This window comes from Rattus norvegicus, chromosome X (genome assembly GCF_021556685.1).
Source record: "Rattus norvegicus strain SHRSP/BbbUtx chromosome X, alternate assembly SHRSP_T2T, whole genome shotgun sequence".
NCBI classification, from domain to species: Eukaryota; Metazoa; Chordata; class Mammalia; order Rodentia; family Muridae; genus Rattus; species Rattus norvegicus.
Window position 1 is genome coordinate 40962956 of NC_141554.1, and position 133061 is coordinate 41096016.

The following is a 133061-nucleotide window of genomic DNA, read 5'->3' on the forward strand; positions in this document are numbered from 1 at the left end:
AGGCAGTGAGGCAGAGGCAGAGGCCGAGGCAGGGGCAGAGGCAGAGGCAGAGGGGCAGAGGGGGAGAGGCAGAGGCATGGAGGCAGAGAGACAGAGGCAGAGGCAGAGAGCCAGAGGTAGAGAGGCAGAGGCAGAGGCAGAGAGGCAGAGAGACAGAGAGGCAGAGGCAGAGGCAGAACCAAAAACATAGGCAGAGGCAGAGGCAGAGAGACAGAGAGGCAGAGGCAGAGAGACAGAGACAGAGGCAGAGAGGAGGTAGGCAGAGGCAGAGGTAGAAAGGCAGACACAGTGGCAGAGGCTTAGAAGAATAGAGGCAGAGGCAGAGAAGCAGAGAGGCAGAGGCAGAGAGGGAGAGAGCAGAGAGGGAGAGGCAGAGAGGCAGAGTGGCTGAGTGGCAAGGCAGAGGCAGAGGCAGAGAGGCAGAGACAGAGGCAGAGAGGCAGAGACAGAGGCAGAGAGGCAGAAAGGCAGAGAGTCATAGAGTCATAGAGACAGAGAGGAAGAGGAAAAGAGGCAGAGAGACAGAGACAGGGGCAGAGGCAGAGGCATAGGCAGGGAGGCAGAGACAGGCAGAGAGCCATCGAGCGAGAAGCAGAGAGGCAGAGAGGCAGAGAGGCAGAGAGGCAAAGTGGCAGAGAGGCAGAGAGGCAGAGAGGCAGAGGCAGAGAGGCATAGAGACAGAGGCAGAGGCAGAGGCAGAGGCAGATGCAAGGGAGAGTCAGAGGCAGAGGCAGAGAGGCATAGGCAGGGAGGCAGAGAGTCAGAGGCAGGGGCAGAGGCAGGGAGTCAGAGACAGAGGCAGAGAGCCATCGAGCTAGAAGCAGAGAGGCAGAGAGGCAGAGGGGCAGAGGGGCAGAGAGGCAGAGAGGCAGAGAGGCAGAGAGGCAGAGAGGCAGAGAGGCAGAGAGGCAGAGAGGCAAGGAGGCAGAGAGACAGAAAGGCAAAGGCAGAGGCAAATGGCAGAGACAGAGGCAGAGGCAGAGGCAGAGAGAAAGAGGGACAGAGAGGCACAGGCAGAGGCAGAAGCAGAGAGGGAGAGGCAGAGAGGAAGAGGCAGAGTGGCAGAGACAGAGGCAGAGACAGAGGCATTGGAAGCTGCTAGGTAGAGAGGCAGAGGGAGAGGGAGAGAGGCAGTGGCAGAGAGGCAGAGGCAGAGGCAGAGATGCAGAGGCAGAGAGGCAGATCAGCAGAGGCAGAGAGGCAGAGGCAGAGAGGCAGAGAGACAGAGACAGAGTCAGGGGCAGAGGCAGAGGCATGGGCAGAGGCAGACGTAGAGGCAGACGCAGAGGCAGACTGGCAGATAGACCGAGGCAGAGGCAGAGGTAGAGAGGCAAAGAGACCGAGGCAGAGGCAGAGGCAGAGGCAGAGGCAGAGAGGCAGAGGCAGAGGCAGAGAGTCAGAGACAGATGCAAAGTCAGAGAGGAAGAGAGGCAGAGCAGGAGAAGCTGAGAGGCAGAGGCAGAGAGGGAGAGAGCAGAGAGGCAGAGGCAGAGTCAGAGGCAGAGGCAGAGTGGCAGACACAGAGAGGCAGAGGGTCAGAGGAGAGGAAGAGGCAGAGAGGGAAAGAGGCAGAGGCAGAGGCAGTGAGGCAGAGCCAGAGGCAGAGGCAGGGGCAGAGGCAAAGGCAGAGGGGCAGAGGGGGAGTGGCAGAGGCAGAGAAGCAGAGAGGCAGAGAGACAGAGAGGCAGAGGCAGAGGCAGAGGCAGAGGCAGAGGCAGAGGCAGATATCCAGAGAGGCAGGGAGGCAGAGGCAGAGAGGCAGAGAGGCAGAGAGGCAGGGAGGCAGAGGCAGAGAGGCAGAGGCAGAGGCATAGGCAGAAAGGCAGAGAGAGAGAGGCAGATGCAGAGAGACAGAGAGGCAGAGGTAGAGGCAGTGTGGCAGAGACAGAGGCAGAGGCAGAGACGCAGGGAGGCAGAGGCAGAGGCAGAGAGGCAGAAAGGCAGAGAGGCAGAGGGATAGGCAGAGAGGCAGAGAGGCAGAGAGTTATAGAGGTAGAGAGGAAGAGGCAGAGAGTTAGAGAGACAGAGGCAGGGGCAGAGGCAGAGGCGGTGGCAGAGGCAGAGGCAGAGGCAGAGGCAGAGAGGCATAGGCAGGGAGGCAGAGATCAGAGGCAGTAGAGGCAGGGAGGCAGGGAGGCAGAGAGGCAGAGAGGCAGAGAGAGGCAGAGAGGCAGAGAGGCAGAGAGGCAGAGAGGCAGAGAGACAGAGAGGCAGAGAGGCAGAGAGGCAGAGAGGCAGAGAGGCAGAGGCAGAAAGGCAGAGGCAGAGGCAGAGAGGAAGAGAGAGAGGCAGAGGCAGAGAGGCAGCGAGGCAGAGAGGGAGAGAGGCAGCTAGGCAGAGAGGCAGAGAGGCAGAGAGGCAGAGAGGCAGAGCAGCAGAGGCAGAGAGGCAGAGAGGCAGAAAGGCAGAGACAGAGGCAGGGGCAGAGGCAGAGGCAGAGGCAGAGGCAGAGGCAGAGGCAGAGGCAGAGGCAGAGGCAGAGGCAGAGGAAGAGGCAGAGGCAGAGAGGCAGAGAGACCGAGGCAGACGCAGAGGTAGAGAGGCAGAGAGACCGAGGCATAGTCAGAGGCAGAGGCAGAGAGGCAGAGGCAGAGAGACAGATACAGAGGCAGAGAAGCAGAGAGGCAGAGGCAGGGGTAGAGAGGCAGAGACAGAGGCAGAGGAGGAGAGGAAGAGTGGCAGAGGCAGAGAGGGAGAGAGCAGAGAGGCATTGGCATAGAGGCAGAGAGGCAGAGAAGCAGAGAGGCTGAGTGGCAAGTCAGAGCAGAGGCAGAGGCAGGAAGGCAGAGGCAGAGGCAGAGAGGAAGAGAGAGAGGCAGAGGCAGAGAGGCAGAGAGGCAGAGACAGAGGCAGAAGCAGAGAGATACAGAGGCAGAGGCAGAGGCAGAGAGGCAGAGAGGCAGAGAGGCATGGAGGCCGAGACAGAGGCAGAGGCAGAGAGACAGAGGCAGAGGCAGAGGCAGAGGCCGAGGCAGCGAGGCAGAGCGGCAGAGGCAAGGAGGCAGAGAGGCAGGGAGGCAGGGAGGCAGGGAGGCAGAGACAGTGGCAGAGGCAGAGGCTGAGGAAGAGAGGCAGAGCGGCAGAGGCAGAGAGGCAGAGAGGCAGAGAGACAGTGACAGAGGCAGGGGCAGCGGCAGAAGCAGAGCCAGAGGCAGATGCAGAGGCAGAGAGGCAGAGAGGCAGAGAGACAGAGACAGAGAGGCAGAGGCAGAGGCAGAGGCAGAGGCAGAGGCAGAGGCTGAGGCAGAGGCAGAGGCAGGTGCAGAGGTAGAGTCAGAGGCAGAAGCAGAGAGGCAGAGGCAGAGGCAGAGTGGCAGACAAAGAGAGGCAGAGGGGCAGAGGAGTATCAGAGGCAGAGAGGAAAAGAGGCAGAGGCAGAGGCAGTGAGGCAGAGGCAGAGGCCGAGGCAGGGGCAGAGGCAGAGGCAGAGGGGCAGAGGGGGAGAGGCAGAGGCATAGAGGCAGAGAGCCAGAGGCAGAGGCAGAGAGCCAGAGGTAGAGAAGCAGAGGCAGAGGCAGAGAGGCAGAGAGACAGAGAGGCAGAGGCAGAGGCAGAACCAAAAACATAGGCAGAGGCAGAGGCAGAGAGACAGAGAGTCAGAGGCAGAGAGACAGAGACAGGAGGCAGAGAGGAGGTAGGCAGAGGCAGAGGTAGAAAGGCAGAGACAGTGGCAGAGGCGTAGAAGAAGAGAGGCAGAGGCAGAGGAGCAGAGAGGCAGAGGCAGAGAGGGAGAGAGCAGAGAGGGAGAGGCAGAGAGGCAGAGTGGCTGAGTGGCAAGGCAGAGGCAGAAGCAGAGGGAGACGCAGAGACAGAGGCAGAGAGGCAGAGACAGAGGCAGAGAGGCAGAGAGACAGAGAGGCAGAGGCAGAGGCAGAAACAAAAGCATAGGCAGAGGCAGAGAGAAAGAGGGACAGAGAGGCACAGGCAGAGGCAGAAGCAGAGAGGGAGAGGCAGAGAGGAAGAGGCAGAGTGGCAGAGACAGAGTTAGAGACAGAGGCATTGGAAGCTGCTAGGTAGAGAGGCAGAGGGAGAGGGAGAGAGGCAGTGGCAGAGAGGCAGAGGCAGAGGCAGAGGCAGAGATGCAGAGGCAGAGAGGCAGATCAGCAGAGGCAGAGAGGCAGAGGCAGAGAGGCAGAGAGACAGAGACAGAGTCAGGGGCAGAGGCAGAGGCATGGGCAGAGGCAGACGTAGAGGCAGACGCAGAGGCAGACTGGCAGATAGACCGAGGCAGAGGCAGAGGTAGAGAGGCAAAGAGACCGAGGCAGAGGCAGAGGCAGAGAGGCAGAGGCAGAGGCAGAGAGTCAGAGACAGATGCAAAGTCAGAGAGGAAGAGAGGCAGAGCCAGAGAAGCTGAGAGGCAGAGGCAGAGAGGGAGAGAGCAGAGAGGCAGAGGCAGAGGCAGAGTGGCAGACACAGAGAGGCATAGGGTCAGAGGAGAGGAAGAGGCAGAGAGGAAAAGAGGCAGAGGCAGAGGCAGTGAGGCAGAGCCAGAGGCAGAGGCAGGGGCAGAGGCAAAGGCAGAGGGGCAGAGGGGGAGTGGCAGAGGCAGAGAAGCTGAGAGGCAGAGAGACAGAGAGGCAGAGGCAGAGGCAGAGGCAGATATCCAGAGAGGCAGGGAGGCAGAGGCAGAGAGGCAGAGAGGCAGGGAGGCAGAGGCAGAGAGGCAGAGGCAGAGGCATAGGCAGAAAGGCAGAGAGAGAGAGAGGCAGATGCAGAGAGACAGAGAGGCAGAGGTAGAGGCAGTGTGGCAGAGACAGAGGCAGAGGCAGAGACACAGGGAGGCAGAGGCAGAGGCAGAGAGGCAGAAAGGCAGAGAGGCAGAGGGATAGGCAGAGAGGCAGAGAGGCAGAGAGTTATAGAGGTAGAGAGGAAGAGGCAGAGAGTTAGAGAGACAGAGGCAGGGGCAGAGGCAGAGGCAGAGGCGGTGGCAGAGGCAGAGGCAGAGGCAGAGGCAGAGAGGCATAGGCAGGGAGGCAGAGATCAGAGGCAGTAGAGGCAGGGAGGCAGGGAGGCAGAGAGGCAGAGAGGCAGAGAGAGGCAGAGAGGCAGAGAGGCAGAGAGGCAGAGAGGCAGAGAGGCAGAGAGGCAGAGAGGCAGAGAGGCGGAGAGGAGGAGAGGCAGAGAGGCAGAGAGGCAGAGAGGCAGAGAGGCAGAGAGGCAGAGAGGCAGAGGCAGAAAGGCAGAGGCAGAGGCAGAGAGGAAGAGAGAGAGACAGAGGCAGAGAGGCAGCGAGGCAGAGAGGCAGAGAGGCAGCTAGGCAGAGAGGCAGCTAGGCAGAGAGGCAGAGAGGCAGAGCAGCAGAGGCAGAGAGGCAGAAAGGCAGAGACAGAGGCAGGGGCAGAGGCAGAGGCAGAGGCAGAGGCAGAGGCAGAGGCAGAGGCAGAGGCAGAGGCAGACGAAGAGGCAGAGAGGCAGAGAGACCGAGGCAGACGCAGAGGTAGAGAGGCAGAGAGACCGAGGCAGAGTCAGAGGCAGAGGCAGAGAGGCAGAGGCAGAGAGACAGATACAGAGGCAGAGAAGCAGAGAGGCAGAGGCAGGGGTAGAGAGGCAGAGACAGAGGCAGAGGAGGAGAGGAAGAGTGGCAGAGGCAGAGAAGCACTGAGGCAGAGGCAGAGAGGGAGAGAGCAGAGAGGCATTGGCATAGAGGCAGAGAAGCAGAGAAGCAGAGAGGCTGAGTGGCAAGTCAGAGCAGAGGCAGAGGCAGGAAGGCAGAGGCAGAGGCAGAGAGGAAGAGAGAGAGGCAGAGGCAGAGAGGCAGAGAGGCAGAGACAGAGGCAGAAGCAGAGAGGCACAGAGGCAGAGGCAGAGGCAGAGAGGCAGAGAGGCAGAGAGGCATGGAGGCCGAGACAGAGGCAGAGGCAGAGAGACAGAGGCAGAGGCAGAGGCAGAGGCCGAGGCAGCGAGGCAGAGCGGCAGAGGCAAGGAGGCAGAGAGGCAGAGAGGCAGGGAGGCAGGGAGGCAGAGACAGTGGCAGAGGCAGAGGCTGAGGAAGAGAGGCAGAGCGGCAGAGGCAGAGAGGCAGAGAGGCAGAGAGACAGTGACAGAGGCAGGGGCAGCGGCAGAAGCAGAGCCAGAGGCAGATGCAGAGGCAGAGAGGCAGAGAGACAGAGACAGAGAGGCAGAGGCAGAGGCAGAGGTAGAGGCAGAGGCAGAGGCAGAGGAAGAGGCAGAGGCTGAGGCAGAGGCAGAGGCTGAGGCAGAGGCAGAGGCAAGTGCAGAGGTAGAGTCAGAGGCAGAAGCAGAGAGGCAGAGGCAGAGGCAGAGTGGCAGACAAAGAGAGGCAGAGGGTCAGAGGAGTGTCAGAGGCAGAGAGGAAAAGAGGCAGAGGCAGAGGCAGTGAGGCAGAGGCAGAGGCCGAGGCAGGGGCAGAGGCAGAGGCAGAGGGGCAGAGGGGGAGAGGCAGAGGCATAGAGGCAGAGAGCCAGAGGCAGAGGCAGAGAGCCAGAGGTAGAGAGGCAGAGGCAGAGGCAGAGAGGCAGAGAGACAGAGAGGCAGAGGCAGAGGCAGAACCAAAAACATAGGCAGAGGCAGAGGCAGAGAGACAGAGAGTCAGAGGCAGAGAGACAGAGACAGAGGCAGAGAGGAGGTAGGCAGAGGCAGAGGTAGAAAGGCAGAGACAGTGGCAGAGGCGTAGAAGAAGAGAGGCAGAGGCAGAGGAGCAGAGAGGCAGAGGCAGAGAGGGAGAGAGCAGAGAGGGAGAGGCAGAGAGGCAGAGTGGCTGAGTGGCAAGGCAGAGGCAGAAGCAGAGGGAGACGCAGAGACAGAGGCAGAGAGGCAGAGACAGAGGCAGAGAGGCAGAGAGACAGAGAGGCAGAGAGGCAGAGGCAGAAACAAAAGCATAGGCAGAGGCAGAGAGACAGAGAAGCAGAGGCAGAGAGACAGAGACAGAGGCAGAGAGGAGGAAGGCAGAGGCAGAGGTTGAAAGGCAGAGACAGAGGCAGAGGCGGGGAGGAAGAGAGGCAGAGGCAGAGAAGCAGAGAGGCAGAGGCAGAGAGGGAGAGAGCAGAGAGGGGGAGGCAGAGAGGCAGAGTGGCAAGGAGGCAGAGAGGCAGAGAGACAGAGAGGCAGAGGCAGAGAGGCAGAGAGACAGAGGCAGAGGCAGAGGCATAGGCAGAAAGGCAGAGCGAGAGGGGCAGATGCAGAGAGACAGAGAGGCAGAGGTAGAGGCAGTGAGGCAGAGACAGAGACAGAGGCAGAGACGCAGGGAGGCAGAGGCAGAGACAGAGAGGCAGAAAGTCAGAGAGGCAGAGGGATAGGCAGAGAGGCTGAGAGGCAGAGAGTTATAGAGGTAGAGAGGAAGAGTCAGAGAGTTAGAGAGACAGAGGCAGGAGCAGAGGCAGAGGTGGTGGCAGAGGCAGAGGCAGAGGCAGAGAGGCAAAGGCAGGGAGGAAGGGATCAGAGGCAGTGGCAGAGGCAGGGAGGCAAAGACAGAAACAGAGAGCCATCGAGCTAGAAGCAGAGAGGCAGAGAGGCAGAGAGGCAGAGAGGCAGAGAGGCAGAGAGGCAGAGAGGCAGAGAGGCAGAGAGGCAGAGAGGCAGAGAGGCAGAGAGGCAGAGAGACAGAGAGACAGAGAGACAGAGGTAGAGGCAGAGGCAGAGGCAGAGAGGCAGAACAGCAGAGGCAGAGAGGCAGAGCAGCAGAGGCAGGGAGACAAGGGCAGAGAGGCAGAGAGACAGAGACAGAGGCAGGGGCAGAGGCAGATGAGGAGGCAGAGAGGCAGAGAGACCGAGGCAGACGCAGAGGTAGAGAGGCAGAGAGCCATCGAGCTAGAAGTAGAGAGGCAGAGAGGCAGAAAGGCAGAGAGGCAGAGGCAGAGCCAGAGAGGAAGAGAGGCATAGAGGCATAGAGGCAGAGAGGCAGAGAGGCAGAGAGGCAGAGAGGCAGAGAGTCATAGAGGCAGAGAGGCAGAGGCAGAGAGTTAGAGAGACAGAGGCAGGGCCAGAGGCAGTGGCGGTGGCAGAGGCAGAGGCAGAGGCAGAGGCAGAGAGGCATAGGCAGGGAGGCAGAGATCAGAGGTAGTGGTAGAGGCAGGGAAGCAGAGAGGCAGAGAGGCAGAGAGAGAGGCAGAGAGGCAGAGAGTCAGAGATGCAGAGAGGCAGAGAGAGAGGCAGAGAGGCAGAGAGGCAGAGAGGCAGAGCAGCAGAGGCAGAGAGGCAGAGCTGCAGAGGCAGAGAGACAAGGGAAGAGAGGCAGAGAGACAGAGACAGAGGCAGGGGCAGAGGCAGACGAGGAGGCAGAGAGGCAGAGAGACTGAGGCAGACGCAGAGTTAGAGAGGCAGAGAGGCATCGAGCTAGAAGTAGAGAGGCAGAGAGGCAGAGGCAGAGGCAGAGAGGCAGAAAGGCAGAGAGGCAGAGGCAGAGAGGCAGAGAGACAGAGGCAGGGTCAGAGACAGAGGCAGAGGCAGAGAGACAGAGGCAGAGGCAAATGCTGAAGCACATAGGCAGACGGGCGAGGCAGAGAGGCAGAGAGACCGAACAGAGGCCGGGGCAGAGGCAGAGGCAGAGGCAGTGTCAGAGAGGCAGAGGCAGAGGCAGAGGCAGAGGCAGAGGCAGAGGCAGAGGCGGAGGCAGAGGCAGAGGCAGAGAGGCAGAGGCAGAGGCAGGGGCAGAGAGGCAGAGAGGCACAGGCAGAGGCAGAAACAAAAGCATAGGAAGAGGCAGAGAGACAGAGAACCAGAGGCAGAGAGACAGATACAGAGGCAGAGAAGAGGAATACAGAGGCAGAAGTAGAAAGTCAGAGACAGAGGCAGAGGCGGAGAGGGAGAGACGCAGAGGCAGAGAAACAGAGAGTCAGAGGCAGAGAGGGAGAGAGCAGAGAGGGAGAGGAAGACAGGCAGAGTGGCTGAGTGAAAGGCAGAGGCAGAGAGGCAGAGACAGTGGCAGAGAGGCAGAGAAAGAGGCAAAGAGTCAGAGTCAGAGTCAGAGTCAGAGGCAGAGGCAGAGGCAGAGGCAGAGGCAGAGGCAGAGGCAGAGGCAGAGGCAGAGGAAGAGGAAGAGGAAGAGAGGCAGAGACAGAGGCAGAAGCAGAGAGGCAGAAAGGCAGAGAGGCAGAGGGAAAGGCAGAGAGGCAGAGAGGCAGAGAGACAGAGGCAGGGGCAGGGGCAGAGGCATAGGCAGAGGCAGAGGCAGAGGCAGAGAGGCATAGGCAGGGAGGCAGAGACAGATGCACAGAGACATCGAGCTAGATGCAGAGAGGCAGAGAGGCACAGAGGCAGAGAGGCACAGAGGCACAGAGGCACCGAGGCTGAGAGGCAGAGAGACAGATGAAGAGGCAGAGACAGAGGCAGAGGCAGAGGCAGAGAGGCAGAGCTGCAGAGCGGCAGAGGCAGAGGCAGAGGCAGAGAGGCAGAGCAGCAGAGGCAGAGAGGCAGAGGCAGAGAGGCAGAGAGGCAGAGAGACAGAGACAGAGGCAGGGGCAGAGGCACAGAGAGGCAGAGAGACAGAGACAGAGGCAGGGGCAGAGGCAGAGGCATTGGCAGAGGCAGACGCATAGGCAGAGAGGCAGAGGGACCAATGCAGAGGCAGAGGTAGATAGGCAGAGAGACCGAGGCAGAGGCAGAGGCAGAGGCAGAGAGGCAGAGGCAGAGAATCAGAGCTGCAGAGTCAGAGGCAGAGGCAGAGAGGCAGAGGCAGACGTAGAGAGGCAGAGAGTCTTAGAGACAGAGAGGCAGAGGAAGAGAGGAAGAGAGACAGAGACAGGGGCAGAGGCAGACGCATAGGCAGAGAGGCAGAGGGACCAATGCAGAGGCAGAGGTAGATAGGCAGAGAGACCGAGGCAGAGGCAGAGGCAGAGGCAGAGAGGCAGAGGCAGAGAATCAGAGCTGCAGAGTCAGAGGCAGAGGCAGAGAGGCAGAGGCAGACGTAGAGAGGCAGAGAGTCTTAGAGACAGAGAGGCAGAGGAAGAGAGGAAGAGAGACAGAGACAGGGGCAGAGGCAGAGAGGCAAAGGGAGGGACACAAAGAGGCAGAGAGGCAGAGAGGCAGAGAGGTAGAGAGGCAGAGAGGCAGAGAGGCAGAGAGGCAGAGAGGCAGAGCGGCAGAGGCAGGGGCAGAGGCAGAGAGGCAGAGAGACAGAGACAGAGGCAGGGGCAGAGGCACAGAGAGGCAGAGAGACTGAGACAGAGGCAGGGGCAGAGGCAGAGGCAGAGCCAGAGGCAGATGCAGAGGCAGAGAGACAGAGAGACCGAGGCAGACGCAGAGGTAGATAGGCAGAGAGACCGAGGTAGAGTCAGAGGCAGAGGCACAGAGGCAGAGGCATAGAGGCAGAGGCAGAGAATCAGAGATGCAGAGTCAGAGGCAGAGGCAGAGAGACAGAGGCAGATGCAGAGAAGCAGAGGCAGAGGCAGAGGCAGAGTGGCAGAGCGGCAGAGGCAGAGGCAGAGAGGCAGAGCGGCAGAGGCAGATAGGCAGAGGCAGAGAGACAGAGACAGAGGCAGGGGCAGGGGCACAGAGAGGCAGAGAGACAGAGACAGAGGCAGGGGCAGAGGCAGAGGCAGAGCCATAGGCAGATGCAGAGGCAGAGAGACAGAGAGACCGAGGCAGTCGCAGAGGTAGATAGGCAGAGAGACCTAGGTAGAGTCAGAGGCAGAGGCAGAGAGGCAGAGGCATAGAGGCAGAGGCAGAGAATCAGAGATGCAGAGTCAGAGGCAGAGGCAGAGAGACAGAGGCAGATGCAGAGAAGCAGAGGCAGAGGCAGAGGGAGAGTGGCAGAGCGGCAGAGGCAGAGGCAGAGAGGCAGAGGCAGAGAATCAGAGAGTCAGAGTCAGAGGCAGAGGCAGACAGGCAGAGAGGCAGAGAGACAGAGACAGAGAGGCAGAGGCAGAAGGAGAGACGCAGAGGCAGAGTGGCAGATGCAGAGAGGCAGAGGCAGAGGTAGAGGGAGAGAGGCAGATTGTCAGAGGAGAGGCAGAGGCAGAGAGGAAAAGAGGCAGAGAGGCAGAGAGGCAGAGAGGCAGAGAGGCAGAGAGGCAGAGAGGCAGAGAGGCAGAGAGGCAGAGATGCAGAGAGGCAGAGAGGCAGAGAGGCAGAGGCAAAGGCTAGGCAGAGAGGCACAGAGGCAGAGAGACAGAGACAGAGGCCGGGACAGAGACAGAGGCAGAGGCAGAGTCAGAGGCAGAGGCAGATGCAGAGGGAGAGGCAGAGGGAGAAGCAGAGAGGCAGAGGCAGAGGCAGCGTGGCAGAAGCAGAGATTCAGAGGGTCAGAGGAGAGGCAGAAGCAGAGATGAAAAGGGGCAGAGGCAGAGGCAGTGAGGCAGAGGCAGGGGCAGAGGCAGAGGCAGAGGGGCAGAGGGCGAGAGGCAGAGAGGCAGAGAGACAGAGGCAGAGGCAGAGGCAGAGTCAGAGGCAGAGGCAGAGAGGCAGAGGCAGAGAGGCAGAGGCAGAGGCAGCGAGGCATAGAGACAGAGAGGCAGAGGCAGTAGCAGAAACAAAAGCATAGGCAGCGGCAGAGGCAGAGAGACAGAGAAACAGAGGCAGAGAGACATAGAGGCAGAGGCAGAGAGGCAGAGAGACAGAGGCAGGGTCAGAGGCAGAGGAAGAGGCAGAGGCAGAGACAAAGGCAGAGAGGCATAGGCAGGGAGGCCGAGAGTCAGAGGCAGTGGCAGAGGCAGGGAGGAAGAGACAGAGGCAGAGAGCCATCGACCTAGAAGCAGAGAGGCAAGGAGGCAGAGAGGCAGAGAGGCAGAGAGGCAGAGAGGCAGAGAGGCAGAGAGGCAGAGAGGCAGAGAGGCAGAGAGGCAGAGAGGCAGAGAGGCAGAGAGGCAGAGAGGCAGAGAGGCAGAGAGGCAGAGAGGCAGAGCGGCAGAGGCAGAGAGGCAGAGGCAGAGAGGCAGAGAGGGAGAGAGGCAGAGAGGCAGAGGCAGAGAGGCAGAGAGGCAGAGAAGCAGAGAAGCTGAGAGGCAGAGAGACAGAGAGGCTGAGAGGCAGAGAGGCAGAGAGGCAGAGAGGCAGAGCGGCAGAGGCAGAGAGGCAGAGACAGAGACAGAGGCAGAGAGACAGAGAGGAGGAGAGGCAGGGGCAGAGAGGCAGAGAAGCAGAGGCAGAGAGCCATGGAGCTAGAAGCAGGGAGGCATGGAGCTAGAAGCAGAGAGGCAGAGAGGAAAAGAGGAAGAGAGGCAGAGGCAGAGAGGAAGAGAGGAAGAGGCAGAGAGGCAGAGACAGAGACAGAGGCAGAGAGAGAGAGGCAGAGCGGCAGAGGCAGAGAGGCAGAGGCAGAGATGACGAGAGGCAGAGGCAGAGAGGCAGAGAGGGAGAGAGGCAGAGAGGGAGAGAGGCAGAGAGGCAGAGAAGCAGAGGCAGAGAGGCAGAGGCAGAGAAGCAGAGAGACAGAGAGGCAGAGGCAGTGGCAGAGGCAAAGAGGCAGAGAAAGAGGCAGTGAGGCAGAGGCAGAGGCATAAGCAGAGGGGCAGAGGCAGAGGCAGAGAGTCAGAGGCAGAGAGGCAGAGGCAGAGTGGCAGAACAGAGATGCAGAGGCAGAGAGGCAGAGAGGCAGAGAGGCAGAGAGGCAGAGGAAGAGGCAGAGGCAGAGGCAGAGGCAGAGGCAGAGGCAGAGGTAGAGGCAGAGGGAGAAGCAGAGAGGCAGAGGCAGAGGCAGCGTGGCAGAAGCAGAGATTCAGAGGGTCAGAGGAGAGGCAGAGGCAGAGATGAAAAGAGGCAGAGGCAGAGGCAGTGAGGCAGGGGCAGAGGCAGAGTCAGAGGCAGAGGGGTAGTGGGGGAGAGGCAGAGGCAGAGAGGCAGAGAGGCAGAGAGACAGAGGCAGAGGCAGAGTCAGAGTCAGAGCCAGAGGCAGAGAGGCAGAGGCAGAGAGGCAGAGGCAGAGGCAGCAAGGCATAGAGACAGAGAGGCAGAGGCAGAAGCAGAATCAAAAGCATAGGCAGAGCCATAGGCAGAGGCAGAGAGACAGAGAAACAAAGGGAGAGACATAGAGGCAGAGGCAGAGAGGCAGAGAGACAGAGGCAGGGTCAGAGTCAGAGGAAGAGGCAGAGGCATAGACAAAGGCAGAGAGGCATAGGCAGGGAGGCCGAGAGTCAGAGGCAGTGGCAGAGGCAGGGAGGAAGAGACAGAGGCAGAGAGCCATCGACCTAGAAGCAGAGAGGCAAGGAGGCAGAGAGGCAGAGAGGCAGAGAGGCAGAGAGGCAGAGAGGCAGAGAGGCAGAGAGGCAGAGAGGCAGAGAGGCAGAGAGGCAGAGAGGCAGAGAGGCAGAGAGGCAGAGAGGCAGAGAGGCAGAGGCAAAGGCTGAGGCAGAGAGGCAGAGAGGCAGAGAGGAAGAGGCAGAGAGGCAGAGACAGAGACAGAGGCAGAGAGACAGAGGCAGAGCGGAAGAGGCAGAGAGGCAGAGGCAGAGAGGCAGGGAGGCAGAGAGGCAGAGAGGCAGAGAGGCAGAGAGACAGAGAGGCAGAGAAGCAGAGAGGCAGAGAGACAGAGAGGCAGAGAGGCAGAGGAAGAGGCAGAGGCAGAGGCAGAGGCAGATGCAGAGGTAGAGGCAGAGGGAGAAGCAGAGAGGCAGAGGCAGAGGCAGAGGCACCGTGGCAGAAGCAGAGATTCAGAGGGTCAGAGGAGAGGCAGAGGCAGAGATGAAAAGAGGCAGAGGCAGAGACAGTGAGGCAGAGGAGGGGCAGAGGCAGAGGCAGAGGGGCAGTGGGGAGAGGCAGAGGCAGAGAGGCAGAGAGACAGAGGCAGAGGCAGAGGCAGAGTCAGAGGCAGAGGCAGAGAGGCAGAGGCAGAGAGGCAGAGGCAGAGGCAGGGAGGCATAGAGACAGAGAGGCAGAGGCAGAAGCAGAAACAAAAGCATAGGCAGAGGCAGAGGCAGAGGCAGAGAGACAGAGAAACAGAGGCAGAGAGACATAGAGGCAGAGGCAGAGAGGCAGAGAGACAGAGGCAGGGTCAGAGGCAGAGGAAGAGGCAGAGGCAGAGACAAAGGCAGAGAGGCATAGGCAGGGAGGCCGAGAGTCAGAGGCAGTGGCAGAGGCAGGGAGGAAGAGACAGAGGCAGAGAGCCATCGACCTAGAAGCAGAGAGGCAAGGAGGCAGAGAGGCAGAGAGGCAGAGAGGCAGAGAGGCAGAGAGGCAGAGAGGCAGAGAGGCAGAGAGGCAGAGAGGCAGAGAGGCAGAGAGGCAGAGAGGCAGAGAGGCAGAGAGGCAGAGAGGCAGAGAGGCAGAGGCAGAGGCTGAGGCAGAGAGGCAGAGAGGCAGAGAGGAAGAGGCAGAGAGGCAGAGGCAGAGGCAGAGGCAGAGGCAGAGGCAGAGGCAGAGAGGCAGAGGCAGAGAGGCAGAGAGACAGAGAGGCAGAGGCAGGGGCAGAAACAAAAGCATAGAAAGAGGCAGAGAGACAGAGACAGAGGCAGAGAGGAGGAGGCAGAGGCAGAGGTTGAAAGGCAGAGACAGAGGCAGAGGCGGAGAGGAAGAGAGGCAGAGGCAGAGAAGCAGAGAGGCAGAGGCAGAGAGGGAGAGAGCAGAGAGGGAGAGGCAGAGAGGCAGAATGGCAAGGAGGCAGAGAAGCAGAGAGACAGAGAGGCAGAGGCAGAGAGGCAGAGAGACAGAGGCAGAGGCAGAGGCATAGGCAGAAAGGCAGAGAGAGTGAGGCAGATGCAGAGAGACAGAGAGGCAGAGGTAGAGGCAGTGAGGCAGAGACAGAGGCAGAGGCAGAGACGCAGGGAGGCAGAGGCAGAGGCAGAGAGGCAGAAAGTCAGAGAGGCAGAGGGATAGGCAGAGAGGCAGAGAGTTATATAGGTAGAGAGGAAGAGTCAGAGAGTTAGAGAGACAGAGGCAGGGGCAGAGGCAGAGGCGGTGGCAGAGGCAGAAGCAGAGGCAGAGGCCGAGAGGCAAAGGCAGGGAGGAAGGGATCAGAGGCAGTGGCAGAGGCAGGGAGGCAAAGACAGAAGCAGAGAGCCATCGAGCTAGAAGCAGAGAAGCAGAGAGGCAGAGAGGCAGAGAGGCAGAGAGGCAGAGAGGCAGAGAGGCAGAGAGGCAGAGAGGCAGAGAGGCAGAGAGGCAGAGAGGCAGAGAGGCAGAGAGGCAGAGAGGCAGAGAGGCAGAGAGGCAGAGAGGCAGAGAGGCAGAGAGACAGAGGTAGAGGCAGAGGCAGAGAGGCAGAACAGCAGAGGCAGAGAGGCAGAGCAGCAGAGGCAGGGAGACAAGGGCAGAGAGGCAGAGAGACAGAGACAAGGCAGGGGCAGAGGCAGATGAAGAGGCAGAGAGGCAGAGAGACCGAGGCAGATGCAGAGGTAGAGAGGCAGAGAGCCATCGAGCTAGAAGTAGAGAGGCAGAGCGGCAGAGAGGCAGAGGCAGAGGCAGAGAGGCAGAAAGGCAGAGAGGCAGAGGCAGAGAGGCAGAGAGGCAGAGAGGCAGAGAGGCAGAGAGGCAGAGAGGCAGAGAGGCAGAGAGGCAGAGAGGCAGAGAGGCAGAGAGGCAGAGAGGCAGAGGCAGAGAGGCAGAGAGACAGAGGCAGAGTCAGAGGCAGAGGCAGAGGCAGAGACAGAGGCAGAGGCAAATGCTGAAGCACAGAGGCAGAGCGGCCGAGGCATAGAGGCAGAGAGGCAGAGAGACCGAACAGAGGCCGTGGCAGAGGCAGTGGCAGAGGCAGAGTCAGAGAGGCAGAGGCAGAGGCAGAGGCAGAGAGGCAGAGGCAGAGGCAGGGGCAGAGAGGCAGAGAGGCAGAGGCATTGGCAGAAACAAAAGCATAGGAAGAGGCAGAGAGACAGAGAACCAGAGGCAGAGAGACAGATACAGAGGCAGAGAGGAGGAATACAGAGGCAGAAGTAGAAAGTCAGAGACAGAGGCAGAGGCGGAGAGGAAGAGAGGCAGAGGCAGAGAAACAGAGAGGCAGAGGCAGAGAGGGAGGGAGCAGAGAGGGAGAGGAAGACAGGCAGAGTGGCTGAGTGAAAGGCAGAAGCAGAGGCAGAGGCAGAGAGGCAGAGACAGAGGCAGAGAGGCAGAGAAAGAGGCAGAGAGTCAGAGTCAGAGGCAGAGGCAGAGGCAGAGGCAGAGGCAGAGGCAGAGGAAGAGGAAGAGAGGCAGAGACAGAAGCAGAACCAGAGAGGCAGAAAGGCAGAGAGGGAGAGGGAGAGGCAGAGAGGCAGAGAGGCAGAGAGACAGAGGCAGGGGCAGGGGCAGAGGCAGAGGCAGAGGCAGAGAGGCATAGGCAGGGAGGCAGAGAGTCAGAGGCAGTGGCAGAGGCAGGGAGGCAGAGACAGATGCACAGAGCCATGGAGCTAGATGCAGAGAGGCAGAGAGGCAGAGAGGCAGAGAGGCACAGAGGCACAGAAGCTGAGAGGCAGAGAGACAGATGCAGAGGCAGAGAGACAGAGGCAGAGCCAGAGGTAGAGAGGCAGAGCAGCAGAGCGGCAGAGGCAGAGGCAGAGGCAGAGAGGCAGAGCAGCAGAGGCAGAGAGGCAGAGGCAGAGAGGCAGAGAGACAGAGACAGAGGCAGGGGCAGAGGCACAGAGAGGCAGAGAGACAGAGACAGAGGCAGGGGCAGAGGCAGAGGCATTGGCAGAGGCAGACGCATAGGCAGAGAGGCAGAGGGACCAATGCAGAGGCAGAGGTAGATAGGCAGAGAGACCGAGGCAGAGGCAGAGGCAGAGGCAGATAGGCAGAGGCAGAGAATCAGAGAGGCAGAGTCAGAGGCAGAGGCAGAGAGGCAGAGGCAGAGGTAGAGAGGCAGATACAGAGGCAGAAAGAAGGAGAGTCTTAGAGACAGAGAGGCAGAGGAAGAGAGGAAGAGAGACAGAGACAGGGGCAGAGGCAGAGACGCAAAGACAGGGACGCAGAGAGTCGGAGGCAGTGGCAGAGGCAGGGAGGTAGAAACAGAGGCTGAGAGCCATTGAGCTAGAAGCAGAGAGGCAGAGAGGCAGAGAGGCAGAGAGGCAGAGAGGCAGAGAGGCAGAGAGGCAGAGAGGCAGAGAGGCAGAGAGTCAGAGAGGCAGAGAGGCAGAGAGGCAGAGAGGAAGAGAGGCAGAGAGGCAGAGGCAAAGGCTAGGCAGAGAGGCAGAGAGGCAGAGAGGCAGAGAGGCAGAGAGGCAGAGAGACAGAGACAGAGGCCGGGACAGAGGCAGAGGCAGAGGCAGAGACAGAGGCAGAGGCAGAGGCAGAGGCAGAGGCAGAGGCAGAGGCAGAGGCAGAGGCAGAGGCAGAGGCAGAGGCAGAGGCAGAGAGGCAGAGGCAGAGAGGCAGAGGCAGAGGCAGAGAGGCAGAGAGGCACAGAGAAAGAGAGGCAGAGGCAGAGGCAGAAACAAAAGCATAGGCAGAGGCAGAGAGACAGAGAAGCAGAGGTCGAGAGCCCGAGACAGAGGCAGAGAGGAGGAAGGCATAGGCAGAGGTAGAAAGGCAGAGACAGAGGCAGAGGCGGAGAGGAAGAGAGGCATAGGCAAAGAAGCAGAGAGGCAGAGGCAGAGGCAGCGTGGCAGAAGCAGAGATTCAGAGGGTCAGAGGAGAGGCAGAGGCATAGAGGAAAAGAGGCAGAGGCAGAGGCTGAGGCAGTGAGGCAGAGGCAGGGGCAGAGGCAGAGGCAGAGGGGCAATCGGGGAGAGGCAGAGGCAGAGAGGCAGAGAGACAGAGGCAGAGGCAGAGGCAGAGTCAGAGCCATAGGCAGAGAGACAGAGGCAGAGAGGCAGAGGCAGAGGCAGCGAGGCATAGAGACAGAGAGGCAGAGGCAGAAACAGAAACAAAAGCATAGGCAGAGGCAGAGCCAGAGGCAGAGAGACAGAGAAACAGAGAAACAGAGGCAGAGAGACATAGAGGCAGAGGCAGAGAGGCAGAGAGACAGAGGCAGGGTCAGAGGCAGAGGAACAGGCAGAGGCAGAGACAAAGGCAGAGAGGCATAGGCAGGGAGGCCAAGAGTCAGAGGCAGTGGCAGAGGCAGGGAGGAAGAGACAGAGGCAGAGAGCCATCTAGCTAGAAGCAGAGAGGCAAAGAGGCAGAGAGGCAGAGAGGCAGAGAGGCAGAGAGGCAGAGAGGCAGAGAGGCAGAGAGGCAGAGAGGCAGAGAGGCAGAGAGGCAGAGAGGCAGAGACAGAGACAGAGGCAGAGAGACAGAGGCAGAGCGGCAGAGGCAGAGAGGCAGAGACAGAGACAGAGGCAGAGAGACAGAGAGGCAGAGAGGCAGAGGCAGAGAGGCAGAGAAGCAGAGGCAGAGGGGCATGGAGCTAGAAGCAGAGAGGCATGGAGCTAGAAGCAGAGAGGAAGAGAGGAAGAGAGGAAGAGAGGCAGAGGCAGAGAGGAAGGGAGGAAGAGGCAGAGAGGCAGAGACAGAGACAGAGGCAGAGAGACAGAGGCAGAGCGGCAGAGGCAGAGAGGCAGAGGCAGAGAGGCAGAGAGGGAGAGAGGCAGAGAGGCAGAGAGGCAGAGAGGCAGAGAGGAAGAGGCAGAGAGGCAGAGAGGCAGAGAGGCACAGAGGCACAGAGGCACAGAGGCACAGAGGCTGAGAGGCAGAGAGACAGAGGCAGAGCCAGAGAGACAGAGGCAGAGAGGCAGAGTGGCAGAGCGGCAGAGGCAGAGGCAGAGGCAGAAAGGCAGAGCAGCAGAGGCAGAGAGGCAGAGGCAGAGAGGCAGAGAGACAGAGACAGAGGCAGGGGCAGAGGCACAGAGAGGCAGAGAGACAGAGACAGAGGCAGGGGCAGAGGCAGAGGCATTGGCAGAGGCAGACGCATAGGCAGAGAGGCAGAGGGACCAATGCAGAGGCAGAGGTAGATAGGCAGAGAGACCGAATGAGAGGCGGAGGCAGAGGCAGAGAGGCAGAGGCAGAGAATCAGAGAGGCAGAGTCAGAGGCAGAGGCAGAGAGGCAGAGGCAGAGGTAGAGAGGCAGATACAGAGGCAGAAAGAAGGAGAGTCTTAGAGACAGAGAGGCAGAGGAAGAGAGGAAGAGAGACAGAGACAGGGGCAGAGGCAGAGACGCAAAGACAGGGACGCAGAGAGTCGGAGGCAGTGGCAGAGGCAGGGAGGTAGAAACAGAGGCTGAGAGCCATTGAGCTAGAAGCAGAGAGGCAGAGAGGCAGAGAGGCAGAGAGGCAGAGAGGCAGAGAGGCAGAGAGGCAGAGAGGCAGAGAGGCAGAGAGGCAGAGAGGCAGAGAGGCAGAGAGGCAGAGAGGCAGAGAGGAAGAGAGGCAGAGAGGCAGAGGCAAAGGCTAGGCAGAGAGGCAGAGAGGCAGAGAGGCAGAGAGGCAGTGAGGCAGAGAGGCAGAGAGACAGAGACAGAGGCCGGGACAGAGGCAGAGGCAGAGGCAGAGACAGAGGCAGAGGCAGAGGCAGAGGCAGAGGCAGAGGCAGAGGCAGAGGCAGAGGCAGAGGCAGAGGCAGAGGCAGAGGCAGAGGCAGAGAGGCAGAGGCAGAGAGGCAGAGGCAGAGGCAGAGAGGCAGAGAGGCACAGAGAAAGAGAGGCAGAGGCAGAGGCAGAAACAAAAGCATAGGCAGAGGCAGAGAGACAGAGAAGCAGAGGTCGAGAGCCCGAGACAGAGGCAGAGAGGAGGAAGGCATAGGCAGAGGTAGAAAGGCAGAGACAGAGGCAGAGGCGGAGAGGAAGAGAGGCATAGGCAAAGAAGCAGAGAGGCAGAGGCAGAGGCAGCGTGGCAGAAGCAGAGATTCAGAGGGTCAGAGGAGAGGCAGAGGCATAGAGGAAAAGAGGCAGAGGCAGAGGCAGAGGCAGTGAGGCAGAGGCAGGGGCAGAGGCAGAGGCAGAGGGGCAATCGGGGAGAGGCAGAGGCAGAGAGGCAGAGAGACAGAGGCAGAGGCAGAGGCAGAGTCAGAGCCATAGGCAGAGAGACAGAGGCAGAGAGGCAGAGGCAGAGGCAGCGAGGCATAGAGACAGAGAGGCAGAGGCAGAAACAGAAACAAAAGCATAGGCAGAGGCAGAGCCAGAGGCAGAGAGACAGAGAAACAGAGAAACAGAGGCAGAGAGACATAGAGGCAGAGGCAGAGAGGCAGAGAGACAGAGGCAGGGTCAGAGGCAGAGGAACAGGCAGAGGCAGAGACAAAGGCAGAGAGGCATAGGCAGGGAGGCCAAGAGTCAGAGGCAGTGGCAGAGGCAGGGAGGAAGAGACAGAGGCAGAGAGCCATCTAGCTAGAAGCAGAGAGGCAAAGAGGCAGAGAGGCAGAGAGGCAGAGAGGCAGAGAGGCAGAGAGGCAGAGAGGCAGAGAGGCAGAGAGGCAGAGAGGCAGAGAGGCAGAGAGGCAGAGAGGAAGGGGCAGAGAGGCAGAGACAGAGACAGAGGCAGAGAGACAGAGGCAGAGCGGCAGAGGCAGAGAGGCAGAGACAGAGACAGAGGCAGAGAGACAGAGAGGCAGAGAGGCAGAGGCAGAGAGGCAGAGAAGCAGAGGCAGAGGGGCATGGAGCTAGAAGCAGAGAGGCATGGAGCTAGAAGCAGAGAGGAAGAGAGGAAGAGAGGAAGAGAGGCAGAGGCAGAGAGGAAGGGAGGAAGAGGCAGAGAGGCAGAGACAGAGACAGAGGCAGAGAGACAGAGGCAGAGCGGCAGAGGCAGAGAGGCACAGAGGCACAGAGGCACAGAAGCTGAGAGGCAGAGAGACAGATGCAGAGGCAGAGAGACAGAGGCAGAGCCAGAGGAAGACAGGCAGAGCAGCAGAGCGGCAGAGGCAGAGGCAGAGGCAGAGAGGCAGAGCAGCAGAGGCAGAGAGGCAGAGGCAGAGAGGCAGAGAGACAGAGACAGAGGCAGGGGCAGAGGCACAGAGAGGCAGAGAGACAGAGACAGAGGCAGGGGCAGAGGCAGAGGCATTGGCAGAGGCAGACGCATAGGCAGAGAGGCAGAGGGACCAATGCAGAGGCAGAGGTAGATAGGCAGAGAGACCGAGGCAGAGGCAGAGGCAGAGGCAGATAGGCAGAGGCAGAGAATCAGAGAGGCAGAGTCAGAGGCAGAGGCAGAGAGGCAGAGGCAGAGGTAGAGAGAGTGATACAGAGGCAGAAAGAAGGAGAGTCTTAGAGACAGAGAGGCAGAGGAAGAGAGGAAGAGAGACAGAGACAGGGGCAGAGGCAGAGACGCAAAGACAGGGACGCAGAGAGTCGGAGGCAGTGGCAGAGGCAGGGAGGTAGAAACAGAGGCTGAGAGCCATTGAGCTAGAAGCAGAGAGGCAGAGAGGCAGAGAGGCAGAGAGGCAGAGAGGCAGAGAGGCAGAGAGGCAGAGAGGCAGAGAGGCAGAGAGGCAGAGAGGCAGAGAGGCAGAGAGGCAGAGAGGAAGAGAGGCAGAGAGGCAGAGGCAAAGGCTAGGCAGAGAGGCAGAGAGGCAGAGAGGCAGAGAGGCAGAGAGGCAGAGAGACAGAGACAGAGGCCGGGACAGAGGCAGAGGCAGAGGCAGAGGCAGAGGCAGAGACAGAGGCAGAGGCAGAGGCAGAGGCAGAGGCAGAGGCAGAGGCAGAGGCAGAGGCAGAGGCAGAGGCAGAGGCAGAGGCAGAGAGGCAGAGGCAGAGAGGCAGAGGCAGAGGCAGAGAGGCAGAGAGGCACAGAGAAAGAGAGGCAGAGGCAGAGGCAGAAACAAAAGCATAGGCAGAGGCAGAGAGACAGAGAAGCAGAGGTCGAGAGCCCGAGACAGAGGCAGAGAGGAGGAAGGCATAGGCAGAGGTAGAAAGGCAGAGACAGAGGCAGAGGCGGAGAGGAAGAGAGGCATAGGCAAAGAAGCAGAGAGGCAGAGGCAGAGGCAGCGTGGCAGAAGCAGAGATTCAGAGGGTCAGAGGAGAGGCAGAGGCATAGAGGAAAAGAGGCAGAGGCAGAGGCAGAGGCAGTGAGGCAGAGGCAGGGGCAGAGGCAGAGGCAGAGGGGCAATCGGGGAGAGGCAGAGGCAGAGAGGCAGAGAGACAGAGGCAGAGGCAGAGGCAGAGTCAGAGCCATAGGCAGAGAGACAGAGGCAGAGAGGCAGAGGCAGAGGCAGCGAGGCATAGAGACAGAGAGGCAGAGGCAGAAACAGAAACAAAAGCATAGGCAGAGGCAGAGCCAGAGGCAGAGAGACAGAGAAACAGAGAAACAGAGGCAGAGAGACATAGAGGCAGAGGCAGAGAGGCAGAGAGACAGAGGCAGGGTCAGAGGCAGAGGAACAGGCAGAGGCAGAGACAAAGGCAGAGAGGCATAGGCAGGGAGGCCAAGAGTCAGAGGCAGTGGCAGAGGCAGGGAGGAAGAGACAGAGGCAGAGAGCCATCTAGCTAGAAGCAGAGAGGCAAAGAGGCAGAGAGGCAGAGAGGCAGAGAGGCAGAGAGGCAGAGAGGCAGAGAGGCAGAGAGGCAGAGAGGCAGAGAGGCAGAGAGGCAGAGAGGAAGAGGCAGAGAGGCAGAGACAGAGACAGAGGCAGAGAGACAGAGGCAGAGCGGCAGAGGCAGAGAGGCAGAGACAGAGACAGAGGCAGAGAGACAGAGAGGCAGAGAGGCAGAGGCAGAGAGGCAGAGAAGCAGAGGCAGAGGGGCATGGAGCTAGAAGCAGAGAGGAAGAGAGGAAGAGAGGCAGAGGCAGAGAGGAAGGGAGGAAGAGGCAGAGAGGCAGAGACAGAGACAGAGGCAGAGAGACAGAGGCAGAGCGGCAGAGGCAGAGAGGCAGAGGCAGAGAGGCAGAGAGGGAGAGAGGCAGAGAGGGAGAGAGGCAGAGAGGCAGAGAAGCAGAGGCAGAGAGGCAGAGGCAGAGAAGCAGAGAGACAGAGAGGCAGAGTCAGAGGCAAGGAGGCAGAGACAGAGGCAGTGAGGCAGAGGCAGAGGCATAAGCAGAGGGGCAGAGGCAGAGGCAGAGAGGCAGAGGCAGAGAGGCAGAGGCAGAGTGGCAGACACAGAGATGCAGAGGCAGAGAGGCAGAGGGGCAGAGGGAGAGGCAGAGAGGTAGAGAGGCAGAGAGACAGAGGCAGAGGCAGAGGCAGAAAGGCAGAGGCAGAGAGGCAGAGGCAGAGGTAGATAGGCAGAGAGACCGAGGCAGAGGCAGAGGCAGAGGCAGATAGGCAGAGGCAGAGAATCAGAGAGGCAGAGTCAGAGGCAGAGGCAGAGAGGCAGAGGCAGAGGTAGAGAGGCAGATACAGAGGCAGAAAGAAGGAGAGTCTTAGAGACAGAGAGGCAGAGGAAGAGAGGAAGAGAGACAGAGACAGGGGCAGAGGCAGAGACGCAAAGACAGGGACGCAGAGAGTCGGAGGCAGTGGCAGAGGCAGGGAGGTAGAAACAGAGGCTGAGAGCCATTGAGCTAGAAGCAGAGAGGCAGAGAGGCAGAGAGGCAGAGAGGCAGAGAGGCAGAGAGGCAGAGAGGCAGAGAGGAAGAGAGGCAGAGAGGCAGAGGCAAAGGCTAGGCAGAGAGGCAGAGAGGCAGAGAGGCAGAGAGGCAGAGAGGCAGAGAGGCAGAGAGACAGAGACAGAGGCCGGGACAGAGGCAGAGGCAGAGGCAGAGACAGAGGCAGAGGCAGAGGCAGAGGCAGAGGCAGAGGCAGAGGCAGAGGCAGAGGCAGAGGCAGAGGCAGAGAGGCAGAGGCAGAGAGGCAGAGGCAGAGGCAGAGAGGCAGAGAGGCACAGAGAAAGAGAGGCAGAGGCAGAGGCAGAAACAAAAGCATAGGCAGAGGCAGAGAGACAGAGAAGCAGAGGTCGAGAGCCCGAGACAGAGGCAGAGAGGAGGAAGGCATAGGCAGAGGTAGAAAGGCAGAGACAGAGGCAGAGGCGGAGAGGAAGAGAGGCATAGGCAAAGAAGCAGAGAGGCAGAGGCAGAGGCAGCGTGGCAGAAGCAGAGATTCAGAGGGTCAGAGGAGAGGCAGAGGCATAGAGGAAAAGAGGCAGAGGCAGAGGCAGAGGCAGTGAGGCAGAGGCAGGGGCAGAGGCAGAGGCAGAGGGGCAATCGGGGAGAGGCAGAGGCAGAGAGGCAGAGAGACAGAGGCAGAGGCAGAGGCAGAGTCAGAGCCATAGGCAGAGAGACAGAGGCAGAGAGGCAGAGGCAGAGGCAGCGAGGCATAGAGACAGAGAGGCAGAGGCAGAAACAGAAACAAAAGCATAGGCAGAGGCAGAGCCAGAGGCAGAGAGACAGAGAAACAGAGAAACAGAGGCAGAGAGACATAGAGGCAGAGGCAGAGAGGCAGAGAGACAGAGGCAGGGTCAGAGGCAGAGGAACAGGCAGAGGCAGAGACAAAGGCAGAGAGGCATAGGCAGGGAGGCCAAGAGTCAGAGGCAGTGGCAGAGGCAGGGAGGAAGAGACAGAGGCAGAGAGCCATCTAGCTAGAAGCAGAGAGGCAAAGAGGCAGAGAGGCAGAGAGGCAGAGAGGCAGAGAGGCAGAGAGGCAGAGAGGCAGAGAGGCAGAGAGGCAGAGAGGCAGAGAGGCAGAGAGGCAGAGAGGAAGAGGCAGAGAGGCAGAGACAGAGACAGAGGCAGAGAGACAGAGGCAGAGCGGCAGAGGCAGAGAGGCAGAGACAGAGACAGAGGCAGAGAGACAGAGAGGCAGAGAGGCAGAGGCAGAGAGGCAGAGAAGCAGAGGCAGAGGGGCATGGAGCTAGAAGCAGAGAGGCATGGAGCTAGAAGCAGAGAGGAAGAGAGGAAGAGAGGAAGAGAGGCAGAGGCAGAGAGGAAGGGAGGAAGAGGCAGAGAGGCAGAGACAGAGACAGAGGCAGAGAGACAGAGGCAGAGCGGCAGAGGCAGAGAGGCAGAGGCAGAGAGGCAGAGAGGGAGAGAGGCAGAGAGGCAGAGAGGCAGAGAGGCAGAGAGGAAGAGGCAGAGAGGCAGAGAGGCACAGAGGCACAGAGGCACAGAGGCACAGAGGCACAGAGGCTGAGAGGCAGAGAGACAGAGGCAGAGCCAGAGAGACAGAGGCAGAGAGGCAGAGTGGCAGAGCGGCAGAGGCAGAGGCAGAGGCAGAGAGGCAGAGCAGCAGAGGCAGAGAGGCAGAGGCAGAGAGGCAGAGAGACAGAGACAGAGGCAGGGGCAGAGGCACAGAGAGGCAGAGAGACAGAGACAGAGGCAGGGGCAGAGGCAGAGGCATTGGCAGAGGCAGACGCATAGGCAGAGAGGCAGAGGGACCAATGCAGAGGCAGAGGTAGATAGGCAGAGAGACCGAATGAGAGGCGGAGGCAGAGGCAGAGAGGCAGAGGCAGAGAATCAGAGAGGCAGAGTCAGAGGCAGAGGCAGAGAGGCAGAGGCAGAGGTAGAGAGGCAGATACAGAGGCAGAAAGAAGGAGAGTCTTAGAGACAGAGAGGCAGAGGAAGAGAGGAAGAGAGACAGAGACAGGGGCAGAGGCAGAGACGCAAAGACAGGGACGCAGAGAGTCGGAGGCAGTGGCAGAGGCAGGGAGGTAGAAACAGAGGCTGAGAGCCATTGAGCTAGAAGCAGAGAGGCAGAGAGGCAGAGAGGCAGAGAGGCAGAGAGGCAGAGAGGCAGAGAGGCAGAGAGGCAGAGAGGCAGAGAGGCAGAGAGGCAGAGAGGCAGAGAGGCAGAGGCAAAGGCTAGGCAGAGAGGCAGAGAGGCAGAGAGGCAGAGAGGCAGAGAGGCAGAGAGGCAGAGAGGCAGAGACAGAGGCCGGGACAGAGGCAGAGGCAGAGGCAGAGACAGAGGCAGAGGCAGAGGCAGAGGCAGAGGCAGAGGCAGAGGCAGAGGCAGAGGCAGAGGCAGAGGCAGAGAGGCAGAGGCAGAGAGGCAGAGGCAGAGGCAGAGAGGCAGAGAGGCACAGAGAAAGAGAGGCAGAGGCAGAGGCAGAAACAAAAGCATAGGCAGAGGCAGAGAGACAGAGAAGCAGAGGTCGAGAGCCCGAGACAGAGGCAGAGAGGAGGAAGGCATAGGCAGAGGTAGAAAGGCAGAGACAGAGGCAGAGGCGGAGAGGAAGAGAGGCATAGGCAAAGAAGCAGAGAGGCAGAGGCAGAGGCAGCGTGGCAGAAGCAGAGATTCAGAGGGTCAGAGGAGAGGCAGAGGCATAGAGGAAAAGAGGCAGAGGCAGAGGCAGAGGCAGTGAGGCAGAGGCAGGGGCAGAGGCAGAGGCAGAGGGGCAATCGGGGAGAGGCAGAGGCAGAGAGGCAGAGAGACAGAGGCAGAGGCAGAGGCAGAGTCAGAGCCATAGGCAGAGAGACAGAGGCAGAGAGGCAGAGGCAGAGGCAGCGAGGCATAGAGACAGAGAGGCAGAGGCAGAAACAGAAACAAAAGCATAGGCAGAGGCAGAGCCAGAGGCAGAGAGACAGAGAAACAGAGAAACAGAGGCAGAGAGACATAGAGGCAGAGGCAGAGAGGCAGAGAGACAGAGGCAGGGTCAGAGGCAGAGGAACAGGCAGAGGCAGAGACAAAGGCAGAGAGGCATAGGCAGGGAGGCCAAGAGTCAGAGGCAGTGGCAGAGGCAGGGAGGAAGAGACAGAGGCAGAGAGCCATCTAGCTAGAAGCAGAGAGGCAAAGAGGCAGAGAGGCAGAGAGGCAGAGAGGCAGAGAGGCAGAGAGGCAGAGAGGCAGAGAGGCAGAGAGGCAGAGAGGCAGAGAGGCAGAGAGGCAGAGAGGCAGAGAGGCAGAGAGGCAGAGAGGCAGAGAGGAAGAGGCAGAGAGGCAGAGACAGAGACAGAGGCAGAGAGACAGAGGCAGAGCGGCAGAGGCAGAGAGGCAGAGACAGAGACAGAGGCAGAGAGACAGAGAGGCAGAGAGGCAGAGGCAGAGAGGCAGAGAGGGAGAGAGGCAGAGAGGGAGAGAGGCAGAGAGGCAGAGAAGCAGAGGCAGAGAGGCAGAGGCAGAGAAGCAGAGAGACAGAGAGGCAGAGTCAGAGGCAAGGAGGCAGAGACAGAGGCAGTGAGGCAGAGGCAGAGGCATAAGCAGAGGGGCAGAGGCAGAGGCAGAGAGGCAGAGGCAGAGAGGCAGAGGCAGAGTGGCAGACACAGAGATGCAGAGGCAGAGAGGCAGAGGGGCAGAGGGAGAGGCAGAGAGGTAGAGAGGCAGAGAGACAGAGGCAGAGGCAGAGGCAGAAAGGCAGAGGCAGAGAGGCAGAGGCAGAGGTAGATAGGCAGAGAGACCGAGGCAGAGGCAGAGGCAGAGGCAGATAGGCAGAGGCAGAGAATCAGAGAGGCAGAGTCAGAGGCAGAGGCAGAGAGGCAGAGGCAGAGGTAGAGAGGCAGATACAGAGGCAGAAAGAAGGAGAGTCTTAGAGACAGAGAGGCAGAGGAAGAGAGGAAGAGAGACAGAGACAGGGGCAGAGGCAGAGACGCAAAGACAGGGACGCAGAGAGTCGGAGGCAGTGGCAGAGGCAGGGAGGTAGAAACAGAGGCTGAGAGCCATTGAGCTAGAAGCAGAGAGGCAGAGAGGCAGAGAGGCAGAGAGGCAGAGAGGCAGAGAGGCAGAGAGGCAGAGAGGCAGAGAGTCAGAGAGGCAGAGAGGCAGAGAGGCAGAGAGGAAGAGAGGCAGAGAGGCAGAGGCAAAGGCTAGGCAGAGAGGCAGAGAGGCAGAGAGGCAGAGAGGCAGAGAGGCAGAGAGGCAGAGAGACAGAGACAGAGGCCGGGACAGAGGCAGAGGCAGAGGCAGAGACAGAGGCAGAGGCAGAGGCAGAGGCAGAGGCAGAGGCAGAGGCAGAGGCAGAGGCAGAGGCAGAGGCAGAGGCAGAGGCAGAGAGGCAGAGGCAGAGAGGCAGAGGCAGAGGCAGAGAGGCAGAGAGGCACAGAGAAAGAGAGGCAGAGGCAGAGGCAGAAACAAAAGCATAGGCAGAGGCAGAGAGACAGAGAAGCAGAGGTCGAGAGCCCGAGACAGAGGCAGAGAGGAGGAAGGCATAGGCAGAGGTAGAAAGGCAGAGACAGAGGCAGAGGCGGAGAGGAAGAGAGGCATAGGCAAAGAAGCAGAGAGGCAGAGGCAGAGGCAGCGTGGCAGAAGCAGAGATTCAGAGGGTCAGAGGAGAGGCAGAGGCATAGAGGAAAAGAGGCAGAGGCAGAGGCAGAGGCAGTGAGGCAGAGGCAGGGGCAGAGGCAGAGGCAGAGGGGCAATCGGGGAGAGGCAGAGGCAGAGAGGCAGAGAGACAGAGGCAGAGGCAGAGGCAGAGTCAGAGCCATAGGCAGAGAGACAGAGGCAGAGAGGCAGAGGCAGAGGCAGCGAGGCATAGAGACAGAGAGGCAGAGGCAGAAACAGAAACAAAAGCATAGGCAGAGGCAGAGCCAGAGGCAGAGAGACAGAGAAACAGAGAAACAGAGGCAGAGAGACATAGAGGCAGAGGCAGAGAGGCAGAGAGACAGAGGCAGGGTCAGAGGCAGAGGAACAGGCAGAGGCAGAGACAAAGGCAGAGAGGCATAGGCAGGGAGGCCAAGAGTCAGAGGCAGTGGCAGAGGCAGGGAGGAAGAGACAGAGGCAGAGAGCCATCTAGCTAGAAGCAGAGAGGCAAAGAGGCAGAGAGGCAGAGAGGCAGAGAGGCAGAGAGGCAGAGAGGCAGAGAGGCAGAGAGGCAGAGAGGCAGAGAGGCAGAGAGGCAGAGAGGCAGAGAGGCAGAGAGGAAGAGGCAGAGAGGCAGAGACAGAGACAGAGGCAGAGAGACAGAGGCAGAGCGGCAGAGGCAGAGAGGCAGAGACAGAGACAGAGGCAGAGAGACAGAGAGGCAGAGAGGCAGAGGCAGAGAGGCAGAGAAGCAGAGGCAGAGGGGCATGGAGCTAGAAGCAGAGAGGCATGGAGCTAGAAGCAGAGAGGAAGAGAGGAAGAGAGGAAGAGAGGCAGAGGCAGAGAGGAAGGGAGGAAGAGGCAGAGAGGCAGAGACAGAGACAGAGGCAGAGAGACAGAGGCAGAGCGGCAGAGGCAGAGAGGCAGAGGCAGAGAGGCAGAGAGGGAGAGAGGCAGAGAGGCAGAGAGGCAGAGAGGCAGAGAGGAAGAGGCAGAGAGGCAGAGAGGCAGAGAGGCACAGAGGCACAGAGGCACAGAGGCACAGAGGCTGAGAGGCAGAGAGACAGAGGCAGAGCCAGAGAGACAGAGGCAGAGAGGCAGAGTGGCAGAGCGGCAGAGGCAGAGGCAGAGGCAGAGAGGCAGAGCAGCAGAGGCAGAGAGGCAGAGGCAGAGAGGCAGAGAGACAGAGACAGAGGCAGGGGCAGAGGCACAGAGAGGCAGAGAGACAGAGACAGAGGCAGGGGCAGAGGCAGAGGCATTGGCAGAGGCAGACGCATAGGCAGAGAGGCAGAGGGACCAATGCAGAGGCAGAGGTAGATAGGCAGAGAGACCGAATGAGAGGCGGAGGCAGAGGCAGAGAGGCAGAGGCAGAGAATCAGAGAGGCAGAGTCAGAGGCAGAGGCAGAGAGGCAGAGGCAGAGGTAGAGAGGCAGATACAGAGGCAGAAAGAAGGAGAGTCTTAGAGACAGAGAGGCAGAGGAAGAGAGGAAGAGAGACAGAGACAGGGGCAGAGGCAGAGACGCAAAGACAGGGACGCAGAGAGTCGGAGGCAGTGGCAGAGGCAGGGAGGTAGAAACAGAGGCTGAGAGCCATTGAGCTAGAAGCAGAGAGGCAGAGAGGCAGAGAGGCAGAGAGGCAGAGAGGCAGAGAGGCAGAGAGGCAGAGAGTCAGAGAGGCAGAGAGGCAGAGAGGCAGAGAGGAAGAGAGGCAGAGAGGCAGAGGCAAAGGCTAGGCAGAGAGGCAGAGAGGCAGAGAGGCAGAGAGGCAGAGAGGCAGAGAGGCAGAGAGGCAGAGAGGCAGAGACAGAGGCCGGGACAGAGGCAGAGGCAGAGGCAGAGACAGAGGCAGAGGCAGAGGCAGAGGCAGAGGCAGAGGCAGAGGCAGAGGCAGAGGCAGAGGCAGAGGCAGAGGCAGAGGCAGAGAGGCAGAGGCAGAGAGGCAGAGGCAGAGGCAGAGAGGCAGAGAGGCACAGAGAAAGAGAGGCAGAGGCAGAGGCAGAAACAAAAGCATAGGCAGAGGCAGAGAGACAGAGAAGCAGAGGTCGAGAGCCCGAGATAGAGGCAGAGAGGAGGAAGGCATAGGCAGAGGTAGAAAGGCAGAGACAGAGGCAGAGGCGGAGAGGAAGAGAGGCATAGGCAAAGAAGCAGAGAGGCAGAGGCAGAGGCAGCGTGGCAGAAGCAGAGATTCAGAGGGTCAGAGGAGAGGCAGAGGCATAGAGGAAAAGAGGCAGAGGCAGAGGCAGAGGCAGTGAGGCAGAGGCAGGGGCAGAGGCAGAGGCAGAGGGGCAATCGGGGAGAGGCAGAGGCAGAGAGGCAGAGAGACAGAGGCAGAGGCAGAGGCAGAGTCAGAGCCATAGGCAGAGAGACAGAGGCAGAGAGGCAGAGGCAGAGGCAGCGAGGCATAGAGACAGAGAGGCAGAGGCAGAAACAGAAACAAAAGCATAGGCAGAGGCAGAGCCAGAGGCAGAGAGACAGAGAAACAGAGAAACAGAGGCAGAGAGACATAGAGGCAGAGGCAGAGAGGCAGAGAGACAGAGGCAGGGTCAGAGGCAGAGGAACAGGCAGAGGCAGAGACAAAGGCAGAGAGGCATAGGCAGGGAGGCCAAGAGTCAGAGGCAGTGGCAGAGGCAGGGAGGAAGAGACAGAGGCAGAGAGCCATCTAGCTAGAAGCAGAGAGGCAAAGAGGCAGAGAGGCAGAGAGGCAGAGAGGCAGAGAGGCAGAGAGGCAGAGAGGCAGAGAGGCAGAGAGGCAGAGAGGCAGAGAGGCAGAGAGGCAGAGAGGAAGAGGCAGAGAGGCAGAGACAGAGACAGAGGCAGAGAGACAGAGGCAGAGCGGCAGAGGCAGAGAGGCAGAGACAGAGACAGAGGCAGAGAGACAGAGAGGCAGAGAGGCAGAGGCAGAGAGGCAGAGAAGCAGAGGCAGAGGGGCATGGAGCTAGAAGCAGAGAGGCATGGAGCTAGAAGCAGAGAGGAAGAGAGGAAAAGAGGAAGAGAGGCAGAGGCAGAGAGGAAGGGAGGAAGAGGCAGAGAGGCAGAGACAGAGACAGAGGCAGAGAGACAGAGGCAGAGCGGCAGAGGCAGAGAGGCAGAGGCAGAGAGGCAGAGAGGGAGAGAGGCAGAGAGGGAGAGAGGCAGAGAGGCAGAGAAGCAGAGGCAGAGAGGCAGAGGCAGAGAAGCAGAGAGACAGAGAGGCAGAGTCAGAGGCAAGGAGGCAGAGACAGAGGCAGTGAGGCAGAGGCAGAGGCATAAGCAGAGGGGCAGAGGCAGAGGCAGAGAGGCAGAGGCAGAGAGGCAGAGGCAGAGTGGCAGACACAGAGATGCAGAGGCAGAGAGGCAGAGGGGCAGAGGGAGAGGCAGAGAGGTAGAGAGGCAGAGAGACAGAGGCAGAGGCAGAGGCAGAAAGGCAGAGGCAGAGAGGGAGAGGCAGAGGCAAAGAGGCAGAGAGACAGAGAGGCAGAGGCAGAAACAAAAGCATAGGCAGAGGCAGAGGCAGAGGCAGAGAGACAGAGAGGCAGAGAGGCAGAGGGATAGGCAGAGAGGCAGAGAGTTATATAGGTAGAGAGGAAGAGTCAGAGAGTTAGAGAGACAGAGGCAGGGGCAGAGGCAGAGGCGGTGGCAGAGGCAGAAGCAGAGGCAGAGGCCGAGAGGCAAAGGCAGGGAGGAAGGGATCAGAGGCAGTGGCAGAGGCAGGGAGGCAAAGACAGAAGCAGAGAGCCATCGAGCTAGAAGCAGAGAAGCAGAGAGGCAGAGAGGCAGAGAGGCAGAGAGGCAGAGAGGCAGAGAGGCAGAGAGGCAGAGAGGCAGAGAGGCAGAGAGGCAGAGAGGCAGAGAGGCAGAGAGGCAGAGAGACAGAGGTAGAGGCAGAGGCAGAGAGGCAGAACAGCAGAGGCAGAGAGGCAGAGCAGCAGAGGCAGGGAGACAAGGGCAGAGAGGCAGAGAGACAGAGACAGAGGCAGGGGCAGAGGCAGATGAAGAAGCAGAGAGGCAGAGAGACCGAGGCAGATGCAGAGGTAGAGAGGCAGAGAGCCATCGAGCTAGAAGTAGAGAGGCAGAGCGGCAGAGAGGCAGAGGCAGAGGCAGAGAGGCAGAAAGGCAGAGAGGCAGAGGCAGAGGCAGAGAGGCAGAGAGGCAGAGAGGCAGAGAGGCAGAGAGGCAGAGAGGCAGAGAGGCAGAGAGGCAGAGAGGCAGAGAGGCAGAGAGGCAGAGGCAGAGAGGCAGAGAGACAGAGGCAGAGTCAGAGGCAGAGGCAGAGGCAGAGACAGAGGCAGAGGCAAATGCTGAAGCACAGAGGCAGAGCGGCCGAGGCATAGAGGCAGAGAGGCAGAGAGACCGAACAGAGGCCGTGGCAGAGGCAGTGGCAGAGGCAGAGTCAGAGAGGCAGAGGCAGAGGCAGAGGCAGAGAGGCAGAGGCAGAGGCAGGGGCAGAGAGGCAGAGAGGCAGAGGCATTGGCAGAAACAAAAGCATAGGAAGAGGCAGAGAGACAGAGAACCAGAGGCAGAGAGACAGATACAGAGGCAGAGAGGAGGAATACAGAGGCAGAAGTAGAAAGTCAGAGACAGAGGCAGAGGCGGAGAGGAAGAGAGGCAGAGGCAGAGAAACAGAGAGGCAGAGGCAGAGAGGGAGAGAGCAGAGAGGGAGAGGAAGACAGGCAGAGTGGCTGAGTGAAAGGCAGAAGCAGAGGCAGAGGCAGAGAGGCAGAGACAGAGGCAGAGAGGCAGAGAAAGAGGCAGAGAGTCAGAGTCAGAGGCAGAGGCAGAGGCAGAGGCAGAGGCAGAGGAAGAGGAAGAGGAAGAGAGGCAGAGACAGAAGCAGAACCAGAGAGGCAGAAAGGCAGAGAGGGAGAGGGAGAGGCAGAGAGGCAGAGAGGCAGAGAGACAGAGGCAGGGGCAGGGGCAGAGGCAGAGGCAGAGGCAGAGAGGCATAGGCAGGGAGGCAGAGAGTCAGAGGCAGTGGCAGAGGCAGGGAGGCAGAGACAGATGCACAGAGCCATGGAGCTAGATGCAGAGAGGCAGAGAGGCAGAGAGGCACAGAGGCACAGAGGCACAGAAGCTGAGAGGCAGAGAGACAGATGCAGAGGCAGAGAGACAGAGGCAGAGCCAGAGGAAGAGAGGCAGAGCAGCAGAGCGGCAGAGGCAGAGGCAGAGGCAGAGAGGCAGAGCAGCAGAGGCAGAGAGGCAGAGGCAGAGAGGCAGAGAGACAGAGACAGAGGCAGGGGCAGAGGCACAGAGAGGCAGAGAGACAGAGACAGAGGCAGGGGCAGAGGCAGAGGCATTGGCAGAGGCAGACGCATAGGCAGAGAGGCAGAGGGACCAATGCAGAGGCAGAGGTAGATAGGCAGAGAGACCGAGGCAGAGGCAGAGGCAGAGGCAGATAGGCAGAGGCAGAGAATCAGAGAGGCAGAGTCAGAGGCAGAGGCAGAGAGGCAGAGGCAGAGGTAGAGAGAGTGATACAGAGGCAGAAAGAAGGAGAGTCTTAGAGACAGAGAGGCAGAGGAAGAGAGGAAGAGAGACAGAGACAGGGGCAGAGGCAGAGACGCAAAGACAGGGACGCAGAGAGTCGGAGGCAGTGGCAGAGGCAGGGAGGTAGAAACAGAGGCTGAGAGCCATTGAGCTAGAAGCAGAGAGGCAGAGAGGCAGAGAGGCAGAGAGGCAGAGAGGCAGAGAGGCAGAGAGGCAGAGAGGCAGAGAGGCAGAGAGGCAGAGAGGCAGAGAGGCAGAGAGGAAGAGAGGCAGAGAGGCAGAGGCAAAGGCTAGGCAGAGAGGCAGAGAGGCAGAGAGGCAGAGAGGCAGAGAGGCAGAGAGACAGAGACAGAGGCCGGGACAGAGGCAGAGGCAGAGGCAGAGGCAGAGGCAGAGACAGAGGCAGAGGCAGAGGCAGAGGCAGAGGCAGAGGCAGAGGCAGAGGCAGAGGCAGAGGCAGAGGCAGAGGCAGAGGCAGAGGCAGAGAGGCAGAGGCAGAGAGGCAGAGGCAGAGGCAGAGAGGCAGAGAGGCACAGAGAAAGAGAGGCAGAGGCAGAGGCAGAAACAAAAGCATAGGCAGAGGCAGAGAGACAGAGAAGCAGAGGTCGAGAGCCCGAGACAGAGGCAGAGAGGAGGAAGGCATAGGCAGAGGTAGAAAGGCAGAGACAGAGGCAGAGGCGGAGAGGAAGAGAGGCATAGGCAAAGAAGCAGAGAGGCAGAGGCAGAGGCAGCGTGGCAGAAGCAGAGATTCAGAGGGTCAGAGGAGAGGCAGAGGCATAGAGGAAAAGAGGCAGAGGCAGAGGCAGAGGCAGTGAGGCAGAGGCAGGGGCAGAGGCAGAGGCAGAGGGGCAATCGGGGAGAGGCAGAGGCAGAGAGGCAGAGAGACAGAGGCAGAGGCAGAGGCAGAGTCAGAGCCATAGGCAGAGAGACAGAGGCAGAGAGGCAGAGGCAGAGGCAGCGAGGCATAGAGACAGAGAGGCAGAGGCAGAAACAGAAACAAAAGCATAGGCAGAGGCAGAGCCAGAGGCAGAGAGACAGAGAAACAGAGAAACAGAGGCAGAGAGACATAGAGGCAGAGGCAGAGAGGCAGAGAGACAGAGGCAGGGTCAGAGGCAGAGGAACAGGCAGAGGCAGAGACAAAGGCAGAGAGGCATAGGCAGGGAGGCCAAGAGTCAGAGGCAGTGGCAGAGGCAGGGAGGAAGAGACAGAGGCAGAGAGCCATCTAGCTAGAAGCAGAGAGGCAAAGAGGCAGAGAGGCAGAGAGGCAGAGAGGCAGAGAGGCAGAGAGGCAGAGAGGCAGAGAGGCAGAGAGGCAGAGAGGCAGAGAGGCAGAGAGGCAGAGAGGAAGAGGCAGAGAGGCAGAGACAGAGACAGAGGCAGAGAGACAGAGGCAGAGCGGCAGAGGCAGAGAGGCAGAGACAGAGACAGAGGCAGAGAGACAGAGAGGCAGAGAGGCAGAGGCAGAGAGGCAGAGAAGCAGAGGCAGAGGGGCATGGAGCTAGAAGCAGAGAGGAAGAGAGGAAGAGAGGCAGAGAGGAAGGGAGGAAGAGGCAGAGAGGCAGAGACAGTGACAGAGGCAGAGAGACAGAGGCAGAGCGGCAGAGGCAGAGAGGCAGAGGCAGAGAGGCAGAGAGGGAGAGAGGCAGAGAGGGAGAGAGGCAGAGAGGCAGAGAAGCAGAGGCAGAGAGGCAGAGGCAGAGAAGCAGAGAGACAGAGAGGCAGAGTCAGAGGCAAGGAGGCAGAGACAGAGGCAGTGAGGCAGAGGCAGAGGCATAAGCAGAGGGGCAGAGGCAGAGGCAGAGAGGCAGAGGCAGAGAGGCAGAGGCAGAGTGGCAGACACAGAGATGCAGAGGCAGAGAGGCAGAGGGGCAGAGGGAGAGGCAGAGAGGTAGAGAGGCAGAGAGACAGAGGCAGAGGCAGAGGCAGAAAGGCAGAGGCAGAGAGGCAGAGGCAGAGGCAAAGAGGCAGAGAGACAGAGAGGCAGAGGCAGAAACAAAAGCATAGGCAGAGGCAGAGGCAGAGGCAGAGAGACAGAGAGGCAGAGAGACAGAGAGACAGAGAGGCAGAGGCAGAGGCAGAAGCACAGAGGCAGTGGCAGAGGCAGAGTGGCAGACGCAGAGTGGCAGAGGCAGAGGCATAGGCAGAGAGGCAGAGGGTCAGAGGAGAGGCAGAGGCAGAGAGGAAAAGAGGCAGAGGCAGAGGCAGTGAGGCAGATGCAGAGGCAGAGGCAGGGGCAGAGGCAGAGGCAGAGGCAGAGGCAGAGGCAGAGGCAGAGGGGCAGAGGGGGAGAGGCAGAGGCAGAGAGACAGAGACACAGAGGCAAAGGCAGAGGCAGAGGCAGAGGCAGAGAGGCAGAGAGACCGAGGCAGAGGCAGAGGCGGAGAGGCATGGAGACCGAGGCAGAGGCGGAGGCAGAGGCAGAGGCAGAGGCAGAGGCAGAGCCAGAGCCAGAGCCAGAGCCAGAGCCAGAGCCAGAGCCAGAGGCAGAAGCAGAGAGGCAGAGGCAGAGGCAGAGTGGTAGACACAGAGAGGCAGAGGCAGAGGCAGAAGCAGAGGCAGAGGCAGAGGCAGAGGCAGAGGCAGAGGCAGAGGCAGAGGCAGAGGCAGAGGGGAAAAGTGGCAGAAGCCGATGCAGTGAAGCAGAGGCAGAGGCAGAGGCAGAGGCAGAGATGAAAAGAGGCAGAGGCCGATGCAGTGAAGCAGAGGCAGAGGCAGAGGCACGGTGTCAACACAGAGATGCAGAGGCAGAGAGGCAGAGGGAGAGGCAGAGAGTTAGAGAGGCAGAGAGACAGAGGAGGAGGCAGAGGCAGAAAGGCAGAGGCAGAGAGGCAGTGGCAGAGGCAAAGGCAAATAGGCAGAGACAGAGGCAGTGAGGCAGAGGCAGAGGCATAAGCAGAGGGGCAGAGGCAGAGGCAGAGAGGCAGAGGCAGAGAGGCAGAGGCATATTGGCAGGCACAGAGATGCAGAGGCAGAGAGGCAGAGGGGCAGAGGGAGGGGCAGAGAGGAAGACAGGCAGAGAGACAGAGGCAGAGGCAGAGGCAGAGGCAGAGAGGCAGAGGCAGAGAGGCAGAGGCAGAGAATCAGAGAGGCAGAGTCAGAGGCAGAGACAGAGAGGCACAGAGGCAGAGAGACAGAGACAGAGGCATGGGCAGATGTAGACGAGGAGGCAGAGAGGCAGAGTGACCGAGGGAGACGCAGAGGTAGAGAGGCAGAGAGACCGAGGCAGATTCAGAGGCAGAGGCAGAGAGGCAGAGGCAGAGAGGCAGAGGCAGAGAATCAGAGAGGCAGAGTCAGAGGCAGAGACAGAGAGGCACAGAGGCAGAGAGACAGAGAAAGAGAGGCAGAGGAAGAGGCAGAGGCAGAGTCAGAGGCAGAGGCAGATGCAGAGGTAGAGGCAGAGGGAGAAGCAGAGAGGCAGAGGCAGAGGCAGCGTGGCAGAAGCAGAGATTCAGAGGGTCAGAGGAGAGGCAGAGGCAGAGAGGAAAAGAGGCAGAGGCAGAGGCAGTGAGGCAGAGGCAGGGGCAGAGGCAGAGGCAGAGGGGCAATGGGGAAGAGGCAGAGGCAGAGAGGCAGAGAGACAGAGGCAGAGGCAGAGACAGAGAGGCAGAGGCAGAGAGGCAGAGGCAGAGGCAGAGAGACATCTAGACAGAGAGGCAGAGGCAGAGGCAGAAACAAAAGCATAGGCAGAGGCAGAGGCAGAGGCAGAGAGACAGAGAAGCAGAGGCAGAGAGACAGAGAGGCAGAGGCAGAGAGGCAGAGGCAGAGAATCAGAGAGGCAGAGTCAGAGGCAGAGACAGAGAGGCACAGAGGCAGAGAGACAGAGAAAGAGAGGCAGAGGAAGAGGCAGAGGCAGAGTCAGAGGCAGAGGCAGATGCAGAGGGAGAGGCAGAGGGAGAAGCAGAGAAGCAGAGGCAGAGGCAGCGTGGCAGAAGCAGAGATTCAGAGGGTCAGAGGAGAGGCAGAAGCAGAGATGAAAAGGGGCAGAGGCAGAGGCAGTGAGGCAGAGGGCGAGAGGCAGAGAGGCAGAGAGACAGAGGCAGAGGCAGAGGCAGAGTCAGAGGCAGAGGCAGAGAGGCAGAGGCAGAGAGGCAGAGGCAGAGGCAGCGAGGCATAGAGACAGAGAGGCAGAGGCAGAAGCAGAAACAAAAGCATAGGCAGCGGCAGAGGCAGAGAGACAGAGAAACAGAGGCAGAGAGACATAGAGGCAGAGGCAGAGAGGCAGAGAGACAGAGGCAGGGTCAGAGGCAGAGGAAGAGGCAGAGGCAGAGACAAAGGCAGAGAGGCATAGGCAGGGAGGCCGAGAGTCAGAGGCAGTGGCAGAGGCAGGGAGGAAGAGACAGAGGCAGAGAGCCATCGAGCTAGAAGCAGAGAGGCAAAGAGTCAGAGAGGCAGAGAGGCAGAGAGGCAGAGAGGCAGAGAGGGAGAGAGGCAGAGAGGCAGAGAGGCAGAGAGACAGAGAGGCAGAGAGGCAGAGAGGCAGAGAGGCAGAGAGGCAGAGAGGCAGAGGCAGAGGCAGAGGCAGAAAGGCAGAGGCAGAGAGGCAGAGGCAGAGGCAAAGAGGCAGAGAGACAGAGAGGCAGAGGCAGAAACAAAAGCATAGGCAGAGGCAGAGGCAGAGAGACAGAGAGGCAGAGAGACAGAGAGACAGAGAGGCAGAGGCAGAGGCAAAGGCTGAGGCAAAAAGGCAGAGAGGCAGAGAGGAAGAGGCAGAGAGGCAGAGACAGAGACATAGGCAGAGCGGCAGAGGCAGAGAGGCAGAGGCAGAGAGGCAGAGAGGGAGAGAGGCAGAGAGGCAGAGAGGCAGAGAGGCAGAGAGGCAGAGAGGCAGAGAGGAAGAGGCAGAGAGGCAGAGACAGAGACAGAGGCAGAGAGACAGAGGCAGAGCGGCAGAGGCAGAGAGGCAGAGACAGAGACAGAGGCAGAGAGACAGAGAGGCAGAGAGGCAGAGGCAGAGAGCCATCTAGCTAGAAGCAGAGAGGCAAAGAGGCAGAGAGGCAGAGAGGCAGAGAGGCAGAGAGGCAGAGAGGCAGAGAGGCAGAGAGGCAGAGAGGCAGAGAGGCAGAGAGGCAGAGAGGCAGAGAGGCAGAGAGGCAGAGAGGCAGAGAGGAAGAGGCAGAGAGGCAGAGACAGAGACAGAGGCAGAGAGACAGAGGCAGAGCGGCAGAGGCAGAGAGGCAGAGACAGAGACAGAGGCAGAGAGACAGAGAGGCAGAGAGGCAGAGGCAGAGAGGCAGAGAAGCAGAGGCAGAGGGGCATGGAGCTAGAAGCAGTGAGGAAGAGAGGAAGAGAGGCAGAGGCAGAGAGGAAGGGAGGAAGAGGCAGAGAGGCAGAGACAGAGACAGAGGCAGAGAGACAGAGGCAGAGCGGCAGAGGCAGAGAGGCAGAGGCAGAGAGGCAGAGAGGGAGAGAGGCAGAGAGGGAGAGAGGCAGAGAGGCAGAGAAGCAGAGGCAGAGAGGCAGAGGCAGAGAAGCAGAGAGACAGAGAGGCAGAGTCAGAGGCAAGGAGGCAGAGACAGAGGCAGTGAGGCAGAGGCAGAGGCATAAGCAGAGGGGCAGAGGCAGAGGCAGAGAGGCAGAGGCAGAGAGGCAGAGGCAGAGTGGCAGACACAGAGATGCAGAGGCAGAGATGCAGAGGGGCAGAGGGAGAGGCAGAGAGGTAGAGAGGCAGAGAGACAGAGGCAGAGGCAGAGGCAGAAAGGCAGAGGCAGAGAGGCAGAGGCAGAGGCAAAGAGGCAGAGAGACAGAGAGGCAGAGGCAGAAACAAAAGCATAGGCAGAGGCAGAGGCAGAGGCAGAGAGACAGAGAGGCAGAGAGACAGAGAGACAGAGAGGCAGAGGCAGAGGCAGAAGCACAGAGGCAGTGGCAGAGGCAGAGTGGCAGACGCAGAGTGGCAGAGGCAGAGGCATAGGCAGAGAGGCAGAGGGTCAGAGGAGAGGCAGAGGCAGAGAGGAAAAGAGGCAGAGGCAGAGGCAGTGAGGCAGATGCAGAGGCAGAGGCAGGGGCAGAGGCAGAGGCAGAGGCAGAGGCAGAGGCAGAGGGGCAGAGGGGGAGAGGCAGAGGCAGAGAGACAGAGACACAGAGGCAAAGGCAGAGGCAGAGGCAGAGGCAGAGAGGCAGAGAGACCGAGGCAGAGGCAGAGGCGGAGAGGCATGGAGACCGAGGCAGAGGCGGAGGCAGAGGCAGAGGCAGAGGCAGAGGCAGAGCCAGAGCCAGAGCCAGAGCCAGAGCCAGAGCCAGAGCCAGAGGCAGAAGCAGAGAGGCAGAGGCAGAGGCAGAGTGGTAGACACAGAGAGGCAGAGGCAGAGGCAGAAGCAGAGGCAGAGGCAGAGGCAGAGGCAGAGGCAGAGGCAGAGGCAGAGGCAGAGGCAGAGGCAGAGGGGAAAAGTGGCAGAAGCCGATGCAGTGAAGCAGAGGCAGAGGCAGAGGCAGAGGCAGAGATGAAAAGAGGCAGAGGCCGATGCAGTGAAGCAGAGGCAGAGGCAGAGGCACGGTGTCAACACAGAGATGCAGAGGCAGAGAGGCAGAGGGAGAGGCAGAGAGTTAGAGAGGCAGAGAGACAGAGGAGGAGGCAGAGGCAGAAAGGCAGAGGCAGAGAGGCAGTGGCAGAGGCAAAGGCAAATAGGCAGAGACAGAGGCAGTGAGGCAGAGGCAGAGGCATAAGCAGAGGGGCAGAGGCAGAGGCAGAGAGGCAGAGGCAGAGAGGCAGAGGCATATTGGCAGGCACAGAGATGCAGAGGCAGAGAGGCAGAGGGGCAGAGGGAGGGGCAGAGAGGAAGACAGGCAGAGAGACAGAGGCAGAGGCAGAGGCAGAGGCAGAGAGGCAGAGGCAGAGAGGCAGAGGCAGAGAATCAGAGAGGCAGAGTCAGAGGCAGAGACAGAGAGGCACAGAGGCAGAGAGACAGAGACAGAGGCATGGGCAGATGTAGACGAGGAGGCAGAGAGGCAGAGTGACCGAGGGAGACGCAGAGGTAGAGAGGCAGAGAGACCGAGGCAGAGTCAGAGGCAGAGGCAGAGAGGCAGAGGCAGAGAGGCAGAGGCAGAGAATCAGAGAGGCAGAGTCAGAGGCAGAGACAGAGAGGCACAGAGGCAGAGAGACAGAGAAAGAGAGGCAGAGGAAGAGGCAGAGGCAGAGTCAGAGGCAGAGGCAGATGCAGAGGTAGAGGCAGAGGGAGAAGCAGAGAGGCAGAGGCAGAGGCAGCGTGGCAGAAGCAGAGATTCAGAGGGTCAGAGGAGAGGCAGAGGCAGAGAGGAAAAGAGGCAGAGGCAGAGGCAGTGAGGCAGAGGCAGGGGCAGAGGCAGAGGCAGAGGGGCAATGGGGAAGAGGCAGAGGCAGAGAGGCAGAGAGACAGAGGCAGAGGCAGAGACAGAGAGGCAGAGGCAGAGAGGCAGAGGCAGAGGCAGAGAGACATCTAGACAGAGAGGCAGAGGCAGAGGCAGAAACAAAAGCATAGGCAGAGGCAGAGGCAGAGGCAGAGAGACAGAGAAGCAGAGGCAGAGAGACAGAGAGGCAGAGGCAGAGAGGCAGAGAGACCGAGGCAGAGTCAGAGGCAGAGGCAGAGAGGCAGAAGCAGAGAATCAGAGAAGTAGAGTTAGAGGCAGAGGCAGAGAGGCACGGAAGCAGAGAGACAGAGAAAGAGAGGCAGAGGAAGAGGCAGAGGCAGAGTCAGAGGCAGAGGCAGATGCAGAGGGAGAGGCAGAGGGAGAAGCAGAGAAGCAGAGGCAGAGGCAGCGTGGCAGAAGCAGAGATTCAGAGGGTCAGAGGAGAGGCAGAAGCAGAGATGAAAAGGGGCAGAGGCAGAGGCAGTGAGGCAGAGGCAGGGGCAGAGGCAGAGGCAGAGGGACAGAGGGCGAGAGGCAGAGAGGCAGAGAGACAGAGGCAGAGGCAGAGGCAGAGTCAGAGGCAGAGGCAGAGAGGCAGAGGCAGAGAGGCAGAGGCAGAGGCAGCGAGGCATAGAGACAGAGAGGCAGAGGCAGAAGCAGAAACAAAAGCATAGGCAGCGGCAGAGGCAGAGAGACAGAGAAACAGAGGCAGAGAGACATAGAGGCAGAGGCAGAGAGGCAGAGAGACAGAGGCAGGGTCAGAGGCAGAGGAAGAGGCAGAGGCAGAGACAAAGGCAGAGAGGCATAGGCAGGGAGGCCGAGAGTCAGAGGCAGTGGCAGAGGCAGGGAGGAAGAGACAGAGGCAGAGAGCCATCGAGCTAGAAGCAGAGAGGCAAAGAGGCAGAGAGGCAGAGAGGCAGAGAGGCAGAGAGGCAGAGAGGGAGAGAGGCAGAGAGGCAGAGAGGCAGAGAGACAGAGAGGCAGAGAGGCAGAGAGGCAGAGAGGCAGAGAGGCAGAGAGGCAGAGGCAGAGGCAGAGGCAGAAAGGCAGAGGCAGAGAGGCAGAGGCAGAGGCAAAGAGGCAGAGAGACAGAGAGGCAGAGGCAGAAACAAAAGCATAGGCAGAGGCAGAGGCAGAGAGACAGAGAGGCAGAGAGACAGAGAGACAGAGAGGCAGAGGCAGAGGCAAAGGCTGAGGCAAAAAGGCAGAGAGGCAGAGAGGAAGAGGCAGAGAGGCAGAGACAGAGACATAGGCAGAGCGGCAGAGGCAGAGAGGCAGAGGCAGAGAGGCAGAGAGGGAGAGAGGCAGAGAGGCAGAGGCAGAGAGGCAGAGAGGCAGAGAAGCAGAGAAGCTGAGAGGCAGAGAGGCAGAGAGGCTGAGAGGCAGAGAGGCAGAGAGGCAGAGAGGCAGAGCGGCAGAGGCAGAGAGGCAGAGACAGAGACAGAGGCAGAGAGACAGAGAGGCAGAGAGGCAGAGGCAGAGAGGCAGAGAAGCAGAGGCAGAGAGCCATGGAGCTAGAAGCAGGGAGGCATGGAGCTAGAAGCAGAGAGGCAGAGAGGAAAAGAGGAAGAGAGGCAGAGGCAGAGAGGAAGAGAGGAAGAGGCAGAGAGGCAGAGACAGAGACAGAGGCAGAGAGAGAGAGGCAGAGCGGCAGAGGCAGAGAGGCAGAGGCAGAGATGACGAGAGGCAGAGGCAGAGAGGCAGAGAGGGAGTGAGGCAGAGAGGGAGAGAGGCAGAGAGGCAGAGAAGCAGAGGCAGAGAGGCAGAGGCAGAGAAGCAGAGAGACAGAGAGGCAGAGGCAGAGGCAGAGGCAAAGAGGCAGAGAAAGAGGCAGTGAGGCAGAGGCAGAGGCATAAGCAGAGGGGCAGAGGCAGAGGCAGAGAGTCAGAGGCAGAGAGGCAGAGGCAGAGTGGCAGAACAGAGATGCAGAGGCAGAGAGGCAGAGAGGCAGAGAGGCAGAGGAAGAGGCAGAGGCAGAGGCAGAGGCAGAGGCAGAGGCAGAGGCAGAGGTAGAGGCAGAGGGAGAAGCAGAGAGGCAGAGGCAGAGGCAGCGTGGCAGAAGCAGAGATTCAGAGGGTCAGAGGAGAGGCAGAGGCAGAGATGAAAAGAGGCAGAGGCAGAGGCAGTGAGGCAGGGGCAGAGGCAGAGTCAGAGGCAGAGGGGTAGTGGGGGAGAGGCAGAGGCAGAGAGGCAGAGAGGCAGAGAGACAGAGGCAGAGGCAGAGTCAGAGTCAGAGCCAGAGGCAGAGAGGCAGAGGCAGAGAGGCAGAGGCAGAGGCAGCAAGGCATAGAGACAGAGAGGCAGAGGCAGAAGCAGAATCAAAAGCATAGGCAGAGCCAGAGGCAGAGGCAGAGAGACAGAGAAACAAAGGGAGAGACATAGAGGCAGAGGCAGAGAGGCAGAGAGACAGAGGCAGGGTCAGAGTCAGAGGAAGAGGCAGAGGCATAGACAAAGGCAGAGAGGCATAGGCAGGGAGGCCGAGAGTCAGAGGCAGTGGCAGAGGCAGGGAGGAAGAGACAGAGGCAGAGAGCCATCGACCTAGAAGCAGAGAGGCAAGGAGGCAGAGAGGCAGAGAGGCAGAGAGGCAGAGAGGCAGAGAGGCAGAGAGGCAGAGAGGCAGAGAGGCAGAGAGGCAGAGAGGCAGAGAGGCAGAGAGGCAGAGAGGCAGAGAGGCAGAGAGGCAGAGAGGCAGAGAGGCAGAGAGGCAGAGAGGCAGAGAGGCAGAGAGGCAGAGGCAAAGGCTGAGGCAGAGAGGCAGAGAGGCAGAGAGGAAGAGGCAGAGAGGCAGAGACAGAGACAGAGGCAGAGAGACAGAGGCAGAGCGGAAGAGGCAGAGAGGCAGAGGCAGAGAGGCAGGGAGGCAGAGAGGCAGAGAGGCAGAGAGGCAGAGAGACAGAGAGGCAGAGAAGCAGAGAGGCAGAGAGACAGAGAGGCAGAGAGGCAGAGGAAGAGGCAGAGGCAGAGTCAGAGGCAGAGGCAGATGCAGAGGTAGAGGCAGAGGGAGAAGCAGAGAGGCAGAGGCAGAGGCAGAGGCACCGTGGCAGAAGCAGAGATTCAGAGGGTCAGAGGAGAGGCAGAGGCAGAGATGAAAAGAGGCAGAGGCAGAGACAGTGAGGCAGAGGAGGGGCAGAGGCAGAGGCAGAGGGGCAGTGGGGAGAGGCAGAGGCAGAGAGGCAGAGAGACAGAGGCAGAGGCAGAGGCAGAGTCAGAGGCAGAGGCAGAGAGGCAGAGGCAGAGAGGCAGAGGCAGAGGCAGGGAGGCATAGAGACAGAGAGGCAGAGGCAGAAGCAGAAACAAAAGCATAGGCAGAGGCAGAGGCAGAGGCAGAGAGACAGAGAAACAGAGGCAGAGAGACATAGAGGCAGAGGCAGAGAGGCAGAGAGACAGAGGCAGGGTCAGAGGCAGAGGAAGAGGCAGAGGCAGAGACAAAGGCAGAGAGGCATAGGCAGGGAGGCCGAGAGTCAGAGGCAGTGGCAGAGGCAGGGAGGAAGAGACAGAGGCAGAGAGCCATCGACCTAGAAGCAGAGAGGCAAGGAGGCAGAGAGGCAGAGAGGCAGAGAGGCAGAGAGGCAGAGAGGCAGAGAGGCAGAGAAGCAGAGAGGCAGAGAGGCAGAGAGGCAGAGAGGCAGAGAGGCAGAGAGGCAGAGAGGCAGAGAGGCAGAGGCAAAGGCTGAGGCAGAGAGGCAGAGAGGCAGAGAGGAAGAGGCAGAGAGGCAGAGGCAGAGGCAGAGGCAGAGGCAGAGGCAGAGGCAGAGGCAGAGAGGCAGAGGCAGAGAGGCAGAGAGACAGAGAGGCAGAGGCAGGGGCAGAAACAAAAGCATAGAAAGAGGCAGAGAGACAGAGACAGAGGCAGAGAGGAGGAGGCAGAGGCAGAGGTTGAAAGGCAGAGACAGAGGCAGAGGCGGAGAGGAAGAGAGGCAGAGGCAGAGAAGCAGAGAGGCAGAGGCAGAGAGGGAGAGAGCAGAGAGGGAGAGGCAGAGAGGCAGAATGGCAAGGAGGCAGAGAAGCAGAGAGACAGAGAGGCAGAGGCAGAGAGGCAGAGAGACAGAGGCAGAGGCAGAGGCATAGGCAGAAAGGCAGAGAGAGTGAGGCAGATGCAGAGAGACAGAGAGGCAGAGGTAGAGGCAGTGAGGCAGAGACAGAGGCAGAGGCAGAGACGCAGGGAGGCAGAGGCAGAGGCAGAGAGGCAGAAAGTCAGAGAGGCAGAGGGATAGGCAGAGAGGCAGAGAGTTATATAGGTAGAGAGGAAGAGTCAGAGAGTTAGAGAGACAGAGGCAGGGGCAGAGGCAGAGGAGGTGGCAGAGGCAGAAGCAGAGGCAGAGGCCGAGAGGCAAAGGCAGGGAGGAAGGGATCAGAGGCAGTGGCAGAGGCAGGGAGGCAAAGACAGAAGCAGAGAGCCATCGAGCTAGAAGCAGAGAAGCAGAGAGGCAGAGAGGCAGAGAGGCAGAGAGGCAGAGAGGCAGAGAGGCAGAGAGGCAGAGAGGCAGAGAGGCAGAGAGGCAGAGAGACAGAGGTAGAGGCAGAGGCAGAGAGGCAGAACAGCAGAGGCAGAGAGGCAGAGCAGCAGAGGCAGGGAGACAAGGGCAGAGAGGCAGAGAGACAGAGACAGAGGCAGGGGCAGAGGCAGATGAAGAGGCAGAGAGGCAGAGAGACCGAGGCAGATGCAGAGGTAGAGAGGCAGAGAGCCATCGAGCTAGAAGTAGAGAGGCAGAGCGGCAGAGAGGCAGAGGCAGAGGCAGAGAGGCAGAAAGGCAGAGAGGCAGAGGCAGAGGCAGAGAGGCAGAGAGGCAGAGAGGCAGAGAGGCAGAGAGGCAGAGAGGCAGAGAGGCAGAGAGGCAGAGAGGCAGAGAGGCAGAGGCAGAGAGGCAGAGAGACAGAGGCAGAGTCAGAGGCAGAGGCAGAGGCAGAGACAGAGGCAGAGGCAAATGCTGAAGCACAGAGGCAGAGCGGCCGAGGCATAGAGGCAGAGAGGCAGAGAGACCGAACAGAGGCCGTGGCAGAGGCAGTGGCAGAGGCAGAGTCAGAGAGGCAGAGGCAGAGGCAGAGGCAGAGAGGCAGAGGCAGAGGCAGGGGCAGAGAGGCAGAGAGGCAGAGGCATTGGCAGAAACAAAAGCATAGGAAGAGGCAGAGAGACAGAGAACCAGAGGCAGAGAGACAGATACAGAGGCAGAGAGGAGGAATACAGAGGCAGAAGTAGAAAGTCAGAGACAGAGGCAGAGGCGGATAGGAAGAGAGGCAGAGGCAGAGAAACAGAGAGGCAGAGGCAGAGAGGGAGGGAGCAGAGAGGGAGAGGAAGACAGGCAGAGTGGCTGAGTGAAAGGCAGAAGCAGAGGCAGAGGCAGAGAGGCAGAGACAGAGGCAGAGAGGCAGAGAAAGAGGCAGAGAGTCAGAGTCAGAGGCAGAGGCAGAGGCAGAGGCAGAGGCAGAGGAAGAGGAAGAGAGGCAGAGACAGAAGCAGAACCAGAGAGGCAGAAAGGCAGAGAGGGAGAGGGAGAGGCAGAGAGGCAGAGAGGCAGAGAGACAGAGGCAGGGGCAGGGGCAGAGGCAGAGGCAGAGGCAGAGAGGCATAGGCAGGGAGGCAGAGAGTCAGAGGCAGTGGCAGAGGCAGGGAGGCAGAGACAGATGCACAGAGCCATGGAGCTAGATGCAGAGAGGCAGAGAGGCAGAGAGGCACAGAGGCACAGAGGCACAGAAGCTGAGAGGCAGAGAGACAGATGCAGAGGCAGAGAGACAGAGGCAGAGCCAGAGGAAGAGAGGCAGAGCAGCAGAGCGGCAGAGGCAGAGGCAGAGGCAGAGAGGCAGAGCAGCAGAGGCAGAGAGGCAGAGGCAGAGAGGCAGAGAGACAGAGACAGAGGCAGGGGCAGAGGCACAGAGAGGCAGAGAGACAGAGACAGAGGCAGGGGCAGAGGCAGAGGCATTGGCAGAGGCAGACGCATAGGCAGAGAGGCAGAGGGACCAATGCAGAGGCAGAGGTAGATAGGCAGAGAGACCGAGGCAGAGGCAGAGGCAGAGGCAGATAGGCAGAGGCAGAGAATCAGAGAGGCAGAGTCAGAGGCAGAGGCAGAGAGGCAGAGGCAGAGGTAGAGAGGCAGATACAGAGGCAGAAAGAAGGAGAGTCTTAGAGACAGAGAGGCAGAGGAAGAGAGGAAGAGAGACAGAGACAGGGGCAGAGGCAGAGACGCAAAGACAGGGACGCAGAGAGTCGGAGGCAGTGGCAGAGGCAGGGAGGTAGAAACAGAGGCTGAGAGCCATTGAGCTAGAAGCAGAGAGGCAGAGAGGCAGAGAGGCAGAGAGGCAGAGAGGCAGAGAGGCAGAGAGGCAGAGAGGCAGAGAGGCAGAGAGGCAGAGAGGCAGAGAGGAAGAGAGGCAGAGAGGCAGAGGCAAAGGCTAGGCAGAGAGGCAGAGAGGCAGAGAGGCAGAGAGGCAGAGAGGCAGAGAGACAGAGACAGAGGCCGGGACAGAGGCAGAGGCAGAGGCAGAGACAGAGGCAGAGGCAGAGGCAGAGGCAGAGGCAGAGGCAGAGGCAGAGGCAGAGGCAGAGGCAGAGGCAGAGGCAGAGGCAGAGGCAGAGGCAGAGGCAGAGGCAGAGGCAGAGGCAGAGGCAGAGAGGCAGAGGCAGAGAGGCAGAGGCAGAGGCAGAGAGGCAGAGAGGCACAGAGAAAGAGAGGCAGAGGCAGAGGCAGAAACAAAAGCATAGGCAGAGGCAGAGAGACAGAGAAGCAGAGGTCGAGAGCCCGAGACAGAGGCAGAGAGGAGGAAGGCATAGGCAGAGGTAGAAAGGCAGAGACAGAGGCAGAGGCGGAGAGGAAGAGAGGCATAGGCAAAGAAGCAGAGAGGCAGAGGCAGAGGCAGCGTGGCAGAAGCAGAGATTCAGAGGGTCAGAGGAGAGGCAGAGGCATAGAGGAAAAGAGGCAGAGGCAGAGGCAGAGGCAGTGAGGCAGAGGCAGGGGCAGAGGCAGAGGCAGAGGGGCAATCGGGGAGAGGCAGAGGCAGAGAGGCAGAGAGACAGAGGCAGAGGCAGAGGCAGAGTCAGAGCCATAGGCAGAGAGGCAGAGGCAGAGGCAGCGAGGCATAGAGACAGAGAGGCAGAGGCAGAAACAGAAACAAAAGCATAGGCAGAGGCAGAGCCAGAGGCAGAGAGACAGAGAAACAGAGAAACAGAGGCAGAGAGACATAGAGGCAGAGGCAGAGAGGCAGAGAGACAGAGGCAGGGTCAGAGGCAGAGGAACAGGCAGAGGCAGAGACAAAGGCAGAGAGGCATAGGCAGGGAGGCCAAGAGTCAGAGGCAGTGGCAGAGGCAGGGAGGAAGAGACAGAGGCAGAGAGCCATCTAGCTAGAAGCAGAGAGGCAAAGAGGCAGAGAGGCAGAGAGGCAGAGAGGCAGAGAGGCAGAGAGGCAGAGAGGCAGAGAGGCAGAGAGGCAGAGAGGCAGAGAGGCAGAGAGGCAGAGAGGCAGAGAGGCAGAGAGGAAGAGGCAGAGAGGCAGAGACAGAGACAGAGGCAGAGAGACAGAGGCAGAGCGGCAGAGGCAGAGAGGCAGAGACAGAGACAGAGGCAGAGAGACAGAGAGGCAGAGAGGCAGAGGCAGAGAGGCAGAGAAGCAGAGGCAGAGGGGCATGGAGCTAGAAGCAGAGAGGCATGGAGCTAGAAGCAGAGAGGAAGAGAGGAAGAGAGGCAGAGGCAGAGAGGAAGGGAGGAAGAGGCAGAGAGGCAGAGACAGAGACAGAGGCAGAGAGACAGAGGCAGAGCGGCAGAGGCAGAGAGGCAGAGGCAGAGAGGCAGAGAGGGAGAGAGGCAGAGAGGGAGAGAGGCAGAGAGGCAGAGAAGCAGAGGCAGAGAGGCAGAGGCAGAGAAGCAGAGAGACAGAGAGGCAGAGTCAGAGGCAAGGAGGCAGAGACAGAGGCAGTGAGGCAGAGGCAGAGGCATAAGCAGAGGGGCAGAGGCAGAGGCAGAGAGGCAGAGGCAGAGAGGCAGAGGCAGAGTGGCAGACACAGAGATGCAGAGGCAGAGAGGCAGAGGGGCAGAGGGAGAGGCAGAGAGGTAGAGAGGCAGAGAGACAGAGGCAGAGGCAGAGGCAGAAAGGCAGAGGCAGAGAGGCAGAGGCAGAGGCAAAGAGGCAGAGAGACAGAGAGGCAGAGGCAGAAACAAAAGCATAGGCAGAGGCAGAGGCAGAGGCAGAGAGACAGAGAGGCAGAGAGACAGAGAGACAGAGAGGCAGAGGCAGAGGCAGAAGCACAGAGGCAGTGGCAGAGGCAGAGTGGCAGAGGCAGAGTGACAGAGGCAGAGGCATAGGCAGAGAGGCGGAGGGTCAGAGGAGAGGCAGAGGCAGAGAGGAAAAGAGGCAGAGGCAGAGGCAGTGAGGCAGATGCAGAGGCAGAGGCAGGGGCAGAGGCAGAGGCAGAGGCAGAGGCAGAGGCAGAGGGGCAGAGGGGGAGAGGCAGAGGCAGAGAGACAGAGACACAGAGGCAAAGGCAGAGGCAGAGGCAGAGGCAGAGAGGCAGAGAGACCGAGGCAGAGGCAGAGGCGGAGAGGCATGGAGACCGAGGCAGAGGCGGAGGCAGAGGCAGAGGCAGAGGCAGAGGCAGAGCCAGAGCCAGAGCCAGAGCCAGAGCCAGAGCCAGAGCCAGAGGCAGAAGCAGAGAGGCAGAGGCAGAGGCAGAGTGGTAGACACAGAGAGGCAGAGGCAGAGGCAGAAGCAGAGGCAGAGGCAGAGGCAGAGGCAGAGGCAGAGGCAGAGGCAGAGGCAGAGGCAGAGGGGAAAAGTGGCAGAAGCCGATGCAGTGAAGCAGAGGCAGAGGCAGAGGCAGAGGCAGAGATGAAAAGAGGCAGAGGCCGATGCAGTGAAGCAGAGGCAGAGGCAGAGGCACGGTGTCAACACAGAGATGCAGAGGCAGAGAGGCAGAGGGAGAGGCAGAGAGTTAGAGAGGCAGAGAGACAGAGGAGGAGGCAGAGGCAGAAAGGCAGAGGCAGAGAGGCAGTGGCAGAGGCAAAGGCAAATAGGCAGAGACAGAGGCAGTGAGGCAGAGGCAGAGGCATAAGCAGAGGGGCAGAGGCAGAGGCAGAGAGGCAGAGGCAGAGAGGCAGAGGCATATTGGCAGGCACAGAGATGCAGAGGCAGAGAGGCAGAGGGGCAGAGGGAGGGGCAGAGAGGAAGACAGGCAGAGAGACAGAGGCAGAGGCAGAGGCAGAGGCAGAGAGGCAGAGGCAGAGAGGCAGAGGCAGAGAATCAGAGAGGCAGAGTCAGAGGCAGAGACAGAGAGGCACAGAGGCAGAGAGACAGAGACAGAGGCATGGGCAGATGTAGACGAGGAGGCAGAGAGGCAGAGTGACCGAGGGAGACGCAGAGGTAGAGAGGCAGAGAGACCGAGGCAGATTCAGAGGCAGAGGCAGAGAGGCAGAGGCAGAGAGGCAGAGGCAGAGAATCAGAGAGGCAGAGTCAGAGGCAGAGACAGAGAGGCACAGAGGCAGAGAGACAGAGAAAGAGAGGCAGAGGAAGAGGCAGAGGCAGAGTCAGAGGCAGAGGCAGATGCAGAGGTAGAGGCAGAGGGAGAAGCAGAGAGGCAGAGGCAGAGGCAGCGTGGCAGAAGCAGAGATTCAGAGGGTCAGAGGAGAGGCAGAGGCAGAGAGGAAAAGAGGCAGAGGCAGAGGCAGTGAGGCAGAGGCAGGGGCAGAGGCAGAGGCAGAGGGGCAATGGGGAAGAGGCAGAGGCAGAGAGGCAGAGAGACAGAGGCAGAGGCAGAGACAGAGAGGCAGAGGCAGAGAGGCAGAGGCAGAGGCAGAGAGACATCTAGACAGAGAGGCAGAGGCAGAGGCAGAAACAAAAGCAGAGGCAGAGGCAGAGGCAGAGGCAGAGAGACAGAGAAGCAGAGGCAGAGAGACAGAGAGGCAGAGGCAGAGAGGCAGAGAGACCGAGGCAGAGTCAGAGGCAGAGGCAGAGAGGCAGAAGCAGAGAATCAGAGAAGTAGAGTTAGAGGCAGAGGCAGAGAGGCACGGAAGCAGAGAGACAGAGAAAGAGAGGCAGAGGAAGAGGCAGAGGCAGAGTCAGAGGCAGAGGCAGATGCAGAGGGAGAGGCAGAGGGAGAAGCAGAGAAGCAGAGGCAGAGGCAGCGTGGCAGAAGCAGAGATTCAGAGGGTCAGAGGAGAGGCAGAAGCAGAGATGAAAAGGGGCAGAGGCAGAGGCAGTGAGGCAGAGGCAGGGGCAGAGGCAGAGGCAGAGGGACAGAGGGCGAGAGGCAGAGAGGCAGAGAGACAGAGGCAGAGGCAGAGGCAGAGGCAGAGGCAGAGGCAGAGAGGCAGAGGCAGAGAGGCAGAGGCAGAGGCAGCGAGGCATAGAGACAGAGAGGCAGAGGCAGAAGCAGAAACAAAAGCATAGGCAGCGGCAGAGGCAGAGAGACAGAGAAACAGAGGCAGAGAGACATAGAGGCAGAGGCAGAGAGGCAGAGAGACAGAGGCAGGGTCAGAGGCAGAGGAAGAGGCAGAGGCAGAGACAAAGGCAGAGAGGCATAGGCAGGGAGGCCGAGAGTCAGAGGCAGTGGCAGAGGCAGGGAGGAAGAGACAGAGGCAGAGAGCCATCGAGCTAGAAGCAGAGAGGCAAAGAGGCAGAGAGGCAGAGAGGCAGAGAGGCAGAGAGGCAGAGAGGCAGAGAGGCAGAGGCAGAGGCAGAGGCAGAAAGGCAGAGGCAGAGAGGCAGAGGCAGAGGCAAAGAGGCAGAGAGACAGAGAGGCAGAGGCAGAAACAAAAGCATAGGCAGAGGCAGAGGCAGAGAGACAGAGAGGCAGAGAGACAGAGAGACAGAGAGGCAGAGGCAGAGGCAGAAGCACAGAGGCAGTGGCAGAGGCAGAGTGGCAGACGCAGAGTGGCAGAGGCAGAGGCATAGGCAGAGAGGCAGAGGGTCAGAGGAGAGGCAGAGGCAGAGAGGAAAAGAGGCAGAGGCAGAGGCAGTGAGGCAGATGCAGAGGCAGAGGCAGGGGCAGAGGCAGAGGCAGAGGCAGAGGCAGAGGGGCAGAGGGGGAGAGGCAGAGGCAGAGAGGCAGAGACACAGAGGCAAAGGCAGAGGCAGAGGCAGAGGCAGAGAGGCAGAGAGACCGAGGCAGAGGCAGAGGCGGAGAGGCATGGAGACCGAGGCAGAGGCGGAGGCAGAGGCAGAGGCAGAGGCAGAGGCAGAGCCAGAGCCAGAGCCAGAGCCAGAGCCAGAGCCAGAGCCAGAGGCAGAAGCAGAGAGGCAGAGGCAGAGGCAGAGTGGTAGACACAGAGAGGCAGAGGCAGAGGCAGAAGCAGAGGCAGAGGCAGAGGCAGAGGCAGAGGCAGAGGCAGAGGCAGAGGGGAAAAGTGGCAGAAGCCGATGCAGTGAAGCAGAGGCAGAGGCAGAGGCAGAGATGAAAAGAGGCAGAGGCCGATGCAGTGAAGCAGAGGCAGAGGCAGAGGCACGGTGTCAACACAGAGATGCAGAGGCAGAGAGGCAGAGGGAGAGGCAGAGAGTTAGAGAGGCAGAGAGACAGAGGAGGAGGCAGAGGCAGAAAGGCAGAGGCAGAGAGGCAGTGGCAGAGGCAAAGGCAAATAGGCAGAGACAGAGGCAGTGAGGCAGAGGCAGAGGCATAAGCAGAGGGGCAGAGGCAGAGGCAGAGAGGCAGAGGCAGAGAGGCAGAGGCATATTGGCAGGCACAGAGATGCAGAGGCAGAGAGGCAGAGGGGCAGAGGGAGGGGCAGAGAGGAAGAGAGGCAGAGAGACAGAGGCAGAGGCAGAGGCAGAGGCAGAGAGGCAGAAGCAGAGAGGCAGAGGCAGAGAATCAGAGAGGCAGAGTCAGAGGCAGAGACAGAGAGGCACAGAGGCAGAGAGACAGAGACAGAGGCATGGGCAGATGTAGACGAGGAGGCAGAGAGGCAGAGTGACCGAGGGAGACGCAGAGGTAGAGAGGCAGAGAGACCGAGGCAGAGTCAGAGGCAGAGGCAGAGAGGCAGAGGCAGAGAGGCAGAGGCAGAGAATCAGAGAGGCAGAGTCAGAGGCAGAGACAGAGAGGCACAGAGGCAGAGAGACAGAGAAAGAGAGGCAGAGGAAGAGGCAGAGGCAGAGTCAGAGGCAGAGGCAGATGCAGAGGTAGAGGCAGAGGGAGAAGCAGAGAGGCAGAGGCAGAGGCAGCGTGGCAGAAGCAGAGATTCAGAGGGTCAGAGGAGAGGCAGAGGCAGAGAGGAAAAGAGGCAGAGGCAGAGGCAGTGAGGCAGAGGCAGGGGCAGAGGCAGAGGCAGAGGGGCAATGGGGAAGAGGCAGAGGCAGAGAGGCAGAGAGACAGAGGCAGAGGCAGAGACAGAGAGGCAGAGGCAGAGAGGCAGAGGCAGAGGCAGAGAGACATCTAGACAGAGAGGCAGAGGCAGAGGCAGAAACAAAAGCATAGGCAGAGGCAGAGGCAGAGGCAGAGAGACAGAGAAGCAGAGGCAGAGAGACAGAGAGGCAGAGGCAGAGAGGCAGAGAGACCGAGGCAGAGTCAGAGGCAGAGGCAGAGAGGCAGAAGCAGAGAATCAGAGAAGTAGAGTTAGAGGCAGAGGCAGAGAGGCACGGAAGCAGAGAGACAGAGAAAGAGAGGCAGAGGAAGAGGCAGAGGCAGAGTCAGAGGCAGAGGCAGATGCAGAGGGAGAGGCAGAGGGAGAAGCAGAGAAGCAGAGGCAGAGGCAGCATGGCAGAAGCAGAGATTCAGAGGGTCAGAGGAGAGGCAGAAGCAGAGATGAAAAGGGGCAGAGGCAGAGGCAGTGAGGCAGAGGCAGGGGCAGAGGCAGAGGCAGAGGGACAGAGGGCGAGAGGCAGAGAGGCAGAGAGACAGAGGCAGAGGCAGAGGCAGAGTCAGAGGCAGAGGCAGAGAGGCAGAGGCAGAGAGGCAGAGGCAGAGGCAGCGAGGCATAGAGACAGAGAGGCAGAGGCAGAAGCAGAAACAAAAGCATAGGCAGCGGCAGAGGCAGAGAGACAGAGAAACAGAGGCAGAGAGACATAGAGGCAGAGGCAGAGAGGCAGAGAGACAGAGGCAGGGTCAGAGGCAGAGGAAGAGGCAGAGGCAGAGACAAAGGCAGAGAGGCATAGGCAGGGAGGCCGAGAGTCAGAGGCAGTGGCAGAGGCAGGGAGGAAGAGACAGAGGCAGAGAGCCATCGAGCTAGAAGCAGAGAGGCAAAGAGGCAGAGAGGCAGAGAGGCAGAGAGGCAGAGAGGCAGAGAGGCAGAGAGGCAGAGAGGCAGAGAGGCAGAGAGGCAGAGAGGCAGAGAGGGAGAGAGGCAGAGAGGCAGAGAGGCAGAGAGACAGAGAGGCAGAGAGGCAGAGAGGCAGAGAGGCAGAGAGGCAGAGAGGCAGAGGCAAAGGCTGAGGCAAAAAGGCAGAGAGGCAGAGAGGAAGAGGCAGAGAGGCAGAGACAGAGACATAGGCAGAGCGGCAGAGGCAGAGAGGCAGAGGCAGAGAGGCAGAGAGGGAGAGAGGCAGAGAGGCAGAGGTAGAGAGGCAGAGAGGCAGAGAGGCAGAGAAGCTGAGAGGCAGAGAGGCAGAGAGGCTGAGAGGCAGAGAGGCAGAGAGGCAGAGAGGCAGAGCGGCAGAGGCAGAGAGGCAGAGATAGAGACAGAGGCAGAGAGACAGAGAGGCAGAGAGGCAGAGGCAGAGAGGCAGAGAAGCAGAGGCAGAGAGGCATGGACCTAGAAGCAGAGAGGCATGGAGCTAGAAGCAGAGAGGCAGAGAGGAAAAGAGGAAGAGAGGCAGAGGCAGAGAGGAAGAGAGGAAGAGGCGGAGAGGCAGAGACAGAGACAGAGGCAGAGAGACAGAGGCAGAGCGGCAGAGGCAGAGAGGCAGAGGCAGAGATGACGAGAGGCAGAGGCAGAGAGGCAGAGAGGGAGAGAGGCAGAGAGGGAGAGAGGCAGAGAGGCAGAGAAGCAGAGGCAGAGAGGCAGAGGCAGAGAAGCAGAGAGACAGAGAGGCAGAGGCAGAGGCAGAGGCAAAGAGGCAGAGAAAGAGGCAGTGAGGCAGAGGCAGAGGCATAAGCAGAGGGGCATAGGCAGAGGCAGAGAGTCAGAGGCAGAGAGGCAGAGGCAGAGTGGCAGACACAGAGATGCAGAGGCAGAGAGGCAGAGAGGCAGAGAGGCAGAGAGGCAGAGGAAGAGGCAGAGGCAGAGGCAGAGGCAGAGGCAGAGGCAGAGGTAGAGGCAGAGGGAGAAGCAGAGAGGCAGAGGCAGAGGCAGCGTGGCAGAAGCAGAGATTCAGAGGGTCAGAGGAGAGGCAGAGGCAGAGATGAAAAGAGGCAGAGGCAGAGGCAGTGAGGCAGGGGCAGAGGCAGAGGCAGAGGCAGAGGGGCAGTGGGGGAGAGGCAGAGGCAGAGAGGCAGAGAGGCAGAGAGGCAGAGAGACAGAGGCAGAGGCAGAGTCAGAGTCAGAGCCAGAGGCAGAGAGGCAGAGGCAGAGAGGCAGAGGCAGAGGCAGCAAGGCATAGAGACAGAGAGGCAGAGGCAGAAGCAGAATCAAAAGCATAGGCAGAGCCAGAGGCAGAGGCAGAGAGACAGAGAGACAGAGGCAGGGTCAGAGTCAGAGGAAGAGGCAGAGGCATAGACAAAGGCAGAGAGGCATAGGCAGTAGGCCAAGAGTCAGAGGCAGTGGCAGAGGCAGGGAGGAAGAGACAAAGGCAGAGAGCCATCGACCTAGAAGCAGAGAGGCAAGGAGGCAGAGAGGCAGAGAGGCAGAGAGGCAGAGAGGCAGAGAGGCAGAGAGGCAGAGAGGCAGAGAGGCAGAGAGGCAGAGAGGCAGAGAGGCAGAGAGGCAGAGAGGCAGAGAGGCAGAGAGGCAGAGAGGCAGAGAGCAGAGAGGCAGAGGCAAAGGCTGAGGCAAAAAGGCAGAGAGGCAGAGAGGAAGAGGCAGAGAGGCAGAGACAGAGACATAGGCAGAGCGGCAGAGGCAGAGAGGCAGAGGCAGAGAGGCAGAGAGGGAGAGAGGCAGAGAAGCTGAGAGGCAGAGAGGCAGAGAGGCAGAGAGGCAGAGAGGCAGAGAGGCAGAGAGGCTGAGAGGCAGAGAGGCAGAGAGGCAGAGAGGCAGAGCGGCAGAGGCAGAGAGGCAGAGACAGAGACAGAGGCAGAGAGACAGAGAGGCAGAGAGGCAGAGGCAGAGAGGCATGGAGCTAGAAGCAGAGAGGCATGGAGCTAGAAGCAGAGAGGCAGAGAGGAAAAGATGAAGAGAGGCAGAGGCAGAGAGGAAGAGAGGAAGAGGCAGAGAGGCAGAGACAGAGACAGAGGCAGAGAGACAGAGGCAGAGCGGCAGAGGCAGAGAGGCAGAGGCAGAGATGACGAGAGGCAGAGGCAGAGAGGCAGAGAGGGAGAGAGGCAGAGAGGGAGAGAGGCAGAGAGGCAGAGAAGCAGAGGCAGAGAGGCAGAGGCAGAGAAGCAGAGAGACAGAGAGGCAGAGGCAGAGGCAGAGGCAAATAGGCAGACAAAGAGGCAGTGAGGCAGAGGCAGAGGCATAAGCAGAGGGGCAGAGGCAGAGGCAGAGGCAGAGAGTCAGAGGCAGAGAGGCAGAGGCAGAGTGGCAGACACAGAGATGCAGAGGCAGAGAGGCAGAGAGGCAGAGAGGCAGAGGAAGAGGTAGAGGCAGAGGCAGAGGCAGAGGTAGAGGCAGAGGGAGAAGCAGAGAGGCAGAGGCAGAGGCAGCGTGGCAGAAGCAGAGATTCAGAGGGTCAGAGGAGAGGCAGAGGCAGAGATGAAAAGAGGCAGAGGCAGAGGCAGTGAGGCAGGGGCAGAGGCAGAGGCAGAGGCAGAGGCAGAGGGGCAGTGGGGAGAGGCAGAGGCAGAGATGCAGAGAGACAGAGGCAGAGGCAGAGGCAGAGAGGCAGAGAGACAGAGGCAGAGGCAGAGTCAGATTCAGAGCCAGAGGCAGAGAGGCAGAGGCAGAGAGGCAGAGGCAGAGGCAGGGAGGCATAGAGACAGAGAGGCAGAGGCAGAAGCAGAAACAAAAGCATAGGCAGAGGCAGAGGCAGAGGCAGAGAGACAGAGAAACAGAGGCAGAGAGACATAGAGGCAGAGGCAGAGAGGCAGAGAGACAGAGGCAGGGTCAGAGGCAGAGGAAGAGGCAGAGGCAGAGACAAAGGCAGAGAGGCATAGGCAAGGAGGCCGAGAATCAGAGGCAGTGGCAGAGGCAGGGAGGAAGAGACAGTGGCAGAGAGCCATCTACCTAGAAGCAGAGAGGCAAGGAGGCAGAGAGGCAGAGAGGCAGAGAGGCAGAGAGGCAGAGAGGCAGAGAGGCAGAGAGGCAGAGAGGCAGAGAGGCAGAGAGGCAGAGGCAAAGGCTGAGGCAGAGAGGCAGAGAGGCAGAGAGGAAGAGGCAGAGAGGCAGAGACAGAGACAGAGGCAGAGAGACAGAGGCAGAGCGGCAGAGGCAGAGAGGCAGAGGCAGAGAGGCAGAGAGGGAGAGAGGCAGAGAGGCAGAGGCAGAGAGGGAGAGAGGGTGAGAGGCAGAGAGGCTAAGAGACAGAGAGGCAGAGAGGCAGAGGGAGAGAGGCATGGAGGCCAAGACAGAGGCAGAGGCAGAGAGACAGAGGCAGAGGCAGAGGCAGAGGCCGAGGCAGCGAGGCAGAGCGGCAGAGGCAAGGAGGCAGAGAGGCAGAGAGGCAGGGAGGCAGGGAGGCAGAGACAGTGGCAGAGGCAGAGGTAGAGGCAGAGGCAGAGGCAGAGGCAGAGGCAGAGGCAGAGGCAGGTGCAGAGTTAGAGGCAGAGGCAGAAGCAGAGAGGCAGAGGCAGAGGCAGAGGCAGAGTGGCAGACAGAGAGAAGCAGAGGGTCAGAGGAGAGTCAGAGGCAGCGAGGAAAAGAGGCAGAGGCAGAGGCAGTGAGGCAGAGGCAGAGGCCGAGGCAGGGGCAGAGGCAGAGGCAGAGGGGCAGAGGGGGAGAGGCAGAGGCATGGAGGCAGAGAGACAGAGGCAGAGGCAGAGAGCCAGAGGTAGAGAGGCAGAGGCAGAGGCAGAGAGGCAGAGAGACAGAGAGGCAGAGGCAGAGGCAGAACCAAAAACATAGGCAGAGGCAGAGGCAGAAAGACAGAGAGGCAGAGGCAGAAAGACAGAGACAGAGGCAGAGAGGAGGTAGGCAGAGGCAGAGGTAGAAAGGCAGAGACAGTGGCAGAGGCTTAGAAGAAGAGAGGCAGAGGCAGAAAAGCAGAGAGGCAGAGGCAGAGAGGGAGAGAGCAGAGAGGGAGAGGCAGAGAGGCAGAGTGGCTGAGTGGCAAGGCAGAGGCAGAGGCAGAGAGGCAGAGACAGAGGCAGAGAGGCAGAGACAGAGGCAGAGAGGCAGAGACAGAGGCAGAGAGGCAGAGAGGCAGAGAGTCATAGAGTCATAGAGACAGAGAGGCAGAGGAAAAGAGGCAAAGAGACAGAGACAGGGGCAGAGGCAGAGAGGCATTGACAGGGAGGCAGAGACAGGCAGAGAGCCATCGAGCGAGAAGCAGAGAGGCAGAGAGGCAGAGAGGCAGAGAGGCAGAGTGGCAGAGAGGCAGAGAGGCAGAGAGGCAGAGGCAGAGAGGCAGAGAGACAGAGGCAGGGGCAGAGGCAGAGGCAGATGCAAGGGAGAGGCAGAGGCAGAGGCAGAGAGGCATAGGCAGGGAGGCAGAGAGTCAGAGGCAGGGGCAGAGGCAGGGAGTCAGAGACAGAGGCAGAGAGCCATCGAGCTAGAAGCAGAGAGGCAGAGAGGCAAAGAGGCAGAGAGAGGGGAGTGAGGCAGAGAGGCAGAGACGCAGAGAGGCAGAGCAGCAGAGACGCAGAGAGGCAGAGAGGCAGAGAGTCATAGAGGTAGAGAGGCAGAGGCAGAGAGGCAGAGAGACAGAGGCTGGGGCAGAGGCAGAGGCAGAGGCAGAGTGGCATAGGCAGGGAGGCAGAGAGTCAGAGGCAGTGGCAGAGGCAGGGAGGAAGAGACAGATGCAGAGAGCAATCGAGCTAGAAGCAGAGAGGCAGAGAGGCAGAGGGGCAGAGAGGCAGAGAGGCAGAGAGGCAGAGAGTCATAGAGGCAGAGAGGCAGAGAGGCAGAGAGGCAGAGAGGCAAGGAGGCAGAGAGACAGAGAGACAGAAAGGCAAAGGCAGAGGCAAAGAGGCAGAGACAGAGGCAGAGGCAGAGGCAGAGAGAAAGAGGGACAGAGAGGCACAGGCAGAGGCAGAAGCAGAGAGGGAGAGGCAGAGAGGAAGAGGCAGAGTGGCAGAGACAGAGGCAGAGACAGAGGCATTGGAAGCTGCTAGGCAGAGAGGCAGAGGGAGAGGGAGAGAGGCAGTGGCAGAGAGGCAGAGGCAGAGGCAGAGAGGCAGAGGCAGAGAGGCAGATCAGCAGAGGCAGAGAGGCAGAGGCAGAGAGGCAGAGAGACAGAGACAGAGTCAGGGGCAGAGGCAGAGGCATGGGCAAAGGCAGACGTAGAGGCAGACGCAGAGGCAGACTGGCAGATAGACCGAGGCAGAGGCAGAGGTAGAGAGGCAAAGAGACCGAGGCAGAGGCAGAGGCAGAGGCAGAGGCAGAGAGGCAGAGGCAGAGGCAGAGAGTCTGAGACAGATGCAAAGTCAGAGAGGAAGAGAGGCAGAGCCAGAGAAGCTGAGAGGCAGAGGCAGAGAGGGAGAGAGCAGAGAGGCAGAGGCAGAGGCAGAGGCAGAGTGGCAGACACAGAGAGGCAGAGGGTCAGAGGAGAGGAAGAGGCAGAGAGGGAAAGAGGCAGAGGCAGAGGCAGTGAGGCAGATGCAGAGGCAGAGGCAGGGGCAGAGGCAGAGGCAGAGGCAGAGGGGCAGAGGGGGAGAGGCAGAGGCAGAGAGGCAGAGAGACAGAGGCAAAGGCAGAGACAGAGGCACAAGCAGAGGCAGAGAGGCAGGGAGACCGAGGCAGAGGCAGAGGCAGAGCCAGAGAGGCAGAGAGACCGAGGCAGCGTCAGAGGCAGAGGCAGCGTCAGAGGCAGAGGCAGAGGCAGAGGCAGAGGCAGAGGCAGAGGCAGAGGCAGAGGCAGAGGCAGAGGCAGAGGCAGAGGCAGAGGCAGAGGCAGAGGCAGAAGCAGAGAGGCAGAGGCAGAAGCAGAGGCAGAGTGGTAGACACAGAGAGGCAGAGGCAGAGACAGAATGGTAGACACAGAGAGAAGAGGCAGAGGAAGAGGCAGAGGCAGAGGCAGAGGCAGAGAGCCAGAGGGTCAGAGGAGAGGCAGAGGCAGAGGGGGAAAGAGGCAGAGGCCGATGCAGTGAAGCAGAGGCAGAGGCAGAGGCAGGGGCAGAGGCAGAGGCAGAGGGGCAGTGGGGGAGAGAGAGAGGTTGGAGGCAGAGAGACAGAGAGACAGAGACAGAGGCAGATAGGCAGGGGCAGGGGTAGAGATGCACAGAGAGAGGCAGAGGCGGGGAAGAAGACAGGCAGAGGCAGAGAAGCTGAGAGGCAGAGGCAGAGAGGGAGAGAGCAGAGAGGCAGAGGCAGAGAGGCAGAGAGGCAGAGTGGCTGAGTGGCAAGGCAGAGGCAGAGGCAGTTGCAGAGAGTCAGAGACAGAGGCAGGGAGGCAGAAACAGAGAGACAAAAGCAGAGGCAGAGGCAGAGAGGCAGAGACAGAGGCAGAAGCAGAGAGACAGGGAGGCAGAGACAGAGGCAGAGAGACAGAGAGGCAGAGAGGCAGAGAGGCATAGGCAGGGAGGCAAAGAGACAGAGGCAGTGGCAGAGGTAGAGAGGCAGACAGAGACAGAGGCACGGGCAGAGGCACGGGCAGAGGCAGAGGCAGAGGCAGAGGCAGAGGCAGAGGCAGAGGCAGAGGCAGAGGCAGAGGCAGAGGCAGAGGCAGAGGCAGAGGTAGCGAGGCAAAGGTAGAGAATCAGAGGGGCAGAGTCAGAGGCAGAAGCAGAGAGGCAGAGGCAGAGGTAGGGAGGCAGAGACAGAGAGGCAGAGGCAGAGGTAGGGAGGCAGAGACAGACAGGCAGAGGCAGACAGGCAGACAGGCAGAGGCAGAGGCAGAGGCAGAGGCAGAGGCAGAGTCAGAGAGACAGAGGCAGAGGCAGAGAGGCAGAGAGGCAGAGACAGAGGCAGATGCAGAGAGGCAGGGATGCAGAGGCAGAGAGGCAGAGAGGCAGAGAGGCAGAGAGGCAGAGAGGCAGAGGCAGAGGCAGAGGCAGAGGCAGAAAGGCAGAGAGAGAGAGAGGCAGATGCGGAGAGACAGAGAGGCAGAGGTAGAGGCAGTGAGGCAGAGACAGAGGCAGAGGCAGAGACGCAGGGAGGCAGAGGCAGAGGCAGAGAGGCAGAAAGGCAGAGAGGGAGAGGGATAGGCAGAGAGGCTGAGAGGCAGAGAGTTATAGAGGTAGACAGGAAGAGACAGAGAGTTAGAGAGACAGAGGCAGGGGCAGAGGCAGAGGCGGTGGCAGAGGCAGAGGCAGAGGCAGAGAGGCATAGGCAGGGAGGAAGGGATCAGAGGCAGTGGCAGAGGCAGGGAGGCAAAGACAGAAGCAGAGAGCCATCGGGCTAGAAGCAGAGAAGCAGAGAGGCAGAGAGGCAGAGAGGCAGAGAGGCAGAGAGGCAGGGAGGCAGAGAGGCAGAGAGGCAGAGAGGCAGAGAGGCAGAGAGGCAGAGAGGCAGAGAGGCAGAGAGGCAGAGAGACAGAGGTAGAGGCAGAGGCAGAGAGGCAGAGCAGCAGAGGCAGAGAGGCAGAGTGGCAGAGGCAGAGAGACAAGGGCAGAGAGGCAGAGAGACAGAGACAGAGGCAGGGGCAGAGGCAGATGAGGAGGCAGAGAGGCAGAGAGACCGAGGCAGACGCAGAGGTAGAGAGGCAGAGAGCCATCGAGCTAGAAGTAGAGAGGCAGAGAGGCAGAGAGGCAGAGAGGCAGAGAGGCAGAGAGGCAGAGAGGCAGATAGGCAGAGAGGCAGAGAGGCAGATCGGCAGAGAGGCAGAGAGGCAGAGAGGCAGAGAGACAGAGGTAGAGGCAGAGGCAGAGAGGCAGAGCAGCAGAGGCAGAGAGGCAGAGTGGCAGAGGCAGAGAGACAAGGGCAGAGAGGCAGAGAGACAGAGACAGAGGCAGGGGCAGAGGCAGATGAGGAGGCAGAGAGGCAGAGAGCCATCGAGCTAGAAGTAGAGAGGCAGAGAGGCAGAGAGGCAGAGGCAGAGGCAGAGAGGCAGAAAGGCAGAGAGGCAGACGGAGAGGCAGAGAGGCAGAGAGGCAGAGAGGCAGAGAGGCAGAGAGGCAGAGAGGCAGAGAGTCATAGAGGCAGAGAGGCAGAGGCAGATAGGCAGAGAGACAGAGGCAGGGTCAGAGGCACAGGCAGAGGCAGAGAAACAGAGGCAGGGTCAGAGGCACAGGCAGAGGCAGAGAGACAGAGGCTGAGGCAAAGGCTGAAGCACAGAAGCAGAGCAGCCGAGGCATAGAGACAGAAAGGCAGAGAGACCGAACAGAGGCCGGGACGGAGGCAGAGGCAGAGGCAGAGGCAGAGGCAGAGGCAGAGGCAGAGGCAGAGGCAGAGAGGCAGAGGGTCAGAGGAGAGGCAGAGGCAGAGAAAGAAAAGAGGCAGAGGCAGAGGCAGTGAGGCAGATGCAGAGGCAGAGGCAGGGGCAGAGGCAGAGGCAGAGGGGCAGAGGGGGAGAGGCAGAGGCAGAGAGGCAGAGAGACAGAGGCAAAGGCAGAGACAGAGGCACAAGCAGAGGCCGAGAGACCAAGGCAGCGTCAGAGGCAGAGGCAGGGCCATAGAGGCAGAGAGACCGAGGCAGCGTCAGAGGCAGGGGCAGAGGCAGCGTCAGAGGCAGAGGCAGCGTCAGAGGCAGAGGCAGAGGCAGAGGCAGAGGCAGAGGCAGAGGCAGAGGCAGAGGCAGAGGCAGAGGCAGAGGCAGAAGCAGAGAGGCAGAGGCAGAGGCAGAGTGGTAGACACAGAGAGGCAGAGGCAGAGGCATAGGCAGAGGCAGAGGCAGAGAGCCAGAGGGTCAGAGGAGAGGCAGAGGCAGAGGGGGAATGAGGCAGAGGCCGATGCAGTGAAGCAGAGGCAGAGGCAGAGGCAGAGAACCAGAGGGTCAAAGGAGAGGCAGAGGCAGAGGTGGAAAGAGGCAGAGGCCGATGCAGTGAAGCAGAGGCAGAGGCAGAGGGGCAGAGGGGGAGAGACAGAGGTTGGAGGCAGAGAGACAGAGAGACAGAGGCAGAGGCAGAGAGACAGAGACAGAGGCAGAGAGGCAGAGGCAGGGGTAGAGATGCACAGACAGAGGCAGAGGCGGGGAGGAAGACAGGCAGAGGCAGAGAAGCTGAGAGGCAGAGGCAGAGAGGGAGAGAGCAGAGAGGCAGAGGCAGAGTGGCAGAGTGGCTGAGTGGCAAGGCAGAGGCAGAGGCAGTTGCAGAGAGGCAGAGACAGAGGCAGGGAGGCAGAAGCAGAGAGACAGAGGCAGGGGCAGAGGCAGAGACGCAGAGACAGAGGCAGAAGCAGAGAGGCAGGGAGGCAGAGACAGAGGCAGAGAGACAGAGAGGCAGAGAGGCAGAGAGGCAGAGAGGCAGAGAAGCAGAGGCAGAGAGGCAGAGGCAGAGAAGCAGAGAGACAGAGAGGCAGAGGCAGAGGCAAAGAGGCAGAGACAGAGGCAGTGAGGCAGAAGCAGAGGCAGAAGCAGAGGGGCAGAGGCAAAGGCAGAGAGGCAGAGGCAGAGTGGCAGACACAGAGATGCAGAGGCAGAGAGGCAGAGGCAGAGGCAGAGGCAGAAGCAGAGAGGCAGAGAGACAGAGAGGCAGAGGCAGAAACAAAAGCATAGGCAGAGGCAAAGAAAGAGGCAGAGGCAGAGGCAGAGGCAGAGGCAGAGAGACAGAGAGGCAGAGGCAGAGGCATAGGCAGAGAAGCAGAGGGTCAGAGGAGAGGCAGAGGCAGAGAAAGAAAAGAGGCAGAGGCAGAGGCAGAGGCAGTGAGGCAGATGCAGAGGCAGAGGCCGGGGCAGAGGCAGAGGCAGAGGCAGAGGCAGAGGGGCAGAGGGGGAGAGGCAGAGGCAGAGAGGCAGAGAGACAGAGGCAAAGGCAGAGACAGAGACAGAGGCACAAGCAGAGGCAGAGAGGCAGAGAGACCGAGGCAGAGGCAGAGCCAGAGAGGCAGTGAGACCGAGGCAGCGTCAGAGGCAGAGGCAGAGGCAGAGGCAGAGGCGGAGGCAGAGGCAGAGTGGTAGACACAGAGAGGCAGAGGCAGAGGCAGAGGCAGAGGCAGAGGCAGAGGCAGAGGCAGAGGCAGAGGCAGAGGCAGCGGCAGAGGCAGAGAGCCAGAGGGTCAGAGGAGAGGCAGAGGCAGAGGGGGAAATAGGCAGAGGCCGATGCAGTGAAGCAGAGGCAGAGGCAGAGGCAGGGGCAGAGGCAGAGGCAGAGGGGCAGAGGGGGAGAGACAGAGGTTGGAGACAGAGAGACAGAGAGACAGAGGCAGAGGCAGAGAGACAGAGACAGAGGCAGAGAGGCAGAGGCAGGGGTAGAGATGCACAGACAGAGGCAGAGGCGGGGAGGAAGACAGGCAGAGGCAGAGAAGCTGAGAGGCAGAGGCAGAGAGGCAGAGAGGCAAAGTGGCTGAGTGGCAAGGCAGAGGCAGAGGCAGTTGCAGAGAAGCAGAGACAGAGGCAGGGAGGCAGAAGCAGAGAGACAGAAGCAGAGGCAGAGGCGGAGAGGCAGAGACAGGGCAGAAGCAGAGAGGCAGGGAGGCAGAGACAGAGGCAGAGAGACAGAGAGGCAGAGAGGCAGAGGGGCATAGGCAGGGAGGCAGACAGACAGAGGCAGTGGCAGAGGTAGAGAGGCAGACAGAGACAGAGGCACGGGCAGAGGCACGGGCAGAGGCAGAGGCAGAGGCAGAGGCAGAGGCAGAGGCAGAGGCAGAGGCAGAGGTAGAGAGGCAAAGGTAGAGAATCAGAGTGGCAGAGTCAGAGGCAGAAGCAGAGAGGCAGAGGCAGAGGTAAGGAGGCAGAGACAGAGAGGCAGAGGCAGACAGGCAGACAGGCAGACAGGCAGACAGGCAGACAGGCAGACAGGCAGACAGGCAGACAGGCAGACAGGCAGACAGGCAGAGGCAGAGGCAGAGGCAGAGAGACAGAGGCAGAAGCAGAGAGGCAGAGAGGCAGAGACAGAGGCAGATGCAGAGAGGCAGGGATGCAGAGGCAGAGAGGCAGAGAGGCCGAGGCAAAGGCTAGGCAGAGAGGCAGAGGCAGAGGCAGAGGCAGAGGCAGAGGCAGAGGCAGAGAGGCAGAGGCAGAGAGGCAGAGGCAGAGGCAGAGAGGCAGAGAGACAGAGAGGCAGAGGCAGAGGCAGAAACAAAAGCATAGGCAGAGGCAGAGAGACAGAGAAGCAGAGGCAGAGAGGCAGAGACAGAGGCAGAGAGGAGGAAGGCAGAGGCAGAGGTAGAAAGGCAGAGACAGAGGCAGAGGCTGAGAGGAAGAGAGGCAGAGGCAGAGAAGCAGAGAGGTAGAGGCAGAGAGGGAGAGAGCAGAGAGGGAGAGGCAGAGAGGCAGAGTGGCAGAGAGGCAGAGAGGCAGAGAGACAGAGATGCAGAGGCAGAGAGGCAGAGAGACAGAGGCAGAGGCAGAGGCAGAGGCATAGGCAGAAAGGCAGAGAGAGAGAGAGGCAGATGCGGAGAGACAGAGAGGCAGAGGTAGAGGCAGTGAGGCAGAGACAGAGGCAGAGGCAGAGACGCAGGGAGGCAGAGGCAGAGGCAGAGAGGCAGAAAGGCAGAGAGGCAGAGGGATAGGCAGAGAGGCTGAGAGGCAGAGAGTTATAGAGGTAGAGAGGAAGAGGCAGAGAGTTAGAGAGACAGAGGCAGGGGCAGAGACAGAGGCAGTGGCAGAGGCAGGGAGGCAAAGACAGAAGCAGAGAGCCATCGAGCTAGAAGCAGAGAAGCAGAGAGGCAGAGAGGCAGAGAGGCAGAGAGGCAGAGAGGCAGAGGCAGAGGCATAGGCAGAGAGGCAGAGGGTCAGAAGAGAGGCAGAGGCAGAGAAAGAAAAGAGGCAGAGGCAGAGGCAGTGAGGCAGATGCAGAGGCAGAGGCAGGGGCAGAGGCAGAGGCAGAGGCAGAGGGGCAGAGGGGGAGAGGCAGAGGCAGAGAGGCAGAGAGACAGAGGCAAAGGCAGAGACAGAGGCACAAGCAGAGGCAGAGAGACCGAGGCAGCGTCAGAGGCAGAGGCAGAGCCAGAGAGGCAGAGAGACCGAGGCAGCGTCAGAGGCAGCGTCAGAGGCAGCGTCAGAGGCAGAGGCAGAGGCAGAGGCAGAGGCAGAGGCAGAAGCAGAGAGGCAGAGGCAGAGGCAGAGTGGTAGACACAGAGAGGCAGAGGCAGAGGCAGAGGCAGAGGCAGAGGCAGAGCCAGAGCCAGAGGCAGAGCCAGAGGCAGAGCCAGAGGCAGAGCCAGAGGCAGAGCCAGAGAGCCAGAGGGTCAGAGGAGAGGCAGAGGCAGAGGGGGAAAGAGGCAGAGGCCGATGCAGTGAAGCAGAGGCAGAGGCAGAGGGGCAGAGGGAGAGAGACAGAGGTTGGAGGCAGAGAGACAGAGAGACAGAGGCAGAGGCAGAGAGACAGAGACAGAGGAGAGAGGCAGAGGCAGGGGTAGAGATGCACAGACAGAGGCAGAGGCGGGGAGGAAGACAGGCAGAGGCAGAGAAGCTGAGAGGCAGAGGCAGAGAGGGAGAGAGCAGAGAGTCAGAGGCAGAGAGGCAGAGAGGCAGAGTGGCTGAGTGGCAAGGCAGAGGCAGAGGCAGTTGCAGAGAGGCAGAGAGAGAGGCAGGGAGGCAGAAGCAGAGAGACAGAAGCAGAGGCAGAGGCAGACAGGCAGAGACAGAGGCAGAAGCAGAGAGGCAGGGAGGCAGAGACAGAGGCAGAGAGACAGAGAGTCAGAGAGGCAGAGAGGCATAGGCAGGGAGGCAGAGAGACAGAAGCAGTGGCAGAGGTAGAGAGGCAGACAGAGACAGAGGCACGGGCAGAGGCAGAGGCAGAGGCAGAGGCAGATGCAGTGAAGCAGAAGCAGAGGAAGAGAGGCTGAGAGACAGAGGCAGAGTCTGAGGCAGAGGTAGAGAGGCAAAGGTAGAGAATCAGAGGGGCAGAGTCAGAGGCAGAAGCAGAGAGGCAGAGGCAGAGGTAGGGAGGCAGAGACAGAGAGGCAGAGGCAGACAGGCAGAGATGCAAACAGGCAGACAGGCAGACAGGCAGAGGCAGAGGCAGAGGCAGAGGCAGAGGCAGAGAGACAGAGGCAGAGGCAGAGAGGCAGAGAGGCAGAGACAGAGGCAGATGCAGAGAGGCTGGGATGCAGAGGCAGAGAGGCAGAGAGGCCGAGGCAAAGGCTAGGCAGAGAGGCAGAGGTAGATGCAGAGGCAGAGGCAGAGGCAGAGGCAGAGGCAGAGGCAGAGGCAGAGGCAGAGGCACAGGCAGAGGCAGAGGCAGAGAGGCAGAGGCAGAGAGTCAGAGGCAGAGGCAGAGAGGCAGAGAGACAGAGAGGCAGAGGCAGAAACAAAAGCATAGGCAGAGGCAGAGAGACAGAGAAGCAGAGGCAGAGAGGCAGAGACAGAGGCAGAGAGGAGGAAGGCAGAGAGAGAGGTAGAAAGGCAGAGACAGAGGCAGAGGCTGAGAGGAAGAGAGGCAGAGGCAGAGAAGCAGAGAGGCAGAGGCAGAGAGGGAGAGAGCAGAGAGGGAGAGGCAGAGAGGCAGAGTGGCAGAGAGGCAGAGTGGCAGAGAGACAGAGAGGCAGAGGCAGAGAGGCAGAGAGACAGAGGCAGAGGCAGAGAGGCAGAAAGGCAGAGAGAGAGAGAGAGAGAGGCAGATGCGGAGAGACAGAGAGGCAGAGGTAGAGGCAGTGAGGCAGAGACAGAGGCAGAGGCAGAGACGCAGCGAGGCAGAGGCAGAGGCAGAGAGGCAGAAAGGCAGAGAGGCAGAGGGATAGGCAGAGAGGCTGAGAGGAAGAGAGTTATAGAGGTAGACAGGAAGAGGCAGAGAGTTAGAGAGACAGAGGCAGGGGCAGAGGCAGAGGCGGTGGTAGAGGCAGAGGCAGAGGCAGAGGCAGAGAGGCATAGGCAGGGAGGAAGGGATCAGAGGCAGTGGCAGAGGCAGGGAGGCAAAGACAGAAGCAGAGAGCCATCGAGCTAGAAGCAGAGAAGCAGAGAGGCAGAGAGGCAGAGAGGCAGAGAGGCAGAGAGGCAGAGAGGCAGAGAGGCAGAGAGGCAGAGAGGCAGAGAGGCAGAGAGGCAGAGAGGCAGAGAGGCAGAGAGACAGAGGTAGAGGCAGAGGCAGAGAGGCAGAGGCAGAGAGGCAGAGAGACAGAGTGGCAGAGGCAGAGAGACAAGGGCAGAGAGGCAGAGAGACAGAGACAGAGACAGGGGCAGAGGCAGATGAGGAGGCAGAGAGACCGAGGCAGACGCAGAGGTAGAGAGGCAGAGAGCCCTTGAGCTAGAAGTAGAGAGGCAGAGAAGCAGTGAGGCAGAGGCAGAGGTAGAGAGGCAGAAAGGCAGAGAGGCAGACGGAGAGGCAGAGAGGCAGAGAGGCAGAGAGGCAGAGAGGCAGAGAGGCAGAGAGGCAGAGAGGCAGAGAGGCAGAGAGGCAGAGAGGCAGAGAGGCAGAGAGGCAGAGAGGCAGAGAGGCAGAGAGGCAGAGAGGCAGAGAGGCAGAGAGTCATAGAGGCAGAGAGGCAGAGGCAGAGAGGCAGAGAGACAGAGGCAGGGTCAGAGGCACAGGCAGAGGCAGAGAGACAGAGGCAGAGGCAAAGGCTGAAGCACAGAGGCAGAGCAGCCGAGGCATAGAGGCAGAGAGGCAGAGAGACTGAACAGAGGCCGGGACAGAGGCAGAGGCAGAGGCAGAGGCAGAGGCAGAGGCAGAGGCAGAGGCAGAGGCAGAGGCAGAGGGGCAGTGGGGAGAGGCAGAGGCAGAGATGCAGAGAGACAGAGGCAGAGGCAGAGGCAGAGAGGCAGAGAGACAGAGGCAGAGGCAGAGTCAGATTCAGAGCCAGAGGCAGAGAGGCAGAGGCAGAGAGGCAGAGGCAGAGGCAGGGAGGCATAGAGACAGAGAGGCAGAGGCAGAAGCAGAAACAAAAGCATAGGCAGAGGCAGAGGCAGAGGCAGAGAGACAGAGAAACAGAGGCAGAGAGACATAGAGGCAGAGGCAGAGAGGCAGAGAGACAGAGGCAGGGTCAGAGGCAGAGGAAGAGGCAGAGGCAGAGACAAAGGCAGAGAGGCATAGGCAAGGAGGCCGAGAATCAGAGGCAGTGGCAGAGGCAGGGAGGAAGAGACAGTGGCAGAGAGCCATCTACCTAGAAGCAGAGAGGCAAGGAGGCAGAGAGGCAGAGAGGCAGAGAGGCAGAGAGGCAGAGAGGCAGAGAGGCAGAGAGGCAGAGAGGCAGAGAGGCAGAGAGGCAGAGGCAAAGGCTGAGGCAGAGAGGCAGAGAGGCAGAGAGGAAGAGGCAGAGAGGCAGAGACAGAGACAGAGGCAGAGAGACAGAGGCAGAGCGGCAGAGGCAGAGAGGCAGAGGCAGAGAGGCAGAGAGGGAGAGAGGCAGAGAGGCAGAGGCAGAGAGGGAGAGAGGGTGAGAGGCAGAGAGGCTAAGAGACAGAGAGGCAGAGAGGCAGAGGGAGAGAGGCATGGAGGCCAAGACAGAGGCAGAGGCAGAGAGACAGAGGCAGAGGCAGAGGCAGAGGCCGAGGCAGCGAGGCAGAGCGGCAGAGGCAAGGAGGCAGAGAGGCAGAGAGGCAGGGAGGCAGGGAGGCAGAGACAGTGGCAGAGGCAGAGGTAGAGGCAGAGGCAGAGGCAGAGGCAGAGGCAGAGGCAGAGGCAGGTGCAGAGTTAGAGGCAGAGGCAGAAGCAGAGAGGCAGAGGCAGAGGCAGAGGCAGAGTGGCAGACAGAGAGAAGCAGAGGGTCAGAGGAGAGTCAGAGGCAGCGAGGAAAAGAGGCAGAGGCAGAGGCAGTGAGGCAGAGGCAGAGGCCGAGGCAGGGGCAGAGGCAGAGGCAGAGGGGCAGAGGGGGAGAGGCAGAGGCATGGAGGCAGAGAGACAGAGGCAGAGGCAGAGAGCCAGAGGTAGAGAGGCAGAGGCAGAGGCAGAGAGGCAGAGAGACAGAGAGGCAGAGGCAGAGGCAGAACCAAAAACATAGGCAGAGGCAGAGGCAGAAAGACAGAGAGGCAGAGGCAGAAAGACAGAGACAGAGGCAGAGAGGAGGTAGGCAGAGGCAGAGGTAGAAAGGCAGAGACAGTGGCAGAGGCTTAGAAGAAGAGAGGCAGAGGCAGAAAAGCAGAGAGGCAGAGGCAGAGAGGGAGAGAGCAGAGAGGGAGAGGCAGAGAGGCAGAGTGGCTGAGTGGCAAGGCAGAGGCAGAGGCAGAGAGGCAGAGACAGAGGCAGAGAGGCAGAGACAGAGGCAGAGAGGCAGAGACAGAGGCAGAGAGGCAGAGAGGCAGAGAGTCATAGAGTCATAGAGACAGAGAGGCAGAGGAAAAGAGGCAAAGAGACAGAGACAGGGGCAGAGGCAGAGAGGCATTGACAGGGAGGCAGAGACAGGCAGAGAGCCATCGAGCGAGAAGCAGAGAGGCAGAGAGGCAGAGAGGCAGAGAGGCAGAGTGGCAGAGAGGCAGAGAGGCAGAGAGGCAGAGGCAGAGAGGCAGAGAGACAGAGGCAGGGGCAGAGGCAGAGGCAGATGCAAGGGAGAGGCAGAGGCAGAGGCAGAGAGGCATAGGCAGGGAGGCAGAGAGTCAGAGGCAGGGGCAGAGGCAGGGAGTCAGAGACAGAGGCAGAGAGCCATCGAGCTAGAAGCAGAGAGGCAGAGAGGCAAAGAGGCAGAGAGAGGGGAGAGAGGCAGAGAGGCAGAGACGCAGAGAGGCAGAGCAGCAGAGACGCAGAGAGGCAGAGAGGCAGAGAGGCAGAGAGTCATAGAGGTAGAGAGGCAGAGGCAGAGAGGCAGAGAGACAGAGGCTGGGGCAGAGGCAGAGGCAGAGGCAGAGTGGCATAGGCAGGGAGGCAGAGAGTCAGAGGCAGTGGCAGAGGCAGGGAGGAAGAGACAGATGCAGAGAGCAATCGAGCTAGAAGCAGAGAGGCAGAGAGGCAGAGGGGCAGAGAGGCAGAGAGGCAGAGAGGCAGAGAGTCAGGGAGGCAGAGAGGCAGAGAGGCAGAGAGGCAGAGAGGCAAGGAGGCAGAGAGACAGAGAGACAGAAAGGCAAAGGCAGAGGCAAAGAGGCAGAGACAGAGGCAGAGGCAGAGGCAGAGAGAAAGAGGGACAGAGAGGCACAGGCAGAGGCAGAAGCAGAGAGGGAGAGGCAGAGAGGAAGAGGCAGAGTGGCAGAGACAGAGGCAGAGACAGAGGCATTGGAAGCTGCTAGGCAGAGAGGCAGAGGGAGAGGGAGAGAGGCAGTGGCAGAGAGGCAGAGGCAGAGGCAGAGAGGCAGAGGCAGAGAGGCAGATCAGCAGAGGCAGAGAGGCAGAGGCAGAGAGGCAGAGAGACAGAGACAGAGTCAGGGGCAGAGGCAGAGGCATGGGCAAAGGCAGACGTAGAGGCAGACGCAGAGGCAGACTGGCAGATAGACCGAGGCAGAGGCAGAGGTAGAGAGGCAAAGAGACCGAGGCAGAGGCAGAGGCAGAGGCAGAGGCAGAGAGGCAGAGGCAGAGGCAGAGAGTCTGAGACAGATGCAAAGTCAGAGAGGAAGAGAGGCAGAGCCAGAGAAGCTGAGAGGCAGAGGCAGAGAGGGAGAGAGCAGAGAGGCAGAGGCAGAGAGGCAGAGAGGCAGAGTGGCTGAGTGGCAAGGCAGAGGCAGAGGCAGTTGCAGAGAGTCAGAGACAGAGGCAGGGAGGCAGAAACAGAGAGACAAAAGCAGAGGCAGAGGCAGAGAGGCAGAGACAGAGGCAGAAGCAGAGAGACAGGGAGGCAGAGACAGAGGCAGAGAGACAGAGAGGCAGAGAGGCAGAGAGGCATAGGCAGGGAGGCAAAGAGACAGAGGCAGTGGCAGAGGTAGAGAGGCAGACAGAGACAGAGGCACGGGCAGAGGCACGGGCAGAGGCAGAGGCAGAGGCAGAGGCAGAGGCAGAGGCAGGGGCAGAGGCAGAGGCAGAGGCAGAGGCAGAGGTAGCGAGGCAAAGGTAGAGAATCAGAGGGGCAGAGTCAGAGGCAGAAGCAGAGAGGCAGAGGCAGAGGTAGGGAGGCAGAGACAGAGAGGCAGAGGCAGAGGTAGGGAGGCAGAGACAGACAGGCAGAGGCAGACAGGCAGACAGGCAGAGGCAGAGGCAGAGGCAGAGGCAGAGGCAGAGTCAGAGAGACAGAGGCAGAGGCAGAGAGGCAGAGAGGCAGAGACAGAGGCAGATGCAGAGAGGCAGGGATGCAGAGGCAGAGAGGCAGAGAGGCAGAGAGGCAGAGAGGCAGAGAGGCAGAGGCAGAGGCAGAGGCAGAGGCAGAAAGGCAGAGAGAGAGAGAGGCAGATGCGGAGAGACAGAGAGGCAGAGGTAGAGGCAGTGAGGCAGAGACAGAGGCAGAGGCAGAGACGCAGGGAGGCAGAGGCAGAGGCAGAGAGGCAGAAAGGCAGAGAGGGAGAGGGATAGGCAGAGAGGCTGAGAGGCAGAGAGTTATAGAGGTAGACAGGAAGAGACAGAGAGTTAGAGAGACAGAGGCAGGGGCAGAGGCAGAGGCGGTGGCAGAGGCAGAGGCAGAGGCAGAGAGGCATAGGCAGGGAGGAAGGGATCAGAGGCAGTGGCAGAGGCAGGGAGGCAAAGACAGAAGCAGAGAGCCATCGGGCTAGAAGCAGAGAAGCAGAGAGGCAGAGAGGCAGAGAGGCAGAGAGGCAGAGAGGCAGGGAGGCAGAGAGGCAGAGAGGCAGAGAGGCAGAGAGGCAGAGAGGCAGAGAGGCAGAGAGGCAGAGAGGCAGAGAGACAGAGGTAGAGGCAGAGGCAGAGAGGCAGAGCAGCAGAGGCAGAGAGGCAGAGTGGCAGAGGCAGAGAGACAAGGGCAGAGAGGCAGAGAGACAGAGACAGAGGCAGGGGCAGAGGCAGATGAGGAGGCAGAGAGGCAGAGAGACCGAGGCAGACGCAGAGGTAGAGAGGCAGAGAGCCATCGAGCTAGAAGTAGAGAGGCAGAGAGGCAGAGAGGCAGAGAGGCAGAGAGGCAGAGAGGCAGAGAGGCAGAGAGGCAGATAGGCAGAGAGGCAGAGAGGCAGATCGGCAGAGAGGCAGAGAGGCAGAGAGGCAGAGAGACAGAGGTAGAGGCAGAGGCAGAGAGGCAGAGCAGCAGAGGCAGAGAGGCAGAGTGGCAGAGGCAGAGAGACAAGGGCAGAGAGGCAGAGAGACAGAGACAGAGGCAGGGGCAGAGGCAGATGAGGAGGCAGAGAGGCAGAGAGCCATCGAGCTAGAAGTAGAGAGGCAGAGAGGCAGAGAGGCAGAGGCAGAGGCAGAGAGGCAGAAAGGCAGAGAGGCAGACGGAGAGGCAGAGAGGCAGAGAGGCAGAGAGGCAGAGAGGCAGAGAGTCATAGAGGCAGAGAGGCAGAGGCAGATAGGCAGAGAGACAGAGGCAGGGTCAGAGGCACAGGCAGAGGCAGAGAAACAGAGGCAGGGTCAGAGGCACAGGCAGAGGCAGAGAGACAGAGGCTGAGGCAAAGGCTGAAGCACAGAAGCAGAGCAGCCGAGGCATAGAGACAGAAAGGCAGAGAGACCGAACAGAGGCCGGGACGGAGGCAGAGGCAGAGGCAGAGGCAGAGGCAGAGGCAGAGGCAGAGGCAGAGGCAGAGAGGCAGAGGGTCAGAGGAGAGGCAGAGGCAGAGAAAGAAAAGAGGCAGAGGCAGAGGCAGTGAGGCAGATGCAGAGGCAGAGGCAGGGGCAGAGGCAGAGGCAGAGGGGCAGAGGGGGAGAGGGGGAGAGGCAGAGGCAGAGAGGCAGAGAGACAGAGGCAAAGGCAGAGACAGAGGCACAAGCAGAGGCCGAGAGACCAAGGCAGCGTCAGAGGCAGAGGCAGGGCCATAGAGGCAGAGAGACCGAGGCAGCGTCAGAGGCAGGGGCAGAGGCAGCGTCAGAGGCAGAGGCAGCGTCAGAGGCAGAGGCAGAGGCAGAGGCAGAGGCAGAGGCAGAGGCAGAGGCAGAGGCAGAGGCAGAGGCAGAGGCAGAAGCAGAGAGGCAGAGGCAGAGGCAGAGTGGTAGACACAGAGAGGCAGAGGCAGAGGCATAGGCAGAGGCAGAGGCAGAGAGCCAGAGGGTCAGAGGAGAGGCAGAGGCAGAGGGGGAATGAGGCAGAGGCCGATGCAGTGAAGCAGAGGCAGAGGCAGAGGCAGAGAGCCAGAGGGTCAAAGGAGAGGCAGAGGCAGAGGTGGAAAGAGGCAGAGGCCGATGCAGTGAAGCAGAGGCAGAGGCAGAGGGGCAGAGGGGGAGAGACAGAGGTTGGAGGCAGAGAGACAGAGAGACAGAGGCAGAGGCAGAGAGACAGAGACAGAGGCAGAGGTGGAAAGAGGCAGAGGCCGATGCAGTGAAGCAGAGGCAGAGGCAGAGGGGCAGAGGGGGAGAGACAGAGGTTGGAGGCAGAGAGACAGAGAGACAGAGGCAGAGGCAGAGAGACAGAGACAGAGGCAGAGAGGCAGAGGCAGGGGTAGAGATGCACAGACAGAGGCAGAGGCGGGGAGGAAGACAGGCAGAGGCAGAGAAGCTGAGAGGCAGAGGCAGAGAGGGAGAGAGCAGAGAGGCAGAGGCAGAGTGGCAGAGTGGCTGAGTGGCAAGGCAGAGGCAGAGGCAGTTGCAGAGAGGCAGAGACAGAGGCAGGGAGGCAGAAGCAGAGAGACAGAGGCAGGGGCAGAGGCAGAGACGCAGAGACAGAGGCAGAAGCAGAGAGGCAGGGAGGCAGAGACAGAGGCAGAGAGACAGAGAGGCAGAGAGGCAGAGAGGCAGAGAGGCAGAGAAGCAGAGGCAGAGAGGCAGAGGCAGAGAAGCAGAGAGACAGAGAGGCAGAGGCAGAGGCAAAGAGGCAGAGACAGAGGCAGTGAGGCAGAAGCAGAGGCAGAAGCAGAGGGGCAGAGGCAAAGGCAGAGAGGCAGAGGCAGAGTGGCAGACACAGAGATGCAGAGGCAGAGAGGCAGAGGCAGAGGCAGAGGCAGAAGCAGAGAGGCAGAGAGACAGAGAGGCAGAGGCAGAAACAAAAGCATAGGCAGAGGCAAAGAAAGAGGCAGAGGCAGAGGCAGAGGCAGAGGCAGAGAGACAGAGAGGCAGAGGCAGAGGCATAGGCAGAGAAGCAGAGGGTCAGAGGAGAGGCAGAGGCAGAGAAAGAAAAGAGGCAGAGGCAGAGGCAGAGGCAGTGAGGCAGATGCAGAGGCAGAGGCCGGGGCAGAGGCAGAGGCAGAGGCAGAGGCAGAGGGGCAGAGGGGGAGAGGCAGAGGCAGAGAGGCAGAGAGACAGAGGCAAAGGCAGAGACAGAGACAGAGGCACAAGCAGAGGCAGAGAGGCAGAGAGACCGAGGCAGAGGCAGAGCCAGAGAGGCAGTGAGACCGAGGCAGCGTCAGAGGCAGAGGCAGAGGCAGAGGCAGAGGCGGAGGCAGAGGCAGAGTGGTAGACACAGAGAGGCAGAGGCAGAGGCAGAGGCAGAGGCAGAGGCAGAGGCAGAGGCAGAGGCAGAGGCAGAGGCAGAGGCAGCGGCAGAGGCAGAGAGCCAGAGGGTCAGAGGAGAGGCAGAGGCAGAGGGGGAAATAGGCAGAGGCCGATGCAGTGAAGCAGAGGCAGAGGCAGAGGCAGGGGCAGAGGCAGAGGCAGAGGGGCAGAGGGGGAGAGACAGAGGTTGGAGACAGAGAGACAGAGAGACAGAGGCAGAGGCAGAGAGACAGAGACAGAGGCAGAGAGGCAGAGGCAGGGGTAGAGATGCACAGACAGAGGCAGAGGCGGGGAGGAAGACAGGCAGAGGCAGAGAAGCTGAGAGGCAGAGGCAGAGAGGCAGAGAGGCAAAGTGGCTGAGTGGCAAGGCAGAGGCAGAGGCAGTTGCAGAGAAGCAGAGACAGAGGCAGGGAGGCAGAAGCAGAGAGACAGAAGCAGAGGCAGAGGCGGAGAGGCAGAGACAGGGCAGAAGCAGAGAGGCAGGGAGGCAGAGACAGAGGCAGAGAGACAGAGAGGCAGAGAGGCAGAGGGGCATAGGCAGGGAGGCAGACAGACAGAGGCAGTGGCAGAGGTAGAGAGGCAGACAGAGACAGAGGCACGGGCAGAGGCACGGGCAGAGGCAGAGGCAGAGGCAGAGGCAGAGGCAGAGGCAGAGGCAGAGGTAGAGAGGCAAAGGTAGAGAATCAGAGTGGCAGAGTCAGAGGCAGAAGCAGAGAGGCAGAGGCAGAGGTAAGGAGGCAGAGACAGAGAGGCAGAGGCAGACAGGCAGACAGGCAGACAGGCAGACAGGCAGACAGGCAGACAGGCAGACAGGCAGACAGGCAGACAGGCAGACAGGCAGACAGGCAGACAGGCAGAGGCAGAGGCAGAGGCAGAGAGACAGAGGCAGAAGCAGAGAGGCAGAGAGGCAGAGACAGAGGCAGATGCAGAGAGGCAGGGATGCAGAGGCAGAGAGGCAGAGAGGCCGAGGCAAAGGCTAGGCAGAGAGGCAGAGGCAGAGGCAGAGGCAGAGGCAGAGGCAGAGGCAGAGAGGCAGAGGCAGAGAGGCAGAGGCAGAGGCAGAGAGGCAGAGAGACAGAGAGGCAGAGGCAGAGGCAGAAACAAAAGCATAGGCAGAGGCAGAGAGACAGAGAAGCAGAGGCAGAGAGGCAGAGACAGAGGCAGAGAGGAGGAAGGCAGAGGCAGAGGTAGAAAGGCAGAGACAGAGGCAGAGGCTGAGAGGAAGAGAGGCAGAGGCAGAGAAGCAGAGAGGTAGAGGCAGAGAGGGAGAGAGCAGAGAGGGAGAGGCAGAGAGGCAGAGTGGCAGAGAGGCAGAGAGGCAGAGAGACAGAGATGCAGAGGCAGAGAGGCAGAGAGACAGAGGCAGAGGCAGAGGCAGAGGCATAGGCAGAAAGGCAGAGAGAGAGAGAGGCAGATGCGGAGAGACAGAGAGGCAGAGGTAGAGGCAGTGAGGCAGAGACAGAGGCAGAGGCAGAGACGCAGGGAGGCAGAGGCAGAGGCAGAGAGGCAGAAAGGCAGAGAGGCAGAGGGATAGGCAGAGAGGCTGAGAGGCAGAGAGTTATAGAGGTAGAGAGGAAGAGGAGAGAGTTAGAGAGACAGAGGCAGGGGCAGAGACAGAGGCAGTGGCAGAGGCAGGGAGGCAAAGACAGAAGCAGAGAGCCATCGAGCTAGAAGCAGAGAAGCAGAGAGGCAGAGAGGCAGAGAGGCAGAGAGGCAGAGAGGCAGAGGCAGAGGCATAGGCAGAGAGGCAGAGGGTCAGAAGAGAGGCAGAGGCAGAGAAAGAAAAGAGGCAGAGGCAGAGGCAGTGAGGCAGATGCAGAGGCAGAGGCAGGGGCAGAGGCAGAGGCAGAGGCAGAGGGGCAGAGGGGGAGAGGCAGAGGCAGAGAGGCAGAGAGACAGAGGCAAAGGCAGAGACAGAGGCACAAGCAGAGGCAGAGAGACCGAGGCAGCGTCAGAGGCAGAGGCAGAGCCAGAGAGGCAGAGAGACCGAGGCAGCGTCAGAGGCAGCGTCAGAGGCAGCGTCAGAGGCAGAGGCAGAGGCAGAGGCAGAGGCAGAGGCAGAAGCAGAGAGGCAGAGGCAGAGGCAGAGTGGTAGACACAGAGAGGCAGAGGCAGAGGCAGAGGCAGAGGCAGAGGCAGAGCCAGAGCCAGAGGCAGAGCCAGAGGCAGAGCCAGAGGCAGAGCCAGAGGCAGAGCCAGAGAGCCAGAGGGTCAGAGGAGAGGCAGAGGCAGAGGGGGAATGAGGCAGAGGCCGATGCAGTGAAGCAGAGGCAGAGGCAGAGGCAGAGAGCCAGAGGGTCAAAGGAGAGGCAGAGGCAGAGGTGGAAAGAGGCAGAGGCCGATGCAGTGAAGCAGAGGCAGAGGCAGAGGGGCAGAGGGGGAGAGACAGAGGTTGGAGGCAGAGAGACAGAGAGACAGAGGCAGAGGCAGAGAGACAGAGACAGAGGCAGAGGTGGAAAGAGGCAGAGGCCGATGCAGTGAAGCAGAGGCAGAGGCAGAGGGGCAGAGGGGGAGAGACAGAGGTTGGAGGCAGAGAGACAGAGAGACAGAGGCAGAGGCAGAGAGACAGAGACAGAGGCAGAGAGGCAGAGGCAGGGGTAGAGATGCACAGACAGAGGCAGAGGCGGGGAGGAAGACAGGCAGAGGCAGAGAAGCTGAGAGGCAGAGGCAGAGAGGGAGAGAGCAGAGAGTCAGAGGCAGAGAGGCAGAGAGGCAGAGTGGCTGAGTGGCAAGGCAGAGGCAGAGGCAGTTGCAGAGAGGCAGAGAGAGAGGCAGGGAGGCAGAAGCAGAGAGACAGAAGCAGAGGCAGAGGCAGACAGGCAGAGACAGAGGCAGAAGCAGAGAGGCAGGGAGGCAGAGACAGAGGCAGAGAGACAGAGAGTCAGAGAGGCAGAGAGGCATAGGCAGGGAGGCAGAGAGACAGAAGCAGTGGCAGAGGTAGAGAGGCAGACAGAGACAGAGGCACGGGCAGAGGCAGAGGCAGAGGCAGAGGCAGATGCAGTGAAGCAGAGGAAGAGAGGCTGAGAGACAGAGGCAGAGTCTGAGGCAGAGGTAGAGAGGCAAAGGTAGAGAATCAGAGGGGCAGAGTCAGAGGCAGAAGCAGAGAGGCAGAGGCAGAGGTAGGGAGGCAGAGACAGAGAGGCAGAGGCAGACAGGCAGAGATGCAAACAGGCAGACAGGCAGACAGGCAGAGGCAGAGGCAGAGGCAGAGGCAGAGGCAGAGGCAGAGAGACAGAGGCAGAGGCAGAGAGGCAGAGAGGCAGAGACAGAGGCAGATGCAGAGAGGCTGGGATGCAGAGGCAGAGAGGCAGAGAGGCCGAGGCAAAGGCTAGGCAGAGAGGCAGAGGTAGATGCAGAGGCAGAGGCAGAGGCAGAGGCAGAGGCAGAGGCAGAGGCAGAGGCAGAGGCACAGGCAGAGGCAGAGGCAGAGAGGCAGAGGCAGAGAGTCAGAGGCAGAGGCAGAGAGGCAGAGAGACAGAGAGGCAGAGGCAGAAACAAAAGCATAGGCAGAGGCAGAGAGACAGAGAAGCAGAGGCAGAGAGGCAGAGACAGAGGCAGAGAGGAGGAAGGCAGAGAGAGAGGTAGAAAGGCAGAGACAGAGGCAGAGGCTGAGAGGAAGAGAGGCAGAGGCAGAGAAGCAGAGAGGCAGAGGCAGAGAGGGAGAGAGCAGAGAGGGAGAGGCAGAGAGGCAGAGTGGCAGAGAGGCAGAGTGGCAGAGAGACAGAGAGGCAGAGGCAGAGAGGCAGAGAGACAGAGGCAGAGGCAGAGAGGCAGAAAGGCAGAGAGAGAGAGAGAGAGAGGCAGATGCGGAGAGACAGAGAGGCAGAGGTAGAGGCAGTGAGGCAGAGACAGAGGCAGAGGCAGAGACGCAGCGAGGCAGAGGCAGAGGCAGAGAGGCAGAAAGGCAGAGAGGCAGAGGGATAGGCAGAGAGGCTGAGAGGAAGAGAGTTATAGAGGTAGACAGGAAGAGGCAGAGAGTTAGAGAGACAGAGGCAGGGGCAGAGGCAGAGGCGGTGGTAGAGGCAGAGGCAGAGGCAGAGGCAGAGAGGCATAGGCAGGGAGGAAGGGATCAGAGGCAGTGGCAGAGGCAGGGAGGCAAAGACAGAAGCAGAGAGCCATCGAGCTAGAAGCAGAGAAGCAGAGAGGCAGAGAGGCAGAGAGGCAGAGAGGCAGAGAGGCAGAGAGGCAGAGAGGCAGAGAGGCAGAGAGGCAGAGAGGCAGAGAGGCAGAGAGGCAGAGAGACAGAGGTAGAGGCAGAGGCAGAGAGGCAGAGGCAGAGAGGCAGAGAGACAGAGTGGCAGAGGCAGAGAGACAAGGGCAGAGAGGCAGAGAGACAGAGACAGAGACAGGGGCAGAGGCAGATGAGGAGGCAGAGAGACCGAGGCAGACGCAGAGGTAGAGAGGCAGAGAGCCCTTGAGCTAGAAGTAGAGAGGCAGAGAAGCAGTGAGGCAGAGGCAGAGGTAGAGAGGCAGAAAGGCAGAGAGGCAGACGGAGAGGCAGAGAGGCAGAGAGGCAGAGAGGCAGAGAGGCAGAGAGGCAGAGAGGCAGAGAGGCAGAGAGGCAGAGAGGCAGAGAGGCAGAGAGGCAGAGAGGCAGAGAGGCAGAGAGGCAGAGATGCAGAGCGGCAGAGAGGCAGAGAGGCAGAGAGGCATAGGCACGGAGGCAGAGAGACAGAGGCAGTTGCAGAGGAAGAGAGGCAGAGACAGAGGCAGAGAGGCATGGAGCTAGAAGCAGAGAGGCATGGAGCTAGAAGCGGAGAGGCAGAGAGGCAGAGAGGAAGAGAGGCAAAGACAGAGAGGAAGAGAGGAAGAGGCAGAGAGGCAGAGACAGGGGCAGAGACACAGAGACAGAGGCAGAGTGGCAGAGGCAGGGAGGCAGAGGCAGAGAGGCAGACAGAGACAGAGGCACGGGCAGAGGCAGAGGCAGAGGCAGAGGCAGAGGCAGAGGCAGAGTGGCAGACACAGAGAGGCAGAGGGTCAGAGGAAGGCAGAGGCAGAGAGGAAAAGAGGCAGAGGCAGAGGCAGTGAGGCATAGGCAGAAGCAGAGGCAGGGGTAGAGGCAGAGGCAGAGGCAGAGGCAGAGGGGCAGAGGGGGAGAGGCAGAGGCAGAGAGGCAGAATGACAGAGGCAAAGGCAGAGGCAGAGGGAGAGGCAGAGGCATAGGCAGAGGCAGAGGCAGAGGCAGGGGCAGAGGCAAAGGCAGCGGCAGAGAGACAGAGAGACCGAGGCAGAGGCAGAGGAAGAGAGTCAGAGAGACTGATGCAGAGTCTTAGGCAGAGGCAGAGAGGCAGAAGTAGAGAATCAGAGAGGCAGGGGCAGAGGCAGAGGCAGAGGGAGAGGCAGAGGCAGAGGCAGAGGCAGAGGCAGAGGCAGAGGCAGAGGCAGAGGCAGAGGCACAGGCAGAGGCAGAGGCAGAGGCAGAAGTAGAGAGTCAGAGGCAGAGGCAAAGTGGCAGACACAGAGAGGCAGAGGCAGAGGCATACAGGCAGAGGGTCAGAGGAGAGGCAGAGGTAGAGGGGAAACGAGGCAGAGGCAGAGGCAGTGAAGCAGGGGCAGAGGCAGAGGCCGGGGCAGAGGCAGAGGCAGAGGGGCAGAGGGGGAGAGGCAGAGGCAGAGAGGCAGAGAGACAGAGAGACAGAGGCAGAGGCGGAGAGGAAGAGAGGCAGAGGCAGAGAAGCTGAGAGGCAGAGGCAGTGAGGGAGAGAGCAGAGAGGCAGAGGCAGAGAGGCAGAGATGCTGAGTGGCAAGGCAGAGGTAGAGGCAGAGGCAGAGAAGCAGAGACAGAGGCAGGGAGGCAGAGGCAGAGAGACAGAGGCAGGGGCAGAGAGGGAGAGACAGAGGCAGAAGCAGAGAGGCAGGGAGGCAGAGGCAGAGGCAGAGAGGCAGAGAGGCAGAGAGGCAGAGAGGCAGAGAGGCAGAGAGGCAGAGAGGCAGAGAGGCAGAGAGGCAGAGAGGCAGAGAGGCAGAGAGGCAGAGAGGCAGAGAGGAATAGGCACGGAGGCAGAGAGACAGAGGCATTTGCAGAGGAAGAGAGGCAGAGACAGAGGCAGAGAGGCATGGAGGTAGAAGCAGAGAGGCATGGAGCTAGAAGCTGAGAGGCAGAGAGGCAGAGAGGAAGAGAGGCAGAGACAGAGAGGAAGAGAGGAAGAGGCAGAGAGGCAGAGACAGGGGCAGAGACACAGAGACAGAGGCAGAGTGGCAGAGGCAGAGAGGCAGAGGCAGAGAGGCAGACAGAGTCAGAGGCACGGGCAGAGGCAGAGGCAGAGGCAGAGGCAGAGGCAGAGTGGCAGACACAGAGAGGCAGAGGGTTAGAGGAAGGCAGAGGCAGAGAGGAAAAGAGGCAGAGGCAGAGGCAGTGAGGCATAGGCAGAAGCAGAGGCAGGGGTAGAGGCAGAGGCAGAGGCAGAGGCAGAGGGGCAGAGGGGGAGAGGCAGAGGCAGAGAGGCAGAATGACAGAGGCAAAGGCAGAGGCAGAGGCAGAGGCAGAGGCAGAGAGGCAGAGAGACCGAATCAGAGGCAGAGGCAGAGAGGCAGAGAGACCGAGGTGGCGTCTGAGGCAGAGGCAGAGGCAGAGGCAGAGGCAGAGGCAGAGGCAGAGGCAGAGGCAGAGGCAGAGGCAGAGGCAGAAGTAGAGAGGCAGAGGCAGAGGCAAACTGACAGACACAGAGTGGCAGAGGCAGAGGCAGACACGCAGAGGGTCAGAGGAGAGGCAGAGGCAGAGGAGAAACGAGGCAGAGGCACAGGCAGTGAAGCAGGGGCAGAGGCAGAGGCAGGGGCAGAGGCAGAGGCAGAGGCAGAGGCAGAGGCAGAGGCAGAGGCAGAGGCAGAGGCAGAGGCAGAGGCAGAGGCAGAGGCAGAGGCAGAGAGGCAGAGAGACCGAATCAGAGGCAGAGGCAGAGAGGCAGAGAGACCGAGGAGGCGTCAGAGGCAGAGGCAGAGGCAGAGGCAGAGGCAGAGGCAGAGGCAGAGGCAGAGGCAGAGGCAGAGGCAGAGGCAGAGGCTGAGGCAGAGGCAGAGGCAGAGGCAGAGGCAGAAGTAGAGAGGCAGAGGCAGAGGCTAAGTGACAGACACAGAGTGGCAGAGGCAGAGGCAGACACGCAGAGGGTCAGAGGAGAGGCAGAGGCAGAGGAGAAACGAGGCAGAGGTAGAGAATCAGAGGGGCAGAATCAGAGGCAGAAGCAGAGAGGCAGAGGCAGAGGTAAGGAGGCAGAGACAGAGAGGCAGAGGCAGAGAGGCTGAGAGGCAGAGAGGCAGAGAGGCAGATAGGCAGGGAGGCAGAGGCAGAGAGGCAGGGATGCAGAGGCAGAGAGGCAGAGAGACCGAATCAGAGGCAGAGGCAGAGAGGCAGAGAGACCGAGGAGGCGTCAGAGGCAGAGGCAGAGGCAGAGGCAGAGGCAGAAGTAGAGAGGCAGAGGCAGAGGCTAAGTGACAGACACAGAGTGGCAGAGGCAGAGGCAGACACGCAGAGGGTCAGAGGAGAGGCAGAGGCAGAGGAGAAATGAGGCAGAGGTAGAGAATCAGAGGGGCAGAGTCAGAGGCAGAAGCAGAGAGGCAGAGGCAGAGGTAAGGAGGCAGAGACAGAGAGGCAGAGGCAGAGAGGCTGAGAGGCAGAGAGGCAGAGGCAGATAGGCAGAGAGACAGAGGCAGAGGCAGAGGCAGAGGCAGAGGCAGAGGCAGAAGCAGAGGCAGAGGCAGAGGCAGAGGCACAGACAGAGTCAGAGGCAGAGAGGCAGGGAGGCAGAGGCAGAGGCAGAGGCAGAGGCAGAGGCAGAGGCAGAGGCAGAGGAAGAGGCAGAGGCAGAGGCAGAGGCAGAGGCAGAGAGGCAGAGACAGAGAAGCAGAGAGACAGAGAGACAGAAGCAGAGGCAGAGGCAGAGAGGCAGAGACAGAGGCAGAGAGGCAGACAGAGACAGAGGCACGGGCAGAGGCAGAGGCAGCGGCAGAGAGGCAGAAAGGCTGAGAGGGAGAGGGAGAGGAATAGAGGCAGAGACGCAGAGAGGCAGAGAGGCAGAGAGTCATAGAAGCAGAGAGGCACAGAGCCAGAGAGACAGAGGAAGGGGCAGAGGCAGGGGCAGAGGCAGAGGCAGAGGCAGAGGCAGAGGCAGAGGCAGAGGCAGAGGCAGAGGCAGAGGCAGAGGCAGAGAGGCAGAGACAGAGAAGCAGAGAGACAGAGAGACAGAAGCAGAGGCAGAGGCAGAGAGGAGGAGACAGAGGCGGAGGCAGAGAGATAGAGGCAGAGCGGCAGAGGCAGAGAGGCAGAGGCAGAGGCAGAGAGGCAGACAGAGACAGAGGCACGGGCAGAGGCAGAGGCAGCGGCAGAGTCAGAGGCAGCGGCAGAGAGACAGAGAGACCGAGGCAGAAGCCGTGGAAGAGAGGCAGAGAGACCGAGGCAGAGTTTTAGGCAGAGGCAGAGAGGCAGAGGTAGAGAATCAGAGAGACAGGGGCAGGGGCAGAGGCAGAGGCAGAGGCAGAGTCATAGGCAGGAAGGCAAAGAGACTGAGGCAGTGGCAGAGGAAGAGAGGCAGAGACAGGGGCAGAGAGGCATGGAGCTAGAAGCAGAGAGGCATGGAGCTAGAAGCAGAGAGGCAGAGAGGCAGAGAGGAAGAGATGCAGAGACAGAGAGGAAGAGAGGAAGAGGCAGAGAGGCAGAGACAGAGGCAGAGGCAGAGACAGAGGCAGAGCGGCGGAGGCAGAGAGGCAGAGGCAGAGGCAGAGAGGCAGACAGAGACAGAGGCACGGGCAGAGGCAGAGGCAGAGGCAGAGGCAGAGGCAGAGGCAGAGGCAAAGGCAGAGGCAGAGGCAGGGGCAGAGGCAAAGGCAGCGGCAGAGAGACAGAGAGACCGAGGCAGAGGCAGAGGAAGAGAGGCAGAGAGACTGATGCAGAGTCTTAGGCAGAGGCAGAGAGGCAGAAGTAGAGAATCAGAGAGGCAGGGGCAGAGGCAGAGGCAGAGGCAGAGGCAGAGGCAGAGGCAGAGGCAGAGGCAGAGGCAGAGGCAGAGGCAGAGGCAGAGGCAGAAGTAGAGAGGCAGAGGCAGAGGCAAAGTGGCAGACACAGAGTGGCAGAGGCAGAGGCAGACACTCAGAGGGTCAGAGGAGAGGCAGAGGCAGAGGAGAAACGAGGCAGAGCCACAGGCAGTGAAGCAGGGGCAGAGGCAGGGGCAGAGGCAGAGGCAGAGGCAGAGGCAGAGGCAGAGGCAGAGGCAGAGGCAGAGGCAGAGGCAGAGGCAGAGGCAAAGGCAGAGGCAGAGGCAGAGGCAGAGGCAGAGGCAGAAGTAGAGAGTCAGAGGCAGAGGCAAAGTGGCAGACACAGAGAGTCAGAGGCAGAGGCATACAGGCAGAGGGTCAGAGGAAAGGCAGAGGTAGAGGGGAAACGAGGCAGAGGCAGAGGCAGTGAAGCAGGGGCAGAGGCAGAGGCAGGGGCAGAGGCAGAGGCAGAGGGGCAGACACAGAGAGGCAGAGGCAGAGAGGCAGAGAGACAGAGAGACAGAGGCAGAGGTGGAGAGGAAGAAAGGCAGAGGCAGAGAAGCTGAGAGGCAGAGGCAGGGATGGAGAGAGCAGAGAGGCAGAGGCAGAGAGGCAGAGATGCTGAGTGGCAAGGCAGAGGCAGAGGCAGAGAAGCAGAGACAGAGGCAGGGAGGCAGAGGCAGAGAGACAGATGCAGGGGCAGAGAGGCAGAGACAGAGGCAGAAGCAGAGAGGCAGGGAGGCAGAGGCAGAGGCAGAGAGGCAGAGAGGCAGAGAGGCAGAGAGGCAGAGAGGCAGAGAGGCAGAGAGGCAGAGAGGCAGAGAGGCAGAGAGGCAGAGAGGCAGAGAGGCAGAGAGGCAGAGAGGCAGAGAGGCAGAGAAGCAGAGAGGCATAGGCACGGAGACAGAGAGACAGAGGCAGTTGCAGAGGAAGAGAGGCAGAGACAGAGGCAGAGAGGCATGGAGGTAGAAGCAGAGAGGCATGGACCTAGAAGCTGAGAGGCAGAGAGGCAGAGAGGAAGAGAGGCAGAGACAGAGAGGAAGAGAGGAAGAGGCAGAGGGGCAGAGACAGGGGCAGAGGCACAGAGACAGAGGCAGAGCGGCAGAGGCAGAGAGGCAGAGGCAGAGAGGCAGACAGAGACAGAGGCACGGGCAGAGGCAGAGTGTCAGACACAGAGAGGCAGAGGGTCAGAGGAAGGCAGAGGCAGAGAGGAAAGGAGGCAGAGGCAGAGGCAGTGAGGCATAGGCAGAGGCAGAGGCAGAGGCAGAGGCAGAGGCAGAGGCAGAGGGGCAGAGGGGGAGAGGCAGAGGCAGAGAGGCAGAATGATGAGGCAAAGGCAGAGGCAGAGGCAGAGGCAGAGGCAGAGAGGCAGAGAGACCGAATCAGAGGGAGAGGCAGGGAGGCAGAGAGACTGAGGTGGCGTCAGAGGCAGAGGCAGAGGCAGCGTCAGAGGCAGAGGCAGAGGCAGAGGCAGAGGCAGAGGCAGAGGCAGAGGCAGAGGCAGAGGCAGAGGCAGAGGCAGAGGCAGAAGTAGAGAGGCAGAGGCAGAGGCAAACTGACAGACACAGAGTGGCAGAGGTAGAGGCAGACACGCAGAGGGTCAGAGGAGAGGCAGAGGCAGAGGAGAAACGAGGCAGAGGCACAGGCAGTGAAGCAGGGGCAGAGGCAGAGGCAGGGGCAGAGGCAGAGGCAGAGGCAGATGCAGAGGCAGAGGCAGAGGCAGAGGCAGAGGCAGAGGCAGAGGCAGAGGCAGAGGCAGAGAGGCAGAGGTAGAGAATCAGAGGGGAAGAGTCAGAGGCAGAAGCAGAGAGGCAGAGGCAGAGGTAGGGAGGCAGAGACAGAGAGGCAGAGGCAGAGAGGCTGAGAGGCAGAGAGGCAGAGAGGCAGACCGGCAGAGGCAGAGGCAGAGGCAGAGAGACAGAGGCAGAGGCAGAGAGGCAGAGAGGCAGAGAGGCAAAGGCAGAGAGGCAGAGAGGCAGAGAGGCAGGGAGGCAGAGGCAGAGAGGCAGGGAGGCAGAGGCAGAGGGGCACAGAGGCAGAGGCAGAAACAAAAGCATAGGCAGAGGCAGAGAGACAGAGAGGCACAGGCAGAGAGACAGAGCCAGAGGCAGAGAGGCAGAGAGGCAGAGGCAGAGGTAGAGAGGCAGAGACAGAGGCAGAGGCGAAGAGGAAGAGAGGCAGATGCAGAGAAGCTGAGAGGCAGAGACAGAGGGGGAGAGAGCAGAGAGGCAGAGGCAGAGAGGCAGAGTGGCTGAGTGGCAAGGCAGAGGCAGAGGCAGAGTGGCAGAGACAGAGGCAGAGAGGGAGAGACAGACGCAGGCGTAGAGAGGCAGGGACGCAGAGGCAGAGGCAGAGAGGCACAGACAGAGGCAGCGCAAGAGAGACAAAGGCAGAGGCAGAGCCAGAAAGGCAGAGACAGAGGCAGAAGCAGAGAGGCAGGGAGGCAAAGGCAGAGGCAGAGAGGCAGAAAGGCAGAGAAGCCAAGGGAGAGGCAGAGAGGCAGAAAGGCAGAGAGACAGAGGCAGAGGCAGAGAGGCAGAGAGAGAGAGAGGCAGATGAAGAGAGACAGAGAAGAAGAGGCAGAGGCAGTGGGGCACAGACAGAGGCAGAGGCAGAGAGGCAGGGAGGCAGAAGCAGAGGCAGAGGCAGTGAGGCAGAAAGGCAGAGAGGCAGAGGGAGAGGAATAGAGGCAGAGACGCAGAGAGGCAGAGAGGCAGAGAGTCATAGAAGCAGAGAGGCACAGAGCCAGAGAGACAGAAGAAGGGGCAGAGGCAGGGGCAGGGGCAGAGGCAGAGGCAGAGGCAGAGGCAGAGGCAGAGGCAGAGGCAGAGGCAGAGGCAGAGGCAGAGGCAGAGAGGCAGAGACAGAGAAGCAGAGAGACAGAGAGACAGAAGCAGAGGCAGAGGCAGAGAGGCAGAGACAGAGGCAGAAAGGCAGAGACAGAGGAAGAGGCAGAGACGCAGAGAGGCAGAGGCATAGAGGCACACAGAGACAGAGGCACGGGCAGAGGCAGTGGCAGAGTCAGAGGCATAGGCATAGGCAGAGGCAGAGGCAGCAGCAGCGGCAGAGGCAGAGGCAGCGGCAGAGAGACAGAGAGACCGAGGCAGAGGCAGAGGAAGAGAGGCAGAGAGACCGAGGCAAAGTCTTAGGCAGAGGCAGAGAGGCAGAGAGGCAGAGGTAGAGAATCAGAGAGGCAGGGGTAGAGGCATAGGCAGAGGCAGAGAGGCATAGGCAGGGAGGCAAAGAGAGGGAGGCAGTGGCAGAGGAAGAGAGGCAGAGACAGAGGCAGAGAGGCATGGAGCTAGAAGCAGAGAGACATGGAGCTAGATGCAGAGAGGCAGTGAGGAAGAGCGGCAGAGGCAGAGAGGAAGAGAGGCAGTGAGGCAGAGAGGCAGAGAGGCATAGGAAGGGAGGCAGACAGAAAGAGGCAGTGGCAGAGGAAGAGAGGCTGAGACAGAGGCAGAGAGGCATGGAGCTAGAAGCAGAGAGGCATGGAGCTAGAAGCTGAGAGGCAGAGAGGCAGAGGTGAAGAGAGGCAGAGACAGAGAGGAAGAGAGGAAGAGGCAGAGAGGCAGAGACAGAGGCAGAGGCAGAGAGATAGAGGCAGAGCGGCAGAGGCAGAGAGGCAGAGGCAGAGGCAGAGAGGCAGACAGAGACAGAGGCACGGACAGAGGCAGAGGCAGCGGCAGAGAGACAGAGAGACCGAGGCAGAAGCCGTGGAAGAGAGGCAGAGAGACCGAGGCAGAGTTTTAGGCAGAGGCAGAGAGGCAGAGGTCGAGAATCAGAGAGACAGGGGCAGGGGCAGAGGCAGAGGCAGAGGCAGAGTCATAGGCAGGAAGGCAAAAAGACTGAGGCAGTGGCAGAGGAAGAGAGGCAGAGACAGGGGCAGAGAGGCATGGAGGTAGAAGCAGAGAGGCATGGAGCTAGAAGCAGAGAGGCAGAGAGGCAGAGAGGAAGAGATGCAGAGACAGAGAGGAAGAGAGGAAGAGGCAGAGAGGCAGAGACAGAGGCAGAGGCAGAGACAGAGGCAGAGCGGGGGAGGCAGAGAGGCAGAGGCAGAGGCAGAGAGGCAGACAGAGACAGAGGCACGGGCAGAGGCAGAGGCAGAGGCAGAGGCAGAGGCAGAGGCAGAGGCAGAGGCAGAGGCAGGGGCAGAGGCAAAGGCAGCGGCAGAGAGACAGAGAGACCGAGGCAGAGGAAGAGGAAGAGAGGCAGAGAGACTGATGCAGAGTCTTAGGCAGAGGCAGAGAGGCAGAAGTAGAGAATCAGAGAGGCAGGGGCAGAGGCAGAGGCAGAGGCAGAGGCAGAGGCAGAGGCAGAGGCAGAGGCAGAAGTAGAGAGGCAGAGGCAGAGGCAAAGTGGCAGACACAGAGTGGCAGAGGCAGAGGCAGACACTCAGAGGGTCAGAGGAGAGGCAGAGGCAGAGGAGAAACGAGGCAGAGCCACAGGCAGTGAAGCTGGGGCAGAGGCAGAGGCAGGGGCAGAGGCAGAGGCAGAGGCAGAGGCAGAGGCAGAGGCAGAGGCAGAGGCAGAGGCAGAGGCAGAGGCAGAGGCAGAGGAAGAGGCAGAGGCAGAGGCAGAGGCAGAGGCAGAAGTAGAGAGTCAGAGGCAGAGGCAAAGTGGCAGACACAGAGAGGCAGAGGCAGAGGCATACAGGCAGAGGGTCAGAGGAAAGGCAGAGGTAGAGGGGAAACGAGGCAGAGGCAGAGGCAGTGAAGCAGGAGCAGAGGCAGAGGCAGGGGCAGAGGCAGAGTCATAGGCAGGAAGGCAAAGAGACTGAGGCAGTGGCAGAGGAAGTGAGGCAGAGACAGGGGCAGAGAGGCATGGAGCTAGAAGCAGAGAGGAATGGAGCTAGAAGCAGAGAGGCAGAGAGGCAGAGAGGAAGAGATGCAGAGACAGAGAGGAAGAGAGGAAGAGGCAGAGAGGCAGAGACAGAGGCAGAGGCAGAGACAGAGGCAGAGCGGCGGAGGCAGAGAGGCAGAGGCAGAGGCAGAGAGGCAGACAGAGACAGAGGCACGGGCAGAGGCAGAGGCAGAGGCAGAGGCAGAGGCATAGGCAGAGGCAGAGGCAGAGGCAGGGGCAGAGGCAAAGGCAGCGGCAGAGAGACAGAGAGACCGAGGCAGAGGAAGAGGAAGAGAGGCAGAGAGACTGATGCAGAGTCTTAGGCAGAGGCAGAGAGGCAGAAGTAGAGAATCAGAGAGGCAGGGGCAGAGGCAGAGGCAGAGGCAGAGGCAGAGGCAGAGGCAGAGGCAGAGGCAGAGGCAGAAGTAGAGAGGCAGAGGCAGAGGCAAAGTGGCAGACACAGAGTGGCAGAGGCAGAGGCAGACCCTCAGAGGGTCAGAGGAGAGGCAGAGGCAGAGGAGAAACGAGGCAGAGCCACAGGCAGTGAAGCTGGGGCAGAGGCAGAGGCAGGGGCAGAGGCAGAGGCAGAGGCAGAGGCAGATGCAGAGGCAGAGGCAGAGGCAGAGGCAGAGGCAGAGGCAGAGGCAGAGGCAGAGGCAGAGGCAGAGGCAGAGGCAGAGGCAGAAGTAGAGAGTCAGAGGCAGAGGCAAAGTGGCAGACACAGAGAGGCAGAGGCAGAGGCATACAGGCAGAGGGTCAGAGGAAAGGCAGAGGTAGAGGGGAAACGAGGCAGAGGCAGAGGCAGTGAAGCAGGAGCAGAGGCAGAGGCAGGGGCAGAGGCAGGGGCAGAGGGGCAGACACAGAGAGGCAGAGGCAGAGAGGCAGAGAGACAGAGAGACAGAGGCAGAGGAGGAGAGGAATAGAGGCAGAGGCAGAGAAGCTGAGAGGCAGAGGCAGAGAGGGAGAGAGCAGAGAGGCAGAGGCAGAGATGCTGAGTGGCAAGGCAGAGGCAGAGGCAGAGGCAGAGGCAGAGGCAGAGAAGCAGAGACAGAGGCAGGGAGGCAGAGGCAGAGAGACAGAGGCAGGTGCAGAGAGGCAGAGACAGAGGCAGAAGCAGAGAGGCAGGGAGGCAGAGGCAGAGGCAGAGAGGCAGAGAGGCAGAGAGGCAGAGAGGCAGAGAGGCAGAGAGGCAGAGAGGCAGAGAGGCAGAGAGGCAGAGAGGCAGAGAGGCAGAGAGGCAGAGAGGCAGAGAGGCAGAGAAGCAGAGAGGCATAGGCACGGAGACAGAGAGACAGAGGCAGTTGCAGAGGAAGAGAGGCAGAGACAGAGGCAGAGAGGCATGGAGGTAGAAGCAGAGAGGCATGGACCTAGAAGCTGAGAGGCAGAGAGGAAGAGAGGCAGAGACAGAGAGGAAGAGAGGAAGAGGCAGAGGGGCAGAGACAGGGGCAGAGGCACAGAGACAGAGGCAGAGCGGCAGAGGCAGAGAGGCAGAGGCAGAGAGGCAGACAGAGACAGAGGCACGGGCAGAGGCAGAGGCAGAAGCAGAGGCAGAGGCAGAGTGGCAGACACAGAGAGGCAGAGGGTCAGAGGAAGGCAGAGGCAGAGAGGAAAAGAGGCAGAGGCAGAGGAAGTGAGGCATAGGCAGAGGCAGAGGCAGGGGTAGAGGCAGAGGCAGAGGCAGAGGCAGAGGCAGAATGGCAGAGGGGGAGAGGCAGAGGCAGAGAGGCAGAATGACAGAGGCAAAGGCAGAGGCAGAGGCAGAGGCAGAGGCAGAGAGGCAGAGAGACCGAATCAGAGGCAGAGGCAGAGAGGCAGAGAGACCGAGGTGGCGTCAGAGGCAGAGGCAGAGGCAGAGGCAGAGGCAGAGGCAGAGGCAGAGGCAGAGGCAGAGGCAGAGGCAGAGGCAGAGGCAGAAGTAGAGAGGCAGAGGCAGAGGCAGAGGCAGAGGCAGAGGCAGAGGCAGAGGCAGAGGCAGAGGCAGAGGCAGAGGCAGAGGCAGAAGTAGAGAGGCAGAGGCAGAGGCAAACTGACAGACACAGAGTGGCAGAGGTAGAGGCAGACACGCAGAGGGTCAGAGGAGAGGCAGAGGCAGAGGAGAAACGAGGCAGTGGCACAGGCAGTGAAGCAGGGGCAGAGGCAGAGGCAGGGGCAGAGGCAGAGGCAGAGGCAGAGGCAGAGGCAGAGGCAGAGGCAGAGGCAGAGAGGCAGAGGTAGAGAATCAGAGGGGCAGAGTCAGAGGCAGAAGCAGAGAGGCAGAGGCAGAGGTTGGGAGGCAGAGACAGAGAGGCAGAGGCAGAGGCAGAGGCAGAGAGGCTGAGAGGCAGAGAGGCAGAGAGGCAGACCGGCAGAGGCAGAGGCAGAGCCAGAGAGACAGAGGCAGAGGCAGAGAGGCAGAGAGGCAGATAGGCAGGGAGGCAGAGGCAGAGAGGCAGGGATGCAGAGGCAGAGAGGCACAGAGGCAGAGGCAGAAACAAAAGCATAGGCAGAGGCAGAGAGACAGAGGCAGAGGCAGAGAGGCAGAGAGGCAGAGGCAGAGAGGCAGAGAGGCAGATAGGCAGGGAGGCAGAGGCACAGAGGAAGGGAGGCAGAGGCAGAGAGGCACAGAGGCAGAGGCAGAAACAAAAGCATAGGCAGAGGCAGAGAGACAGAGAGGCACAGGCAGAGAGACAGAGCCAGAGGCAGAGAGGCAGAGAGGCAGAGGCAGAGGTAGAGAGGCAGAGACAGAGGCAGAGGCGAAGAGGAAGAGAGGCAGATGCAGAGAAGCTGAGAGGCAGAGACAGAGGGGGAGAGAGCAGAGAGGCAGAGGCAGAGAGGCAGAGTGGCTGAGTGGCAAGGCAGAGGCAGAGGCAGAGTGGCAGAGACAGAGGCAGAGAGGGAGAGACAGACGCAGGCGTAGAGAGGCAGGGAGGCAGAGGCAGAGGCAGAGAAGCACAGACAGAGGCAGTGCAAGAGAGACAAAGGCAGAGGCAGAGCCAGAAAGGCAGAGACAGAGGCAGAAGCAGAGAGGCAGGGAGGCAGAGGCAGAGGCAGAGAGGCAGAAAGGCAGAGAAGCCAAGGGAGAGGCAGAGAGGCAGAAAGGCAGAGAGACAGAGGCAGAGGCAGAGAGGCAGAGAGAGAGAGAGGCAGATGTAGAGAGACAGAGAAGCAGAGGCATGGGCAGTGGGGCACAGACAGAGGCAGAGGCAGAGAGGCAGGGAGGCAGAGGCAGAAAGGCAGACAGAGACAGAGGCACGGGCAGAGGCAGAGGCAGAGGCAGAGGCAGAGTGGCAGACACAGAGAGGCAGAGGGTCAGAGGAAGGCAGAGGCAGAGAGGAAAAGAGGCAGAGGCAGAGGCAGTGAGGCATAGGCAGAGGCAGAGGCAGGGGTAGAGGTAGAGGCAGAGGCAGAGGCAGAGGCAGAGGGGCAGAGGGGCAGAGGGGGAGAGGCAGAGGCAGAGAGGCAGAATGACAGAGGCAAAGGCAGAGGCAGAGGCAGAGGCAGAGGCAGAGAGGCAGAGAGACCGAATCAGAGGCAGCGGCAGAGAGGCAGAGAGACCGAGGCGGCGTCAGAGGCAGAGGCAGAGGCAGAGGCAGAGGCAGAGGCAGAGGCAGAGGCAGAGGCAGAGGCAGAGGCAGAAGTAGAGAGGCAGAGGCAGAAGCAAAGTGGCAGACACAGAGTGGCAGAGGCAGAGGCAGACACTCAGAGGGTCAGAGGAGAGGCAGAGGCAGAGGAGAAACGAGGCAGAGCCACAGGCAGTGAAGCAGGGGCAGAGGCAGAGGCAGGGGCAGAGGCAGAGGCAGAGGCAGAGGCAGAGGCAGAGGCAGAGGCAGAGGCAGAGGCAGAGGCGCAGAAGTAGAGAGGCAGAGGCAGAGGCAAAGTGGCAGACACAGAGTGGCAGAGGCAGAGGCAGACACTCAGAGGGTCAGAGGAGAGGCAGAGGCAGAGGAGAAACGAGGCAGAGCCACAGGCAGTGAAGCAGGGGCAGAGGCAGAGGCAGAGGCATAGAGGAAAAGAGGCAGAGGCAGAGGCAGTGAGGCAGATGCAGAGGCAGAGGCAGGGGCAGAGGCAGCGGCAGAGGCAGAAGGACAGAGGGGGAGAGGCAGAGGCAGAGAGGCAGAGTGATAGATGCAGAGGCAGAGGCAGAGGCAGTGAAGCAGAGGCAGAGGAAGAGAGGCAGAGAGACAGAGGCAGAGTCTGAGGCAGAGGCAGAGAGGCAGACGTAGAGAATCAGAGGGGCAGAGTCAGAGGCAGAAGCAGAGAGGCAGAGGCAGAGTTAGGAAGGCAGAGACAGAGGCAGAGAGGCAGAGAATCTTAGAGAAAGAGAGGCAGTGGAAGAGAGGCAGAGAGACAGAGACAGGGGCTGAGGCAGAGAGGCAGATGCAGAGGTAGGGAGGCAGGGACAGAGAGGCAGAATCAGAGAGGCAGAGAGGCAGAAAGGCAGAGAGGCAGAGACAGAGGCAGAGGCGGAGAGGCAGGGAGGCCGAGAGGCAGAGAGGCAGAGGCAGAAACAAGAGCATAGGCAGAGGCAGAGAGATAGAGAGGTACAGGCAGAGTGACAGAGCCAGAGGCAGAGAGGCAGAGAGGCAGAGAGGCAGAGGCAGAGGTAGAGAGGCAGAGACAGAGGCAGAGGCGAAGAGGAAGAGAGGCAGATGCAGAGAAGCTGAGAGGCAGAGGCAGAGGGGGAGAGAGCAGGGAGGCAGAGGCAGAGAGGCAGAGTGGCTGAGTGGCAAGGCAGAGGCAGAGGCAGAGTGGCAGAGACAGAGGCATAGAGGGAGAGATAGACGCAGGGGTAGAGAGGCAGGGAGGCAGAGGCAGAGGCAGAGAAGCACAGACAGAGGCAGAGCAAGAGAGACAAAGGCAGAGGCAGAGCCAGAAAGGCAGAGACAGAGGCAGAAGCAGAGAGGCAGGGAGGCAAAGGCAGAGGCAGAGAGGCAGAGAGGCAGAGAGGCAGGGAGGCAGAGGCAGAGGCAGAGAGGCAGTGTCAGAGGCAGAGGCAGCGTCAGAGGCAGAGGCAGTGTCAGAGGCAGAGGCAGCGTCAGAGGCAGAGGCAGAGGCAGAGGCAGCGTCAGAGGCAGAGGCAGAGGCAGAGGCAGAGGCAGAGGCAGAGGCAGAGGCAGAGGCAGAGGCAGAGGCAGAGGCAGAGGCAGAGGCAGAGGCAGAGGCAGAGGCAGAGGCAGAGAGTCAGAGGCAGAGGCAAAGTGGCAGACACAGAGAGGCAGAGGCAGAGGCATACAGGCAGAGGGTCAGAGGAGAGGCAGAGGTAGAGGGAAACGAGGCAGAGGCAGAGGCAGTGAAGCAGGGGCAGAGGCAGAGGCAGGGGCAGAGGCAGAGGCAGAGGGGCAGAGGGGGAGAGGCAGAGGCAGAGAGGCAGAGAGACAGAGAGACAGAGGCAGAGGCGGAGAGGAAGAGAGGCAGAGGCAGAGAAGCTGAGAAGCAGAGGCAGTGAGGGAGAGAGCAGAGAGGCAGAGATGCTGAGTGGCAAGGCAGAGGCAGAGGCAGAGAGGCAGAGACAGAGGCAGGGAGGCAGAGGCAGAGAGACAGAGGCTGGGGCAGAGAGGCAGAGACAGAGGCAGAAGCAGAGAGGCAGGGAGGCAGAGGCAGAGGTAGAGAGGCAGAGAGGCAGAGAGGCATAGAGGCACAGAGGCACAGAGGCACAGAGGCACAGAGGCACAGAGGCACAGAGGCACAGAGGCACAGAGGCACAGAGGCACAGAGGCAGAGAGGCATAGGCACAGAGGCAGAGAGACAGAGGCAGTTGCAGAGGAAGAGAGGCAGAGACAGAGGCAGAGAGGCATGGAGGTAGAAGCAGAGAGGCATGGAGCTAGAAGCTGAGAGGCAGAGAGGCAGAGAGGAAGAGAGGCAGAGACAGAGAGGAAGAGAGGAAGAGGCAGAGAGGCAGAGACAGGGGCAGAGGCACAGAGACAGAGGCAGAGCGGCAGAGGCAGAGAGGCAGAGGCAGAAAGGCAGACAGAGACAGAGGCACGGGCAGAGGCAGAGGCAGAGGCAGAGGCAGAGGCAGAGGCAGAGGCAGAGGCAGAGTGGCAGACACAGAGAGGCAGAGGGTCAGAGGAAGGCAGAGGCAGAGAGGAAAAGAGGCAGAGGCAGAGGCAGTGAGGCATAGGCAGAGGTAGAGGCAGAGGCAGGGGTAGAGGCAGAGGCAGAGGCAGGGGCAGAGGGGCAGAGGGGCAGAGGGGGAGAGGCAGAGGCAGAGAGGCAGAATGACAGAGGCAAAGGAAGAGGCAGAGGCAGAGGCAGAGGCAGAGAGGCAGAGAGACCGAATCAGAGGCAGAGGCAGAGAGGCAGAGAGACCGAGGCGGCGTCAGAGGCAGAGGCAGAGGCAGAGGCAGAGGCAGAGGCAGAGGCAGAGGCAGAGGCAGAGGCAGAAGTAGAGAGGCAGAGGCAGAGGCAAAGTGGCAGACACAGAGTGGCAGAGGCAGAGGCAGACACTCAGAGGGTCAGAGGAGAGGCAGAGGCAGAGGAGAAACGAGGCAGAGCCACAGGCAGTGAAGCAGGGGCAGAGGCAGAGGCAGGGGCAGAGGCAGAGGCAGAGGCAGAGGCAGAGGCAGAGGCAGAGGCAGAGGCAGAGGCAGAGGCAGAGGCAGAGGCAGAGGCAGAGACAGAGGCAGAAGTAGAGAGGCAGAGGCAGAGGCAAAGTGGCAGACACAGAGTGGCAGAGGCAGAGGCAGACACTCAGAGGGTCAGAGGAGAGGCAGAGGCAGAGGAGAAACGAGGCAGAGCCACAGGCAGTGAAGCAGGGGCAGAGGCAGAGGCAGAGGCATAGAGGAAAAGAGGCAGAGGCAGAGGCAGTGAGGCAGATGCAGAGGCAGAGGCAGGGGCAGAGGCAGCGGCAGAGGCAGAAGGACAGAGGGGAAGAGGCAGAGGCAGAGAGGCAGAGGCAGAGACAGAGGCAGAGAGACAGAGGCAGAGCAGCAGAGGCAGAGAGGCAGAGGCAGGGGTAGAGAGGCAGAGACAGAGGCAGATGCGGGGGAAAAAGGCAGAGGAAGAGATGCAGAGAGGCAGAGGCAGAGAGTGAGAGAGCAGAGAGGCAGTGGCAGAGAGGCAGAGAAGCTGAGTGGCAAGTCAGAGGAAGAGGCAGTGGCAGAGCAGCAGAGGCAGAGAGGCAGAGAGAGGCAGAGTCAGAGAGACAGAGAGGCAGAGGCTGAGTCAGAGGCAGAGAGGCAGAGACAGAGGCAGAGGCAGAGGCAGAGGCAGAGGCAGAGGCAGAGGCAGAGGCAGAGGCAGAGAGGCATAGGCAGGGTGGCAGAGAGTCAGAGGCAGTGGCAGAGGCAGGGAGGCACAGAGAGAGGCAGAGAGCCATCGAGCTAGAAGCAGAGAAGCAGAGAGGCAGAGAGGCAGAGAGGTAGAGACAGAGGCAGATAGACAGAGAAGAGAGGCAGAGGCAGAGAGGCAGAGAGACAGTAACAGAGGCAAGGGAAGAGGCAGAGGCAGGGGCAGACGAGGAGGCCGAGAAGCAGAGAAACCGAGGCAGACGCAGAGGTAGAGAGGCAGAGAGACCGAGGCAGAGTCAGAGCAGAGAGGCAGAGACAGAGGCTAGAGGCAGAGACAGAGGCAGAGGCGTAGAGGAAGACAAGCAGAGGCAGAGAAGCTGAGAGGCAGAGGCAGAGAGGGAGAGAGCAGAGAGGCAGAGGCAGAGAGGCAGAGAGGCAGAGATGCTGAGTGGCAAGGCAGAGGCAGAGGCAGAGGCAGAGAGGCAGAGACAGAGGCAGGGAGGCAGAGGCAGAGAGACAGAAGCAGGGGGAGAGAGGCAGAGACAGAGGCAAAAGCAGAGGGGCAGGGAGGCAGAGGCAGAGGCAGAGAGGCATAGAGGCAGAGAGGCACAGAGGCACAGAGGCACAGAGGCACAGAGGCACAGAGGCACAGAGGCATAGGCACAGAGGCAGAGAGACAGAGGCAGTTGCAGAGGAAGAGAGGCAGAGACAGAGGCAGAGAGGCATGGAGGTAGAAGCAGAGAGGCATGGAGCTAGAAGCTGAGAGGCAGAGAGGCAGAGAGGAAGAGAGGCAGAGACAGAGAGGAAGAGGCAGAGAGGCAGAGACAGGGGCAGAGGCACAGAGACAGAGGCAGAGCGGCAGAGGCAGAGAGGCAGAGGCAGAAAGGCAGACAGAGACAGAGGCACGGGCAGAGGCAGAGGCAGAGGCAGAGGCAGAGGCAGAGTGGTAGACACAGAGAGGCAGAGGGTCAGAGGAAGGCAGAGGCAGAGAGGAAAAGAGGCAGAGGCAGAGGCACTGTGGCATAGGCAGAGGCATAGGCAGGGGTAGAAGCAGAGGCAGAGGCAGAGGCAGAGGGGCAGAGGGGGAGAGGCAGAGGCAGAGAGGCAGAATGACAGAGGCAAAGGCAGAGGCAGAGGCAGAGGCAGAGGCAGAGAGGCAGAGAGACCGAATCAGAGGCAGAGGCAGAGAGGCAGAGAGACCGAGGCGGCGTCAGAGGCAGAGGCAGAGGCAGAGGCAGAGGCAGAGGCAGAGGCAGAGGCAGAGGCAGAGGCAGAGGCAGAGGCAGAGGCAGAGGCAGAAGTAGAGAGGCAGAGGCAGAGGCAAAGTGGCAGACACAGAGTGGCAGAGGCAGAGGCAGACACTCAGAGGGTCAGAGGAGAGGCAGAGGCAGAGGAGAAACGAGGCAGAGCCAAGGCAGTGAAGCAGGGGCAGAGGCAGAGGCAGGGGCAGAGGCAGAGGCAGAGGCAGAGGCAGAGGCAGAGGCAGAGGCAGAGGCAGAGGCAGAAGTAGAGAGTCAGAGGCAGAGGCAAAGTGGGAGACACAGAGAGGCAGAGGCAGAGGCATACAGGCAGAGGGTCAGAGGAGAGGCAGAGGTAGAGGGGAAACGAGGCAGAGGCAGTGGCAGTGAAGCAGGGGCAGAAGCAGAGGCAGGGGCAGAGGCAGAGGCAGAGGGGCAGAGGGGGAGAGGCAGAGGCAGAGAGGCAGAGAGACAGAGAGACAGAGGCAGAGGCGGAGAGGAAGAGAGGCAGAGGCAGAGAAGCTGAGAGGCAGAGGCAGTGAGGGAGAGAGCAGAGAGGCAGAGGCAGAGAGGCAGAGATGCTGAGTGGCAAGGCAGAGGCAGAGGCAGAGGCAGAGAGGCAGAGACAGAGGCAGGGAGTCAGAGGCAGAGAGACAGAGGCAGGGGCAGAGAGGCAGAGACAGAGGCAGAAGCAGAGAGGCAGGGAGGCAGAGGCAGAGGCAGAGAGGCAGAGAGGCAGAGAGGCAGAGAGGCAGAGAGGCAGAGAGGCAGAGAGGCAGAGAGGCAGAGAGGCAGAGAGGCAGAGAGGCAGAGAGGCAGAGAGGCAGAGAGGCAGAGAGGCAGAGAGGCAGAGAGGCAGAGAGGCAGAGAGCCATAGGCATGGAGGCAGAGAGACAGAGGCATTTGCAGAGGAAGAGAGGCAGAGACAGAGGCAGAGAGGCATGGAGGTAGAAGCAGAGAGGCTTGGAGCTAGAAGCTGAGAGGCAGAGAGGCAGAGAGGAAGAGAGGCAGAGACAGAGACGAAGAGAGGAAGAGGCAGAGAGGCAGAGACAGGGGCAGAGGCACAGAGACAGAGGCAGAGCGGCAGAGGCAGAGAGGCAGAGGCAGAGAGGCAGACAGAGACAGAGGCACGGGCAGAGGCAGAGGCAGAGGCAGAGGCAGAGGCAGAGTGGCAGACACAGAGAGGCAGAGGGTCAGAGGAAGGCAGAGGCAGAGAGGAAAAGAGGCAGAGGCAGTGAGGCATAGGCAGAGGCAGAGGCAGGGGTAGAGGCAGAGGCAGAGGCACAGTCAGAGGGGCAGTGGGGGAGAGGCAGAGGCAGAGAGGCAGATTGAGAGAGGCAGAGGCAGAGGCAGAGGCAGAGGCAGAGGAAGAGGCAGAGAGGCAGAGAGACCGAATCAGAGGCAGAGTCAGAGAGGCAGAGAGACCGAGTCGGCGTCAGAGGCAGAGGCAGAGGCAGAGGCAGAGGCAGAGGCAGAGGCAGAGGCAGAGGCAGAGGCAGAGGCAGAGGCAGAGGCAGAGGCAGAAGTAGAGAGTCAGAGGCAGAGGCAAAGTGGCAGACACAGAGTGGCAGAGGCAGAGGCAGACACGCAGAGGGTCAGAGGAAAGGCAGAGGCAGAGGAGAAACGAGGCAGAGGCACAGGCAGTGAAGCAGGGGCAGAGGCAGAGGCAGGGGCAGAGGCAGCGGCAGAGGCAGAGGCAGAGGCAGAGGCAGAGGCAGAGGCAGAGGCAGAGGCAGAGGCAGAGGCAGAGAGGCAGAGAGGCAGAGGTAGAGAATCAGAGGGGCAGAGTCAGAGGCAGAGGCAGAGAGATAGAGGCAGAGCGGCAGAGGCAGAGAGACAGAGGCAGAGGCAGAGAGGCAGACAGAGACAGAGGCACGGACAGAGGCAGAGGCAGCGGCAGAGAGACAGAGAGACCGAGGCAGAAGCCGTGGAAGAGAGGCAGAGAGACCGAGGCAGAGTCTTAGGCAGAGGCAGAGAGGCAGAGGTAGAGAATCAGAGAGACAGGGGCAGGGGCAGAGGCAGAGTGAGAGGCAGAGTCATAGGCAGGAAGGCAAAGAGACTGAGGCAGTGGCAGAGGAAGAGAGGCAGAGACAGGGGCAAAGAGGCATGGAGCTAGAAGCAGAGAGGCATGGAGCTAGAAGCAGAGAGGCAGAGAGGCAGAGAGGAAGAGATGCAGAGACAGAGAGGAAGAGAGGAAGAGGCAGAGAGGCAGAGACAGAGGCAGAGGCAGAGACAGAGGCAGAGCGGCAGAGGGAGAGAAGCAGAGGCAGAGTCAGAGAGGCAGACAGAGACAGGCACAGACAGAGGCAGAGGCAGAGGCAGAGGCAGAGGCATAGGCAGAGGCAGAGGCAGAGGCAGAGGCAGGGGCAGAGGCAAAGGCAGCGGCAGAGAGACAGAGAGACCGAGGCAGAGGCAGAGGAAGAGAGGCAGAGAGACTGATGCAGAGTCTTAGGCAGAGGCAGAGAGGCAGAAGTAGAGAATCAGAGAGGCAGGGGTAGAGGCAGAGGCAGAGGCAGAGAGGCATAGGCAGGGAGGCAAAGAGACGGAGGCATTGGCAGAAGAAGAGAGGCAGAGACAGAGGCAGAGAGGCATGGAGCTAGAAGCAGAGAGGCATGGAGCTAGAAGCAGAGAGGCAGAGAGGAAGAGAGGCAGAGGCAGAGAGGAAGAGAGGAAGAGGCAGTGAGGCAAAGAGGCAGAGACAGAGACAGAGGCAGAGAGACAGAGGCAGAGCAGCAGAGGCAGAGAGGCAGAGGCAGGGGTAGAGAGGCAGAGAAGGAGGCATTGCGGGGGGAAAAGGCAGAGGAAGAGATGCAGAGAGGCAGAGGCAGAGAGTGAGAGAGCAGAGAGGCAGTGGCAGAGAGGCAGAGAAGCTGAGTGGCAAGTCAGAGGAAGAGGCAGTGGCAGAGCAGCAGAGGCAGAGAGGCAGAGAGAGAGGCAGAGTCACAGAGACAGAGAGGCAGAGGCAGATTCAGAGGCAGAGAGGCAGAGACAGAGGCAGAGGAAGAGAGGCAGGGAGTCAGAGGCAGAGGCAGAGATGACGAGAGGCAGAGGAGGAGAGGCAGAGAGGGAGAGAGGCAGAGGCAGAGAGGCAGAGAAGCAGAGGCAGAGAGGCAGAGGCAGAGAAGCAGAGAGACAGAGAGGCAGAGGCAGAGGCAGAGGAAGAGGCAAAGAGGCAGAGACAGAGGCAGTGAGGCAGAGGCAGAGGCATAAGCAGAGGGGCAGAGGCAGAGGCAGAGAGGCAGAGGCAGAGTGGCAGAGGCAGAGAGACAGAGGCAGAGGCAGAGGCAGAAATGCAGAGGCAGAGAGGCAGAGAGGCAGAGGCAGTGGCAGAGGCAGAGAGGCAGAGAAACAGAGAGGCAGAGGCAGAAACAAAAGCATAGGCATAGGCAGAGGCAGAGGCAGAGGCAGAGAGACAGAGAGGCAGAGGCAGAGGCAGAGTAGCAGACGCAGAGAGGTAGAGGCAGAGGCAGAGGCATAGAGGAAAAGAGGCAGAGGCAGAGGCAGTGAGGCAGATGCAGAGGCAGAGGCAGGGGCAGAGGCAGCGGCAGATGCAGAGGGACAGAGGGGGAGAGGCAGAGGCAGAGAGGCAGAGAGATAGAGGCAGAGGCAGAGGCAGAGGCAGAGGCAGTGTAGCAGAGGCAGAGGAAGAGAGGCAGAGAGACAGAGGCAGAGTCTGAGGCAGAGGCAGAGAGGCAGACGTAGAGAATCAGAGGGGCAGAGTCAGAGGCAGAAGCAGAGAGGCAGATGCAGAGGTAGGAAGGCAGAGACAGAGGCAGAGAGGCAGAGAATCTTAGAGAAAGAGAGGCAGAGGAAGAGAGGCAGAGAGACAGAGACAGGGGCCGAGGCAGAGAGGCAGATGCAGAGGTAGGGAGTCAGAGACAGAAAGGCAGAATCAGAGAGGCAGAGAGGCAGAGAGGCAGAGAGGCAGAGAGGCAGAGAGGCAGAGAGGCAGACACAGAGGCAGAGGCGGAGAGGCAGGGAGGCTGAGAGGCAGAGAGGCAGAGGCAGAAAAAAGAGCATAGGCAGAGGCAGAGAGACAGAGAGGTACAGGCAGAGTGACAGAGCCAGAGGCAGAGAGGCAGAGAGGCAGAGAGGCAGAGGCAGAGGTAGAGAGGCAGAGACAGAGGCAGAGGCGAAGAGGAAGAGAGGCAGATGCAGAGAAGCTGAGAGGCAGAGGCAGAGGGGGAGAGAGCAGAGAGGCAGAGGCAGAGAGGCAGAGTGGCTGAGTGGCAAGGCAGAGGCAGAGGCAGAGTGGCAGAGACAGAGGCATAGAGGGAGAGATAGACGCAGGGGTAGAGAGGCAGGGAGGCAGAGGCAGAGGCAGAGAAGCACAGACAGAGGCAGAGCAAGAGAGACAAAGGCAGAGGCAGAGCCAGAAAGGCAGAGACAGAGGCAGAGGCAGAGAGGCAGGGAGGCAGAGGCAGAGGCAGAGAGGCAGAAAGGCAGAGAAGCAGAGGGAGAGGCAGAGAAGCAGAGAGGCAGAGAGACAGAGGCAGAGGCAGAGGCAGAGGCAGAGAGGCAGAGAGAGAGGCAGATGTAGAGAGACAGAGAAGCAGAGGCAGAGGCAGTGAGGCACAGACAGAGGCAGAGGCAGAGAGGCAGGGAGGCAGAGGCAGAGGCAGAGGCAGAGAGGCAGAAAGGCAGAGAGGCAGAGGGAGAGGCATAGAGGCAAAGAGGCAGAGAGGCAGAGAGGCAGAGAGTCATAGAAGCACAGAGGCAGAGAGCCAGAGAGACAGAGGAAGGGGCAGAGGCAGAGGCAGAGGCAGAGGCAGAGGCAGAGGCAGAGGCAGAGGCAGAGGCAGAGGCAGAGGCAGAGGCAGAGGCAGAGAGGCATCGGCAGGGTGGCAGAGTGTCAGAGGCAATGGCAGTGGCAGGGAGGCACAGAGAGAGGCAGAGAGCCATCGAGCTAGAAGCAGAGAAGCAGAGAGGCAGAGAGGCAGAGAGGGAGAGAGGTAGAGACAGAGGCAGAGAGACAGAGACAGAGAGGCAGAGGCAGAGAGGCAGAGAGACAGTGACAGAGGCAGGGGCAGAGGCAGAGGCAGGGGCAGACGAGGAGGCCGAGAAGCAGAGAAACCGAGGCAAACGCAGAGGTAGAGTGGCAGAGAGACCAAGGCAGAGTCAGAGCAGAGAGGCAGAGACAGAGGCTAGAGGCAGAGACAGAGGCAGAGGCAGAGAATCAGAGAGGCAGAGTCAGAGGCAGAGTCAGAGTGGCAGAGAGGCAGAGAGACAGAGACAGAGAGGCAGAGGCAGAGGCAGTGGCCGAGGCAGAGGCAGGTGCAGAAGTTCAGTCAGAGGCAGAAGCAGAGAGGCAGAGGCAGAGGCAGAGAGCAGACACAGAGAGGCAGAGGGTCAGAAGAAGGCAGAGGCAGAGAGGAAAAGAGGCAGAAGCAGAGGCAGTGAGGCATAGGCAGAGGCAGAGGCAGGGGCAGAGGCAGAGGCAGAGGCAGAGGGGCAGAGGGGGAGAGGCAAAGGCAGAGAGGCAGAGTGACAGAGGCAAAGGCAGAGGCAGATAGAGGCAGAGAGGCAGAGAGACCGAGGCAGAAGCAGAGGCAGAGAGGCAGAGAGACCGAGGCAGCGTCAGAGGCAGAGGCAGCGTCAGAGGCAGAGGCAGTGTCAGAGGCAGAGGCAGTGTCAGAGGCAGAGGCAGCGTCAGAGGCAGAGGCAGAGGCAGAGGCAGAGGCAGAGGCAGAGGCAGAGGCAGAGGCAGAGGCAGAGGCAGATGCAGAGGCAGAGGCAGAGGCAGAGGCAGAAGTAGAGAGTCAGAGGCAGAGGCAAAGTGGCAGACACAGAGAGGCAGAGGCAGAGGCATACAGGCAGAGGGTCAGAGGAGAGGCAGAGGTAGAGGGGATACGAGGCAGAGGCAGAGGCAGTGAAGCAGGGGCAGAGGCTGAGGCAGGGACAGAGGCAGAGGCAGAGGGGCAGAGGGGGAGAGGCAGAGGCAGAGAGGCAGAGAGACAGAGAGACAGAGGCAGAGGCGGAGATGAAGAGAGGCAGAGGCAGAGAAGCTGAGAGGCAGAGGCAGTGAGGGAGAGAGCAGAGAGGCAGAGGCAGAGAGGCAGAGATGCTGAGTGGCAAGGCAGAGGCAGAGGCAGAGGCAGAGAGGCAGAGACAGAGGCAGGGAGTCAGAGGCAGAGAGACAGAGGCAGGGGCAGAGAGGCAGAGACAGAGGCAGAAGCAGAGAGGCAGGGAGGCAGAGGCAGAGGCAGAGAGGCAGAGAGGCAGAGAGGCAGAGAGGCAGAGAGGCAGAGAGGCAGAGAGGCAGAGAGGCAGAGAGGCAGAGAGGCAGAGAGGCAGAGAGGCAGAGAGGCAGAGAGGCAGAGAGGCAGAGAGGCAGAGAGGCAGAGAGGCAGAGAGGCAGAGAGGCAGAGAGCCATAGGCACGGAGGCAGAGAGACAGAGGCATTTGCAGAGGAAGAGAGGCAGAGACAGAGGCAGAGAGGCATGGAGGTAGAAGCAGAGAGGCTTGGAGCTAGAAGCTGAGAGGCAGAGAGGCAGAGAGGAAGAGAGGCAGAGACAGAGACGAAGAGAGGAAGAGGCAGAGAGGCAGAGACAGGGGCAGAGGCACAGAGACAGAGGCAGAGCGGCAGAGGCAGAGAGGCAGAGGCAGAGAGGCAGACAGAGACAGAGGCACGGGCAGAGGCAGAGGCAGAGGCAGAGGCAGAGGCAGAGTGGCAGACACAGAGAGGCAGAGGGTCAGAGGAAGGCAGAGGCAGAGAGGAAAAGAGGCAGAGGCAGAGGCAGTGAGGCTTAGGCAGAGGCAGAGGCAGGGGTAGAGGCAGAGGCAGAGGCAGAGGCAGAGGGGCAGTGGGGGAGAGGCAGAGGCATAGAGGCAGAATGACAGAGGCAAAGGCAGAGGCAGAGGCAGAGAGGCAGAGAGACCGAATCAGAGGCAGAGGCAGAGCGGCAGAGAGACCGAGGCGGCGTCAGAGGCAGAGGCAGAGGCAGAGGCAGAGGCAGAGGCAGAGGCAGAGGCAGAGGCAGAGGCAGAGGCAGAGGCAGAGGCAGAAGTAGAGAGGCAGAGGCAGAGGCAAAGTGGCAGACACAGAGAGGCAGAGGCAGAGGCATACAGGCAGAGGGTCAGAGGAGAGGCAGAGGTAGTGGGGAAACGAGGCAGAGGCAGAGGCAGTGAAGCAGGGGCAGAGGCAGAGGCAGGGGCAGAGGCAGAGGCAGAGGGGCAGAGGGGGAGAGGCAGAGGCAGAGAGGCAGAGAGACAGAGAGACAGAGGCAGAGGCGGAGAGGAAGAGAGGCAGAGGCAGAGAAGCTGAGAGGCAGAGGCAGAGAGGGAGAGAGCAGAGAGGCAGAGGCAGAGAGGCAGAGATGCTGAGTGGCAAGGCAGAGGCAGAGGCAGAGGCAGAGAAGCAGAGACAGAGGCAGGGAGGCAGAGGCAGAGAGACAGAGGCAGGGGCAGAGAGGCAGAGACAGAGGCAGAAGCAGAGAGGCAGGGAGGCAGAGGCAGAGGCAGAGGCAGAGAGGCAGAGAGGCAGAGAGGCAGAGAGGCAGAGAGGCATAGGCACGGAGGCAGAGAGACAGAGGCAGTTGCAGAGGAAGAGAGGCAGAGACAGAGGCAGAGAGGCATGGAGGTAGAAGCAGAGAGGCATGGAGCTAGAAGCTGAGAGGCAGAGAGGCAGAGAGGAAGAGAGGCAGAGACAGAGAGGAAGAGAGGAAGAGGCAGAGAGGCAGAGACAGGGGCAGTGGCACAGAGACAGAGGCAGAGCGGCAGAGGCAGAGAGGCAGAGGCAGAGAGGCAGACAGAGACAGAGGCACGGGCAGAGGCAGAGGCAGAGGCAGAGAGGCAGAGAGAGAGAGGCAGATGTAGAGAGACAGAGAAGCAGAGGCAGAGGCAGTGAGGCACAGACAGAGGCAGAGGCAGAGAGACAGGGAGGCAGAGGCAGAGGCAGAGAGGCAGAAAGGCAGAGAGGCAGAGGGAGAGGAATAGAGGCAGAGACCGAGAGAGGCAGAGAGGTAGAGAGTCATAGAAGCAGAGAGGCACAGAGCCAGAGAGACAGAGGAAGGGGCAGAGGCAGGGGCAGGGGCAGAGGCAGAGGCAGAGGCAGAGGCAGAGGCAGAGGCAGAGGCAGAGGCAGAGGCAGAGTGGCAGAGGCAGAGGCAGAGAGGGAGAGCCCGATGCAGGGGTAGAGAGGCAGGGAGGCAGAGGCAGAGTGAGAAGCACAGATAGAGGCAGAGTAAGAGAGACAAAGGCAGAGGCAGAGCCAGAAAGGCAGAGACAGAGGCAGTAGCAGAGAGGCAGGGAGGCAGAGGCAGAGGCAGAGAGGCAGAAAGCAGAGAAGCAGAGGGAGAGGCAGAGAGGCAGAGAGACACAGGCAGAGGCAGAGAGGCAGAGAGAGAGAGGCAGATGTAGAGAGACAGAGAAGCAGAGGCAGAGGCAGTGAGGCACAGAGAGAGGCAGAGGCAGAGAGGCAGGGAGGCAGAGGCAGAGGCAGAGACGCAGAAAGGCAGAGAGGCAGAGGGAGAGGCATAGAGGCATAGAGGCAGAGAGGCAGAGAGGCAGAGAGGCAGAGAGGCAGAGAGGCAGAGAGTCATAGAAGCAGAGAGGCAGAGAGCCAGCGAGACAGAGGCAGAGGCAGAGGCAGAGGCAGAGGCAGAGGCAGAGGCAGAGGCAGAGGCAGAGGCAGAGGCAGAGGCAGAGGCAGAGGCAGAGAGGCCTAGGCAGAGGCAGAGAGGCCTAGGCAGAGGCAGAGGCAGAGAGGGAGAGACACCGATGCAGAAAGGAAGAAACAGAGGCAGAGGCAGAGAATCAGAGACGCAGAGTCAGAGGCAGAGGCAGAGAGGCAGAGAGACAGAGACAGAGAGGCAGAGGCAGATGCAGAGGTAGAGGCAGAGGCAGAAGCACAGAGGCAGAGGCAGAGTGGCAGACACAGAGAGGCAGCGGCAGAGGCAGAAAGGCAATGGGTCAGTGGAGAGGCAGAGGCAGAGAGGAAAAGAGGCAGAGGCAGAGAGGAAAAGAGGCAGAGGCAGAGAGGAAAGAGGCAGAGGCAGAGGCAGTGAGGCAAGGCAGAGGCAGACGCAGGGGCAGAAGCAGAGTCAGAGGGGCAGAGGGGCAGAGGCTGATTCAGAGGCAGAGGCAGAGAGGCAGAGAAACTGAGGCCGAGGCAGAGGCAGAGAGGCCGAGAGACCGAGGCAGCGTCAGAGGCAGAGGCAGTGGCAAAGGTAGAGGCAGAGGCAGATGCACAGGCACAGGCAGAGGCACAGGCAGAGAGGCAGAGGGGCAGAGGAGAGGCAGAGGCAGAGGGGAAAATAGGCAGAGGCTGAGGCAGTGAAGCAGAGGCAGAGGCAGGGGCAGAGGCAGAGGCAGAGGGACAGAGGGGGAGAGGCAGAGGCAGAGAGCAGAGAGACAGAGAGACGGAGACAGAGGCAGAGAGGCAGAGGCAGAGGTAGAGAGGCAGAGACAGAGGCAGAGGCGGAGAGGAAGAGAGGCAGAGGCAGAGAAGCTGAGAGGCAGAGGCAGAGATGGAGAGAGCAGAGCGGCAGAGGCAGAGAGGCAGAGGCAGAGGCAGAGGCAGAGGCAGAGGCAGAGGCAGAGCCAGAGGCAGCGGCAGCGGCAGAGGCAGAGGCATCGGCAGAGAGACAGAGAGACCAAGGCAGAGGCAGAGTAAGAGTGGCACATAGACCGAGGCAGAGTCTTAGGCAGAGGCAGAGAGGCAGGGGTAGAGAATCAGAGAGGCAGGGGCAGAGGCAGAGGCAGAGGCAGAGAGGCATAGGGAGGGAGGCAAAGAGATGGAGGCATTGGCAGAAGAAGAGAGGCAGAGACAGAGGCAGAGAGGCATGGAGCTAGAAGCAGAGAGGCATGGAGCTAGAAGCAGAGAGGCAGAGAGGAAGAGAGGCAGAGGCAGAGAGGAAGAGGCAGAGGGGCAGAGACAGAGAAAGAGGCAGAGAGACAGAGGCAGAGCGGCAGAGGCAGAGAGGCAGAGGCAGGGGTAGAGAGGCAGAGACAGAGGCAGAGCCGGAGAAAAAGAGAGGCAGAGAGGGAGAGAGGCATAGAAGCAGAGGCAGAGAGGCAGAGAAGCAGAGGCAGAGAGGCAGAGAAGCAGAGGCAGAGAGGCAGAGGCAGAGAAGCAGAGAGACAGAGAGGCAGAGGCAGAGGCAGAGGCAAAGAGGCATAGGCAGAGAGGCAGGGAGTCAGAGGCAGAGGCAGAGATGAGGAGAGGCAGAGAGGCAGAGAGGGAGAGAGGCAGAGAGGCAGAGGCAGAGAGGCAGAGAAGCAGAGGCAGAGAGGCAGAGGCAGAGAAGCAGAGAGACAGAGAGGCAGACAGAGGCAGAGGCAAAGAGGCAGAGACAGAGGCAGTGAGGCAGAGGCAGAGGCATAAGCAGAGGGGCAGAGGCAGAGAGTCAGAGGCAGAGAGGCAGAGGCAGAGAGGCAGAGGCAGAGTGGCAGACACAGAGATGCAGAGGCAGAGAGGCAGAGGGGCAGAGGGAGAGGCAGAGAAGTAGACAGGCAGAGAGACAGAGGCAGAGGCAGAGGCAGAAAGGCAGAGGCAGAGAGGCAGAGGCAGAGGCAGAGGCAGAGGCAGAGAGGCAGAGAGGCAGAGAGTCAGAGAGGCAGAGAGGCAGAGAGGCAGAGGCAGAGGCAGAAACAAAAGCATAGGCAGAGGCAGAGAGACAGAGAGGCACAGGCAGAGAGACAGAGCCAGAGGCAGAGAGGCAGAGAGGCAGAGGCAGAGGTAGAGAGGCAGAGACAGAGGCAGAGGCGAAGAGGAAGAGAGGCAGATGCAGAGAAGCTGAGAGGCAGAGGCAGAGGGGGAGAGAGCAGAGAGGCAGAGGCAGAGAGGCAGAGTGGCTGAGTGGCAAGGCAGAGGCAGAGGCAGAGATGCAGAGACAGAGGCAGAGAGGCAGAGAGAGAGAGGCAGATGTAGAGAGACAGAGAAGCAGAGGCAGAGGCAGTGAGGCACAGACAGAGGCAGAGGCAGAGAGGCAGGGAGGCAGAGGCAGAGGCAGAGAGGCAGAAAGGCAGAGAGGCAGAGGGAGAGGAATAGAGGCAGAGATGCAGAGAGGCAGAGAGGCAGAGAGTCATAGAAACAGAGAGGCACAGAGCCAGAGAGACAGAGGAAGGGGCAGAGGCAGGGGCAGAGGCAGAGGCAGAGGCAGAGGCAGAGGCAGAGGCAGAGGCAGAGTGGCAGAGACAGAGGCAGAGAGGGAGAGACCGACGCAGGGGTAGAGAGGCAGGGAGGCAGAGGCAGAGTGAGAAGCACAGACAGAGGCAGAGTAAGAGAGACAAAGGCAGAGGCAGAGCCAGAAAGACAGAGACAGAGGCAGAAGCAGAGAGGCAGGGAGGCAGAGGCAGAGGCAGAGAGGCAGAAAGGCAGAGAAGCAGAGGGAGAGGCAGAGAGGCAGAGACACAGAGGCAGAGGCAGAGAGGCAGAGAGAGAGAGGCAGATGTAGAGAGACAGAGAAGCAGAGGCAGAGGCAGTGAGGCACAGACAGAGGCAGAGGCAGAGAGGCAGGGAGGCAGAGTCAGAGGCAGAGACGCAGAAAGGCAGAGAGGCAGAGGGAGAGGAATAGAGGCAGAAAGGCAGAGAGCCAGAGAGGCAGAGAGTCATAGAAGCAGAGAGGCAGAGAGCCAGAGAGACAGAGGAAGGGGCAGAGGCAGAGGCAGAGGCAGAGGCAGAGGCAGAGGCAGAGAGGCCTAGGCAGAGGCAGAGGCAGAGAGGGAGAGACACCGATGCAGAAAGGAAGAAACAGAGGCAGAGGCAGAGAATCAGAGACACAGAGTCAGAGGCAGAGGCAGAGAGGCAGAGAGACAGAGACAGAGAGGCAGAGGCAGAGGCAGAGGCAGATGCAGAGGTAGAGGCAGAGGCAGAAGCACAGAGGCAGAGGCAGAGGCAGAGTGGCAGAGGCAGAGAGGCAGAGGCAGAGGCAGAGAGGCAATGGGTCAGTGGAGAGGCAGAGGCAGAGAGGAAAAGAGGCAGAGGCAGAGAGGAAAAGAGGCAGAGGCAGAGGCAGTGAGGCAAGGCAGAGGCAGACGCAGGGGCAGAGGCAGAGTCAGAGGGGCAGAGGGGCAGAGGCTGATTCAGAGGCAGAGGCAGAGAGGCAGAGAGACTGAGGCCGAGGCAGAGGCAGAGAGCAGAGAGACAGAGAGACGGAGACAGAGGCAGAGAGGCAGAGGCAGGGGTAGAGAGGCAGAGACAGAGGCAGAGGCGGAGAGGAAGAGAGGCAGAGGCAGAGAAGCTGAGAGGCAGAGGCAGAGAGGGAGAGAGCAGAGCGGCAGAGGCAGAGAGGCAGAGGCAGAGGCAGAGGCAGAGAGGCAGACAGAGACAGAGGTACGGGCAGAGGCAGAGGCAGAGGCAGAGGCAGAGGCAGAGGCAGAGGCAGAGGCAGAGGCAGAGGCAGAGGCAGAGGCAGAGGCAGAGCCAGAGCCAGAGCCAGAGGCAGCGGCAGCGGCAGAGGCAGAGGCTGCGGCAGAGAGACAGAGAGACAGAGAGACCGAGGCAGAGGCAGAGGAAGAGTGGCACAGAGACCGAAGCAGAGTCTTAGGGAGAGGCAGAGAGGCAGGGGTAGAGAATCAGAGAGGCAGGGGCAGAGGCAGAGGCAGAGGCAGAGAGGCATAGGCAGGGAGGCAAAGAGACGGAGGCAGTGGCAGAGGAAGAGAGGCAGAGACAGAGGCAGAGAGGCATGGAGCTAGAAGCAGAGAGGCATGGAGCTAGATGCAGAGAGGCAGAGAGGAAGAGTGGCAGAGGCAGAGAGGAAGAGAGGCAGAGAGGCAGAGAGGCAGAGAGGCAGAGAGGCATAGGAAGGGAGGCAGACAGACAGAGGCAGTGGCAGAGGAAGAGAGGCTGAGACAGAGAGGAAGAGAGGAAGAGGCAGAGGGGCAGAGACAGAGAAAGAGGCAGAGAGACAGAGGCAGAGCGGCAGAGGCAGAGAGGCAGAGGCAGGGGTAGAGAGGCAGAGACAGAGGCAGAACAGGAGAAAAAGATAGGCAGAGGAAGAGTAGCAGAGAGGCAGAGGCAGAGAGGCAGAGAAGCAGAGGCAGAGAGGCAGAGGCAGGGGTAGAGAGGCAGAGACAGAGGCAGAGCCGGAGAAAAAGAGAGGCAGAGAGGGAGAGAGGCAGAGAAGCAGAGGCAGGGAGGCAGAGAAGCAGAGGCAGAGAGGCAGAGGCAGAGAAGCAGAGAGACAGAGAGGCAGACAGAGGCAGAGGCAAAGAGGCAGAGACAGAGGCAGTGAGGCAGAGGCAGAGGCATAAGCAGAGGGGCAGAGGCAGAGAGGCAGAGGCAGAGAGGCAGAGGCAGAGAGGCAGAGGCAGAGAGGCAGAGGCAGAGTGGCAGACACAGAGATGCAGAGGCAGAGAGGCAGAGGGGCAGAGGGATAGGCAGAGAAGTAGACAGGCAGAGAGACAGAGGCAGAGGCAGAAAGGCAGAGGCAGAGAGGCAGAGAGACAGAGAGGCAGAGGCAGAAACAAAAGTATAGGCAGAGGCAGAGGCAGAAAGGCAGAGGCAGAGAGACAGAGAGGCAGAGGCAGAAACAAAAGTATAGGCAGAGGCAGAGGCAGAGGCAGAGGCAGAGGCAGAGGCAGAGGCAGAGGCAGAGGCAGAGGCAGAGGCAGAGGCAGAGGCAGAGGCTAGGCAGAGGCAGAGAGACAGAGAGGCAGAGGCAGAGGCAGAGGCAGAGAGGCAGAGACACAGAGGCAGAGGCAGAGAGGCAGAGAGAGAGAGGCAGATGTAGAGAGACAGAGAAGCAGAGGAAGAGGCAGTGAGGCACAGACAGAGGCAGAGGCAGAGAGGCAGGGAGGCAGAGTCAGAGGCAGAGACGCAGAAAGGCAGAGAGGCAGAGGGAGAGGAATAGAGGCAGAAAGGCAGAGAGTCAGAGAGGCAGAGAGTCATAGAAGCAGAGAGGCAGAGAGCCAGAGAGACAGAGGAAGGGGCAGAGGCAGAGGCAGAGGCAGAGGCAGAGAGGCCTAGGCAGAGGCAGAGGCAGAGAGGGAGAGACACCGATGCAGAAAGGAAGAAACAGAGGCAGAGGCAGAGAATCAGAGACACAGAGTCAGAGGCAGAGGCAGAGAGGCAGAGAGACAGAGACAGAGAGGCAGAGGCAGAGGCAGAGGCAGATGCAGAGGTAGAGGCAGAGGCAGAAGCACAGAGGCAGAGGCAGAGGCAGAGTGGCAGAGGCAGAGAGGCAGAGGCAGAGGCAGAGAGGCAATGGGTCAGTGGAGAGGCAGAGGCAGAGAGGAAAAGAGGCAGAGGCAGAGAGGAAAAGAGGCAGAGGCAGAGGCAGTGAGGCAAGGCAGAGGCAGACGCAGGGGCAGAGGCAGAGTCAGAGGGGCAGAGGGGCAGAGGCTGATTCAGAGGCAGAGGCAGAGAGGCAGAGAGACTGAGGCCGAGGCAGAGGCAGAGAGCAGAGAGACAGAGAGACGGAGACAGAGGCAGAGAGGCAGAGGCAGGGGTAGAGAGGCAGAGACAGAGGCAGAGGCGGAGAGGAAGAGAGGCAGAGGCAGAGAAGCTGAGAGGCAGAGGCAGAGAGGGAGAGAGCAGAGCGGCAGAGGCAGAGAGGCAGAGGCAGAGGCAGAGGCAGAGAGGCAGACAGAGACAGAGGTACGGGCAGAGGCAGAGGCAGAGGCAGAGGCAGAGGCAGAGGCAGAGCCAGAGCCAGAGCCAGAGCCAGAGCCAGAGCCAGAGGCAGCGGCAGCGGCAGAGGCAGAGGCTGCGGCAGAGAGACAGAGAGACAGAGAGACCGAGGCAGAGGCAGAGGAAGAGTGGCACAGAGACCGAAGCAGAGTCTTAGGGAGAGGCAGAGAGGCAGGGGTAGAGAATCAGAGAGGCAGGGGCAGAGGCAGAGGCAGAGGCAGAGAGGCATAGGCAGGGAGGCAAAGAGACGGAGGCAGTGGCAGAGGAAGAGAGGCAGAGACAGAGGCAGAGAGGCATGGAGCTAGAAGCAGAGAGGCATGGAGCTAGATGCAGAGAGGCAGAGAGGAAGAGTGGCAGAGGCAGAGAGGAAGAGAGGCAGAGAGGCAGAGAGGCAGAGAGGCAGAGAGGCATAGGAAGGGAGGCAGACAGACAGAGGCAGTGGCAGAGGAAGAGAGGCTGAGACAGAGAGGAAGAGAGGAAGAGGCAGAGGGGCAGAGACAGAGAAAGAGGCAGAGAGACAGAGGCAGAGCGGCAGAGGCAGAGAGGCAGAGGCAGGGGTAGAGAGGCAGAGACAGAGGCAGAACAGGAGAAAAAGATAGGCAGAGGAAGAGAAGCAGAGAGGCAGAGGCAGAGAGGCAGAGAAGCAGAGGCAGAGAGGCAGAGGCAGGGGTAGAGAGGCAGAGACAGAGGCAGAGCCGGAGAAAAAGAGAGGCAGAGAGGGAGAGAGGCAGAGAAGCAGAGGCAGGGAGGCAGAGAAGCAGAGGCAGAGAGGCAGAGGCAGAGAAGCAGAGAGACAGAGAGGCAGACAGAGGCAGAGGCAAAGAGGCAGAGACAGAGGCAGTGAGGCAGAGGCAGAGGCATAAGCGGAGGGGCAGAGGCAGAGAGGCAGAGGCAGAGAGGCAGAGGCAGAGAGGCAGAGGCAGAGAGGCAGAGGCAGAGTGGCAGACACAGAGATGCAGAGGCAGAGAGGCAGAGGGGCAGAGGGATAGGCAGAGAAGTAGACAGGCAAAGAGACAGAGGCAGAGGCAGAGGCAGAAAGGCAGAGGCAGAGAGGCAGAGAGACAGAGAGGCAGAGGCAGAAACAAAAGTATAGGCAGAGGCAGAGGCAGAGGCAGAGGCAGAGGCAGAGGCAGAGGCAGAGGCAGAGGCAGAGGCAGAGGCAGAAGTAGAGAGGCAGAGGCAGAGGCAAACTGACAGACACAGAGTGGCAGAGGTAGAGGCAGACACGCAGAGGGTCAGAGGAGAGGCAGAGGCAGAGGAGAAACGAGGCAGAGGCACAGGCAGTGAAGCAGGGGCAGAGGCAGAGGCAGGGGCAGAGGCAGAGGCAGAGGCAGATGCAGAGGCAGAGGCAGAGGCAGAGGCAGAGGCAGAGGCAGAGGCAGAGGCAGAGGCAGAGAGGCAGAGGTAGAGAATCAGAGGGGAAGAGTCAGAGGCAGAAGCAGAGAGGCAGAGGCAGAGGTAGGGAGGCAGAGACAGAGAGGCAGAGGCAGAGAGGCTGAGAGGCAGAGAGGCAGAGAGGCAGACCGGCAGAGGCAGAGGCAGAGGCAGAGAGACAGAGGCAGAGGCAGAGAGGCAGAGAGGCAGAGAGGCAAAGGCAGAGAGGCAGAGAGGCAGAGAGGCAGGGAGGCAGAGGCAGAGAGGCAGGGAGGCAGAGGCAGAGGGGCACAGAGGCAGAGGCAGAAACAAAAGCATAGGCAGAGGCAGAGAGACAGAGAGGCACAGGCAGAGAGACAGAGCCAGAGGCAGAGAGGCAGAGAGGCAGAGGCAGAGGTAGAGAGGCAGAGACAGAGGCAGAGGCGAAGAGGAAGAGAGGCAGATGCAGAGAAGCTGAGAGGCAGAGACAGAGGGGGAGAGAGCAGAGAGGCAGAGGCAGAGAGGCAGAGTGGCTGAGTGGCAAGGCAGAGGCAGAGGCAGAGTGGCAGAGACAGAGGCAGAGAGGGAGAGACAGACGCAGGCGTAGAGAGGCAGGGACGCAGAGGCAGAGGCAGAGAGGCACAGACAGAGGCAGCGCAAGAGAGACAAAGGCAGAGGCAGAGCCAGAAAGGCAGAGACAGAGGCAGAAGCAGAGAGGCAGGGAGGCAAAGGCAGAGGCAGAGAGGCAGAAAGGCAGAGAAGCCAAGGGAGAGGCAGAGAGGCAGAAAGGCAGAGAGACAGAGGCAGAGGCAGAGAGGCAGAGAGAGAGAGAGGCAGATGAAGAGAGACAGAGAAGAAGAGGCAGAGGCAGTGGGGCACAGACAGAGGCAGAGGCAGAGAGGCAGGGAGGCAGAAGCAGAGGCAGAGGCAGTGAGGCAGAAAGGCAGAGAGGCAGAGGGAGAGGAATAGAGGCAGAGACGCAGAGAGGCAGAGAGGCAGAGAGTCATAGAAGCAGAGAGGCACAGAGCCAGAGAGACAGAAGAAGGGGCAGAGGCAGGGGCAGGGGCAGAGGCAGAGGCAGAGGCAGAGGCAGAGGCAGAGGCAGAGGCAGAGGCAGAGGCAGAGGCAGAGGCAGAGAGGCAGAGACAGAGAAGCAGAGAGACAGAGAGACAGAAGCAGAGGCAGAGGCAGAGAGGCAGAGACAGAGGCAGAAAGGCAGAGACAGAGGAAGAGGCAGAGACGCAGAGAGGCAGAGGCATAGAGGCACACAGAGACAGAGGCACGGGCAGAGGCAGTGGCAGAGTCAGAGGCATAGGCATAGGCAGAGGCAGAGGCAGCAGCAGCGGCAGAGGCAGAGGCAGCGGCAGAGAGACAGAGAGACCGAGGCAGAGGCAGAGGAAGAGAGGCAGAGAGACCGAGGCAAAGTCTTAGGCAGAGGCAGAGAGGCAGAGAGGCAGAGGTAGAGAATCAGAGAGGCAGGGGTAGAGGCATAGGCAGAGGCAGAGAGGCATAGGCAGGGAGGCAAAGAGAGGGAGGCAGTGGCAGAGGAAGAGAGGCAGAGACAGAGGCAGAGAGGCATGGAGCTAGAAGCAGAGAGACATGGAGCTAGATGCAGAGAGGCAGTGAGGAAGAGCGGCAGAGGCAGAGAGGAAGAGAGGCAGTGAGGCAGAGAGGCAGAGAGGCATAGGAAGGGAGGCAGACAGAAAGAGGCAGTGGCAGAGGAAGAGAGGCTGAGACAGAGGCAGAGAGGCATGGAGCTAGAAGCAGAGAGGCATGGAGCTAGAAGCTGAGAGGCAGAGAGGCAGAGGTGAAGAGAGGCAGAGACAGAGAGGAAGAGAGGAAGAGGCAGAGAGGCAGAGACAGAGGCAGAGGCAGAGAGATAGAGGCAGAGCGGCAGAGGCAGAGAGGCAGAGGCAGAGGCAGAGAGGCAGACAGAGACAGAGGCACGGACAGAGGCAGAGGCAGCGGCAGAGAGACAGAGAGACCGAGGCAGAAGCCGTGGAAGAGAGGCAGAGAGACCGAGGCAGAGTTTTAGGCAGAGGCAGAGAGGCAGAGGTCGAGAATCAGAGAGACAGGGGCAGGGGCAGAGGCAGAGGCAGAGGCAGAGTCATAGGCAGGAAGGCAAAAAGACTGAGGCAGTGGCAGAGGAAGAGAGGCAGAGACAGGGGCAGAGAGGCATGGAGGTAGAAGCAGAGAGGCATGGAGCTAGAAGCAGAGAGGCAGAGAGGCAGAGAGGAAGAGATGCAGAGACAGAGAGGAAGAGAGGAAGAGGCAGAGAGGCAGAGACAGAGGCAGAGGCAGAGACAGAGGCAGAGCGGGGGAGGCAGAGAGGCAGAGGCAGAGGCAGAGAGGCAGACAGAGACAGAGGCACGGGCAGAGGCAGAGGCAGAGGCAGAGGCAGAGGCAGAGGCAGAGGCAGAGGCAGAGGCAGGGGCAGAGGCAAAGGCAGCGGCAGAGAGACAGAGAGACCGAGGCAGAGGAAGAGGAAGAGAGGCAGAGAGACTGATGCAGAGTCTTAGGCAGAGGCAGAGAGGCAGAAGTAGAGAATCAGAGAGGCAGGGGCAGAGGCAGAGGCAGAGGCAGAGGCAGAGGCAGAGGCAGAGGCAGAGGCAGAAGTAGAGAGGCAGAGGCAGAGGCAAAGTGGCAGACACAGAGTGGCAGAGGCAGAGGCAGACACTCAGAGGGTCAGAGGAGAGGCAGAGGCAGAGGAGAAACGAGGCAGAGCCACAGGCAGTGAAGCTGGGGCAGAGGCAGAGGCAGGGGCAGAGGCAGAGGCAGAGGCAGAGGCAGAGGCAGAGGCAGAGGCAGAGGCAGAGGCAGAGGCAGAGGCAGAGGCAGAGGCAGAGGCAGAGGCAGAGGCAGAGGCAGAGGCAGAGGCAGAAGTAGAGAGTCAGAGGCAGAGGCAAAGTGGCAGACACAGAGAGGCAGAGGCAGAGGCATACAGGCAGAGGGTCAGAGGAAAGGCAGAGGTAGAGGGGAAACGAGGCAGAGGCAGAGGCAGTGAAGCAGGAGCAGAGGCAGAGGCAGGGGCAGAGGCAGAGTCATAGGCAGGAAGGCAAAGAGACTGAGGCAGTGGCAGAGGAAGTGAGGCAGAGACAGGGGCAGAGAGGCATGGAGCTAGAAGCAGAGAGGAATGGAGCTAGAAGCAGAGAGGCAGAGAGGCAGAGAGGAAGAGATGCAGAGACAGAGAGGAAGAGAGGAAGAGGCAGAGAGGCAGAGACAGAGGCAGAGGCAGAGACAGAGGCAGAGCGGCGGAGGCAGAGAGGCAGAGGCAGAGGCAGAGAGGCAGACAGAGACAGAGGCACGGGCAGAGGCAGAGGCAGAGGCAGAGGCAGAGGCATAGGCAGAGGCAGAGGCAGAGGCAGGGGCAGAGGCAAAGGCAGCGGCAGAGAGACAGAGAGACCGAGGCAGAGGAAGAGGAAGAGAGGCAGAGAGACTGATGCAGAGTCTTAGGCAGAGGCAGAGAGGCAGAAGTAGAGAATCAGAGAGGCAGGGGCAGAGGCAGAGGCAGAGGCAGAGGCAGAGGCAGAGGCAGAGGCAGAGGCAGAGGCAGAAGTAGAGAGGCAGAGGCAGAGGCAAAGTGGCAGACACAGAGTGGCAGAGGCAGAGGCAGACCCTCAGAGGGTCAGAGGAGAGGCAGAGGCAGAGGAGAAACGAGGCAGAGCCACAGGCAGTGAAGCTGGGGCAGAGGCAGAGGCAGGGGCAGAGGCAGAGGCAGAGGCAGAGGCAGATGCAGAGGCAGAGGCAGAGGCAGAGGCAGAGGCAGAGGCAGAGGCAGAGGCAGAGGCAGAGGCAGAGGCAGAGGCAGAGGCAGAGGCAGAGGCAGAAGTAGAGAGTCAGAGGCAGAGGCAAAGTGGCAGACACAGAGAGGCAGAGGCAGAGGCATACAGGCAGAGGGTCAGAGGAAAGGCAGAGGTAGAGGGGAAACGAGGCAGAGGCAGAGGCAGTGAAGCAGGAGCAGAGGCAGAGGCAGGGGCAGAGGCAGGGGCAGAGGGGCAGACACAGAGAGGCAGAGGCAGAGAGGCAGAGAGACAGAGAGACAGAGGCAGAGGAGGAGAGGAATAGAGGCAGAGGCAGAGAAGCTGAGAGGCAGAGGCAGAGAGGGAGAGAGCAGAGAGGCAGAGGCAGAGATGCTGAGTGGCAAGGCAGAGGCAGAGGCAGAGGCAGAGGCAGAGGCAGAGAAGCAGAGACAGAGGCAGGGAGGCAGAGGCAGAGAGACAGAGGCAGGTGCAGAGAGGCAGAGACAGAGGCAGAAGCAGAGAGGCAGGGAGGCAGAGGCAGAGGCAGAGAGGCAGAGAGGCAGAGAGGCAGAGAGGCAGAGAGGCAGAGAGGCAGAGAGGCAGAGAGGCAGAGAGGCAGAGAGGCAGAGAGGCAGAGAGGCAGAGAGGCAGAGAGGCAGAGAAGCAGAGAGGCATAGGCACGGAGACAGAGAGACAGAGGCAGTTGCAGAGGAAGAGAGGCAGAGACAGAGGCAGAGAGGCATGGAGGTAGAAGCAGAGAGGCATGGACCTAGAAGCTGAGAGGCAGAGAGGAAGAGAGGCAGAGACAGAGAGGAAGAGAGGAAGAGGCAGAGGGGCAGAGACAGGGGCAGAGGCACAGAGACAGAGGCAGAGCGGCAGAGGCAGAGAGGCAGAGGCAGAGAGGCAGACAGAGACAGAGGCACGGGCAGAGGCAGAGGCAGAAGCAGAGGCAGAGGCAGAGTGGCAGACACAGAGAGGCAGAGGGTCAGAGGAAGGCAGAGGCAGAGAGGAAAAGAGGCAGAGGCAGAGGAAGTGAGGCATAGGCAGAGGCAGAGGCAGGGGTAGAGGCAGAGGCAGAGGCAGAGGCAGAGGCAGAAGGGCAGAGGGGGAGAGGCAGAGGCAGAGAGGCAGAATGACAGAGGCAAAGGCAGAGGCAGAGGCAGAGGCAGAGGCAGAGAGGCAGAGAGACCGAATCAGAGGCAGAGGCAGAGAGGCAGAGAGACCGAGGTGGCGTCAGAGGCAGAGGCAGAGGCAGAGGCAGAGGCAGAGGCAGAGGCAGAGGCAGAGGCAGAGGCAGAGGCAGAGGCAGAGGCAGAAGTAGAGAGGCAGAGGCAGAGGCAGAGGCAGAGGCAGAGGCAGAGGCAGAGGCAGAGGCAGAGGCAGAGGCAGAGGCAGAGGCAGAAGTAGAGAGGCAGAGGCAGAGGCAAACTGACAGACACAGAGTGGCAGAGGTAGAGGCAGACACGCAGAGGGTCAGAGGAGAGGCAGAGGCAGAGGAGAAACGAGGCAGTGGCACAGGCAGTGAAGCAGGGGCAGAGGCAGAGGCAGGGGCAGAGGCAGAGGCAGAGGCAGAGGCAGAGGCAGAGGCAGAGGCAGAGGCAGAGAGGCAGAGGTAGAGAATCAGAGGGGCAGAGTCAGAGGCAGAAGCAGAGAGGCAGAGGCAGAGGTTGGGAGGCAGAGACAGAGAGGCAGAGGCAGAGGCAGAGGCAGAGAGGCTGAGAGGCAGAGAGGCAGAGAGGCAGACCGGCAGAGGCAGAGGCAGAGCCAGAGAGACAGAGGCAGAGGCAGAGAGGCAGAGAGGCAGATAGGCAGGGAGGCAGAGGCAGAGAGGCAGGGATGCAGAGGCAGAGAGGCACAGAGGCAGAGGCAGAAACAAAAGCATAGGCAGAGGCAGAGAGACAGAGGCAGAGGCAGAGAGGCAGAGAGGCAGAGGCAGAGAGGCAGAGAGGCAGATAGGCAGGGAGGCAGAGGCACAGAGGAAGGGAGGCAGAGGCAGAGAGGCACAGAGGCAGAGGCAGAAACAAAAGCATAGGCAGAGGCAGAGAGACAGAGAGGCACAGGCAGAGAGACAGAGCCAGAGGCAGAGAGGCAGAGAGGCAGAGGCAGAGGTAGAGAGGCAGAGACAGAGGCAGAGGCGAAGAGGAAGAGAGGCAGATGCAGAGAAGCTGAGAGGCAGAGACAGAGGGGGAGAGAGCAGAGAGGCAGAGGCAGAGAGGCAGAGTGGCTGAGTGGCAAGGCAGAGGCAGAGGCAGAGTGGCAGAGACAGAGGCAGAGAGGGAGAGACAGACGCAGGCGTAGAGAGGCAGGGAGGCAGAGGCAGAGGCAGAGAAGCACAGACAGAGGCAGTGCAAGAGAGACAAAGGCAGAGGCAGAGCCAGAAAGGCAGAGACAGAGGCAGAAGCAGAGAGGCAGGGAGGCAGAGGCAGAGGCAGAGAGGCAGAAAGGCAGAGAAGCCAAGGGAGAGGCAGAGAGGCAGAAAGGCAGAGAGACAGAGGCAGAGGCAGAGAGGCAGAGAGAGAGAGAGGCAGATGTAGAGAGACAGAGAAGCAGAGGCATGGGCAGTGGGGCACAGACAGAGGCAGAGGCAGAGAGGCAGGGAGGCAGAGGCAGAAAGGCAGACAGAGACAGAGGCACGGGCAGAGGCAGAGGCAGAGGCAGAGGCAGAGTGGCAGACACAGAGAGGCAGAGGGTCAGAGGAAGGCAGAGGCAGAGAGGAAAAGAGGCAGAGGCAGAGGCAGTGAGGCATAGGCAGAGGCAGAGGCAGGGGTAGAGGTAGAGGCAGAGGCAGAGGCAGAGGCAGAGGGGCAGAGGGGCAGAGGGGGAGAGGCAGAGGCAGAGAGGCAGAATGACAGAGGCAAAGGCAGAGGCAGAGGCAGAGGCAGAGGCAGAGAGGCAGAGAGACCGAATCAGAGGCAGCGGCAGAGAGGCAGAGAGACCGAGGCGGCGTCAGAGGCAGAGGCAGAGGCAGAGGCAGAGGCAGAGGCAGAGGCAGAGGCAGAGGCAGAGGCAGAGGCAGAAGTAGAGAGGCAGAGGCAGAAGCAAAGTGGCAGACACAGAGTGGCAGAGGCAGAGGCAGACACTCAGAGGGTCAGAGGAGAGGCAGAGGCAGAGGAGAAACGAGGCAGAGCCACAGGCAGTGAAGCAGGGGCAGAGGCAGAGGCAGGGGCAGAGGCAGAGGCAGAGGCAGAGGCAGAGGCAGAGGCAGAGGCAGAGGCAGAGGCAGAGGCGCAGAAGTAGAGAGGCAGAGGCAGAGGCAAAGTGGCAGACACAGAGTGGCAGAGGCAGAGGCAGACACTCAGAGGGTCAGAGGAGAGGCAGAGGCAGAGGAGAAACGAGGCAGAGCCACAGGCAGTGAAGCAGGGGCAGAGGCAGAGGCAGAGGCATAGAGGAAAAGAGGCAGAGGCAGAGGCAGTGAGGCAGATGCAGAGGCAGAGGCAGGGGCAGAGGCAGCGGCAGAGGCAGAAGGACAGAGGGGGAGAGGCAGAGGCAGAGAGGCAGAGTGATAGATGCAGAGGCAGAGGCAGAGGCAGTGAAGCAGAGGCAGAGGAAGAGAGGCAGAGAGACAGAGGCAGAGTCTGAGGCAGAGGCAGAGAGGCAGACGTAGAGAATCAGAGGGGCAGAGTCAGAGGCAGAAGCAGAGAGGCAGAGGCAGAGTTAGGAAGGCAGAGACAGAGGCAGAGAGGCAGAGAATCTTAGAGAAAGAGAGGCAGTGGAAGAGAGGCAGAGAGACAGAGACAGGGGCTGAGGCAGAGAGGCAGATGCAGAGGTAGGGAGGCAGGGACAGAGAGGCAGAATCAGAGAGGCAGAGAGGCAGAAAGGCAGAGAGGCAGAGACAGAGGCAGAGGCGGAGAGGCAGGGAGGCCGAGAGGCAGAGAGGCAGAGGCAGAAACAAGAGCATAGGCAGAGGCAGAGAGATAGAGAGGTACAGGCAGAGTGACAGAGCCAGAGGCAGAGAGGCAGAGAGGCAGAGAGGCAGAGGCAGAGGTAGAGAGGCAGAGACAGAGGCAGAGGCGAAGAGGAAGAGAGGCAGATGCAGAGAAGCTGAGAGGCAGAGGCAGAGGGGGAGAGAGCAGGGAGGCAGAGGCAGAGAGGCAGAGTGGCTGAGTGGCAAGGCAGAGGCAGAGGCAGAGTGGCAGAGACAGAGGCATAGAGGGAGAGATAGACGCAGGGGTAGAGAGGCAGGGAGGCAGAGGCAGAGGCAGAGAAGCACAGACAGAGGCAGAGCAAGAGAGACAAAGGCAGAGGCAGAGCCAGAAAGGCAGAGACAGAGGCAGAAGCAGAGAGGCAGGGAGGCAAAGGCAGAGGCAGAGAGGCAGAGAGGCAGAGAGGCAGGGAGGCAGAGGCAGAGGCAGAGAGGCAGTGTCAGAGGCAGAGGCAGCGTCAGAGGCAGAGGCAGTGTCAGAGGCAGAGGCAGCGTCAGAGGCAGAGGCAGAGGCAGAGGCAGCGTCAGAGGCAGAGGCAGAGGCAGAGGCAGAGGCAGAGGCAGAGGCAGAGGCAGAGGCAGAGGCAGAGGCAGAGGCAGAGGCAGAGGCAGAGGCAGAGGCAGAGGCAGAGGCAGAGGCAGAGAGTCAGAGGCAGAGGCAAAGTGGCAGACACAGAGAGGCAGAGGCAGAGGCATACAGGCAGAGGGTCAGAGGAGAGGCAGAGGTAGAGGGAAACGAGGCAGAGGCAGAGGCAGTGAAGCAGGGGCAGAGGCAGAGGCAGGGGCAGAGGCAGAGGCAGAGGGGCAGAGGGGGAGAGGCAGAGGCAGAGAGGCAGAGAGACAGAGAGACAGAGGCAGAGGCGGAGAGGAAGAGAGGCAGAGGCAGAGAAGCTGAGAAGCAGAGGCAGTGAGGGAGAGAGCAGAGAGGCAGAGATGCTGAGTGGCAAGGCAGAGGCAGAGGCAGAGAGGCAGAGACAGAGGCAGGGAGGCAGAGGCAGAGAGACAGAGGCTGGGGCAGAGAGGCAGAGACAGAGGCAGAAGCAGAGAGGCAGGGAGGCAGAGGCAGAGGTAGAGAGGCAGAGAGGCAGAGAGGCATAGAGGCACAGAGGCACAGAGGCACAGAGGCACAGAGGCACAGAGGCACAGAGGCACAGAGGCACAGAGGCACAGAGGCACAGAGGCAGAGAGGCATAGGCACAGAGGCAGAGAGACAGAGGCAGTTGCAGAGGAAGAGAGGCAGAGACAGAGGCAGAGAGGCATGGAGGTAGAAGCAGAGAGGCATGGAGCTAGAAGCTGAGAGGCAGAGAGGCAGAGAGGAAGAGAGGCAGAGACAGAGAGGAAGAGAGGAAGAGGCAGAGAGGCAGAGACAGGGGCAGAGGCACAGAGACAGAGGCAGAGCGGCAGAGGCAGAGAGGCAGAGGCAGAAAGGCAGACAGAGACAGAGGCACGGGCAGAGGCAGAGGCAGAGGCAGAGGCAGAGGCAGAGGCAGAGGCAGAGGCAGAGTGGCAGACACAGAGAGGCAGAGGGTCAGAGGAAGGCAGAGGCAGAGAGGAAAAGAGGCAGAGGCAGAGGCAGTGAGGCATAGGCAGAGGTAGAGGCAGAGGCAGGGGTAGAGGCAGAGGCAGAGGCAGGGGCAGAGGGGCAGAGGGGCAGAGGGGGAGAGGCAGAGGCAGAGAGGCAGAATGACAGAGGCAAAGGAAGAGGCAGAGGCAGAGGCAGAGGCAGAGAGGCAGAGAGACCGAATCAGAGGCAGAGGCAGAGAGGCAGAGAGACCGAGGCGGCGTCAGAGGCAGAGGCAGAGGCAGAGGCAGAGGCAGAGGCAGAGGCAGAGGCAGAGGCAGAAGTAGAGAGGCAGAGGCAGAGGCAAAGTGGCAGACACAGAGTGGCAGAGGCAGAGGCAGACACTCAGAGGGTCAGAGGAGAGGCAGAGGCAGAGGAGAAACGAGGCAGAGCCACAGGCAGTGAAGCAGGGGCAGAGGCAGAGGCAGGGGCAGAGGCAGAGGCAGAGGCAGAGGCAGAGGCAGAGGCAGAGGCAGAGGCAGAGGCAGAGGCAGAGGCAGAGGCAGAGACAGAGGCAGAAGTAGAGAGGCAGAGGCAGAGGCAAAGTGGCAGACACAGAGTGGCAGAGGCAGAGGCAGACACTCAGAGGGTCAGAGGAGAGGCAGAGGCAGAGGAGAAACGAGGCAGAGCCACAGGCAGTGAAGCAGGGGCAGAGGCAGAGGCAGAGGCATAGAGGAAAAGAGGCAGAGGCAGAGGCAGTGAGGCAGATGCAGAGGCAGAGGCAGGGGCAGAGGCAGCGGCAGAGGCAGAAGGACAGAGGGGAAGAGGCAGAGGCAGAGAGGCAGAGGCAGAGACAGAGGCAGAGAGACAGAGGCAGAGCAGCAGAGGCAGAGAGGCAGAGGCAGGGGTAGAGAGGCAGAGACAGAGGCAGATGCGGGGGAAAAAGGCAGAGGAAGAGATGCAGAGAGGCAGAGGCAGAGAGTGAGAGAGCAGAGAGGCAGTGGCAGAGAGGCAGAGAAGCTGAGTGGCAAGTCAGAGGAAGAGGCAGTGGCAGAGCAGCAGAGGCAGAGAGGCAGAGAGAGGCAGAGTCAGAGAGACAGAGAGGCAGAGGCTGAGTCAGAGGCAGAGAGGCAGAGACAGAGGCAGAGGCAGAGGCAGAGGCAGAGGCAGAGGCAGAGGCAGAGGCAGAGGCAGAGAGGCATAGGCAGGGTGGCAGAGAGTCAGAGGCAGTGGCAGAGGCAGGGAGGCACAGAGAGAGGCAGAGAGCCATCGAGCTAGAAGCAGAGAAGCAGAGAGGCAGAGAGGCAGAGAGGTAGAGACAGAGGCAGATAGACAGAGAAGAGAGGCAGAGGCAGAGAGGCAGAGAGACAGTAACAGAGGCAAGGGAAGAGGCAGAGGCAGGGGCAGACGAGGAGGCCGAGAAGCAGAGAAACCGAGGCAGACGCAGAGGTAGAGAGGCAGAGAGACCGAGGCAGAGTCAGAGCAGAGAGGCAGAGACAGAGGCTAGAGGCAGAGACAGAGGCAGAGGCGTAGAGGAAGACAAGCAGAGGCAGAGAAGCTGAGAGGCAGAGGCAGAGAGGGAGAGAGCAGAGAGGCAGAGGCAGAGAGGCAGAGAGGCAGAGATGCTGAGTGGCAAGGCAGAGGCAGAGGCAGAGGCAGAGAGGCAGAGACAGAGGCAGGGAGGCAGAGGCAGAGAGACAGAAGCAGGGGGAGAGAGGCAGAGACAGAGGCAAAAGCAGAGGGGCAGGGAGGCAGAGGCAGAGGCAGAGAGGCATAGAGGCAGAGAGGCACAGAGGCACAGAGGCACAGAGGCACAGAGGCACAGAGGCACAGAGGCATAGGCACAGAGGCAGAGAGACAGAGGCAGTTGCAGAGGAAGAGAGGCAGAGACAGAGGCAGAGAGGCATGGAGGTAGAAGCAGAGAGGCATGGAGCTAGAAGCTGAGAGGCAGAGAGGCAGAGAGGAAGAGAGGCAGAGACAGAGAGGAAGAGGCAGAGAGGCAGAGACAGGGGCAGAGGCACAGAGACAGAGGCAGAGCGGCAGAGGCAGAGAGGCAGAGGCAGAAAGGCAGACAGAGACAGAGGCACGGGCAGAGGCAGAGGCAGAGGCAGAGGCAGAGGCAGAGTGGTAGACACAGAGAGGCAGAGGGTCAGAGGAAGGCAGAGGCAGAGAGGAAAAGAGGCAGAGGCAGAGGCACTGTGGCATAGGCAGAGGCATAGGCAGGGGTAGAAGCAGAGGCAGAGGCAGAGGCAGAGGGGCAGAGGGGGAGAGGCAGAGGCAGAGAGGCAGAATGACAGAGGCAAAGGCAGAGGCAGAGGCAGAGGCAGAGGCAGAGAGGCAGAGAGACCGAATCAGAGGCAGAGGCAGAGAGGCAGAGAGACCGAGGCGGCGTCAGAGGCAGAGGCAGAGGCAGAGGCAGAGGCAGAGGCAGAGGCAGAGGCAGAGGCAGAGGCAGAGGCAGAGGCAGAGGCAGAGGCAGAGGCAGAGGCAGAAGTAGAGAGGCAGAGGCAGAGGCAAAGTGGCAGACACAGAGTGGCAGAGGCAGAGGCAGACACTCAGAGGGTCAGAGGAGAGGCAGAGGCAGAGGAGAAACGAGGCAGAGCCAAGGCAGTGAAGCAGGGGCAGAGGCAGAGGCAGGGGCAGAGGCAGAGGCAGAGGCAGAGGCAGAGGCAGAGGCAGAGGCAGAGGCAGAGGCAGAAGTAGAGAGTCAGAGGCAGAGGCAAAGTGGGAGACACAGAGAGGCAGAGGCAGAGGCATACAGGCAGAGGGTCAGAGGAGAGGCAGAGGTAGAGGGGAAACGAGGCAGAGGCAGTGGCAGTGAAGCAGGGGCAGAAGCAGAGGCAGGGGCAGAGGCAGAGGCAGAGGGGCAGAGGGGGAGAGGCAGAGGCAGAGAGGCAGAGAGACAGAGAGACAGAGGCAGAGGCGGAGAGGAAGAGAGGCAGAGGCAGAGAAGCTGAGAGGCAGAGGCAGTGAGGGAGAGAGCAGAGAGGCAGAGGCAGAGAGGCAGAGATGCTGAGTGGCAAGGCAGAGGCAGAGGCAGAGGCAGAGAGGCAGAGACAGAGGCAGGGAGTCAGAGGCAGAGAGACAGAGGCAGGGGCAGAGAGGCAGAGACAGAGGCAGAAGCAGAGAGGCAGGGAGGCAGAGGCAGAGGCAGAGAGGCAGAGAGGCAGAGAGGCAGAGAGGCAGAGAGGCAGAGAGGCAGAGAGGCAGAGAGGCAGAGAGGCAGAGAGGCAGAGAGGCAGAGAGGCAGAGAGGCAGAGAGGCAGAGAGGCAGAGAGGCAGAGAGGCAGAGAGGCAGAGAGCCATAGGCACGGAGGCAGAGAGACAGAGGCATTTGCAGAGGAAGAGAGGCAGAGACAGAGGCAGAGAGGCATGGAGGTAGAAGCAGAGAGGCTTGGAGCTAGAAGCTGAGAGGCAGAGAGGCAGAGAGGAAGAGAGGCAGAGACAGAGACGAAGAGAGGAAGAGGCAGAGAGGCAGAGACAGGGGCAGAGGCACAGAGACAGAGGCAGAGCGGCAGAGGCAGAGAGGCAGAGGCAGAGAGGCAGACAGAGACAGAGGCACGGGCAGAGGCAGAGGCAGAGGCAGAGGCAGAGGCAGAGTGGCAGACACAGAGAGGCAGAGGGTCAGAGGAAGGCAGAGGCAGAGAGGAAAAGAGGCAGAGGCAGTGAGGCATAGGCAGAGGCAGAGGCAGGGGTAGAGGCAGAGGCAGAGGCACAGTCAGAGGGGCAGTGGGGGAGAGGCAGAGGCAGAGAGGCAGATTGAGAGAGGCAGAGGCAGAGGCAGAGGCAGAGGCAGAGGAAGAGGCAGAGAGGCAGAGAGACCGAATCAGAGGCAGAGTCAGAGAGGCAGAGAGACCGAGTCGGCGTCAGAGGCAGAGGCAGAGGCAGAGGCAGAGGCAGAGGCAGAGGCAGAGGCAGAGGCAGAGGCAGAGGCAGAGGCAGAGGCAGAGGCAGAGGCAGAAGTAGAGAGTCAGAGGCAGAGGCAAAGTGGCAGACACAGAGTGGCAGAGGCAGAGGCAGACACGCAGAGGGTCAGAGGAAAGGCAGAGGCAGAGGAGAAACGAGGCAGAGGCACAGGCAGTGAAGCAGGGGCAGAGGCAGAGGCAGGGGCAGAGGCAGCGGCAGAGGCAGAGGCAGAGGCAGAGGCAGAGGCAGAGGCAGAGGCAGAGGCAGAGGCAGAGGCAGAGAGGCAGAGAGGCAGAGGTAGAGAATCAGAGGGGCAGAGTCAGAGGCAGAGGCAGAGAGATAGAGGCAGAGCGGCAGAGGCAGAGAGACAGAGGCAGAGGCAGAGAGGCAGACAGAGACAGAGGCACGGACAGAGGCAGAGGCAGCGGCAGAGAGACAGAGAGACCGAGGCAGAAGCCGTGGAAGAGAGGCAGAGAGACCGAGGCAGAGTCTTAGGCAGAGGCAGAGAGGCAGAGGTAGAGAATCAGAGAGACAGGGGCAGGGGCAGAGGCAGAGTGAGAGGCAGAGTCATAGGCAGGAAGGCAAAGAGACTGAGGCAGTGGCAGAGGAAGAGAGGCAGAGACAGGGGCAAAGAGGCATGGAGCTAGAAGCAGAGAGGCATGGAGCTAGAAGCAGAGAGGCAGAGAGGCAGAGAGGAAGAGATGCAGAGACAGAGAGGAAGAGAGGAAGAGGCAGAGAGGCAGAGACAGAGGCAGAGGCAGAGACAGAGGCAGAGCGGCAGAGGGAGAGAAGCAGAGGCAGAGTCAGAGAGGCAGACAGAGACAGGCACAGACAGAGGCAGAGGCAGAGGCAGAGGCAGAGGCATAGGCAGAGGCAGAGGCAGAGGCAGAGGCAGGGGCAGAGGCAAAGGCAGCGGCAGAGAGACAGAGAGACCGAGGCAGAGGCAGAGGAAGAGAGGCAGAGAGACTGATGCAGAGTCTTAGGCAGAGGCAGAGAGGCAGAAGTAGAGAATCAGAGAGGCAGGGGTAGAGGCAGAGGCAGAGGCAGAGAGGCATAGGCAGGGAGGCAAAGAGACGGAGGCATTGGCAGAAGAAGAGAGGCAGAGACAGAGGCAGAGAGGCATGGAGCTAGAAGCAGAGAGGCATGGAGCTAGAAGCAGAGAGGCAGAGAGGAAGAGAGGCAGAGGCAGAGAGGAAGAGAGGAAGAGGCAGTGAGGCAAAGAGGCAGAGACAGAGACAGAGGCAGAGAGACAGAGGCAGAGCAGCAGAGGCAGAGAGGCAGAGGCAGGGGTAGAGAGGCAGAGAAGGAGGCATTGCGGGGGGAAAAGGCAGAGGAAGAGATGCAGAGAGGCAGAGGCAGAGAGTGAGAGAGCAGAGAGGCAGTGGCAGAGAGGCAGAGAAGCTGAGTGGCAAGTCAGAGGAAGAGGCAGTGGCAGAGCAGCAGAGGCAGAGAGGCAGAGAGAGAGGCAGAGTCACAGAGACAGAGAGGCAGAGGCAGATTCAGAGGCAGAGAGGCAGAGACAGAGGCAGAGGAAGAGAGGCAGGGAGTCAGAGGCAGAGGCAGAGATGACGAGAGGCAGAGGAGGAGAGGCAGAGAGGGAGAGAGGCAGAGGCAGAGAGGCAGAGAAGCAGAGGCAGAGAGGCAGAGGCAGAGAAGCAGAGAGACAGAGAGGCAGAGGCAGAGGCAGAGGAAGAGGCAAAGAGGCAGAGACAGAGGCAGTGAGGCAGAGGCAGAGGCATAAGCAGAGGGGCAGAGGCAGAGGCAGAGAGGCAGAGGCAGAGTGGCAGAGGCAGAGAGACAGAGGCAGAGGCAGAGGCAGAAATGCAGAGGCAGAGAGGCAGAGAGGCAGAGGCAGTGGCAGAGGCAGAGAGGCAGAGAAACAGAGAGGCAGAGGCAGAAACAAAAGCATAGGCATAGGCAGAGGCAGAGGCAGAGGCAGAGAGACAGAGAGGCAGAGGCAGAGGCAGAGTAGCAGACGCAGAGAGGTAGAGGCAGAGGCAGAGGCATAGAGGAAAAGAGGCAGAGGCAGAGGCAGTGAGGCAGATGCAGAGGCAGAGGCAGGGGCAGAGGCAGCGGCAGATGCAGAGGGACAGAGGGGGAGAGGCAGAGGCAGAGAGGCAGAGAGATAGAGGCAGAGGCAGAGGCAGAGGCAGAGGCAGTGTAGCAGAGGCAGAGGAAGAGAGGCAGAGAGACAGAGGCAGAGTCTGAGGCAGAGGCAGAGAGGCAGACGTAGAGAATCAGAGGGGCAGAGTCAGAGGCAGAAGCAGAGAGGCAGATGCAGAGGTAGGAAGGCAGAGACAGAGGCAGAGAGGCAGAGAATCTTAGAGAAAGAGAGGCAGAGGAAGAGAGGCAGAGAGACAGAGACAGGGGCCGAGGCAGAGAGGCAGATGCAGAGGTAGGGAGTCAGAGACAGAAAGGCAGAATCAGAGAGGCAGAGAGGCAGAGAGGCAGAGAGGCAGAGAGGCAGAGAGGCAGAGAGGCAGACACAGAGGCAGAGGCGGAGAGGCAGGGAGGCTGAGAGGCAGAGAGGCAGAGGCAGAAAAAAGAGCATAGGCAGAGGCAGAGAGACAGAGAGGTACAGGCAGAGTGACAGAGCCAGAGGCAGAGAGGCAGAGAGGCAGAGAGGCAGAGGCAGAGGTAGAGAGGCAGAGACAGAGGCAGAGGCGAAGAGGAAGAGAGGCAGATGCAGAGAAGCTGAGAGGCAGAGGCAGAGGGGGAGAGAGCAGAGAGGCAGAGGCAGAGAGGCAGAGTGGCTGAGTGGCAAGGCAGAGGCAGAGGCAGAGTGGCAGAGACAGAGGCATAGAGGGAGAGATAGACGCAGGGGTAGAGAGGCAGGGAGGCAGAGGCAGAGGCAGAGAAGCACAGACAGAGGCAGAGCAAGAGAGACAAAGGCAGAGGCAGAGCCAGAAAGGCAGAGACAGAGGCAGAGGCAGAGAGGCAGGGAGGCAGAGGCAGAGGCAGAGAGGCAGAAAGGCAGAGAAGCAGAGGGAGAGGCAGAGAAGCAGAGAGGCAGAGAGACAGAGGCAGAGGCAGAGGCAGAGGCAGAGAGGCAGAGAGAGAGGCAGATGTAGAGAGACAGAGAAGCAGAGGCAGAGGCAGTGAGGCACAGACAGAGGCAGAGGCAGAGAGGCAGGGAGGCAGAGGCAGAGGCAGAGGCAGAGAGGCAGAAAGGCAGAGAGGCAGAGGGAGAGGCATAGAGGCAAAGAGGCAGAGAGGCAGAGAGGCAGAGAGTCATAGAAGCACAGAGGCAGAGAGCCAGAGAGACAGAGGAAGGGGCAGAGGCAGAGGCAGAGGCAGAGGCAGAGGCAGAGGCAGAGGCAGAGGCAGAGGCAGAGGCAGAGGCAGAGGCAGAGGCAGAGAGGCATCGGCAGGGTGGCAGAGTGTCAGAGGCAATGGCAGTGGCAGGGAGGCACAGAGAGAGGCAGAGAGCCATCGAGCTAGAAGCAGAGAAGCAGAGAGGCAGAGAGGCAGAGAGGGAGAGAGGTAGAGACAGAGGCAGAGAGACAGAGACAGAGAGGCAGAGGCAGAGAGGCAGAGAGACAGTGACAGAGGCAGGGGCAGAGGCAGAGGCAGGGGCAGACGAGGAGGCCGAGAAGCAGAGAAACCGAGGCAAACGCAGAGGTAGAGTGGCAGAGAGACCAAGGCAGAGTCAGAGCAGAGAGGCAGAGACAGAGGCTAGAGGCAGAGACAGAGGCAGAGGCAGAGAATCAGAGAGGCAGAGTCAGAGGCAGAGTCAGAGTGGCAGAGAGGCAGAGAGACAGAGACAGAGAGGCAGAGGCAGAGGCAGTGGCCGAGGCAGAGGCAGGTGCAGAAGTTCAGTCAGAGGCAGAAGCAGAGAGGCAGAGGCAGAGGCAGAGAGCAGACACAGAGAGGCAGAGGGTCAGAAGAAGGCAGAGGCAGAGAGGAAAAGAGGCAGAAGCAGAGGCAGTGAGGCATAGGCAGAGGCAGAGGCAGGGGCAGAGGCAGAGGCAGAGGCAGAGGGGCAGAGGGGGAGAGGCAAAGGCAGAGAGGCAGAGTGACAGAGGCAAAGGCAGAGGCAGATAGAGGCAGAGAGGCAGAGAGACCGAGGCAGAAGCAGAGGCAGAGAGGCAGAGAGACCGAGGCAGCGTCAGAGGCAGAGGCAGCGTCAGAGGCAGAGGCAGTGTCAGAGGCAGAGGCAGTGTCAGAGGCAGAGGCAGCGTCAGAGGCAGAGGCAGAGGCAGAGGCAGAGGCAGAGGCAGAGGCAGAGGCAGAGGCAGAGGCAGAGGCAGATGCAGAGGCAGAGGCAGAGGCAGAGGCAGAAGTAGAGAGTCAGAGGCAGAGGCAAAGTGGCAGACACAGAGAGGCAGAGGCAGAGGCATACAGGCAGAGGGTCAGAGGAGAGGCAGAGGTAGAGGGGATACGAGGCAGAGGCAGAGGCAGTGAAGCAGGGGCAGAGGCTGAGGCAGGGACAGAGGCAGAGGCAGAGGGGCAGAGGGGGAGAGGCAGAGGCAGAGAGGCAGAGAGACAGAGAGACAGAGGCAGAGGCGGAGATGAAGAGAGGCAGAGGCAGAGAAGCTGAGAGGCAGAGGCAGTGAGGGAGAGAGCAGAGAGGCAGAGGCAGAGAGGCAGAGATGCTGAGTGGCAAGGCAGAGGCAGAGGCAGAGGCAGAGAGGCAGAGACAGAGGCAGGGAGTCAGAGGCAGAGAGACAGAGGCAGGGGCAGAGAGGCAGAGACAGAGGCAGAAGCAGAGAGGCAGGGAGGCAGAGGCAGAGGCAGAGAGGCAGAGAGGCAGAGAGGCAGAGAGGCAGAGAGGCAGAGAGGCAGAGAGGCAGAGAGGCAGAGAGGCAGAGAGGCAGAGAGGCAGAGAGGCAGAGAGGCAGAGAGGCAGAGAGGCAGAGAGGCAGAGAGGCAGAGAGGCAGAGAGGCAGAGAGGCAGAGAGCCATAGGCACGGAGGCAGAGAGACAGAGGCATTTGCAGAGGAAGAGAGGCAGAGACAGAGGCAGAGAGGCATGGAGGTAGAAGCAGAGAGGCTTGGAGCTAGAAGCTGAGAGGCAGAGAGGCAGAGAGGAAGAGAGGCAGAGACAGAGACGAAGAGAGGAAGAGGCAGAGAGGCAGAGACAGGGGCAGAGGCACAGAGACAGAGGCAGAGCGGCAGAGGCAGAGAGGCAGAGGCAGAGAGGCAGACAGAGACAGAGGCACGGGCAGAGGCAGAGGCAGAGGCAGAGGCAGAGGCAGAGTGGCAGACACAGAGAGGCAGAGGGTCAGAGGAAGGCAGAGGCAGAGAGGAAAAGAGGCAGAGGCAGAGGCAGTGAGGCTTAGGCAGAGGCAGAGGCAGGGGTAGAGGCAGAGGCAGAGGCAGAGGCAGAGGGGCAGTGGGGGAGAGGCAGAGGCATAGAGGCAGAATGACAGAGGCAAAGGCAGAGGCAGAGGCAGAGAGGCAGAGAGACCGAATCAGAGGCAGAGGCAGAGCGGCAGAGAGACCGAGGCGGCGTCAGAGGCAGAGGCAGAGGCAGAGGCAGAGGCAGAGGCAGAGGCAGAGGCAGAGGCAGAGGCAGAGGCAGAGGCAGAGGCAGAAGTAGAGAGGCAGAGGCAGAGGCAAAGTGGCAGACACAGAGAGGCAGAGGCAGAGGCATACAGGCAGAGGGTCAGAGGAGAGGCAGAGGTAGTGGGGAAACGAGGCAGAGGCAGAGGCAGTGAAGCAGGGGCAGAGGCAGAGGCAGGGGCAGAGGCAGAGGCAGAGGGGCAGAGGGGGAGAGGCAGAGGCAGAGAGGCAGAGAGACAGAGAGACAGAGGCAGAGGCGGAGAGGAAGAGAGGCAGAGGCAGAGAAGCTGAGAGGCAGAGGCAGAGAGGGAGAGAGCAGAGAGGCAGAGGCAGAGAGGCAGAGATGCTGAGTGGCAAGGCAGAGGCAGAGGCAGAGGCAGAGAAGCAGAGACAGAGGCAGGGAGGCAGAGGCAGAGAGACAGAGGCAGGGGCAGAGAGGCAGAGACAGAGGCAGAAGCAGAGAGGCAGGGAGGCAGAGGCAGAGGCAGAGGCAGAGAGGCAGAGAGGCAGAGAGGCAGAGAGGCAGAGAGGCATAGGCACGGAGGCAGAGAGACAGAGGCAGTTGCAGAGGAAGAGAGGCAGAGACAGAGGCAGAGAGGCATGGAGGTAGAAGCAGAGAGGCATGGAGCTAGAAGCTGAGAGGCAGAGAGGCAGAGAGGAAGAGAGGCAGAGACAGAGAGGAAGAGAGGAAGAGGCAGAGAGGCAGAGACAGGGGCAGTGGCACAGAGACAGAGGCAGAGCGGCAGAGGCAGAGAGGCAGAGGCAGAGAGGCAGACAGAGACAGAGGCACGGGCAGAGGCAGAGGCAGAGGCAGAGAGGCAGAGAGAGAGAGGCAGATGTAGAGAGACAGAGAAGCAGAGGCAGAGGCAGTGAGGCACAGACAGAGGCAGAGGCAGAGAGACAGGGAGGCAGAGGCAGAGGCAGAGAGGCAGAAAGGCAGAGAGGCAGAGGGAGAGGAATAGAGGCAGAGACCGAGAGAGGCAGAGAGGTAGAGAGTCATAGAAGCAGAGAGGCACAGAGCCAGAGAGACAGAGGAAGGGGCAGAGGCAGGGGCAGGGGCAGAGGCAGAGGCAGAGGCAGAGGCAGAGGCAGAGGCAGAGGCAGAGGCAGAGGCAGAGTGGCAGAGGCAGAGGCAGAGAGGGAGAGCCCGATGCAGGGGTAGAGAGGCAGGGAGGCAGAGGCAGAGTGAGAAGCACAGATAGAGGCAGAGTAAGAGAGACAAAGGCAGAGGCAGAGCCAGAAAGGCAGAGACAGAGGCAGTAGCAGAGAGGCAGGGAGGCAGAGGCAGAGGCAGAGAGGCAGAAAGCAGAGAAGCAGAGG